This window comes from Mesoplodon bidens, assembly GCF_964165515.1.
Source record: "Mesoplodon bidens genome assembly, chromosome: 11".
NCBI lineage: Eukaryota > Metazoa > Chordata > Mammalia > Artiodactyla > Ziphiidae > Mesoplodon > Mesoplodon bidens.
The window spans coordinates 62,013,336-62,147,931 of record NC_138167.1 but is presented as its reverse complement, the minus strand read 5'-3'; the positions used below and the strand labels follow the sequence as shown (position 1 = coordinate 62,147,931).

The 134,596-nt window shown below is 53.4% G+C and overlaps 1 protein-coding gene across 1 annotated transcript; it reads right to left on the bottom strand.

Moving 5' to 3' along the window:
• Positions 1–15,527: 15,527 nt before the first annotated feature.
• PHF21B (PHD finger protein 21B) lies at positions 15,528–112,425 on the bottom strand. The gene is made up of 13 exons (XM_081249556.1): positions 112,138–112,425; positions 111,218–111,283; positions 40,361–40,453; positions 37,987–38,337; positions 35,518–35,658; positions 27,498–27,549; positions 25,044–25,120; positions 22,633–22,687; positions 21,763–21,785; positions 20,611–20,769; positions 19,182–19,257; positions 18,757–18,860; positions 15,528–17,460 (listed from the first exon to the last, which is right to left on the bottom strand). Exons 1-13 carry the CDS (start codon positions 112,189–112,191, stop codon positions 17,242–17,244), a joined length of 1,470 nt encoding a protein of 489 aa, XP_081105682.1. The 5' UTR covers positions 112,192–112,425; the 3' UTR covers positions 15,528–17,241.
• Between the last annotated feature and the right edge of the window lie 22,171 nt (positions 112,426–134,596).

The following is a 134,596-nucleotide window of genomic DNA, read 5'->3' as shown; positions in this document are numbered from 1 at the left end:
ACGTGAGCCGAGGTCCAAGCACAAGCACTAGTGCAGCGGCTTTCGTGCTTGGGCGGAGTCACTTGTGCTCACACCCTGTTGGCTAGAGCCGGTCTCATGGCCAAGGCCAGGGTCACAGCAGAAGGGCAAAGGGTGTGGATACCAGGAGGTAGAGAACTGGTGCCATGCCCTGCGGTCTCAGACAGGCTGGCCCCTCAGCATTGCAAGATGGGTCCTGTGTTTCCAGCCCCAGATACAGTGAGGAACGGTGAGAAGTCGCGGTTCCACATTCCCAGCAAAAAGCCCACAGCTCCCTGATTGGCCAAGCTGAGGTCACACCTTGGATGGATGCTGTGTCCGGGGCATGCACTGGCTGCCTGGCCTGAGTCACGTGCCCCATGCAGACCTGGCAGGGAAGGAGGGCTGGTGCCCTGATGGGTCAGTGTGCTTGGGTCACAATAACAAGTACCACAGACTGGGGCTTAAACAACAGTCACTTGTTTTCTCACAGTTGTGGAGGCTGGAAGTCCAAGGTCAGGGTGCCAGCAGGCTCGGGTTCTGGTGAGAGCTCTCTCCCTGGCCTGCAGATGGCCCCCTTCTCACTGTGTCCTCAGGCGGCTCTCTGGTGTCTCTTCTTACAAGGACACTAATCCTATCGGATCAGGGCCCCACACTCATGGCCTTATTTAACCTTAACTACTTCTGTAAAGTCCCCATCTCCAAATATAGCCACACTGGGGGTTAGGGCTTCAGCATATGGATTTGGGGAGGACACAGACATTCAGGCCACGACACTGACTAATAACACCCCAGTGACCTCATGCCACTGTCCACAGAGGGTCCGCCATGTGTCAGGCACCGCCAGCCCACCATGCTCTTGCTGCAAGGAGGAGACGGCTGCCAGGGAGCAAAGGACAGGTGTCCACTGCAGATATCCCGTCAGCCTGTCCGTGCCTGGGATGGGGTGTTGATGCCCAGCTGAGCAGTGACCCCGGGTGTCCATGTGGACCCTTGGGGTCGCCCAGGGCTCCACCCTGGAACCTGGAGGGTGTGGGCACCTTGTTCACCTCCTGCCTCTTCTCACCTCCACGTTCACTCCACTCCCTGACCTGTGGAGTGCAGTCCTCTGCCCTGCCTGTCCTCACTGTCTTTAAGGGAGAGGACATGTGCACAGTGAACCGTCTCCCAGTGCCTGGCAGTGAATGGGTGACACCTCGTGCCGAGGACCGGGCAGACCCGGGCAGGGGAGCATCTGCGTGTTTCTCTGATGCAGATTCCGTGCCGCATCCAGGCTGGAATACGGAGTCCCCGAGTCCTGGCCGTCCAGGTGGTAAGGACATCGGTCCTATTACAGCTTCTGGGGCAGAGGAGGTGGAGCTGGTGGCGGGTGCTGGAGGGGGGACCCTCCCACTGACACAGTGCATCTTTCTGGGGAGAGGCCGGCTCAGCCCCGTGGGGGCGGACGTGGTCGGGGGCTGAGCTGGGTCCCTCCTGCGGGGCTCGAGGGCGACACAGGCTGTCATGCGGGGCCGCGGGCTGGTGAGGAGACCACTGCCATCCTTGCTGGGCACTGCGCGGCGCTGGGGCTGACGCAGAACCACCTCCCCACCTGCGTCTTCAGCCTCATGGAGCCCAGCTGGCTGGGTGTTCATGGTTGGGGCTTGAGAGGCTTTAAAGAACATCCCTCTTCGCTGCCCGGGCTCAGAACATTGCGGAAAAAGCAGACTCAGGAGCCCCTCAGGGAGGTGTCAAAGTGTCTGCTTCGAGCTGACTAGGGCCTGGCCTGAGTTCTGTCGGTAGCCAAGGGCACTTGCTAACTAGTCACCCTGATTTCGACAAACACCACCTGGTCGCGGGCCCCGGGTAAGGCATGGGCTAGAATCCACGTGCCCTGCACAGCTAGTTCCTGAGGAGCACGGGCTCAGTTCCGCCGCCCAGGCCCACCTTCAGAATAGTCCCTCCTCCTCCCAAGGGAGGGCCAGAGGGTGGGGAGAGAGGCCAGGAGGATGAATCCTCCCTGATGAAGTTTCACCGACCGTGGGGCAGGTGGGCCTCTGTGTCTTCTCTGATAGTCTCGTTCCTCATCTACAGATGAGGACCTGGAGGCCCAGAGAGGGAAAGGGCCTTACTCCAAGTCACACAGCTTGTATGTGGCAGAGCAGGGATTCAGCCCTGTGCAAAGAGGCAGAGATTGGGGCCTCAGTCTCCCCACCTGTACAATGGGGGGGTGTTTCACACTGCACCCTCTCCTCCAGCTCAGAAGCCACAAGGCCTGAGCTAGAATCCACTCCACCGCACGTCTGATCACGTTTAACCTCCCTGTGCCTGCTTCCTATCTGAGCACAGTGAACGATCCAGTGTGGACATCAGGGCTTGTCTGCCCAGTGTTTACAACAGCCGAGACTTGGAAACAACCTAAGTGTTTCTCGATGGATGAATGGACAAAGAAGACGTGATTATATATGCAATGGAATATTATTCAGACATAAAAAACATGGAAATCCTACCATCTTTGACCACATGGATGGACTAGAGGATGTTACGCCAAGTGAAATAAGTCACGCGGAAAAAGACAAATACCATATGTTCTCATTTAACATGTGGAACAAAAACAAACAAAAAACACCAAACTCATAGAAAAAGAGATCAGATCTGTGGTTACCAGAGACAAGAGGTGGGGGAATAGGAACTGGAAGACAGTGGTCAGAAGTTACAAACTTCAGTTATAAGATAAATAATACTGGGGATGTAACACACAACACGAGGACTGTAGCTAACCCTGCTGTATGATACATAGGAAAGTTGCTGAGAGAGTAGATCCTAGGAGTTCTCATCACAAGGAGATATTTTTCTTTTTATTCTGTCCATATGAGCTGATGGCTGCCGACTGAACCTATTATGATAGTCATTTCACAATATACGTAAATCAGACCATCATGCTGTATGCCTTAAACTTACACAGTGATGTATGTCAATTATTTCTCAATAAAATTGGAAAAAAAAGATTTGTCTGCTGCCACACTATATTTTGGGCGTTTCCTGGTTGTTCTAGAACCATCTACATCTTTGGGTTAATTTTTTATTTATTTATTTTAATTAATTAATTATTTTTGGCTGCCGTGGGTCTTCGTTGCCGCGCGGGCTTCCTCCAGTTGTAGCGAGCAGGGGCTACTCTTCGTTGCTGTGGCCTCTCTTGTTGCGGAGCACGGGCTCTAGGCACACGGGCTTCAGTAGTTGTGGCTCGCGGGCTCTAGAGCGCAGGCTCAGTAGTTGTGGTGCACGGGCTTAGCTGCTCCGCGGCATGTGGGATCTTCCCAGACCAGGGCTTGAACCTGTGTCCCCTGCGTTGGCAGGCGGATTCTTTACCACTGCGCCGCCAGGGAAGCCCTCACCTTTGGGTTTAAAACATGTCTTGGTTGCCCGGATGGCTGTCCACACTCCTCCCTCCATGTGTCCCGACCCCTCCACACGTCTTCAGCCCCGTGTCCTGGGCATCTGGGGGGCGCCCAGGGTCTGCTGTTCTGAGTGGTATCGCCAGTCTCCTCCCAGCTCCCTCTCCCTCATCCGTCTCTCCGCATCCCCCCTTCCTGGTTCTGGTTTTCCTCCCCTCCCCCTCCATCCGTCTTCTTTATCTGTCTTTACTGTTCCTTTCAGCTCTTCCTCTCTCACCACTAAGCCGACCAGAACGATTCTCTTGTACAACTTGAAAAGTGATGATTGTTTCCTTTCTTTTCTATTCTGCTACAAAGACTTTTTCTTTTTTCTTTTTTTCTCTTTCATTCATTTTTCTTTTTTTAAAACACCCTCCAGCTCCAACCAACCACAGCCAGGCCCTAGGGGCCCAGCCCCCAGCCCAGAGGGGTTCAGTTTGGAGCCTGAGGCAAACGCACCGCCTGTCCCCCCCTGGCCTCAGCCTCTGGAAAACCTGCCTGGCATCTGCTCCCCTGCCCCCAGGAAGGTGTCTTGTTCTCATACAATTCAGAACAACCCTAAAACAGCCTCAGAGTTCTGTTGCCAGGAAAAAAACAAATCTGAAATAAAAATGACGGCTCCCCTAAGAGCACAGCACTGTGAACACCAGAATTAACAACGACATTAAATCAAATCTCATGCATTATGCAGAAAGGCTTACAGTGCGAAGCACATTTGTGAAATATATGTTTCAAATTTTCTGACTCCGAGAGGTGGCCCCGAGACGTTCTCCTGTGGCTGCTTTGATAACAGTCTCCCTTTCACAAAAGATAATTGTGGAATCCTAGCTCCAGCAGGCGTGGCCCTGTCACCCTTCCCTTGTATCAAAGCACAATTTCCACAGCCAAAGAAAGTGATTACGGTGATAATGTGTTGGAGACACATGCCGCGCGTATCAGCCTAAAACAATGAAACATGTTGCAGAAATGAGGGTTCCCGGGTGTCTCTATTGATAGGACGTGTGAAAGAAATTGTCCAAACATTCACTTTTGCAGAAATGACGGAGATTTTAAGTGATTTGGGAGATTAGACTGGCTGCCCAGACCTTGTAGCTGACATCTACCAGGAATGCATTAATCCTGCCCAGAACAGAAACGTCTGTAGGCAAAGCAAGTGGGCAGTCTACCCTGAAGGGATCCAGGCTGCCATCACTGGGGGAGCAGGCAGTGGGCTCCCCGCTTCTGGTACAGCTCAAACTCACAGCCGTGTGACCCTAGGCAAGTCATGTCACCTAGCACGGGGAGTTCAAAGTCGGAAGGCTCAGCTTGGGTTTCTGTCCTCCACGGTGGGAGGGAGGCCGGGGTAAGCTCTTTGAGCGTTTTCTTGTTTGTGTAATGGAAGGGCAGTCTCCACTCTGTGGTTCCCTGTGTGCCTTTCAGCCTCTGCTTTGTGCCAGGCGGTGCCAGTCTCACAGTTATAGAGGTGAGGGGAATATACTTCCTGCCTTCAAGGGGCCTGCAGAATAGTTGGGAAGAAAAGCAAATAAATGCACAAACTACGTCTTTTTAGAGCCACTGCAGTATGCACAGGACTCAGGCAGGTGCGGGAGAAAGATGGGAGACAGAGGAGAGTCCCGGGAAGCTCCCAGGCTTGAGCTATGTGGGGCCCTGAGGGTGGGGTCTTCCCCTGGGGTGGATGGGATGGAAGAGGCAGGGCGAACCCTGCTGTTGGTTTGATAACAAAAAGCTTTACTGTTTTTTTTTTTTGTTTTTTTTTTTTTTTTTTTTTTTTTTGTTTTTTTGCGTTACATGGGCCTCTCACTGTTGTGGCCTCTCCCGTTGCGGAGCACAGGCTCCGGACGCACAGGCCCAACAGCCATGGCTCACGGGCCCAGCCGCTCCGCGGCATGTGGGATCTTCCCAGACCGGGGCACGAACCCGCGTCCCCTGCATCGGCAGGCGGACTCCCAACCACTGCGCCACCAGGGAAGCCCCAGCTTTACTGTTTTGTTATCAGAAAAATAATTGCTCAGGGGAAAAAAATTCACTGACAGAAAGTGCAAACAAAGTGAGCATCCTTTAAAATTTTACCACCCAGCGAGAACCATTGTTAATATTTTGAGGCATGAGCACTTTCCTACACTGCTCGTAGAAATGTAAATTGGTACAATCACAATTTAGCAAGCTGTTGAAGTTAAAGCTGATCCGGCAATTGTAAGTTGAGGGAAATAACCAAAAACGTAGGTACAGAGCATTACTGCAGCATTGTCATCAGAGCAGATAATTAGGTGCAGCCTGAGTGTCCATCAGTAGAAGAAATAGCAGATGAATGAAAGTTACATCCACGTGATTGAATAGTGTCCTGCAGGTAAAGTGGATAAACTGGATCTGTATGTTTCCACACGGCTAGATCTCCAAATATTATGCTGAGAGGGGAAAAAGTTGCAGAATGATAAATACAGGGTGCTATCACTTATGTAAAGTTTTAAAACTCCCCAATCCTCTATATAGTTTATGAATTGAAAATATTACACTTTTGGAACAATATACAGAAGGAATTTTTTAAAAGTGAGTAGGAAGGAGACATACCAAATTCCTCATGGAGGAGAAGAACAAAAGGGTCTTTAACTTTTACTTCATTCTATCTAAGTTTTTCTAAGGATTCTTAATATATCTAAGTGTTCTGCTTCCAGTATGGCTGAGTTACTCTGTTGGCATTTGACTTTCCCACAGACAACATCTATAAACTCCAGACAAAATACAAAAGAACAAAAGTAAACAAAGAGAAAATCAACAATGACTGAAAGGCACTGGAGAATGAACCAGGGCAGATTCTGGAGGAAAGTCCACACTTGTAGAATGGCAGGGATAAGGTTACTTTATGTGGCTTTTAACCCAAGCCAGGCCAAAGCTGTCAACTCTGATAGAATGGCTATGTCAACAATAGAAAATGACAGCCTTTTTGGCTTGAAGAACAGAGGACAGAATTTGGGACAACCGGAGTCCCTAGAAGGTGGATAGAGGATTCAAGACAGGAGAGAGGCAGACAGGGAGAGCCTACACTTTGTGCATAAACTCTGCTCAAAGTTCTGCCTGATCCCAGAGCCACACAAGCAGGACAGACACCACCTAATGATAAAAGAACTAAACTGAGGTTTGAGCTACCAACTGACAGAGCTTGCAGTTTGAGTTCATCCAAGTTCAATGCCTGCTAAAGCAAACAAAAACCAGCCCTCTTCAGAGAAATAGAACCCAGGGTCTCTACAATATAATTCACAACATCCAAGACACAATTAAAATTTTTTCATCACACAAAGAAATAGGAAAATGCAACCCACTCTAAAGCACTCAATGGAGCTCAACCTTAAAATAATGCCGGTGTTAGAAATTGCAGTCAAGGATGTTAAAGTAGCTATTACACTCATCCTCAAGTATATAAGGGAAAATATGATTAAAGTAAATGAAAAGATAGGAAATCTCAGTGAAAAATAAAAATAGAAACCATTAAAAACACAGGGGGATTCTATAAGAGCAAAATACAGTATCTAAAATTATTTTAAAAAGAAAAGAAAAAGAAACCCATTGGTTGTATACAATAGGAGAATGGAGTTAATGGTAAAGAGTTATCTTGAATCTAGACCAATAGAAATTACCCAGTCTGAATAACAAAAAGTAAAAGGATTGAAAAAATCTGATCAGAGCCTTAGGGACCTGTGTGACAACATCAGAATGTCCCCCCCACACACACACACATAATTGGTGCTCCAGAGGCAGAGGAGGGAGAGAATAGGGCACAAAAAATTTTTGAAAATTAATGGCCAAAAAATCCACAATTTCGTGAAAGACATAAATTTTCAGATTCAATAATCTCAACAAACCCCAAGATAGATAAAAATCAAAGAACGATACACGTAAACACACTATATAGAGACTTCTGGGAATTATGCAGAGAACAAGGAGACATTGCATACAGAAGACCAAGGATGGAAGTCAGCTGACCTATCAGCAGAAACTATAAGGCCAAAAGACAGTAAAACATCTTGTTCCAATACAATAAAGGAACAATAAAAGGCCAAAGGAGGGGAGAGGTTTCAAAATAGAATTCTATCTCAGCCAAAAAGACTCTTCAAGAATGAATGTTAAATAAAAACTCTTTTTAAGTAAAAGAAAACCAAGGAACTTTTTTCACTGCATTACAAAAAAATGCCGAAGGAATTTCTTCAAGGTGATGGAAATGACAACACATTGAAACCTGGATGTTTAGGAGGTAATAAAGAATGTTGGAAACAATAAATATCTGGGTTATATAAAAGAGTGCTTTCCCCTCTTAATTTAAAAGAAGTAAACAGGATTGTTTGAAGCAAATATATATAATATTGTCTGGTAGGATTTATAATATATGTAGGTATAATACATATGACAGCTGTAGCATTGAGTATAGCAGCAAGGGACTTATATTATTTCAAGGCTTCTACCTTTTACATGAAGTGGTACAATATTAATCCTAAGTAAACTGAAAAGGTAAGGATGTATATTACAACCCCTAGAACAACTACTAAAAAATAATGCAAAGAGATATAGCTTTAAAAATAGATAAATTAAAAATGACTTCTTAAAAATACTCAGAAAAGGGGCTTCCCTGGTGGCGCAGTGGTTGAGAGTCTGCCTGCCGATGCAGGGGACATGGGTTCGTGCCCCGGTCCGGGAAGATCCTACATGCCGCGGAGCAGCTGGGTCCGTGAGCCATGGCCGCTGAGCCTGTGCATCCGGAGCCTGTGCTCCGCAACGGGAGAGGCCACAACAGTGAGAGGCCCGCATACCGCAAAAAAAAATACTCAGAAAAGTTTAACTAAGGCAAGAAAGGATAAACAGGAGGAAAAAAACCACAGGGGACAAAAGGAAAAGAATAATATAAACGGTAAACCTAAATCCATCTGTGTCGATAAAATTATCTCTAGTGTTAATGTACTAGACCCTACAGTTAAGGGGCAGATATTGTCCAAATGGATAGAAAAAAAAAAAAAGGCATAACTACATGCACTTTAAAGATAGGTCAAAAGTAAAGGGATGCAGGGCTTCCCTGGTGGCGCAGTGGTTGAGAGTCCACCTGCCGATGCAGGGAACACGGGTTCGTGCCCCGGTCCGGGAAGATCCCACATGCCACGAAGCGGCTGGGCCCGTGAGCCATGGCTGCTGAGCCTGCACGTCTGGGGCCTGTGCTCCGCAACGGGAGAGGCCACAACAGTGAGAGGCCCACGTACTGCAAAAAAAAAAAAAAAAAGTAAAGGGATGCAAAAATATATACCATGCACACAGTGAGCATCAGAAGTCTGGGGTGTCTATATTAATAATAAATAGGCTTTAAGACAAAGAATATTACTAAATATGGGTGGACTTTTATAATGATAAAATGGTCAATTTATTTAGAAGACATAACTATCATAAATATGAATGTACCTAATAATATAACTTAAATACATAAAGCAAAAAGCCCACAACAGATTTAAGGGATTTCCATAATTGTAGTTGGAGATTTTAGTACTATATTGCATCAACTGAAAGATGAACTAGATAAAAAGTTGGCAAAGTCATAGATAGTCTGAACAACACTACCACCACCTTGGCCTAATGGACATTTATAGAGTGCTACACTCACCAACAGAAGAATATACAATCTTGTCAATTGCACGTGATATAATCACCAATATAGACCAGATTCTGGGACATAAAACAAGTCCCAGTAAATTTAAAAGAACTGAAATCATGTGAAGATGACAATGAAATCAAATTAGTAATAAAAATCATATCTAGGAAAAACCTAAATATGTGAAAAAAATTTTTGGAAGAAAAAGGAGCCACAGTTCTAAAGAATCCATGTGTCAAAGAAGAAATCATAATGGAAGAGAGAAAATAATTTGAACTGAACAGTAATGCAAAATATCGACAATTGGGAAACAGAGATAAAGCAATACCTAGAGGGAAATCTAAATGCTTATTTTAGAAATAAACAAAAATAAAAAAGAACAGTCTAAAATCAATGACTAATGTTCTACCTTAAGAAACTATACATACAGGCAGACTTCAGAAATATTGTAGGTTTGGTTCCAGACCACTGCAAAAAAGTGAATACTGCGATAAAGTGAGCCACATTAACTTTTTGGTTTCCCAGTGCATATAAAAGTTGTGTTTGCACTGTACTATATAGTATATTAAGTGTGCAACAGCATTATGGCTAATGAAACAATGTACATACCTTAATTTAAAAAATACTTCGTTGCTAAAAAGTGTTAACCATCATCTGAGCCTTCAGTGAGTCATAGTAGTAACATCAAAGATCACTGATCACAGATCACCGTAACAAATATAATAAAAATGAAACGTTTGAAATACTGTGAAAACTACCAAATGTGACACAGAGACACGAAGTGAGCAAATGCTGTTGGAAAAATGGTGCTGATAGACTTGCTCGATGCAGGGTTGCCACAAACCTTCAACTTGTAAAAAATGCAATATCTGTGAAGTGCAATAAAGCAAACTGCAATAAGGCAAGGTCTGCCTATATATATATTTGACTCCACCCTTTGGACACAGCTGATTATCCAGGCGTGGGGTCCTCAACCTACTGAGCCTATTTTATATATATATATGTGTGTGTATACACACACACACACACACACACACACACATACACAAACCAGCAGAAGGAAGGAAATGATAAAGAATGAAATAATACAAAAAATAGACAACTACAGAGAAAATTAACAAAGCCAAACTTTACTTCTTTGAAAAGGTAAATAAAATTCATGAACCCCTAGCCAGATATATTAAGATAAAATAAACCACAAATTAAGAATGAGAAAGCAATGATCACCTTAGAGTCTACAGAAGGTAAAATGATAATTAAAATATTATGAGAAATTTTATGCCAAAAATTCAAAATAGGTGAGATGAAAAATTCCTTGAATAATTCAACTTAACTGGAAATGACACAAAATGAAACATAAAATCTGAATAGTCTTGTATATTAAATACATTGAAATTTAATAAAAAAGAAGTCTTCCCACAATGAAATTCCTGGCCCAGATGGCTTCACTGGTGAATTCTAACAAATATAAAGATGCTCTTTCAGAAAATAGAATACTTTCCACTTGTTTAATAACATAATTTGACAGACATTGCAAAGGAAAGGAATCTATAGTCAATATCCCTCACAAACACAAATACAAAAATACTTAACAAATATTAGTAAATCAAATAAAGCAATATAAAGCAGATACTACATCATGACCACATAGAGTTTATCCCAAGAGTTCAAGGTTGGTTAAACATTGAAAATTAATATAACTCACTGTATATAGAGAACAATGGAGAAAATCCACGTTTTTAAATAGAGGTAGTATAAGCACTTGACAAAAGTTAGTAACCATTCATGATTTTTAAAAAAAAATCTAAGCAAACTAAGAATAGAAGAGAACTTCCTCTTTCTATTAAATCACAAACGTTAATGGTCAAACTGTTGAAACTTCTTCCCTAAAATCAGAAACAAGACAAGGATGCTTATGCCCACCACTTACATTCAAATTATATTGGAGGTCCTAGTTATTGCAACAAGGCAAGAAAAATAATAGGCATAAAGATTGAAAAGAGAGAAGTAAAACTGTCTCTATTTGCAGGTGACAATTGTTTATGTAGAAAACCATGAGGGATCTACCAGACAGCTGTGATAACTAATAAGTGATTTAACATGGTTTCAGGGTACAAGGTGTTCAACCAGGAAACAGAAACCACACAATAATTTTAAAAGGAAAAGTTTGGTATAAACAATCACTGAGTGTAACAGGGAAGTAACTATGAAGGTATAAAGTGATCCCTAAAGAACAGTGCAAGAGAGTACCCAAGGAAGGGACATCTGGAAGGCAAACACCCCTCCCCAAGGCTAGGATTCAGACCCCTTTGGAAAAGTGTGGTTGCAGCCCTCTGGATGCTGAAGTTTGCTGTGTTGCCTGGGCAGAGCTGATCCACAGTCACTGGATATACTGGAAACACCCCAAGGGTTGCAGGTAAGCTGAAGCTGGTGGGTGGTCATACAGAGGGAATTGGGGCTTTAAATACTTCTGTAAGTTTAAAAAAATAAAAGAGATGGCTCCCAGGTACTCCAGCTTACACGGACCTTGAGTGCTAGATGCTTCTTTCCTGATGGTGTCAGTGAAATTCCTGGGGAGCTCTCCCCCTGCATGGCTTGGGTCGTGTGGCCCATCCTTTAACAAAACAGCATAGCTGGGGTGGCCCCGGCAATCTGAGTTTCAACCAGCCCCTCAGATGATTCTGATTCTCACTCAGGTTTGAGAACTACTCCCCTAGAATTACATTAAAGGCATACCTTATCTCCAAGTTTTGGATAATTTTTCTTGATCCCCCAAAAAACTGGTCAAATTACATTTTTGTAGTATTTGGCCAAATTCATTCACATCAGTGCAGGAAAATGTGTTAATTAACATATATCAGCCTCCTTGTGAAATTGTTACAGTTTAGAGACATACGTTTTTGGTGAACTGCTAAGGCCAGAGAATTTCCTTCTGTCTGGAAATTTTGTAAGGAATCTAGGGTTGCATTTTCAAACCCAGCAACTTTGGCTAATGCTGGACACAAGTTTACTTTGGACCCACCCTCCTCGATTTCTCTCTCATCTGCACACATGTACACACATGCATACAAAGAGCATTTTGGTTCTAAATGTTTAACCACTGGCTCTCTAGGAATGTAAAGCCCTGATTTGTGGCATTTGCAATTTCCATGGTGTAAATACTCCCACCATGGCCAATTATAAACTATCAACATGAAGTCATGGACTTCCCTGGCGGTCCAGTGGTTAGGACTCTGCCCTTCCACCGCAGGGGGCACAGGTCGATCCCTGGTTAGGGAACTAGGATCCTGCCTACTACACAGTGAGGCCAAAAAAAAAAAAAAACCATGAAGACAGTAAATGAGGATTTGGAAGAGACGCACACAGTGATTCCCTGGGGCTGGCGCGAGCCTGCTCTGGCACCAGTGCCATACTTCCAGAGGTGGCCCGTCCCTGGCTGGGCCTCCCCTCCACTTCCGGGCAGTGCCTCCGCCTCACCAGAGCCCCAGCAGTGGAGGCCGTGGGGACAGCTTCTCCTGTTGAGTTAACTCCAGGTGTGGGAGAAACGCGGTAGAAGCACATCTGCACACACCCTCTGGAGCCAGCCTTCCTCAGCCTGGTTTTCTTACCCTGCAGGGACCTGCAGGCTGCTACTAGCACCAGTAGGTCTCTGTCACCTGACAACAATAGGGACCTGTTCGGAGCTGCCCCGCCGGTAGGTGGGAGTCCTTCCGTTCTGTTTGGAAACCAAGGATCCTTGGGGGTGGGTGCTGGGGCCTCGTCACGCAGAAGGTGGCCAGTGGATGTAGCAGCAGCTACAGCCAGCACCCAGCGCTCTGTGGGTCCTCCCAGGGGACGGAGCAGGCAGGACAGGGTGTTGGACGGTGTGGCCTGGAAGGTGGTCTCACACCACTCTCAGATGGCAGCCACCTGCTCAGACTTCTCCCCAGGATGCCCTGGGAGTCCCTGGGGGAGCCCCCAGTCACAGTCTGAGCTGCTGCTCAGGGGAGGGCGGGACATCAAGGTGGGGACCAGAAACCACCCAGCGGCATCACCAGAAACTGCAGGCACTGTTCTCGGGGAGCCATGGGGGAGTCTGAGAGATGGGCTGGGGGCAGAGCAGAGTTTACCGGCCCCCCCACCCCGTGGGACACGCAGTCTGGGCTGAAAGGGTGGGGAAGGGCAGTGTGTGTCAGTAGCACTTAGCTAGCCTGTGCTCCCTCATCTGTCCCCTCACGCCTTGGTGGAGTCACCCAGGGGCCCGGTCACCATCTGCAGCCCCAGACTGGCCCGCTAGCCGGGTCAGGAGTGCACACGCATGCAGCTTGGTTGGGGTGGCCTCCAGCCAGCCACAAAGGCCCCACGATGTGACCAGTGTCCAGTGTCCAGAGAGGCAGAGTGGCCGGGAACCACCGCCTGGGATGGTCACCTGCTGGCCGTGTGACCTGGGTGTCTCCCTTTAGGTCTCTGTGCTTCAGGTTCCCTGGGAGGGGTTGACGTGTCAGAGCAGGTCCGAGAAAGAAGCCAGGTGGGGTGGGCACACGGCAGATCGTCAGGGAACAGGCTCCTCGGCAGGATGACATCATGGGCTCTCCACTCTGCGGGCTCTGTGGGGATGGACGAGGCAAGGGGGGCAGCCCTGGGTGGTCCCGGGGGGCAGAAGCCGCAGGGAAGCTGCTTGCAGACACCCTACGGAAAGGTGTCTGTTATGGGTTGAATTGTGTCCCCCTGAAAAGGAGTTGAAGTCCTAACCCCCCAGTGTCTGTGAATGTGACCTGACTTGGAAATAGGATGATTAAGTATAAGTGAGGTCATTAAGGTGGATCCTTATCCGACTTGTTCTTATGAAAAAGGGAAATTTGAACACAGACATGCACACAGGGAGAAGGCCATGTCAGGTGGAGTGGAGACGGGGTGAGGAGGCTACAGAAGCCAGAAACAGATTCTGTCCCACAGCCTCAGAAGGAACCAGCCCTGTTGCTACCCCTTGATCTCGGACCTCCAGTCTCCAAACTCCCTGCCTTCACGAAGTGGCCAAAACCATACGAAGGTGACTCATAGTAGGTTATGAAAGTCTCAGGAATCAGAGCAGGGAAGGAGAGAAAACGCCAGGTCTTGTTGAGGGAGCCTGGGGACAGATGCACTGGGAGGGGACTGTGGTCATGTCCCCAAGCAAGTGAGGGAGACAGCTGGGGAGGAGCAGGCGGGTGAGGACACAGCACGTGCAAAGGCCCTGTGGTGGGAGCAGACCCAGTGGGTTCCATGTAGCACCCGGAGGCCACATGGCTGGAACAGAGCCGGGGAAGTGGAGCAGAGCAGGAAGGGAAGCTGAAGGGGTCGGAGGAGGCGGGCGCTGAGGCCTTGGGGGCTTCAGCTTCTGCTGAGCCAGGAGGGATAGCAGGGGTTTAACAGAGGCACCGTCACACTGGCTGCCGAGGGAAGGGGAAGGCGACCATGCGGTAATCCAGGGGAGAGGGTGGCTGAGACCCAGGTGGTGGTGTGGGTGGTGAGACACGGGCACATCCTGCTAATATTCTGAGGGCACAGCTGACAGATGGCCAGTGGCCAGGGGTGGAGGGCCAGCCCACCTTTTAGGAAGGCTGAATCCCCCCAGGATGGGGTAGGTGAGGGAGGGGTTGGCCTGGTGGAGACTGAGCCGTTTGAGATTTCTGCTGACATCAGTGGGGCTGGCCGTGGGCAGCTCGAGTCCATGGCAGAGGTCAGGGCTGGAGAGGAAGGCCGGGGAGCCACCGGCACAGAGACAGAAATCCAGGAGGCTGGACAAGGCCAATGAGAACTCAGAAGTGGAGGGAGCACAGACCTGGGGTCCACAGCGCTCAGTGATCAGGCAGAAAAGCTGGGGCAGTCTGACTCTGTTACCTAGGCCAGGGGGGACAGGACCCCCACTGGGGGCTCCAGGGGGCAGTCACTTTGTATCCAGTCCCATTCTCTGGCCACAGCTGGTCCAGCAGTGGGCTCCTCTCCCAGCTGGGCCAACCAGAGGCGTCTGCACAATGTCTGGAGCAAGGATGCAGGGGGTCCGGCTTCCCAGTTGGGCTGTTCCCAGTTTGACTAAGCCCCAGGGCGGTTGTGGGAGCTTGGTACTGCCCGGGAGGCAGAGAAAGCAGTCACAATGATGCTGAGAGGGGGCAGTGTGGACACGGCCCCTGGGCCCCACACAACACCCGGCCTGGGTCCTGGTACTTGCAACCATCAATCCTGGCCCTAATAGGTGCACCTCCCAGGGCTGGGGGATCTGTGCGTGGAGGGCGCCCCAGAGCTCTCTCCTCTCTCCCTCCCTCCCTCCCTTGGGGTGGGGACCTGATCAGGAAGCAGGACCCTGATTTTCAACCTCTCCAACTCCCACCTCCCTGCCCCATGTGCTCCCAGAGGCCTCTCTGTTGAAGGCAAGGAAAGAAACCACAGGGCTTTGAAATCATCCATCGAGTTTAATGCATCGTACAGAAGGAAAACTACATCGACATATTTAAGACAACCACTTTCTCTAGTCCCACTATCCATCGGACGGTCCTCCTTGGTCCAAAAAACTAAGTCTCAAGACACATTGGCAGCTACCCCTCCCGGGTCCAACCTTTCATATCTTCCCGTTACATTTTTAAAAAAAATTTAATTCAATCCATCCAAGAAGAAAAACCAACCAACAAAAAAAAAGGAACCTGAAGACATTTACATCGCAAGCCACGCGGTAATGCATAATTGGCATCTAGAGTAACCAATATATAAGACGTGTGTCTTACAGTTCACTTTGTTCATCAATAAAAGAATATAAAAATCTTGTTCAACCCAGTGTTGAGTGTATTAAAATAGATCTGTATCGTACAGCACAGTTTCTCCCGGAGTCGTGAAAATGACAGGAGGGACCATGGCAGTCTGCGGGGTTCCGGCCAGCCTCCTTGCTCTGCACCTGGCAGCGTGCGTGCATGCGTGTCTGGGGCCACGTGTGCACACGCACACGTATGTTCAATGCAATTCGGCACCGTGTGATGTGCTGGGGGTGGGAGTCCTGTGGCTCCCAGATGCTCATCCTGTTGTGCTAAGTCCCTCGGGACTGGAGAAGCCAGTGGGCGTGACAAGCCCGCATGGCCCACCCCGGATGCAGGGCGGCGGGCACCCTTCGCTCTCGTGGAGACAGCAAGAGGGACCCTTCAGTCTCCCGAGGCCACCGCCCTCTCTTCCTCCCCCTCCTCCCACTTCTTAAAAAACCCTCTGGGTCCCTCCGGTTTGGCAGCTCCCCCGCCCCAGGGGTTTTCCGTTCATTCCGGGCAGCAGAGACCACTGTGAACAGGAAAAGAAGTCACCAAGGGTCCCCTTCACATTAAATATCTCACAATAAAAACGCCATACAAAAATGTAAGGTTATTTTTTGGCATAGTGTCTGTACTGGCAAGAAAAGAGGAATGGAATACTTTTATCGGCTCTTCAAAAGGAGGAAAGAAAAGGCTTCAGTCGTTAAGTTGAATGATTCAACCCAAAATAGAAAACCTGCCAAACGCCTCCCTGGCGTGGCTGCAGCTCCATCTCTCGCCCAGAAACTCCATGAGAAAAAGACATCGAGGGCAAGATGAGTCCAAAACATCAGCAGAGGAGGGAGGCGTGCAGTGAGGGCGCCCCCAAGACCAGGGGGCAGACGGAGGCCTGGCCGGGCCACAGCAGCGTCCCCTGGTAAGCTTCCTTCAAGTTAAACAGTTGCGATTCTGAACGCTAATAACACTGACAACACGGATCGGGCGTTCTGGAAGGCCTGGCGTGAGCCCGACGGCCCCTGAGGGCGGGCGGCTGAGCCTACCTAGATTTGCTACCCGCCTCTCACCCCAACTAGCTCTACTACTTGGCTACGTCGTGTCCTCGGCTCCCCTCCCGCAGGGCACCTCGGCCCTTCTCTCTCCCGCGGGGGTGGCACGAGGCCGAGGAGACAGCTGTGGCCAGAAGCCGGAGGGCCGGGCAGCACTCCCAACAGCAGGGAGCTGACTCTGTGCCCCGACCTGGCTTCCGGGCGTCCCATCTGACCTGAAGGGTGCAGGACTCCGTCCCCACCCATCCTGGCTCTAGGACTCTCACTCAGCTGCTTCTCCCTTCTTTCCTGTCTCTGTCTGGTTTTATTTTTGTCTGAAATTCATAGTGTTTATGAATTAAGGCTGACAGAACCCTCAGGTCTTGTGAGCAGGGTCCCAGTGACTTTCCGTGGGTGTGAAGACGGGTCCCTTGGGGTCAGTTGTGCCCTGGGGGGTGCTGGAGGGCAGAGTGCATGGCCGCTGCTGAGGGCTTGGTCCAGGGCCCGGCCAGCAGCGGGGCGGGGCTGGTGGTCGTCATGGTGACCTGGAGCATCTGCTCGCCCTGTATCAGTCTCAGGAGGGCCCTCAGGCGGTCCAGGGACGACTGGGTGCCCCTCTGCTGGGCCAGCAGGCTTGTCTTAAGCTCCAGGCATTTCTGTCAGGGGGAGGGTGTCAGAGAGAAGGGTCTCAGAATTCAGTGACACAAGCCACCTGGGGCAGCCACCCCTCAGCTTTCTCAGAAAGCCCCTCCCTTCCACCGCAGAGGCTGAAAGAAACCAGGAAGAGGGCCTCACGCACACTAGGCAGAAGCGAAAAATGGAATTAAACGGCAGCCAGACCCACAGGAGAAGTTTGTCTTAAACATTCAGGGCGGGAGATGATGTGCTTTGCAGGCATGTGGGAACATGCTGCCTCGTGGTTGTGAGGCTGCCTAGCTGACCACATCTACCTCTGCCGCTGGAGGAAGCTCCGAGCCTGTTTTGGCTCAAGTGCAGCCCTGCAGACGACCTTCAGGCCACTGGCCAGTTTTCTGCACTTCCTCTGGCCTGCTGTATTCATGGCCATTTCTAGCCTTTCATATACCATGGCGACACAGTGAAGTGGTTAAGGACTGACGCCTCGAGTTAGAGTTGTAATTATGTGCTGCCTGGGCAAATAAACTCCTTGAGTCTGCGTCCCAAACTCTAAGAATAATCACAGAGCCTCTTCATAGGGTTATGGAGAGGATTAAATGGGATACTACATTTTAAGGGTTTTACCAATTGCTGTTACCAACATCACCACCATCATCAGAACCACCACCACCATCACCTCCATCATCACCACCACCTCCATAATCACCATCACCACCACCACCATCACCTCCATCATCACCACCACCTCCATCATCACCATCACCACCACCATCACCACCATCATCAGCACCATCACCATCACCTCCATCATCACCATCACCACCTCCATCATCACCATCACCACTACCACCACCATCACCTCCATCATCATCATTGCCATCATCACCACCACCATTACCATCATCTTGTTTATCACCACTCTACAGAGAAGAAATCACTGTGTTCACTTTATACAAGAAGAAACTGAGGTTCAGAGATGGTCAGGGCCTTGCTGAGGTCACAGAGCTGAGAAGCAGCAGAGCCAGATGCTCAACTGCTCGATAACTATTTATTTGTCAAATGAGTCACACAGCTGCCTTCTCCACCTGCTGACTTGCTAAGTGATGGTGGTGAGTCTGTCTTCTCCTGGGGCCTCAGCGACCAGACAGCGATGCTTTGACTCTGCACCCTGTGGTTCTAAGGGCAGACGCCGCACCCCGGCCCTGCGCACCTTCACTGCACCCTGTGGTTCTAAGGGCAGACGCCGCACCCTGCCCCGCGCACCTTCACTGCACCCTGTGGTTCTAAGGGCAGACGCTGCACCCCGCCCCGCGCACCTTCACTGCCGAGGCCAGGTGCCGGTCCCGCTCCTCCAGCTGTCGGCGCTCGCTCTGTAGCTCGCTGCCCCTCTGCAGCAGCTTCCGCTTCTCCTCTTCTTTGACTGTGAAAGAGAAGACCAGGCCCCACAGGGAACTGCAGGCCAGCAGGGGCTGGGCCGAGGCTGAGCAGGAGAGGCAGAAAGAACCCCAGGCCTAGAGGTCGTTCTGGCCACATCCTCCTGCAGGGGCCGGCGGCTCTCGCTGGATGCACGGGGACTGGAATTCCATCCCTGCAGTAACTGCCCTGCACCCAGGACTAGTCCCAGGGAGCTCTGGCCCAGAAGAGCCTCTGCTGGGCCCAAAGTGAGTCCAGTGGTCTAGGGGCAGGGTTAGACAAAAGGGAATCGGTGCCCTTTCCCAGATCCCGAGGGTGTCTTTCTTACCTGTCTTGTGGGTGACGTAGGAGTGCACAATAGCCAGCATCCCGGTCCAGGGCACACCTTCGTCTTTCTTTAAGGCCTGGAGGGCAGACAGGGAACTGAGCCAGCGGGCAGCCCGGGGCCCGGCACACCCTGGCTGTGTAACCCGGGCTGGCAGGGGGATGAGCTCCCTGGGCTGTCATAGCCACCCTCTCCCTAGGTCCCCACAAAACCCAGAGTGACAGGTGCTCACGAGAGTTGTGTTGTTTGAAAAAAAGATGACTGCCCAATGATTTCACAAGTAATACATGCTGTAGAAAAGCCTACTTTTAAAAATGCTGATACTTCCCCACCACCCAGCCAAACACAGGTATCTTGTCCCAGGTTTTTATTATCCCGCACACTGTTTCTTCTCGGACGGCTGATGATCAAACTATACAGCAGCTATAAAACCTGTTTTTTGTTTTTATTTATTTTTTTATTTTTGGCCGCACCACATGGCACGTGGGATCTTTCCCAACGAGGGATCGAACCCACGCCCCCTGCAGTAGAAGCGTGAAGTCTTAACCACTGGACCGCCGGGGAAGTCCTCTTTTTATTTTTTTAAAATGTAATCCCACATGGTGAACAAGTCCCAAAGGATCGCAAAATCCTTGTAAAAAATCATTTTCAATGACCACATCTCACTGAGTAAAGCACTGGAATCTACTCCACCAACTCCTGGGGGGAAGCCAGGCTGTTGTTTCCTTCTTTTCCCTTTTATAAAGAAAGGATGAGGGGCTTCTTTTTGCACAGAACGTTACCTGTATATGACTATTTCCTTAGACTCTATTCCCCAAAGCAAGACGCCGGGTTTAAAAAACGTACACATCTTTAAGGCAACATGTAAGAGTGCCCGCTTCACCGCACCGTCACCAGAAGGGAGTGTTGTCGTTTTTGCGAATTTGATAGCTTTTCATTTGCGTGTTGTCATCAGTGAGATCAAACGTGCTAACTGGCACTGTTTTTTGTGGTTTGTGTTGTTAGTTCGGTTCTTCCCTGGGAAATCTGGAGTCACCAAGTCAGACAGCTGCAGAGGGAACCTCTGCTCACTCTACACCCGTGGTCCTCAACCGGCAGTGTCTGAGATGGCCATGATGGGGGCTGCTGTTGGCATCTAGTGGGTGGAGGCCAGGGACACTGAACACCCTGCAGTGCACAGGACGGCCCCCAAAATGGATTATCCTGGGCCAAACGTCAATTGTGCCCAAGCTGCGAAGCCCTGCTCTTCACCCAGTTCCTCTCCTCACCCCTCCACGGCCCTCCCCGTCTCTGCTCACGCGGGGGACGGCCCAGGAAGCAGAGATGGTCTGAGTGGCCTCAGACATTGTGCCCGGTGAAGGAGGGCCCTGCGGTTCCGGGAGATGGTGAGGGTGAGGGTGCGGCCGCTCCCCAGGGACACAGCCTCCTGTACCTTCTGCTGGCACTTGGGGCACACCCACACGCCCTTGGGTGCTGTCTTGAGGGGCGGATCCAGGCAGCTGAGGTGGTAGGCCCCTGGGCAGGTACCGCAGGGCTGCAGGTTGGCCCCTCGCTTGCAGGCAGTACAGTGCTCATCGTGGGTGATCTCGTTCTGGAAGAGACGGGAGGGTGGGAGGCAGGTCAGCCGGGCTGGGAGTTGGGGGGTGGGGTGCAGGACCTGCCTGGGGCCCAGCTCTTCCGCCAGGGTTCTCAGCAGCTCGGGAAGGGGAGGAGGAGGGGTGATGACCAAGGGGGCACAGGCCTGGAAACCAGCAGCATCCGGGTCTCCTGCCTCAAAGCCAGCACCCCTCCAGGTGTGTGGGCTCCGCGCAGCAGGACTCGGGCTCAAGGCACCTCCTGTCTCCACGCCCGGGCCGGCCTACAGCTACAGGGTGGCTGCAGACAAAGGCTGCCCGCCACGGCACCGACCTGCGACACTGCAGGGTTATGGCTGCAAACAGCACGGCCTAATGGGAGTTTCATCACGTGGTGCTTTTTAGCGGTTTGACTGTTACAGGCATGTAGGGACTAGAAATGTCTTTTACAATTAGATCTGAAACTCAGTAAAGAAAGACACTGAAAATAAACTCTGAAGCCGCGCCCACAAATGAGGTCATGACCAGCCAGCATCCTGGGAAGCAGGGACGTGGTGCATGTGTGGTGGGTTGGGGTCTCGCACAATCATCGAAATGTGGGCATGTGGGGTGAGGCCCTGAGACCCAAGTCCAGTCCCTTATGAGGTAGGGAATGAGGACCAGCTCTGCCCAGGGTCACACAGCGAGGCCAGACAGAACACACAGGCACCCAGCATCGGCTGCTTCCATTCAGGGCTTCGTGGCTCCTGGTATCCCTGCGTCCAGGGGGCTCCTGCTTGAACCTGCGGGCTGAGCCCTGTGGTGATGTCCAACTCTTCCGGGCAGGCTGAATAGTGGACTGGTGTTGTACAAAGCCCTCAGCACCGAGGACGGAGCCCGAGGCCCTCAGCTCCACTCCAGGGAAGCAGGATGCTGGGGTCCCGTGCCCCCTGCCAGGAGTGACCCTACCTGGACTGTATGGAAAGCATGCCCCACCCCCCAACCAGGCGTGAAGACCAGGGCACACGTACCTTCCAGCAGGGGTCCTCATTGGCTAGCACAGGGAAGAAGGGTGGAGAGCATGTTAGAGGGCACGGGAGGGGCACCAGTGAGGACTGGAGTCCACGAGGCCCAGTGTGAAAGGAGCATGATGGGAGTGTCACAGGCCCCAGTGACTCCTGGATCCTCACCCAGGGCCTGATGGGAGTGTCACAGGCCCCAGTGACTCCTGGGTCCTCACCCAGGGCCTGGTGGGAATGTCACAGGCCCCAGTGACTCCTGGGTTCTCATCCAGGGCACCATGGACGTAACAGTCTCTGCCCCAGTCATGGCCAGGACCCGCCCAGAGATAGGTTCATGGTGGCCCCTGAGCTCCCCGAGGCACATGGCAGCTGTGAGCTGTGCAGCGCAGGGAACCTCGCTCCAGGGGTCCCTCAGAGTGACTTACTGTCAGCTCGTCTTCAGCCATAAGGCACTTCCATTCTAGTGAGTGATGCCAAACCACGTGTTTTAATGATCACAAAAAGTAGTTTTCTTGTTAATTTCTGGAAATCATACCATCCAGTGGGAAACACAGATCCTGCGTGTCCACAGCACTCGACAGTGTACAAAGTGCTGTCACGTTCACCTCTCCTGTCACTGTCCCAGCTCTGAGAGGCCGGGACTATTATGGGCCCATTTTATACAGATTAGCAAACCAAGGCCCAGGGAGGTAACGTGGTATGTGAGGACAAGCGTGGCCATGGCGCAGGGGGCCTGGTGAGCTGTCATGCGCTATCTGCCGGTCAGCAGCCATGTGGCCGCTGCTGTGGACAGGGCAGGCTGGGTAGCCAGGCCGCTGCCTGTGGGGGGAGGTACGGCCCAGCCCAGCCCCACAGCTGCCCTGCGGGAGAAGTGCTTACCTCTTGCTGTGAGGAACAGGGGTGTGTTGAGATAGTTGGACGCCAGCCGCTTCCTCTGCAGGGGACAGAAAACCAAACCAAACCACCAGATCGTGGGGAGCCCTCCTGGGTGACACTGACCCCGCCCAGGGCTCACCCAGGACAGGCTCCCCATCCTGGGCTCCGGACTCCAGCCGGACACCCACGGCCAGAGGCAGAAACGGGTACAGACACAGGGGCGTGGGGAAGGGGAGAGACAGGTTGGCCAGGGCAAAAGCCAGCAAAGGCTCTGCCCAACGGGTCCATCCCTGCTCCCCGTGGGAATATCTGCCTCATTCAGGAAGGTTAGGGCTCTCCGATTGGGGCAAATCAGTAACAAAGCTGACATGTGGCTGTCCATCTGTGTTCCTCCTGTATCTTCTTTCTCAGCTGGTTCTGGGGTCAGGTGGGGAAATGAGGTGTACTATGGACTGGCTCGCTAAACCCCACTTCTCGGCATGGGTTCCAGGAACCCTGACCACAAAGAGTGGCCCCTGGTGCCCAAAACATCACGGGTAGATGGAAGTTCCTGGTATATTCCAGAAGGTGGCTTTAGTCCTAGGCTTTAGCAACCACAGGCCACGAGGGTTGAGACTTTGGTGGTTCGACATGGCTTTGGCTGTGGCAAGAAAATGGTTCTAGACTTGGGTGATGGGCTATAAACCCATCTCTCTCGACATGATTGGGCCGTGTTCAGGGCCAAGGGAGGGACCCACAGGAGGGCTACTCCTGGGCTACATATGTGTCCAGGGCTCAAGGTCACAGGGCTTTGCATCGGCTCTTGCTTCACTAACCAGGTCATCTCTGGCCGTGGCCACAGGCTTCGGAGAAGAGGTCACGGCCATGCCCACAGAGCAGGGGACGCTTCCATCAGTGAGCACAACCAAGGGGACAGCGCCCATACTGTACAGAGGACACACCGTCTCCTTGGGTGGAGATGCAGAAACGGCTCTGTGACTCTCACAAATGGGGCCCAGCGCTTGGGGCCGTCTCAGGACATGGCTTGCTCAGAAAATTGGGGAGGAAGTGAGCAGGTATAAACACGTGTGTTCTCCAAGCAGGAGTCGGGGGACAGTACAAGCAAGGACAGGCGGGCAGGCTGGGGAGCCAGGCGACGCAGACACAGGTGGGCTCTCCCCACAGGGCCACCCACGGGAGCCTCCCTCCCAGTGAGGGCCAGTTTGTGAGCCATAGGTTTGGGACCACTGGCCCAGGCTGACAAACACCCCAGGGGAAGCGAGCACGGCATTTTGGTGACCCTCCTCCGGGCCCTGCAGAGTCTTGCTGACCTCTGGAATGTGCCAGGCCCTGGCCTCTGCAGACATGGCTCCATGTCAGGGGGTTGCCCGACTTCGGGGCCTTCAGGCAATGGCTTCCATTCTCGGGGAAGATTCCAGGGAGTTTTCCCTAGGAAAGCCCAGGGCATCTGGGAAAGGCTGCTGGCAGCCTCTGCAGAGCCAGCTTCTGGGAGATGACATCTGGATTTTAGCCTAGAATTTTGGACTTTAATTTGCAAAGGCAAGAAGATCTCATTCTGGATTCAGTTTTTCCCTGGGAATGTGCTGATGGGAGGGGGCCAAGGTGCTCCCTGGAAGGCATCCTTAAGTCCTGACATTGCATCACTGGCTGGTGTTTGGTTACTCTCATCATCTCCTTACAGGGCCGCAGCGGGCCCCGGGCAGGCAGTCTGGACGGGATTTGGATTGTGAGGGAATTCCCTGTCTTGGAGTTCACTTTAATGCCCTATTTTACCAGTTTCGGCTATCCGGGGGAAGTGCACGCTACCCACCATGAGGAAACAGTCTTGGAGCCGGGGTACCGCCGTGTGAAGGGGAGCTGGGCTCAGGGCGTCGGGAGGAGGGAAAGCCGGGCATGCCAGGCCACGTCTCTTGCTCCTGGCCTTGCGCCTCCGCACGGAGGGAAGTCACCTGGAGTCACGGCCGCTCCCTTCCCTCCTCCCCGGGGGAGACAAGGAACCACCCTCACTCAGCCCAGCCCCTTCCGGGACTTTCTCTCTGTGGCCTCACATTCTCAGCTCTCCAAGTCACGAGCTCCGCCAAGCCGGCTGGGCTCCAAAGTTGGGCCCGAGTGGTCCCGGGAGGCCCAGGCGGCCAGCACTGCCTGCGAGCAGACCTCATGTCGGATAATCAGGGTGAAGAATCGGAGCCGGCTGCAAGCGGCATCCCGACCACACCCCCCAGGGCAGCCTAGGTGAGGCGCCCCACTGACATCCCGATCCTCTGCAACTGTCTCTCAACTGCTTCTGAGCCCAGGAGGTAAAGAAAGAATTATTGATGGCACTCCCTGAACTCTAATCCCTGGAGGGGCAGGTGAGGGAGGCCAGCCCAGGGGAGCCTCCCCCTTCCCTGGTGTGGAGACGGCGGGTCCCTCACCTCTGTCTCTAGGAGGCCGCTGTAGGCGGGGTTCGCTGTGCTTCTTCTCTTCCGCTCCTGGCGCTTGCTCTGGATTTCTGGAAAGGCACAGATGCAGCAGTTACTGGCACCTTCCTGCCCCAGGACCCTGGATGCCTCCTCTGCAAACCCCGGGCGCCACCATCCCTTCCTGCCCTACAGCCCCTCTGCCTGGCCTCCGCGCCCCAGAGTGGCCCCGGGTGGGTGGGTGCCCCGGGAATTGCTCACTTCGAGGCAGGACGGACCTGCTGGCCCCAGGCTGAAGGACTGACTGGTGGGAGGACGGGAGGTACCCAGAATCCAGGCACCTGCTCTCAGCAAGGCCCCGTGTGCCATCCTCTGGCCCGGAGGTGTCTCTCATGGGACCCTGGGGACAGCAGATGCCCGCTGGTCAGACGCTGGCCTGGCTGAGCTGCAGGGTGGGACTCCGGGCTCCTGGGAAGGGCAGGTGCAGCCTCTGTTCGGCAGCCTGACCCCCAGGACGCCAGGCACGAGTCCTCCTGATGGGGGCCGGCGTGGTGGGCCTCATGCAGCTCGAGAACTGGGTTTTCTCTCCCCCTCATTTTCATTTTCTTCCTTTGCTTTGACTGCCAGGTGGGCCCTGTCTCTCTGTGTGTAGCTGTTTTGACATTATTTCCGAATCTCTGTCTCTTGGACCTGATTTCTTCTCTGAAACTGTTTCAGTATTATTTGTGTGTTTCCTGTAAGGCAACTCAGACCCTCTTTGGGAAAAGATAGGGTCCAAATAAATAAGTATTTAGGGTATCATGGGCAAGAGGGAGGAGAGTTTTCACAATGAGGATGATTTATAAAAATCACAACATTCCCAAATGTATTCGCAGAGTGCTTTTATCTCAGTCGCCACGACACCCCTGCAAAGTCTGAAGATGTGGTTTTCCTCACGTTGTAGATGAAGAGACTGAGGTTCAGAGTGGGGAAGGAGCCTGCCCAAGGTCACCCAGCTGTAAGCAGCACGGCCAGGGCTTGAACACAGGACTTCTGACATGGATGTGCAGGCCAGTCCCACTGCCCCAGGCTGCCTCCATGACCCCAAAGGCAGAGCATAAATAGCTCTCAAAGGCCGCCAAGCACAGCTGGATTCCTTACACTCAAGTTCAAGCAGGAGTATTCAGACATTCAGATGGAAAGCTCAGAGAACCCCTTCCAGCCCTGCACAGAAGAAGGAAGGGGGCCACGAGCAGGGGCTGCTCAGATGAGACTTGCCCACTGGGGCCAGGTCAGTGGAGCCTTGGGGGTCTGGGTGGCTGGGCCACACTCCTGTCCCTCTCCACCCAGATCTACACCCCAGCTGCCGCCAGAGAGCGAGTCAGACCCAGGGAATGCAAAGGGAGGTGGCCGTGGAAAGGCCTGGACCCACCTCCTGGGCACGTTTGACTCAGCTGTGCACGGGAGGCCCCGGCGAGTTGTGTGGGCTCCCCAGGTCCCTTCCCTTCCCCGGGCTTCAGTTACTCACCTGCTGTGATGGAGAGAACCTCCACCTGAGATTAAAGCCTGTAAGTGCCTCGGGCACTGGGGGATTCAGTTCATTCCCTTCCTTTCCTCGATTTTAAGGAGGAAAAGCAAGTTAGTTTTCCTTCCCAAATCCAGATTTACCTGGGGTGTAGGGATGTTTTCACTTTATAAAATAATTTTAGCGGTGAGGTCAGAATCGTGGAAAACACCCTGAGCTGGGAGTCAGGAGACCTGGATTCCAGCCTGGGCCTGATACTGACTGGCTGTGGGACCTTGAGCAAGAAAATCAACTGCTCTGGCCTCAGCTTCCCCACAAGTGCAACCAGAAGGTTGGTTTCCATGCTTTCCAGGCCCTTAGATTCTATGACAACGCACAGACCTCATTTGTGATTGATCTTATCGGGAAAGTCAAACAGCACCTGTAGTGTTACGCTGACCTGTCTGCTCAAATAATGTTCTGGTTTCCACCGATGGGTTTGGGGGCAGACAGGGCCCATGGACCAGTTCGATAGCAGGGGAGGTGGTGCTGGGCACTCCTCCTGGTTCTTTACAACAGTCCCAGGAGGAAGGGTGGGTTATTGTCCCATTTCACAGACACAGAAACTGAGGCCCAGAGGAGCTGGGTGACTTGCCCAAGCCTGAGTAGTTAGTAACGGCCGAGCTGGGCACCTTGCTCTTATCACTTCACTGTGCTGCCTCCAACTTGGAGGCAGGGAATGCACAAGGTCCCTCCAATAGACACAGTGGGTTTTGTGCACAGTCACAGGCTGGGAAAGCAGGCAGGCGCCTTGGTCTCTGTGATGACCACCTGGCACTTGGCATCAACCGCGCAGAAGGTGGGTCACACCCGGGTGCTGCCATCTGACTGGGAATCCGAGACCCACTGCTTCTGTCTGATGCCAATTCAGCAACCCCCCGCCCCATCCCGCAGGCCAGGCCCAGCTCCGCCACAAGGGTCCTCACCTTCCAGATGCTCCGTTGTCACCAGGCCCAGCGCTACCATGAAGGCGATTTTCTGAGGGAAGGAAACAGAGAAGGGCTAACGCGGCTTTTCTATTTTGGGTTTCCTTAGTTTTCATTTAATGCCCTTTCTCTGTCCCAGGACCCCACCCAGGACCCCACATGACATCAGTCATCCTGTCTCCTTAGCTCCTCCGGGCTGTGATAGTTTCTCAGACTGTCCTTGTTGTAGACGACCTTGGCTGTTTGAGGACTGACCAGGAATTTTGGAGGCAGACTCTTGTCTGGGATCTGCCCGATGTTTTTCTCAGGATTAGACTGGGGTCCTGGGTTTTGCAGGGAGACCACAGAGGTGAAGGGCCCTCATCCCATCCCATCCCCTCGGCGCATCGCACGCACCGTCAACAAGGCTGATCACTGTGATGTTGACCTTGATCACCTGGCTGAGGTGTGGCTGTCAGGCGTCTGCTCTGCAAAGTCCCTCTTTACCCCACCCCCATCCACACCGTCACCTTTGGGAGGAGGTCACTACGCACAGCCCACATCTAGGGAGGTGGGGATTAGGTCCCACTGGTGCTTTTTTTTTTTGGCCATATAGACTTTTTAAAAATTGTACGTAGTAGAATTTATCAGTATTTTCTTTTGCAGTGTCTGGATTTTTGCATCTTAGCTAGAGACTCTGAGTTTACAAAGCAAGTTGCTTATTTTTATCTTAGTACCTAGAGTTTCACTTTTTCCATTAAAATTTTTGATCTATTTGGCATTCATCCTGTCGTATATGGTATATATGGATTCATTTTATTCCATGTGGCCACTCGTTTTTTCCAATACCATCGATTGAAAATTCCATCTCTCCGCTTTTCACTGAAGAGTGAATCATACACTAGATCATACACACACACACACACACACACACACACACGGCCCTCTATTCCATTCCTTAAATCTTCCCATCTATTCATGAGCTACCACCTCACTTTTAGTTTTCAAGGCTTCACAGTAATCTGATAGTATGAGAATCCCATCCCTGTTTTTTCCTGTTCTGAGCTTCCTCGGCTCTTCTTGTTTATTTTTTCATGTGAAATTTAGAAACCATCTTCGGCAGTGCTGAGAATGAGGGAATCAGTTGGTATATTTCCTGGGATGATGCTAAAATTATAAATTAACTTAGGACATAACGACAACCTAATAATATTAAATTTTCCTCTCCAAAACCACAAGGTGCTTCTGTTCTTTGTCTTCAGGAGTTTCAAACTTTTCCTCAAACAGGTATTGATCATGTTTATTCCTTGGCATTTCATCCTTCTGTTGCAATCGCAAATGCAGTTGTGTAGAAAGCTTCTAACAGGTTGCTATGTGTTTCTCTAAAGACTACTGACGTTTGTAAGTTAATATCACACCCGCCGCCACGCTGAATTCTCTTATTGTCTGCGGCAGTTTTTCCACTGAGATTCTCTTGGGTTTTCTACAGCATCTCAAATAGCGACTGTTTACTCCTTCTTTCCAGTTTTTACTTCAGTGCTGTTGAAAATAGTTTGCCTCAATTTGTCAGCTTTAAATCATATTCTTCGATCCACTGACAGTTCCAACTCTACAAACGTGACAATCTGAAAGTTTATTCCTCCTACCTTCTCTCCCTCGCTCTCTGTTCACTTAGGTGAATCTTACACATTAATATTTATGTGTCATCTTATACATGTAATATTTACATTCTGTTCCAGCACCCTTATCCTGTTTGTTTTACTCTGGAGTTAAATATGCACGACGCTCAACCAGCGTTGGTGCCAAGCTTTCCCAAGCGTCTCGTGGTCGATGGGGGTTGAGTTTCTAGTAGTTTCTCATGAATGGCTCATGGGAACATCATTTCCTGAGTTCTTGGCAGATTTAAAACCTTTAGTCTGTGGCCTTTCAACGTGAAGGACATCTTGGCTGCACCTAAGATCCTTGGGTTCCCTTCTCTCTTCCCGCTCTCCTGTGTTCTGGACTGAATGGTTGCTGTGGAAAACTGAGAAGCCGGCCCAGTTGTTCTCCCTCTAAAGCGACTTGATTGCTTTTGCCTGGATGCTTACGTATCCTTTCGTTTCCATTAAGTCAGTGACTTTACTGGGCTGTGACCCAATGTCAACCCAGCACACACGTCAACTTCCCCTGGTACCTAGTGTGTCCTTGCAGTATAGAAATTAAAGTCTCCTTTTATTTCAATAAATTTTCTTGAATTACCTTTTTTAAAATTAAAAAAATTTTTAATTATTATTATTTTGGGGGCTGCTTTAGGTCTTGGTTGCTGCACGGTGGCTTTCTCTAGTTGTAGCGAGCGGGGGCTACCCTTCGTTGCAGTGCATGGGCTTCTCATTGTGGTGGGTTCTCTTGTTGCGGAGCACAGACTCTAGGCGTGTGGGCTTCAGTAGTTGTGGTGTGTTGGCTCAGTAGTTGTGGTGCACGGGCTTAGCTGCTCCGTGGCATGTGGGATCTTCCCGGACCAGGGCTCAAACCCATGTCCCCTGCATTGGCAGGTGGATTCTCAACCACTGTGCCACCAGGGAAGTCCCTTGAATTATCTTTTAAAAACAGTGAAGCATCACCACACCATGAAAAGTCAGGCCCATCAGATTCAATCCTGTAAGACGTGTGCTCATGTCAACACAAGACTACTAAAAATGACTGAGGTGGCCGCACATCTGCTCAAACAGGGGTTCTGAGGTCCAGCAAGCTTCAACCAATTGAGGCCAGCGCAGGCTGCAATTTGGTGCCACCTGGTTTCAATGTCACTTCTAGGGTCCTGTGACTGAATGGACAGTGGCCCCTAGGAACCTGCCAGTCCTGGCACCCCCTTCACTGGCCTGAACTGGGAAGACTGGGCTGGGCCAGTACTAGCGGAGCCCATGCTCTGCCTCCTGGTTCCCCACTCAGCCTTCCCTTCCCTCCAGCCCTACCTCCGCAGAAGATAACGTCAGCCCACCATCACTGACATAACAGGAGCAAACTGCCGACCACATTATAGCCAAATTCATATCGCAGGGAACCGTGGGCAAGTTTTACTGTAGCTCTTCTGCCCCGACATCCCGGTTTTCTTCTTTAAAGCTTCCAATTATCCACCTGTTGTATCTTCTTTGCTTGTCTTCTCTAGGTACCACTTCCTAATATTTAAAAATCCATTCTTTCTTGTTTTGTATACTTCTCTCCCTCCTGCCTCCTAGGTCTCACTCTGTCTTCTGCTGTGTCTACGGTGCCCTGTGCTCCCCCAGTTATGTATTTATGTGATGGTCTTCCTATTTTTTCCTGAACATTTTCAGCTCACGTTTCCCTCTCTCCAGTACTTCGGCCATTTAGCCATCTCTTCCCTCAGTCCTTGTCTTTCAGCACTGCAGTTTCCTCCTTAGTAGTGATTGCTGTATTGATTTCTTTCTTTTAATTCATAGAATACTGGACTTTGGCGGTAGTATTTTTATTTATGGTAAAAATTACTTCTCTTTCTCATATTTCTCCTTACGGCGGCTTTGTACTGACTTCACTCTTCAAATATGGTGCCTCGGTGGGATTCTGTTTTATCATGCCTCCTTGCTGCCCAACAAGGTCAAGGAGGGTCCTGTGGCACCTTCTCTGCTCCTGGAGGCCTTACGGAGGTTCTCTTTCCATATTCCTTTGTGTGGTCCCAGCCCTGTCTACCCTAAGTGCAGTTCATAGACACTGCCTGTCCTTTTGCACTTGAATACAGACTTGTGGTCCTCAGTATGGATGACTCTTTCTGCAACCTGCAGCTCCCTGGCCTTCAGCAAGGCCCCGCCCACACCATTCAGTGCTGCTGCTTCATATATATATATATGAATATATAATTTATACATATATATATAATTTTATATATATATAAAATTACATATATACAATTTTTTATGCTTCTTTGCGTCTCTGTGCTATCTCAGTGGTGCCATATTCCAAAGCACTAATTACCTCTGTTCATCCTATTAATTTTTTTTATTTCAATCACCATGTTTTTCATTACCAGATTTTCAAATAATTTTTGTAACTGTCTGATGTTTAATTTTCATGATTTTTTTGTTTCATTATTCCTTATTTATTTCAAGTGGATGTTATTCCTTTATTTTTAACTTCTTTGAGTATCCTAAACATATTTAAAAGTCATTGCTATGAATACGCCACAAAATTAGCTTCATCTTGAATAAATTCATGTTCCAAAAGTTGATTTTATTGATTGCCCTTCTTAGCATTAGATTGCATCATGTGTTTTACAATTCTGTCTACAGACTCACCTTGGGCACTGCTTCTTTTCTTCCCTGTTTTATGTTTCATTTTCTCTCCCTACTGCTTACCCTCGCCTTATAGCAAGTTTGCAGTCACCCTGGCCTTGCCCAGCCCAGGGGTGGCCCCAGGCACAGGCTGGCTCCTGGACTAGCAGGGAAGCCTGGTTCTGCTCCTCTCTTGCCAGAAGAATTTTGGGGACCCACTGCCCCTTGGGAGCTGCCTGGTCACCCTCATCTGATTCTGAACCTGGGGGCCACAGTCTGGAGTATCCGTCGTGCTCACTGCCTGTGTTTCTGGGACACGGTGATGCACAGCTACGTCTTTACTACTGGTTCTTCCTGCATGCTATCTGTTGTTGCTGAGGGTTTGCGGCAGAGAGGTATGGTCCAAGCGAGAACTCAAAGCCATCCCAATGGGGGCTGTGCTCTGATGGGTTTCAAGAAAGGGGGTGACCAATACAAAATTGAGGAGACCCTGCCATTGCTGATGATATGGATGAAACTTGAAGGCATTATGCTGAGAGAAATAAGGCAAACAGAGAAACACAAATGCTCTATGATTTCACTTATACATGGAATCTTAAAAAAATGAACTCTTAGCAACAGAGAACAAATTGGTGGTTGCCAGTGGCAGCAGGTGGAGCTTGGGGGAAATGGGTGAAGGTAGTCAAAAGCTACAGATTTCCAGTTATATGATAAATAAGTACTGTACAGCATTGGGCTGAAGTTAACAATACTGTCTTGTAAATTTGAAAGTTGCTAGGAGTAGATTTTAAAAGTGCTCATCACACAAAAAATAAATAACCATGTGAGGTGATGGATGCGTTAACTACAATTACCCATGTGATCATTTTGCAATATATACATATATCAAATCATTATGTTGCACACCTTGAACTTATACCATGTAATATGCCAATTACATCTCAATAAATTCTAAATGGAAGAATTTTTTTAAAAAGAAGACGGGTGACTTGATTATTTCTGAATTGCAGAAAGATCCTTCTAGCTGCAGAAGAACCCATCTAGGGGTTGGGAGCCTGGGCAGGGCCAGGGCAGGAACCGGGGCTGTGGCAGCAGGGATGGCATGGAAGGAGGGAGCATCCGTGTGCACAGGTCTTGCCCAGAGAGGCGGCCGGGGCTGGCGTGTGGCAGGGCTAGAACAGGGATGGAACTCCTGCTCTGGCTGTCATTCCACAGGGCACGTGCTAATCTGAGGGTGACCAGCTGGGACAGATGCTGCCCGAGGCCAGGATAATGAGTAGCACAGAAAAGGCCAGGCTCTGTCCTAAAGAAGGCAGAGGACTTGGGACAGGAAGGAGCCTATGGGGCCTGGGGCAGAAGCCTGGAGCCCCAGTTCTGTCTGGGTCGAGTGGCGGACACGCTGGCCTCTCTCAGCCCGCCTCCTCCTTTGTACAATGAACACTGTAATTCCTGCCCCGCCTACTTCGCAGAGCTGCTGGGAGGATGCGGGAGAGAAGGGGAGGAAGCGCAGTTAGCTATGAAGGCTCACTCGGCAGAGAGGTGGGCTCACTGCGCGGGTCCCTTCGATGCCTTGGGCGGGCACTATCATCTCATCTCATCTCACAGGTGCCTGCGGGCTCAGAGGTGCTGTGCGTGTCGGGTGTATGGACACTGAGACTTCGACAGCCGCTACCCCAGAAGCCACCGTACATCTGAGCCTTACAAACAACCGTCAGTGTCTCTTTACCCCAAATCCACGCCCCACCCCAGGACCCCTGAGCCCGCACCTGGCTCAGCGGGTGAAGTTTCTGGGGCAGCTGCTGCTCTGGCCTCAAGTGCTCCTGACTCAGATTCTTCACGAACAGGTTCAAAGGCCACCACAAAACCCGCGTCTGTGCAGCACGACTGCTCCCAGCCCTCTTCTGAAAGCAACTTTAATAAGGATTTTTACACCAGGACGTGTTGTAATTGCAAGTTCTATTTAAGTCATTACACGTATTTACACTAATTATGTAATTAGATGTAATTATACTAATTGTATAAATGCACAATAATTGACTAAGATATACTTTGAAAGAACAAAGAGAATGCACCCAGAAAACCTTCCCGAAAATTAAGGGTGCAGCAAACCCCATGAGAGGACAGAAGGGTGCTCATGGGAGCCTGAGCTGCGAGCTGGCCCCAGGCCTCACCCCGCATACGGCAGGGGCTCATGCACTGCCACCAAATGGAACGCGTTGTCTCTCTTGAGACAGAACTGGGCCTGAGGCCACAGAGGAGACTGGCTCCATCTCAGCCTCGGTGACTGGTCGACTCTATGAATTCCCAGCAGGCTTTCTAGACATGTCAAAGGACAATAACCAAGTCACTCTCCTGCTCAAAGATATTCCATGGCTCCCCACTACCCAAGGAATCCAGTTCCACCTCGGCAGCATGCATCGGGTCATCCAGGATTGGGCTCTGATGTCTATCTTTAACCCCGTGTCTAGAAATTCTCACGCACACATGCTACCCACGGTCCAAACAGACCAGCTGACTTTCCTGGGAGTGCCGAGTCCTTTCCCCTCTGCCCAGGCAGTGCCCTCCCCCTGCCTCTTGCTCTTTTACTGAAACCCCACCTGTTCCCCTGGTCCCTTCGATTGTGCCCCTCCCCTGCAAGGCCTTCCGCAGTCCTTCCAGATGGAAACACGGCCCTCTCCCTCTCCCTGGATCTCCCACAGCTCAGAATCTGTAACTCTCTGACACCTGACATTTTTTTAACCCAAGTTCAAGTCCTAGTGGCCGTGCCTGTGTCTGCCAGTAGGAGTGAGTTTCCCTAGAGCCAGGATGAACTACATCTGCCCTGTCTCAGTGCCCCCACCCTCAGCCCAGAGCCTGGCCTGCAGCAAAGGCTAAGACACGATTGACAAATAAAGGAATGGATGAATGACTTCTCTGGATGACAGCACTTTGATAAAAACAATCAGAAGGAACTGGAGGAGCCCAGAGGGATCTCTTCTGCCTGCTGGGGATGGGTGGTCAGGGAAGGCTGCCTGGAGGAGATGGTTTCTGAAGGGAATCTTGTAAGATAAACCAGTCAATAGGGAGAGAAATGGGGGCTAGGCAGGGGCAGTCACATGGAGAAAGGCCCAGGGGGTGGTGATTTGGGCCCAGGATGGCTGAGGATGCAAGCAGGAACACAAGGATGTCGCTTGCTGTGACCAAAAATTCCACAAAGAGCTGACGTTTAAGGCATTCAGGGTCCTGCTGTGCCACCTTCAGACATTCAGTGAACAGTGGGGTGGAGGGAGGAGCAGGGCTGCTTTAGGGACACATGTGCCAAGAGCAGCGCTGTCCCCTGGACGGAGGGTCCTGAGGACAGGGGGACGGGTGGTGACAGCGGGGGCTTGGGGTGGTGGGTAACAGCCAGCAGTGCCCAGGCACTGTTCTGGGGCCTCGGCAGACACTGACTCGTGGGATCCTCCCAAAAACGCCGCCAGGAAGGCAGACTCACCGGTGCCATCCTCACAGATGAGGAAACAGACGCCATCTGCTCCCCACCCCCGTGCACCCCGCCACACCTGCGCTGGGATGCAAATCCAGGCAGTCTGGTCTATGGTTGGTGCTAACCACTGCCCCACGCTGCCGCTCGGCCAGCAAATCCGGGACACACAAAGGCTGAGACCTCGGCTCACTGGGCCAGTGCTGCCTGGAGCTCCCACTGCCCAGGGCGGCTGTGCTCTGGGCTTGTTGGAGTGAGGCCCATCCCCACTTCCCGGGCAGCCGTGTCCTACAGCGGCCCCCAGACCACAGCCACCCACCTCGGGGTTCTCCTGGCTCGGGGGCCGGTCTTCCTTCTTCTTTTTGGTGGCCTGAGCTCCCTGAGATGGCTCCTCTGTGGGCGGCCGCGACTCCGCCGTGCTCTCGGGCTGCGTCTGCACTTGAGGCTGAATGATGATGACCTGGAGACGGGGCAGAGGGGTGAGGGGGGGAACTGGAGGGCCCAGGGAGGGCCGGCACACAGAGCCCAGGGCCAGGTGTGTCCGCCCCAGACGGGCACAGGGCCTCGAGTGGCGCGATCACAGAGGAACGAGGAGGCCTGCACCCACGTCTCCAGTCCACGGGGTGCCTGCACCCCAAGGAGAGTCTGCACGAGAAACGGCCCTGGTTTAGGAACCAGAAGGCCTGGGTCCAATCCTGTGCTATTGTCTCCCAGCTGTGTGCCCTCAGGGAGGTCACTGCACATCTCTGAGCCTCCGCTTCCTTATCAGTCACACCTGCGCAATACCTACTTCCAGGCCGGCTATGAAGATTCAGGTGGCAAGAACTCAAGGCAGGTTGGTTTCTTTCTCCCCAGCTCACATGCAGGGAAACTGAGGCTGAGAGGGCTCAGACCTGCTCCCTGCCTGAGGTCATCAGGTTAGGTAGCAGAGGGGCTGGGACCCTTCCCGGGTCTGTATGGCCGCCTGCCCTGCCCCACCCACCTCCAAACACCCAGGCCACTGTTTCTGAGGTGCTCAAACCTGGCCTAGGGGTTCGGGCAGGTGGGAGAAAGGAGGTCCCGTTTTGCTCACTCTGAGGGGCCCTGCCAATCCTGGGGGGATGGAGAGGGGGAGAGGAGTCTAGACCCCACTCAGCATCAGGCAGAGCAGCCCCGATCCAGCGGTCCTCATGGGGTTCAGGTCTCATTGGTTGGGGTGAGGTGCCTGGAGCTGAGAAGTTTGACATTGACTTCTGCTGCCCGGCCTCTCCCTAGGCCACAATTGCCTTCACCTGTGAATCATCTAGCTTATTTATTTTTTTGGACATTCAATTGAGAAAGAATCATTCTTTTTCATGCATCTAGGTAAAAGAATTTACCAGGAGCAGCCCTGGGTCTGGCCTCAACCAGGACTGACTCGAACTGTTTTTCCCTCCTAAGAACACATAGTGACTTGTGAATTTTTTTCTTGGATACTTGCAGCAGACTTTTTTTTTTTCTTTTTTTTCGTTTTCTGTGACTTGTGAATTTGAAGCTCTTACACATGAAGAGAAAATGCATCCCATTTTTCTGCTGGCTTAAGGGAAAGGACTTTGTTCTTCTTTGTAACATAATTTTGAAATCCCAGAATTCTCTGGATGGAAAAAAATTCTCCCTTTTTATATTCATGGGAAGAAAACAGTAAGATCCCCCACAGAAAAAGGGCAAAGAATATCCTCAGATGAGTCACATGGAAGGAGACAGGATTCTTGAAAAGTACAGGGAAACCTTCAAGTTCAATACTAACCAAAGGAATTCCACTTTCAACGACCAGCATCTGTTTGCATCAACTAAAGGAGCAAAAAGCATTTAAAAATGACAACACTGAATGCTAGTGACGTTGCAGTGAAAAAAGCACACTCAACCAACAAACGTCTGCTAAGCACCCCCTCTGGACCAGGTACCATCCTGGGGTGCACGTTTCCTCACTGGAACTTGCCATCCGACCCTGGCTGGCGATAATTCTTTAGGCTTGGAGAATCCTTGGGGATACCGTCCATAAGTGGGAGAGCTCAAAAACATACCCAGAAATATACTGAGTGCAATAACATACGGCTGCAGGAGAGTGGCTGACACTAGGGCTGGAAAGTAGGGGACACGGGCCATAAGCAAGAGAGGGGCAGCCTGGTGGACCCTGAATTGGAAACAGAGGAAAAGAGACCAAAGAGAGGAAATGGAACCTCCTGTGCAGGCCCAAACACCTGACACAATCATCAAGGAGCTCAGAGGGGAACAGGAAGAGGATCTTAGTTTTAAATCTTGGCAACAAATCATAGATACTCCGTTCAGGCACCCAGGGTCCAAAAAGTCCTTGACTATCTCCCTCCGTTGGCAGAGACTCTTCCAGTTGTCCACTTGACCACACATTTTATTAATTAACTATTCCAACAAGTGAAGTAATTCATCCATCGACCAATCATTCTTTTCCTACTGGTATTAATTCATTCAGCCACACAGTCTTTTGCTCACATATTCATTCCCTTGTACCCCCATTATTCCCACGCCAATTCATTCATTCATCCACACCCTCATTCACACACCATTCATTCTACCACTGATTTATTCATTCACTGGTACACGCCCCACCCCCACCCCCCCATTCACGCACTGATTCATTCACTTATTGTTCATTCCCACGCTGTTCATTCAGTCCTCTGTTCACACTCCATCCATTCCTTTGGCCACCTAATCATTCCGCCATCTGGTCATTCATTCTGCCCGGGCCCCCTTCACCTGGCCCCTCGGGGAGCCTAACCGCAGGCACCCTCACCTTGTTGTCGGCACTGATGAGGAGGGGCTGGACTTTGACGCTGTCGCTGACCACGGACACGGCGGTGCTGGGGGCCATGGCGTTGGCATTGCTGGGGGCGGTGGAGATGAGGGCGTAGGCTACCCCGGCACTGCTCAGAGGAGAGGTGACGGTGGCAGGCGCGGCGAGGGCACGAGGCTGGCTGCCGGGCGTTGGCACATGGCTCACGGTGTTGTTGGCAGTGGGAAGGGCTGGGCTGGGGTTCTTGATACTGACCACGGTGGCCTTCTGGAAGGTTGGGGGCTGCTTGGGTGGCCGGTCCCGGCCTGGGGTGATGGGGAGGCTGTCTGGAATCAGAGTCTTTGGCCTAACCTGGGGAGGGAGGGACAGTGGCACAGTCAGATAGACACACAGACGGGGTGATGACAGCCACGGCAGATGACAGGGGCACAGACACGACCTGGTCAGGGACTCCCACGTTAGAGGTGAGGAGATGGCAGCGGAGAAACCATGGACCTGCCAAGGCTGCCCGGGCCCTGGGCGTGCGCTGACTGGCCCGGGGGCTCTGGTTGTGGGTGTGTGCCTGTGTGCGTGTGTGTGCATGCATATATTGGGGCAGAGGGAGAGGTGGCCCTTGGACTTTTACAGTTGAGGGGTGTACGTGGGAGTGAAAACTCCTAGAAAAACAGCACTGACCTTGAGCAGAAACCTTTCCTTGGAGCCCAGTCCTGACCCTCCCTTTTGCTCAAAAGCCTTCCGTAGCTCCTCACAGCCATCAAGTCACTGACGGGCAAAGCTCAGCTCCATTTTACTCCATATCCAAGGCCCCCAGAAGGCCTCTGCTGACGTCTCCAGTGCTATGCCTGCTCCCACTTCCCCTTCCAGTGCCGCCAGGCCTGCGGTTCCGGTCTCCCCACTGCCACCTGCCTCCTTTTCTCACCCCCGTGTCCTCATGCTCCAGTATCCTTCTGGGGTGCTCGTCCCCTGAAGCCTGCCTCCACCTTGGACTAGCAAGACTTCCTACCCTCGGAGCCCTGCTTCTAGCACCATCTCCTCCAGGAAGCCCTCCCTGACCCCCAGGCAGGCTATGAGCCTCCTCAAGGCTCCCATAGCCCCCGTGAATCTTTCTGATTCAGGCCAATCACTCTGGGTTCAAATCGTCTGATTCTCTGTCTGTCCCCCTCCTGGAACCTGAGCCTCTTGGGGACAGGATCCTGTCTAATTCAGCACAGGTGGGCATTCAGCGAGGCTGCCACAAGGACAAGAGGGCCCAGGGCAGCCGCCCCTCACTGTCCTCGAGCTGGGGGCATCTGCCTAGGCCTGCAGCCCCAGGACAGGCAGGGGCCGTTGTCGCCTGTGCAGCTGGCAGCCCCTCGCAGCTCAGCAGCAGGTGCCCCGCAAAGCTGCATACTGGGCGGTACCCAGCAGGCTTCTGCTCCAGACCAGGCCTGGCTACAAAGGCTTTGTGCCCCGATTCAGTCCTCACGGCCGCCAGGGAGGCACTGGCACCACCCTCTCTGAAGACGAGGAGACGCAGCCCAGATGACTTGCCCAAAGTGCAGAGCCCAGCGGGGGACCCTGGCTGGAACCCAGGCCTATGGCCTGGCATCTGCGCCGTCTCCTGAAATGCATCCTTTTGTCTAGAGTTTCTAACACTTTTTTGACTGTGACCCATATTCAAAAATCTCCATTAGGACTTCCCTGGTGGTGCAGTGGTTAAGAATCTGCCTGCTATGCAGGGGACACGGGTTCGAACCCTGGACTGGGAAGACCCCACATGCTGCGGAGCAACTAAGCCCATGCACCACAACTACTGAGCCTGTGCTCTAGAGCCCGCGAGCCACAACTACTGAGCCCACGTGCCACAACTACTGAGCCTGCATGCCTAGAGCCCGTGCTCCAAAACAAGAGAAGCCACTGCAATAAGAAGCCCATGCATCGCAACGCAGAGTAGCTCCTGTTCATCACAACTAGAGAAAGCCCGCGTGCAGCAACGAAGACCCAATGCAGCCAAAAATAATCAATCAATCAATAAATTTATATAAAAAAAACCCTCCATTACGTTGTGATCCAGTCCAGAAAATAATTGTTCACGAAAAAGTGCTTATGATGCGTCTTGGTATTTTCTGCTGTCTTCTAGTCCAGCCTAGTTTATTCCATTAAAAAAAAAATCCTGGTCATGACCCACTAAATTGATTTCTCAATTCCTCACTGTGTGAAAAACTGGGTCTGGTCCAAACACCTCCTCTGAAGGGCAGGCAGAGGAGGCAGGAGAGGAAAGGGACTCCCACGACGTCACACCCAGCTCAGGGCTCACCTAAACCTCACTGCTGAGGGGCTGTGGACAGACAGACAGACAGACAGACAGCCCGGGGCCCACCCGCAGGCTGCTTACCTGAGGTAGCACTGCCGCTCCTTGCCCGGCCAACCTCTGCAAGGAGCTCACCTGAGGACCCGTGACAGGCACTGCAGTGATGGTTCCCAAAGCCTGGAAGACAGAGGAGGGCGGCACTGAGACAGGACACAGCACCGGGACTCACGTGACCCCACCCAGCTGGGACCCGGCGACTCTCCCCAGCCTGGCGGCGCAGGGGTGCCTTGGAGACAGTGAACTGTGCTTTCCTCTCTTAATGGTAAGCTTTTAAATCACGAAAGTAATATGCATCATGCAAGAAATTTTGGAAACCAGAAAAAGAAAGAGAATGGCATCCCTGGAAAACTATCACTGTCTCACATTAGCTTCCTTTTTTTTTTTTTTTTTTTTTTTTTTGCGGTACGCAGGCCTCTCACTGTTGTGGTCTCTCCCGTTGCGGAGCACAGGCTCCAGACGCGCAGGCCCAGCGGCCATGGCCCACGGGCCCAGCCACTCCGCGGCACATGGGATCCTCCTGGACCGGGGCATGAACCCGTGTCCCCTGCATCGGCAGGCAGACTCCCAACCACTGCGCCACCAGGGAAGCCCTAGCTTCCTTTTAAGTACATTTCCTCTATAGCTGTATGTGGAATTCTGTAACCTGTTTGTATTTTTTTCATATTGATTCCCTGCAAACATTTTTTGTTATTTTATTTGACCTATGAACATACAAACATGCAAAGTGAAAAGGAGGGAGGAAGGGGCAGAAAGAAAATGAAGGAAGGAGAGAGTCTGAGAGACAGAGAAGAGGGAGAGAGAATAGAGCAGGAAAGACAGAGAAGGGAGAATAAGGAGTTTATTAGATTTATAAAAATCACATTAAGTTTACAGAGTACACACAGCTCAATTTGCCTATAGTTGTGACCTCAATAATCCTGCCAAATTTCAGGACAGGTTATTTAGTAAACATGATGTATATCTTTTTTTTTTTTTTTTTTTGCGGTACGCGGACCTCTCACTGTTGTGGCCTCTCCCGTTGCGGAGCACAGGCTCCGGACGCGCAGGCTCGGCGGCCCTGGCTCACGGGCCCAGCCGCTCCGCGGCATGTGGGATCTTCCCGGACCGGGGCACGAACCCGTGTCCCCTGCATCGGCAGGCAGACTCTCAACCACTGCACCACCAGGGAAGCCCCCATGATGTATATCTTGACAAAATAAAGGAGGCTACTAATAAGAACCAGCGAAGGGGGGCTTCTCTGGTGGTTCAGTGGTTGAGAGTCCTCCTGCCGATGCAGGGGACACGGGTTTGTGCCCCGGTCCGGGAAGATCCCACATGCCGCGGAGCGGCTGGGCCCGTGAGCCAGGGCTGCCGAGCCTGCGCGTCCGGAGCCTGTGCTCCGCAACGGGAGAGGCCACAACAGTGAGAGGCCCGTGAAGAGAAAAAAAAAAAAGAAAGAAAGAAAGAACAAGCGAAGGTTTAAGAAAAAAATCATGCTAAACTTGGAGTTTCCTTCCTTCCCAGTTTCCTTGGACTTGTCTTTCCTCATTTCCCCAGAGTGGAATCCACTCTCATTTTACCCAAAGACACAGCACCACTCACACCAAACAGAATGTGATGTGTAACCTGTTTTTCTACTTGTACTTAAGGACACATGTAAGGTTTCCTGAAGTTGTTACAATCTCCATAAATCACTCCTTTAATGGTTATAGAGTCTTTCATTCAGCAGACATCATGCTATTTCCTCAGCCAATCCCATCCTCCTAGGAATTTGGGTTTTATTCCCATCCTTTTCCGATTGATAAACAGTGGTACAATATACATCTCTATGGATAAAGCCATTTCCACATCACAAAGTATTTCTTTAGGACAGAGTCTGAAAGCAGGAATCAATGGGTAGGAATTTTATTAATTAATTAATTTAGTTAGTTAGTTAGTCTGCACTGGGTCTTCGCTGCTGCACGCGGGCTTTTTTCTAGTTGCAGTGAGCGGGGGCTTCTCATTGGGGTGGCTTCTCTTCTTGCAGAGCACGGGCTCTAGGCGTGTGGGCTTCAGTAGTTGCAGCACGTGGGCTCAGTACTTTCAGGTCACAGGCTCTAGGGTGCGCAGGCTTCAGTAGTTGTGGCACTTGGGCTCAGTAGTTGTGGCTCCCAGGATCTAGAGCACAGGCTTAGTAGTTGTGGCACACGGGCTTAGCTGCTCCGCAGCATGTGGGATCTTCCCAGACCAGGGATTGAACCCGTGTCCCCTGCATTGGCAGGCGGCTTCTTAACCACTGCACCACCAGGGAAGTCCATCAATGGGTAGAAATTTTAAAAGGTAGGACTATTTTGGGCCCTTGATATATGTCCCCACTGTGCTAACTCAGGAGGGGCCATGACCAGGGCTCACCCCAACACACACTCAAATCTCAGCCTCCGAGTCAGGGCTCTTTCCAGTGCATGATGGGGTGGCCACACCTGCAGCAGGGTGGATATTTAGGATGTGGAGATGGGAGATGACACGCTCCCAGGGACTCCAGGCCCATACAAATACAGAGGATGTGTTTTGGGGTGCCCGTTTGCCTAAGGTCCCTTTTCTAGGAATCAACACTACCTACAGCTGATGAAGGGGAGGTTCCACATGGCCACGTTTGTACCCCATGAGCCTGCCTGATGGGGAGAGGCATCTCTCACTTGGGGCCAGCCAAACCACCAGTGACCAGAGAGGTTCTCTCTTGAACTCAGAGGCCAAAATTCTTAACAAAGTGTCAGCAAATCACCCCCAGCAATAATATGAAGGATAATACATCCTGAATGAGTTGAACTTATCCCAGGAATGCAAGGCTGCATCACCATGTGAAAATCATTACGAAAAAATTGATATGGTTATCTCAATGTATGCAGAGAAAGCACTGAACAAAATTCAACATCCATTCATGATAAAAAATTTCAGCAAACTAGGAAGAGAAAGTAACTTCCTTAACCTGATAAAAGGCATCTATAAAAAATGAACAGCTAGGGCTTCCCTGGTGGCGCAGTGGTTGGGGGTCCACCTGCCGATGCAGGGGACGCGGGTTCGTGCCCAGGTCCAGGAAGATCCCCCACGCGACGGAGCAGCTGGGCCCGTGAGCCATGGCCGCTGAGCCTGCACATCCGGAGCCTGTGCTCCGCAATGGGAGAGGCCACAACAGTGAGAGAACTGCATACCATAAAAAAAAAAAAAAAAAAAAAGAACAGCTACCATCATACTTAATGATGAATGTTCTTCCACTGAAATCAGGAATGAGGCAGGGATGTTCTCTTACCACTCCTGTTGCCATTGGACTAGAAGTCCTAGCCAGTGCAATAAGGCAAGAAATAAGGTTAACTTCCTTAACCTGATAAAAGGCATCTATAAAAAATGAACAGCTACCATCATACTTAATGATGAATGTTTTTCCACTGAGATCAGGGATGAGGTAGGGATGTGCTCTTACCACTCCTGTTGCCATTGGACTAGAAGTCCTAGCCAGTGCAATAAGGCAAGAAAAAGAAAGAAAAGGCCTTCAGATTAGGAAGAAGAAATAAAACTGTCTCTGCAGATGGCGGTAGCAACTACGTAGAAAATCTGACAGAATCTACAAAAAAAGGCTGTTAGAACTAATAATTGAGCTTAGCGAGGTTGTAGGTATACAAGTTCAACATACAAAAAGCAACTGTATTTCTATATACTAGCAAGAACATTTAGAAATTTTAAAAAAATGTTTACCTGCCATTTATAACAGCATCAAGAAATGAGGAATACTTAGGGGTAAATATGACAATAGCTGTATAAGAGCTGTACACTGAGAACTTTCAAACACTGATGAGAGAAAGTTTAAAAAGACTTGCATAAAGAGAGAGACATACCATAACCATGGATCAGAGGCCAGTATTATTAAGATGTAAATGCTCCCCAAATCGACCTATGGTTTCAATACAGCCTCCATCAAAATACACCCCAAAAAGGGTAGAAAATGACAAGGTCCTTTTTAAATGCATGTGGAAATGCAAAGGACCCAGAATAGCCAAAACAACATCAAACAAACAAAGTGAAGGACTTATATTTCCCAACTTTAAGACCTATTATAAAGCTACAGTAATCGAGACAGTGTGGTATAGGTGTTAAGTTATGCAAATAATAGATCAACGGAACTGAACAGAGTCCAAAAATAGACTCAAACATATATGGTCAATTGATTTTTCAGCAAAGGCTGCAAATTCCATTAACATAGTGGAGAAAGGACAATAGTTTCACAAATGGTGTTGGAACAAGTAGATACTCATATATTAAAAACAAACAAGACATATGTCTCACATATTTTTTTAAAAACCCAAATGGATCAGAAACCTAAATGTAAAGCCTAAAACTGTAAAATTTCTAGGAGAAAACACAGGAGAAAATCTTTGGGGCTGTGGGTTAGGCACACACAGTGTGTGTCTTGGATACAACACTAAAAGCATAATCCATATAAGGACAAATTAATACACTAGACTTCAAAAAATTAAAAACTCCTGACGTTGGAAAGACAGTGTTAAAAGAATGAAAAAACGAGCCACAGACTGGGAAAAAACATGTGCAAATTACCTATCTGATAAAAGACTTGTATCCAGAATGTATAAAACAACTGTCAAAACCCAATAACTGGAAAACAAACAACCCAATTAAAAACTGATCTGAAGAGAACACATCACTAAAGAAGATATGCTGATGACAAATAAGCAAATGAAGAGATACTAAACATCATTCGTTAGAGAAATGTGAATTAAACCACACTAAGACACCACTATGCACCCATTCAGACGGCTACAATAAAAAAGGCTGACCAAGTCCAGAGCTGGTGAGGACGTGGAGCAGTGCATACACTACTCTTGGGAACATAATGCAGTGCAATCACACTGGAACAGTCTGGCAGTTTCACAGAAAGTTAAATATACATTTCATGCTATGGACTGAACGTTGATGTCCGTCCCCCCAAGACTTGTATGTTGAAACGCTAATCCCCAGTGTGATGCTTTTGGAGATGGAGCCTTTGCGGGTGACCAGGTCATGAGGGTGGAGTCCTCACGATGGGATTAATGTCTTCATGAGGACAAACCTAAGAGGCCTTGCTTCCCCTCTCTCTGTGCCACATGAGGACACAGCAAGGAGCCTGCCATGGTTTAAACGTTTGTGTCCCCCTAAAATTCGCTTGTTGGAATCCTAACTCTCAATGTGATGATGTTAGAAGGCAGGGCCTTTGGGAGGTGCTTAAGCCAGGAGTGGGGAATCCTGGTGAAATGAATGGGACTCGTGCCTATAAAAAAGGCTGCAGAGACTCTTAGCTCCTTCCCCCAGGCAAGAATACACCAAGAAGTCTGCAGCCGGAAAGAGAGCCCTTACCTGACCATGCTGGCACCCTGATCTCCAACTTCCGGCCTCTAGAACTGTGAGCAATAAACTTCTGTTTACAGTAACCACCCAGTCTGTGGTTATTTTGTTATAGCAGCCCGAATGGACAAAGACAGCATCCATCTGCAAATCAGGAAGAGGGTTTGCACCGCAAACCAAATCAGCCAGCACCTTGATCTTGAACCTCCCACCTTCCAGAACTGTGAGGAATAAATGTCTGTTATTTAAGCCCCACCCCACCCCCAGTGGGTGGTATTTTGTTATAGCAGTCCCAACTAAAACATTCTACCCCTAGGCATTACCCAAGAGAAATGAAAGCACACGCCCACACAGAGGCTTGTTCCAGAACGTTTACAGCAGCTCTACTTGTGATCGCCCAAACTGGAAACAGCCCAGATGTTCAACAGGCCCACAGATGAACAAACTGTGGCAAATCCACCCAATGGAATATGACTCAGAAATAAAAAAGGAATAAGCAATTGATACACACAACGTGGATGAATCTCAAAGTAATTTTGCTGAATGGAGCATGACAAAAAAAAGGACTTACTATTGTATGATGCCATTTATATGAAATTCCAGAAAATGCAAACTCATCTAAAGGGATCAGAGGTTGTGTGGAGATGAGGGGATCGGAGGAAGGGATCAAAGACACAGGGAACTTTTTGAGGGTCAAGGGTGTGTTTACTGTCTTGATTCCGGTGATGGTTTCACAGGTGTAGACCTATGTCAAACATCTTGCACGCTTTAAATATGATAATTTATTGTATATATTATTCTAACAAAGCTGCTAAAAATAACCCCCCTACTTCCCCCCTTATAGCTCTCTGTCCCTGGAATGAGTGTCATCCTCCAAATGACACAGCAGAGGCCCACCACCCACAGAGCTGCTTCTCCTGATTATGATGGGATGGTTCCTCCCTCCTCTAGAATTTTCCACCTGCCCTAAAGTGGGCAAAACTCTGAGGTTCACGTCCTTCCAGCCAGCTGCTTGCCTCTCTGCATGAAGCCAAATTATCCACATTTAACTGGAAATTCACTGTGGACGTTTGTTGGAACAGAGCTTTATATGCAAGGCAGAGAGCATCCAAACAGACGCGGTCACTTTAAGAGGAAGCGTCTCAATCCACAGTGCCGTTTTCAGTCCCCCTCCAGCACGGCTCAGTGAGCCCTGCCCAATGCCCATTTTAAAGGCTCTGCCCGGCTTCTACAAAGGGATGCGCAAGGAAGGCTGTGCCCTCTCCCTCCCCTGGACCTGCTGTCTCATCGGCATCACAACCCCTGGGCCCCAGCCCAGACCTGGGCAGGTGAGAGGCAGGCACGAAGGGAGCGCCATTTGACTCACAAGCTTCCAGACGATTCCATCAACCTGGGGACCACAGGATGAGAAGAAGCTGGCCTGTCCATCCAGCAGGTTCCGTGATGAAAGGCCCACACGGGCACTTCACTCCATCAGTGAGCGGAGCTGTGTGGTCCCCTGGGTGCAGGGATTCCTGCACAGGTGACAGGTAGCCAGAGATTCCAGGGCCCCGGGAACACAAGAGCAAATCCATGCCCAACACCTACAGGAGCCAGAGAACAGGCACAAAGCTGCTTTCCCTGGGGACTCCCTTCTGGCTAAGATGCCCAATCAAGACCTCCGGACGAGGGGTGTGTGCCGTCTGTGTGTTTTTCCAGTCCGTGTGTCTCTGCACGGAAAGGCATGAGGGTTGCTGTGTGTCCGTTTCCGGCTGTGTTTTTGTACCAGCTACTCCATTCTCTGGCATCCACGTGGGCACCTGTGTCCTGTGTGTTTCCATATGGATTCTTCTCTGGGTACCTCTTTTGCTCTGGTCCGCGTGTCTTGTGGATGCCACCGTCTGTGGTTCTAAGCCTTCACCGCAGGTCGGAGCTCAGTCCTCTCTCCTGACTTGGGACACTGGGGACATCTGTCCACACACCTTAGAAATTCGCAATCAGGGAGCGGGAGGGAGGGGACCACGAGAGGGAGGGGTGGGTGGAGGCTGCTGCGGGGGCAGAGCCCCCGAGGTCGGAGTGGATAGGGGGGAAGATAGGGGGAGCTTTACTTTGACCTCGTTCTCAAATACTCAGTTACCAAGAAAGAAACAGGACCCGCCACGGGGGAAATACTGAACGCCTGCGGGATGTTCACAGCACAAAGATGGTTCGCTTGCTGACTCCATGAACTAAAATACCGCCTGACTCCAACCCGACGGCTGGCATTTATACTACTGCCAGGGACTTGGGGTGCCTGATGGCTCTTTAAGGAGCACCTTACCGTGTGTGGGGTGCCCTCTGTGCCACAGCAGCCGGAGGAACACGGAAGAACGGATGACTCCCTGGGTCAAAGCCCGAAGTCCCAGGCTTTGGGGAGGAGTTTGCTACAAAGAGGCTTCTGAGCAGGGTCCCTCCGCCACCCCGCTTCTGGGAACCGTGGGTTTCTTCCGGGAACACCAAAGCCCCCTTTCCACCCGCTGTCCATCCTGTGATCGCCATCTATTTGCTTCTCTTCGCTCCAAGGCTTACCCCAGAGCGCGTTTTTCCACATCCTTAAAAACCTTTAATTAACAAGCCGAAGAGACATTTTATCAGGCAGGGCCTGACCTTTCTGCTCCGTGTTGGAATTTATCGATACCAGCAGAAACAATCATCTCAGAGGCTATTTCACAAGCACCGGATAGCTTACAGCCACACTTTTGTCAAGATAAACGAGCTCCTGGGCTTTCCTGGTGGCGCAGTGGTTGAGAGTCCGCCTGCCGAGGCAGGGGACACGGGTTCGTGCCCCGGTCCGGGAGGATCCCACATGCCGCGGAGCGGCTGGGCCCGTGAGCCATGGCCGCTGCGCCTGCAAGTCCGGAGCCTGTGCTCCGCAACAGGAGAGGCCGCAACAGTGAGAGGCCCGCATACCGCAAAAAAAAAGATAAACAAGATAAACCGCAGATGACCGCGGTTACAGCTCTAAGCATTTTAAGGGGGACAAAAAGGGGTATAAAAGTCAAAGATAACTTCACATTTTTTCTGCATCGGTGGAGTCCCTGAGGCAGCCTGGAAAACCCTGGAGAAGCTCAGTCGCAGCCGAGGCAGGTGGGAGGCGCCCAGGAGACACGGGGGTGGGGACGGATTGGGCTCCACGTGGTGTCATGGCTCCTCCCCCAGACCACGTGGGCAGGGCTGAGAGGAGGGAGAGTTCCTGAAGCCTCACAGCCGGGGAGGTAGAGACGCAGGGGCAATGCCCCACCTGGACGCCCTTTTCCAGAACTTTCCCCACTCACGGGACTCACAATTCAGGGCTGACGCCTGCTCTAACCCGGCCTGTTCCTGGACACACCATGCGTCTTTCTCCTGACCCTGAACCCAACCTCCGACCCTGACCAGCTGCATGCCCTGGGGCTGTTCCCTAGCCTCCCCGTCCCTCAGTTTCCACAGCTGTCAACCACAGACAACCTCACGCCAACCTCTCAGGACGGCTGTCAGCGTGAACTGTCACAGTGGGCGGGAGAGCACGAGGCAGACCGAGCTCAGCCCCGGGCCAAACACAGACCCTCCAGAAGCTTGGAGGGAGCATCCATCCCCAAACTGGCAACGTTCACACATTTTCGATTTAACGCTGGTGGCACAGAGGGTTTCCCTGGAGTGTGAGTCTGGGCGGCTGGTGGAGTGGGGGCATGTACAGACACTGAGGGCTTCCACACGCCTTTTCTCCAGCCTGACCCACCAAACCCAAACCACCGACCCTCAGACACGTGCCCCCAGAGGAGGCCCAGCCCTGCTTCCGGTTGCACCCGGGACACCAGAAGCTATTTTAAAAACTTATTTCCATCCAGCACTGGCAGAGCTGGCTGCACAGAGGGGCTTTCTCATATGATGGCACCAGAGAGGGGTTGCCATGGCAAGAGCCACCTGGGAATGCAGTTGGGGCGGGTAGTGGCCGTGTGGTCTCGCACCACCTTCTGGGGGACACTTGGCTCTCACGCTCCCGGGGGCCCGGGCTCCTGTCCACACATGGAGGGGGCGGAGCGCCTTGACCCCGTGAGCTGCACCAGCAGTGACTGTCCTCACCGACCGTCACCAGAGAGACACATCCTGCCCTCTGAACTCCCATCCACGTATCATGACCCAATCACTGGGCAGAAAGGGCCACAGATCGCCGCTCAGAGGCTGCGGGATACGGATCCAGGGAATAGTTTTCTATTTTAAAATCTCAGAACCCAAGGGTCTTCCCTGGTGGCGCAGTGGTTGAGAGTCCGCCTGCCGATGCAGAGGACACGGGTTCGTGCCCCGGTCCGGGAAGATCCCACATGCCGTGGAGCGGCTGGGCCCGTGAGCCATGGCCACTGAGCCTCGCGTCCGGAGCCTGTGCTCCGCAATGGGAGAGGCCACAACAGTGAGAAGCCCGCGTACCGCAAAAAAAAAAAAAATCTCAGAACCCAGAGGAGAGAAACTTCTCAATGGGTGCTCAGTGGACTTGCCAAGGGAGCTCTGCTTTCCCTTCAGAGAAACCAAACGACGCAAAGCGAGTGTCTGGTGGGCACCAAGCAGTCTCCCCCTCGGTTTACAGGTGGAGGAACTCAGGCCCAGAGGCTGAAGGTGTTTTCCTAAGGCCACGGGACTCTCGGCTGAAAGCTCAGGTCTCTTCTTGGCTAAGAGCAAGCAGCCGCGAGAAGAGAAGGAATGTGCAGCTGGAGGAAGGCTGGACCCTGCCCTGCCCCGCCCCGAACGGGCCACGCCATGGTGCAGGACACACAGGACACACAGGAAGCCACGACGGCTCCTCGTCTGCTAACCTCGCTCGGAGCCCAGAGCGCCAGCAGACACAGGAAGAAAGGCCGTCAGGAGGTTAGGATGACTGGCCAAGCCATGGACGACTCAGACGTCAAGAGTCCATCCATCCAAGGAGGTGCTGGGCCGGCGGGCGGTGGAAGGGGGGAGCTGAAGAAGGCTGTGCAGGGCCAGCTCCCACAGGACACTCCCGGTGGCCCTGGACATCAGTCTCCGGCTAAGCCAGGTCCTTCCTGAAGGCCTCCTGGGGAGAGGGTGCAGCCTTCACTCCCGTCTCCCACACCCAGTGCTACCCGTGTGATCTGGGACTCAGTCTCCCCATCTGAGAAATGGGAGCTCAACCTTCCCCTCTCATAGGGTTTCTGAAGACTTGGGAGTGATATTCGTGGAGCTCCAAGTGGGCCCCAGGGCCCTCTCAAGGTGAGGGCAGCACTAGCCATGGACGTTGGGATTAAGCCCCAGAAACTGGCACCACCGCCCTGGGGAGGGAACGGGCTGGTCAGGTGGCCACAGCTCGGTGTCTCTGGTCTTCAGCCCCCTCCGCACCAGGCCGTTGCTGTGGGACATTCAGGAGGGTTGGGTTTCTCCTCGTCTATATGAAGGCCAGTGTGTATGTCAACACAGATATGCAGATAAAATTCTAGAAAAACCAACACGGAAGCCGTCCTAAAGAAATGACATCAACATGATGTGTTTCCTGTCGAGACTGCGTTGAACAAGGTGGGCAAGGCTCCTAAGAGGGCTCACCTGCTACCACAGGGCAGCCAGCGGGGCAGTCTTTGTCCACTGAGGCCCTGGGGCTGGAGAGGGACGTCCCGAGGCCACGCTCTTGACCCAGAGCCTTGAGCCTTTGCCCTCTGCCGAGGTGTAAGAGAAAGTCGTCTGTACCCCTGGGGCCCACCCCAGGATACGCTTCCTGGTTCCTTCGGGGTGGTGGTGGTGGGGGAAGCCATCATTCAAGAGCAGGGAAAGCAGGGACTTCCCTGGTGGCCCAGTGGGGAAGACCCCGTGCTCCCAATGCAGGGGGCCCGGGTTCCACCCCTGGTCGGGGAACTAGATCCCACATGCATGCCGCAACTAAGACCTGGCGCAGCCTCAATAAATAAATAAATAAATATTAAAAAAAAAAAAAAAAGAGCAGGGAAAGCAGCCGTCCAGCTGGTCACCTTCAGCCACCCACCCCGCCCACTTCCGGAAGCACAGCCCAAATCAGTTCACGGGAAAGGTCTGCATCCTGAGTGGTTGGGGATATGGTCGTCTGCACGGGAGCAACTTGTTGCTGTGTCTAAACAGCAGGGGGTGTCGCGCCATGCCTGGACCGGGCAGGAGCTCGCCCAGGGCTTCTGTGTCTCTTCATCGCCCACCAAGAAAGAAAAAGCAGAAGCTGAGTTTTGCTAAAGGCAGCCTGCCAGGTACTGCCAATTCCCTTCCCATTTACCAGAGCATTTACCTCTGCCATGCCTCCTCCCCACCGAGGGATGTCGAGAAAGGGGGCCGGTGCCCCACGGCCAGCCTGTGGTAGGGCCCGGCTCTCGCCAGAGCCTGAGCCCTTGGCCACCACGTGGGAACCCCAGACAATTTGGGAGGGGGGGTTCCTGGGGCCCCCGTGTCCTCAGTCCCTAAATGTCCCTGCAGATCTGTCCCCTGGTTTCATCCCAGGTGGGCTGCCGGCCCCTCCCTGGCATCACCCCTTGCTCAGATGCCCACAAACATACTCGTGGTGCAAGGTGAACCCTGGGCTGGGACGCTGAGCCTGAGGAAAGGATTTGGGGCTTGGAGCTTGGTGGGGAGGAGGGCCAGCGAGCGTGGCCCGGGAGCCGGGAGCCCGTGGTGCGATCAGCAGCCAGTTGAGGGTTTCCAGGCTGGGCAGGGAGGGCTGAGGCTGGGTCACAGCCTGATCCTTAAGGGGCTCAGACTTTATCACTGGAGCGGTGGTCCCCGAGGAACAAGACTAACTACACAGGGACAAACGTTTCTACAGCCCACGTCCCTCTGTCTTCTCATCTGACCTGGGTGGCTGGGCTCCAGCCGGCAGCACGGTTACAGAGCAGGAGGCCCCCGGGAGCCTGGCTCCCGGCAGGAGGAGGAATGCCCTGTGTCCTGAGCATCCTGTATCCGGGCACAGTGCCCGTGACCTCGATTAACCTCTTCTGGGAGGCTGGTGTCCCACAGTGGGCCCTGGGGTCAGGTCAGGGCAGCTGGGGCCCCGGACGCTCACCGTCAGGTCTGCGGGCCTTCAAGGATGGTAGGGAAGGGAGCGTCTGCTTCTCCAGCCCCTCCGCCGGCTGGGAAAGTGTGTGCTGAGCTGACCAGAGAGGGGCCCCTGCTCTCCATACCCACGAGGCTCCTGCCTCTGTCCGGCTGGGTGAGGAAAGTGGGGCAGTAGCCCCAGACATCCAGGAACCACGCCGGGCGCCCCGGGAGAAGGTGGCCTGCTTCCCGCCCCGCGCCCACTGAGCGACTGGGCAGCTTGTCGAGCTGCAATTTTCCTCGTATCTTTACGGAATCACTGTGATGTGGGGCAAAGATAACAACGAAGCTGCAACATCAGCAAGTATTAATATAACATAAGCACCACTTCCACTGTCGTGTGAAACCAGTTTATTATTCACAGATGAAATCTGACTGCCGCCTTTATCACTGTCGGGAACGACTGAGACGTTCCCTGTGCTGCTGGCGCGCTCTGCTGGCCCAGGCTCCTTGCCCCCAGGCCTGCTCTCCGCCTCCACTGGCCCCGAGCTCGTCCACATGGAACCTGCAGAGGTCTCTGGGGCTTCGTGTGAAAACCCAGGGAAAGGCACGTCTGCCTTTGCTGCCCCATGTCTCCTCCCAGCCCACGCCGGTGTCCACAGCTGGGACCCAGCACATACCCGGGGGGCGGGGGGACCAACCAACCTGCCCTTGAATTTCACTCCCCTGTTGGCCTGGGTCACACCAAGCACCCCTGTCCTCACCTCCGAAGCAAGAGTATCAAGAACCGCTTTCCCAGGACTTCCCTGGTGGTCCAGTGGTTAAGGCACCATGCTCCCAATGCAGGGGGCCCAGGTTCGATCCTTGGTCAGGGAACTAGATTCCAAATGCCGCAACTAAATATCCCGCATGCCGCAACGAAGACCCGGAGCAGCCAAATTAATTAATTAAATAAATATTTTAAAAAAACAAAAAAAAAACAACCACTTTCCCTGTTCCCAGGACCAGAGGGGTGGGTGGGAGTCACCTGGCACCGAGCCACTGGTATGAGTCATTCAATGAGTCCTCGATTCACAAATGCACATCAGGGACCAGGTGTCACGGTGACAAGGGAGGGGGAGGGAAGGACTCGAGGGGGACAGCACTGGCCCCAGAGGGCAGTGGGGTCTCATGATGAGGCGAAGACCAGCACGCCCAAGCCTGCGGTTCCCCTTCTGGGCACACCCGGGGCCACCCGTGCCCACGTGCACAGGGACCACACAGGAGCAGTCTCACGACAGCACTTGCAATGGGCAAGACTGGGAACAGAACCATCAGACCATCTGCGGGGGATGGATCAACGGGAATGTTCTCAGGATGGAAAACCTCCCAGCCGCCAGAGTGAATGAACCACCGTACATGTGTCTCCTGGTGAGCAGGGGCCTTAGATGACACACCTGGAGCTCGGACCATTCCCCGAGGGTGACGGGGAGCCAATGCAGGCTCTTGGCCGGTGTAGGGGGCCGAGCGGGGCTGCTGCAACGGAGGCAGGACCCGAGGCCAGGTGTAAAGTGCCAACTGTGGCCCAGGGCAGAGCCCTCTGGGGCTGGAGGAGGCGGGGGCTGGGGTGCATTTTCACCTGTTGGGACATGCCAGCCGCCTCCCTGGAGGGGCAAGGGGTCAAAGTGGCCAACAGTGCTGCAGAGGCCGGTTTAGATGTCCCCTCCTGGTGCTGGCCACGGTCGTGAGGCTCCTGCCCATGGGCGCTCCTGCTCTCTCCCAGGGTTTGGGGAGTGGTCCCCAGTATACTGCAGCTCCCGGGGGAAGGGACCTATACCCAGGTGACCCTCGGGAGACCATAACACTGGGTCTTTAAAACAAGAACCCTCTTCCAAAACCCGCTTCTTCAAGCCTCACGAGGGGAGTCATTTTCTGCAGCTCGGATCCCAGGGTTGCTGCCAACTGAGTTTTACTGAGTGCGCCTGGGGCAACCAGCTGCTGGCACAGGTGGCTCCAGCCAGGCTGGGTCCCGGTGACCCCGACCGAGCGGGGCCAGCTGAGGCAGGCTGCCCGGGGCCACTTAACCAATGCAGAGGTCTTTACAGGGGAGGCCGTTCTTAATCAGAAAGCCCCAGAAAACACAAGTGGCTACCCGGCGCTGACATTTAAAACACCCTTTCAGCAGCCCCCAGTGTGGCAAAGTGGTTTAATTAACTTGAAAGGGTGTAATTTTATGCTATTTAGTAGGAGCTACACACTCTAAATGGCATCGTGGACTAAGTATTGGGGGCGGTGATCTTGAGAGTGTGGGGAAAAAAAGAGCCACGAGCCCCCAGCAACCACAGGTGTGGGGTGGGTGCATGCCGGAAACGCCCCCCAGACGGCAGTCTCTGAAGCCACGCGGGATCTGGGGTGGAGGTGTCCACAGGGCCAGCTACGTGGCTGCATCCCATCAACTCAGCTGGGAAGCAAACGCCGGGTCTGAAAGAGAACTGAACTTGGGGGAGGCTGGAGCCGGTCAGGACCCCCTGTCGAATCCCCCTACTTGGGCCTCCTGGGTCCCTGTATCCCGAGGGCGAGGCACCTGCCTTGCTGCCCGGCTCTGCCTGTGGGGCACGTCCAAAGTCACAGGGATGGGGGGCGGGCAGTCCTGGATGGCAGCCCCTGGCTGGAAGCTCCCCCATCCCCACTGAAGGGGCTGCCTCTTGGGGAGGAGGCCAGTCTCTCAGCCCTGAGGCAGGAGGGGGCGAGGTGGTGTCAGCCACAGAGAACCCAGGGGCTGGGGCTGCAGCCTCGTGGGGATCCTGGGAAGACCCTGGGGCCGGCTCTCCTTCCTCTGTCTGCCCCCTGGAACGATGCAGCAAAATCCGACACCAGAAGGGCGTGAGCTCCTGTCCAGGGCTTCAGGAGAGGGGTCACCGGGGCCGCTCCCTCCCCCGGAGAAGAGGGGCTGCCCCCCCGGCCTGGGGCGAGAGGAAGGCACGGAGTGGCGGGTGCCAGCCCCTCCCCGTCTCCTGGGCCCCACGGACCGCCTGGCCCCCTCCTCACCTCGTGCTCCCCGCTACCCCAGACTTGGGAGCAGTCGTGTCTGCTCCTCGGCAGGAGGCTCCGGAGCTGCTCCCCAGGCCCGGGGGGCCACAGGCAGCCACCGCCCACCACACGTCCTCAACACGAATCACAGTGACGGCGAAATGCAATCCACGGAGCGTCCTAACAGCCTGCCCCGGCCCGCCCCCCACCGACCCTGGACATCCGGAAAAGTCATTTAGGAAACCTAATTTCCACGTGTGATCAGCTGGCGCACGCCCCCCACGGGCTCCGGCTTCATCATCCTGCCGCCTCTGACGGCCCAGAATCTAATTTAGGGGACGTACATCTGCATGGCGCACCGGGGAGCCTGCTAACGGCCACGACTCGCTCCCCTATCGGGAGAGGCCCCCCGTGGCAAGCCTCAGGTGGGGAGTCGGGGGGTGGGGGGAGCACCGGTCCCCCAGAGGCGCCTGGCTCTCCAAAGGGGGGGCCCACAGGTAAGACTGAGACAGTTTACTTACTGTGAACCGGAGAACTGAGTGTATGGCTCGACGGATTTTGACCAATGCCTACAGCCAAGTTAACCACCACCCAGACCAAGATACAGGACACACTAGCAACCCTGGAGGCTCCCAAGAGCCCTGCAAAGAGGGTCTGGATGGGGGAGCAAGGTCCTGCCCTTGGCAATAGGCTCCTGGTTTGATTTCCTGACCCAGCAGCCAATAGAAACACAGGATGAAATCGCCACTACTTTCTCAACCTGTTGGCACTAGTTGGCACCGTTTATTGAGCAGCTACCCTGCGCCAGGCCCATGTGGACAGAAGGGAGCAAGGCAAGGTGGCCGCCCTGCCTGTGGGGAACAAGCTCCAAGCAAGCGCTCGGCCAGGATGTGAGCCAGGATCCGATGCTGCTCAGCCAGTGGAGATGCAGGTGGATGGAGGTCCCGCCAGGAAGGCAGGGGTGTGAGGGTGTGGACCGTTGTTGACAAAGCACCTCTGTGTCTAGGTGGCTTCCTCGGGTCTGGGAGGTGAGTTCAGGACCCCGGCGTGCAGACAAGGAAAGTGGAAGGAGGCAAAGTGACCTGCCCCAGGCAAGAGGCTAGCGAGATGCAAGTGGGAGGGGACCTGAGGGGGGCCCTGGCCCTCAAAGTGGATGGTCCTTCCACTACGTCAACCTTGCCCTTCCTTCTCTTCCTCCTAACCCTGACCCGCAGGATGAGATCAGGCCAGAGGAGGAAGGGAGGACACGCGGAGAGGAGCTCGGGGTCCCCGCGGGGTTCAGCGCAGTCATCTCACACACACAGGCTGGGGTACAACAGGGCACTGTGATGTGCCAGACCCAGCCTGGTCAATCACAGCAATGGATTATCTGGGAACTATTAATGGGCTAGTGGGTGGGCATGTGACCCAGCAGAGCCAATCAGAATCCCTCCCTGGGAGTGATTCTCCGATACAGAGAGAGAGAGGCCGTCCTCCTTGCTCAGGGACTGGAGGTTGTCCCCCAAGCCCTGGGGCCCCAGAGCGTCACCACTGGGCTGGTTCACACTGGGTAGAGGGGAGAACACAGGATGGGAGCCCCGTACATGCAGCTCTGCTCTATGCTTTAGAAATGAGAGCAGTGCCTGCTTCGCCCAAGGGGAAATTCCTGGGGCCTTTGAAATCTTGACACCTGGTTAAACACGCCCACACACAGTATAAATACCTACTCTGAATCAAGGAAAAAAGCAGAGCCTCCAAAATGCCACTCCAGCCAAGTGCCCACACGTGCGAGAGCTGCCACTGATGTTCCCAGGAGAGTCGTGGAGAGCAGTCCACTGTCACCTGCACCCACAGCACGCTCCCCAGGAGGCCAGCGGGGAGCAGCAGGAAAGCGGCCTGGGGCCCTGTAGTCAGAGCCCGGTCCTGTCACCGCGGGGCTATGAGACCCTGCACAGGTTACTCAAAGCCCCTGAGCCTCTGCTTTTCTCATCTGTAAAGCAGCGACACGTATCATCCATACAGGTTTGCTGTGACAGGTAAAAGAGAAGCATGTGGCACACACCTGGAGCCTAGGAGTCCCGGAAAAAATGGTAGCTACCACGAGAGGGAGGATAACACGTTCTCAGGCAGCTGGGACTTTGATTAGGCTCCCTACCCTCCCGAGCCTCAGTTTCTTCACCTATAAAATGGGCGGGTGGAAAGCAGATCCACAGGGTGGTGAAGAATCAGTGAGAATCAGGAATGTAAGGAGTTCAGCTCACCAAGAGGTGGTCCTGCCCTGTCTCTGCCCTCCCCCAGGATGCCCAGGCCTCACGCAGAGCCCGCCGAGCTGGACCCAGTGACCTGCTGAGCTGGGCCGTGCCCGGGGATGGGGCGCCCCCAGCCCGCTGCCCTCGGAGGACACTCAACACTCTGTCCTCTCTGCTGAGGCTTTTTTTTAGAAGGGGAACAGTACTTCTGACTGGAAATGAGTAAAGTTAAAAATAAGCTTTAGAATTTGAGGTAGATGTGCTGGGGAGTGGGGAACAGGGAGGGACAAATCCTCATAGGCGAAATATAGTGGAAAACACCTCCCCAGAGTGTCCTGAGGAAAGCAGCACTGCTGTCTTCACTCCTGGGATGAATGGTGAGTGCTATGGCAATGGGGCCTGTTTCGTTCTCCCCACTTACAGGCGGCCTTGGAGGGCTCCTCCCAGCAGCATCCATTTAGGGCAGGGCTGCCGGGGCAGCGGGGACAGGGATGGAGAAGCTACTAGCAAACAGACCAGTTCAAAGCATCTCCTTGCAGAGGCTTCTATGGGCACCCAACCACAAGGCCACACGCTCTCCCCCTGACCTGGCAGAAACTCTGGCCCCTGGCCGACAGTCTTCATCTTCTCACTGTGCACGCACCAATCCCCAAACCCCTCTCCTCTGAGCTCCAGACCCTCCCCCTCCTCTCAAGCCATCTCTTCCTCCGGGGTTCCCACGGCAGGAAGGGGTCCCCTCACTGCCCCCCCTCTGCCCGTGTCACACCTGGGCTCATCCCTGCCCCTCTTCCTGTCCTGGAAGCCTTCTCCATCTCCCCGGGCCAGGTGGGAGCTGGGGCCCTCACAAACTGCTGGGGAGTGGGAGATGGGTGTAACACTTTGGAAAAGAATTTGGTAGTCTTCTTAGCAAATTAAACACACCCTGTGCCCTCGGACCCAGCAGTTTCACTCCTAGGTACTGACACAGAGAAATGAAAGTGTCCTCAAAACAACGTGTGCACCAATGTTCAGAGCAGCCTCATTCATAATTGCTCCAAAGTGGAAACAACCCAAATGTCCATCAACTGGAGAGTGGACAAGCATGGTGACACATCAGGGCCACGGGATGCACAGGAATGGACGGCAGGTATGCCAGCATCAGGGAGGGGCCTCGAGAGAACGCAGCGGGACAGGAGGGCCATTTACTGACAGTTCCATCCACACGGAGTTCACTGAGGTGAGGGGAGCAGCTGCCCTGGGGGAGCTGATGGGGCAGGTGCCTGAGAGAACTTCCAGAGGAGATGGGAACGACTGTATCTCCATCCCCATCGCGGTGTAAGTTACTTGGGTGTATACAACTGTCAAAGTTCATCAAACAGTACAATTAAGACCTGTACATTTCAATGTTTGTAAATTATATCTTAAAGAAAAAAATTATATATTTAAAAAAAAACAGCGAGAGCTGTAGCTCCAGCACTCGTGGGAAGAAAGGAAAAGGAGGTGCCACTGGAGGGGAGCGCAGACCCACGCCCAGCTGGGGGGAGAACGTGGATCACCACACCCATCCCCCTGCCACCTTTCAGAGGCTTCACAGGCACCTTGCTGCATTTGGACGGGAATCCGCAGTCCTAGTTCTGTGAATTAGGGCCTGAACAGCAAGGTCCCGTCTCCAGGAGGGGCCCCTGGACTGGGATCGAGATCGGTATGATTTCTGGGTAGCGCTGAGGAAAGCAATGGAATGGACGTGGGCCATTTATGGAAATAAAATGCGGACGGGCCTCACAATCGTGGACAGGACTTTACTGTCCTGTTACATACTTTTGTTCTCATGTCTCTGAAAAGCATCAGAAGCACCTGAAACAGCAGGGAAGGGGTGCTGGCTGAGGACTAAGAGGGACGGAGGACGTCCCAAACCTCACTCGGGCTCCTGGGCCAGGCACATGGCACCTGCAGCAAACGCGCAGAGCTGCACCGATCAACGGCAGCCCCCGCAGTGAAGGGACAGCTCGGAGACGCAACAGGGACCAGAGGCTGCACACGTGGAGGCAGGGAGGCCAGGGAGGAGGTGCAGGGGGCCCCAGGGAGGCCACATGATATGAGGGACAAGGCATGGAGACCTGGGGGTGTTTTAAGCAGGACGTGACACAAGTCATGAAAAACCCAGCAAGAGCCCAGAGTTCATTGGTCAGGACAAAGCTATGAAAAAGGTGAAGTCCCTGTCTTCAAGAAACGCACAACCAGGGGCTGGGGGAGTACAGCGCGTGGGCAAACTACTGCCGCTCTGAGCCTCGATTTCCCCATCTGTAAAAGGGAACCGTCAAGGTAAAATGCAGACGTGCCCGTTTCTCCACCAGGCACCACGCGGTGAGATCACAAGGAAATTCACGCCTCCTGGTGGCAAGAGGGCCTGATCCTCCGGTCTCTGGGCAGGCCTGCTCCAAACCCTCCAGTCAACTTAATTATTTCCACACTCCAAACATGAAACCCGGTCCTTAAATTCTGCGGGAGCCTGTGTCTTCGGCGTGATTCTAATTATCAGCGTTAGCGCTGCTGAGCTGCGCCCTCCTGCTGCGAGCGACTTCCTAGGTGGCCGTGGTCCAGCACCGCATCCTCCCCATCCTCGTGTTAATAAGCCGGAATAATGAGGCTGTGCGGAGCGCCAAGGCTCACTGGACAGAAAGATATTTTAATTTCACATTTGGGGTCTCGAGTTATGAGGGACAGCCAGAGGGAGAAGCAGGCACGAGCCCAGGGGGCCAGAGCAGGAGGCCGAGATACTGCCCGGGTCAGTCAGGCTATCGGAGGACATCATGGACCAGGCTGGGATGCGAGGCAGGGCTCTCGGGGTGGGTGGGAGGCGGGGCTTTCTGTTCAAGCTGCACAGATGTGTGGGCCCCTCGCACCATCCCTGCCTGGGTCTGTCCCTGCACACCCGGGGGGTCAGGACACAAAAGGGGGCACAGCTCAAAGGGAGCCCATCTCATCGGCCCTCACTCAGGGGGAAAAGGAGCGTCGCTCTCAGCCATGACCCCCTGCCCTTGGCCAGGGAGCCCTCCAAGTGCACCCACACCTGTCCCCGGTGCAGACGGTGGGTGCCCTGGAGTCCCCCAAAGTGCTGAGGGTGAAAACAATGAACAAGCAGCCCTCGAGGGAGAGGACCAGACAGGCCAGGGGGGGAATAGACACCCCTCACGAGGCCTCTGTGCACCTGGGACACCTGATCCCCGAATCACCCTGCTGAGGAGTTGGCTGGGCAGTGGCGCGCCAGACACACGGGGGCTCTCCCACCACTGGCACCTCCCCTTCCTGCCCACTCGCTCCAGCCAGGCCGGGGGTGGGGTGGGACACACCAGGGCCCGAGGCCTCCAGGGAGGCGGACTTGCGGTCCAGGGGGAGCAGAAGTGACGGGCCGGGGCGGGGCTGCAGGGAATGGCAGGGAGGAGGGTGTCCACCTGACCTGCAAAGGGGGACTGGCCAGCTTACCGCCATTTCGTGCAACTTAATTTCGTGTTAGTATGCGAACTTCTAAACATTCCAGCTCGTTCCAATTTTTAAAAGCTCAACAAATATTTATTGAATGAGAAGAGGGATTAGAGAATGATAATTCCAGCATTTTTACCAAGCCCCTGCCGTGTGTCACGCAGCCCGGAATTTGTTTACTACTTCAGGACCCCGGAGAGCACTCACAACGACTGTTCCCTTTCACACAGGAGGACACGGAGGGCCAGAGGGGATGAGTGACTTGCCCAAGGTCACTCGGCTTTGAGCCCGTGACCCACTCGAGGGAAATGCCAGAGACCCCTGTCGGGGGGCAGCAAGGACCACCAGGTCCCGGCTCCTGGCTTGCCTCCCAGCCCCTCCCCATGTCCCCGGCACCAGGCCTCCCCGCGAGCTGCATGGCACTGGGCTCACAGCAAAGGCCAGGTGTGGCGGTCTGCCCGAGTGGGTCAGGCCAGCCTGCCCCTTTGTGGCTCAGGTCCTGCACCTGCAGGCTCACCCCCTCCTCTCCTGCAGCCCTGCTTTTAATCTCGATTGCTGAGAACAACAGCAGGCACAGGAGGCAGGGGACAGAAAGACCAGAGATTACAGGTCCCACGGAAGCCAAGAATGTCCTGATTCTCTGACCTGCTGCTGGACACGGAGTGTCAACTGGTGAAACTCGGCCAACTCCACCAGCCACACTAACGGTGGGGGGACCTCAACCTGGACCCTCAGAGCCTCTCCCCCATTCAAAGACCTGAGCGGTGCACCTACTGTGTGCCAGGCACGGGGGCTGTGGGCAGGCCTTTGGTCCAGTCCGTGGTGACAGGCCAAGGTCAGGGCACTGGGGGCTGTATCAGAGGGAGTGGGGAGGCCCTTCCCAGCCTTCGGAGCTGCACCCACTCCATCATCAATTTCTTCCTCCCTCCCCTCCTTCGTTCAGCATTCTTTTCCAAACAGCATTCTGTTACGTGCAGCCCATCCTCAAGAGCTTGCGGTTCAGTGTGGACAGACCGTCTGCTCTGGTCATGGGAGGCAGAGGGAGCATGTCACCTTCCCAGAGGAGGCGACAGTGAACCAGACCACAAAAGGAAAGGGCACCGCTGAGCAAAAGCCTGGCCAGGAGCAGGGGGCCTTGGGGATGGGGAGTAGCCTGCACCAGGCAGCAAGTTTGGGGCCAGAAGGGCCTCAGAGGCCAGGCTCAGGGGCCACACTCGTGCTGGCACTGCCCGAGGGTTCACTCCCCTTTCCCAGCTGGACTCACAAAAGAGACTGACATTCACCTGAAACCTGGAGGTGGGACCTGGTAACACAGCGCCAGCACCACTCGCGGGGCAGTGGGCTGGCCCCAAGGGTGTCCCGGGCCCCAGCACCACGGAACACAGAACCTGGGGCAAAACAGCCACAGGGACACAGGGCACAACGGCCCTGGTCCAGGCCCGTCACGGGCATTGCTGATCTCCTCCTGACAACCCTTTGAAAAAGCACCAGTCTCATCCCCACTCAACATACGGGAAACTGAGCTTAGTGACTTGCCCAAGCTGGGAGGGGTAGGGGGCTGGGTCTGAACCGGGCGCCTGGCCGCAGGGCCTGTGCTCTGACCACTGCTCTAACCACTCTCACAGCTGTGCGCCTGCAGCTCGGGCACAGCCTGGCGTCTGAGCCGAGACCCAGGGCAGCAGCAGGGAAACCGCGTTGGGGGCAGGCCGCCCGAGCTGCCAGGGAGACACAAGTACGTCTTTGGAGACCAGCTGGGTAAGGAGGTGGGTGTTCACTTCTAGCAAAGGGACCTGGTTCACTTCTAGCAAAGCCCTCGTCTTGGCTGGACCTCAGTTTCCCCATTTGTATGATGGGCCCTGAGGTCCAACGTGAAGGGTCAATGCAGGAAGAGGGTGTGCAGGGCTCACCGTCTGTCCTCTGTCCCCTACTGACAATTTCACCTTCGGTTAACAGGCTGAGCCCCTTCAAGCCTCAGTTTTCCCATCTGTGACACGGGAATGACACCACCACCCACTGGTAAGAATCAAGGGGGATGTGGAGGACGTTTTGTAGACTGTGAAGGGCTCTGAACCTAGGCAGCTTGACCTACCACTTGCATCATTGGGCTGCGTAAACTCTGACAATGAATGTGCTCTAAAACCACATCCCTTCGAGGGAAATTCAGGGAGGAAATAAGCTTCATTTTCACGTGCATCTCATTTCATGCCCTGGTGGCATCAGGGATGGCGTCCTGGGCGGGGGGTGGGGGGGTGTCTCCAGACCATATATTTGCCTCTAAAATCCACTTCAAGCTGTTCTTCCTCCCCCAGTCACTTAAAGGCCCTCTGGATTCTGGGAATGATCGTGACTTAATGACGGCCACCAGTAGGCCCTGACAAGGGCCTGGCCATCAGGAACACGAATGCATTATTACCTCAGTACAGGGACAAACCGGGGACCCACAGACAGGCATGAGCAGAGCTGGAAGATGTACTGACAGTCGCACAGGACACCCAGCCACACCCGGCCCCTGCCTGCTCCAAACCCAGCCTGCCAACCAGCAAGCTGACCCAACCCTGGGTGAGGCCGGCACACCCTGGTTCCCCATCAGTGGATATGGGTGTGGGACGCCAGGCCTGTGGGTGGGGTGTCCCCTTGTGGAGAGGGTCCTCAGGGCAGGGGAGGAAGAAGTGGGCAGGGCTCCTCAGAGTGAGTGAATGAGTGACTTGAGGAAAGACGTATTCTTTTCTTTTTTTCATATTTATTTATTTATGTATTTGGTTGCACCAGGTCTTAGCTACGATTCACAAGCTCCTTAGTTGTGGCAGGCATGCTCCTTAGTTGCAGCACATGGGCTCCTTAGTTGTGGAATGCAAACTCTTAGTTGCGGCATGCATGTGGGATCTAGTTCCCTGACCAGGGATTGAAACCAGGCCCCCTGCATTGGGAGCGCGGAGTCTTATCCACCGTGCCACCAGGAAGTCCCCAGGAATGCCGTGTTCTGCAGCCAGAAATAAAGTCGTGGACATGCAAAGAAGGACATGGGGAAGAGCACGTCAGGCTCGGGGTCAGGCAGAGCGGGACCCTCGCTCGCTCCCTCGTTCTCGCCTTGTCTGGCATCCGCCTCTCTGAGCCTCAGTTTCCTCCCCTGTAAGCCGGAGCAAGATGCTTACCTCATAGGATCACACGAGATTTCTGCATAGAGGTTGGACTGTGTCTAGAACCTGTTTACTAATGGCCCGCTCCTACCTCCTCCTGCCTTAATTTCCTGTCAACTGCCGCTGACGACGCTTGAATAACATAACGAGTAGAAAAGCCCTTAGTGTGTAGAAAGGGCTGCAGGAGGAGGGCTCAAGCTCTCATTCACGAGTAAATTCTTTCATATTTCTCCCGCATCTTGGGAGGCCCGTAGTCTCCGTGCTTCCCCGGGAAGAACAGGCAACGTGGTTTTCGCAGGAGCCGGTAGGAAGAGGGTGAGGGAGAGATGGGGGTCTGATCCGGCTCCCCCCTCCGTGAAATGGGGCGATTTCATTCTGGCCAGATGATGTGAGGTCTGGTGCTTTCCATGCAGACACACACCTAAATCTGCACCTCCTCCACTCCCGAAAGGGAACCCAGAGCTCATGAAGCTTCTGCTTTCTACGAACCCCCTGCTTCGTGAGTGAATGTGGCCTGGGTCCCAGGACAGCAGCAGGCAGCCTGGGCTTGTCTCCCATCCATGGCCCTGGCCCTGGCCCCAGATCTCTGCTCTGCTCAGGGCTCCTGCACCTGGGCTCAGGGCAAAGCACCTCAGAGAGGGCTGCAGTGGAGGCAGGGACAGTGGTGGGGGTCCTGGGATCCCCATCTTCTGCCACCCGACAAGGCTCCTCCAAATACTGATGGCAGGATGGGGGCAGGGGTAATTGGTCCCTGCTTACCTTGACCTTGGCAGACAGCTGTGGGCAAGCACAAGGGGGGCAGCCTGGACACACCTGAATCTTGGGGCTCCACGGAAGGCTGATGACTGTGCCTTCTGCCCGGATCACTCTTTCCTCATTCTGCCTACCTCACCACTTTACTCAATGCACGAGGGAGTGGGCTGGGAATCTTGGGGGCACTGAAAACTCTCAGGGACCCCCTTGGTCGGCCCTCAGGAAAGCTGAGCAGGGGGTGCTCAGCCTACTGACTTAGCTCCCCCCCATTCTGGAGACCCTGGGGTTTCTTCCGTAGCAGCCCAGGGAGAGCAGGGGGTGGGTGGGCTGGGTGCCAGGCGCCCAGGTTCCAGGCCGGACCCCGGCCTGAGAACTGGAGCCAGAGGAGACAGTCCCCACTGTGACCTCCTCAGGGACACCGAGGACCCCTGCCAGGGAAGAGATGCTGGTCCCGCACTTTGGGACAGGAGGCACGTTCTGATCTCAGTGTGGCTTCCCCGTTTGCTTGGTTTTAACTGGAAACCGTAACATGCGGGCAGCTCCACCTTGGAAGCTCCCGAGGGCCCTCTCCAGTCACCCCCAAGTCATCTGCAGACCCGACCACTCACAGGCACCACTGGGCTTTCGTGGTGTGATCACTTTTCGGTTTCCCATGTTCCCGTTCATTTTATTTCTCCTGCTCTGAGTTATTAATTAGTCTCTCTGCTCGCAACATAATCCCAGCCCCGGAGAGGATCTTCTAACGCAGCCAACGCCTCTGACTGCTTTCTCTTCCAGTGCGCTGGGGAGGGGATCGGAGTGGGGGCTTCCTGCTACAATGGAGACTCCCCAGGGGAGCCCGCCCTGCCCCCGCCCAAGACCCGCAGCTTCCAGGTGTGCGGGTTTGGCTTCCTGGGGTTATGCTGCCTCCAAGCTGCGACTCTGTCTTATTTGGCCCTGAAGGTGCCCCCTCCCCCATCAGCTGGGGCTCCCATCTGCCTCCTCTCCCGGATGGACTCGCCCGTCTCCCATCACTGCTCCTCGCCCATCTCCCATCACTGCTCCCAGGCCTCAGGCCGGTCCTCCAGCTTCGGTCCATCTTCTTCAGGAGCTTCCTTGGCCCCTGGAAGGGCCTCTGCTTTTGCAGGGAGTAAGGGAAGCTGCACAACCCATGGGGTTAAAGCAGTGCTGTCAAGGTCTTCTTCCCTGAAGGCAATGATCCGCCACAGCTTCTTCCTTTCTCTTCCCAAATCCCCTTGCAAGATACTTTCGCCAGCACCCAGTGCTGTTCAGCACTTTCCAGCTGCTGAAAGAATCCGCAGCCACCAGGACACATTGGCCCCTCCCTCCTCTGGGGCCAAGCACTCGGGGACTTTGAGCCACTCCTGTGAGCAAGCGGCTCATCTTTACCTCTGAGCCCCGCACACACAGGGATCTTGCCGAATTCTTTTCTCGTCCTGGGAAGACTTGGGTTATACGGTCTCAGCGAATGAAGCTGCCCCCTCCCCAGCAGAGCCTCTGTGGCCAGGGCCGCTCAGGCCAACCCAGCCAACCTGAGCCACATGGGATGTATCTCCGTGTTAGGTCCTGCCCCGACTTTACCAGCTTCCATCCTGTCACACTTGTTTCTCCGCAGGCATCTGTTTGGTCTCTCTGGGGCCATTCGGGTCTCCAGATTAACTGAGAAGCACAAAACCATCACTTCAACCATCACGGCAACATCCCTTCCCGCACCAAGTCCATAGAGTCTACCCCATCAGGTTCAAACCCTCCCACAGCGCACCTGCAGAACACACGTGGGAGAGCGAGGAATCCTGACTCAGATTCTGCTCCTTCCGTCTTTAACAAGGGGGCCCTGGGTCCCCGGAAGGCCACCAGGCTTCTATGGTTCACAGGTCAAATCAGGCCTATTGCCTGTTTTTGTACAGCCCCCCAGCTGGGATTTATCAAATGGTTCGCGGCGGCAGTGGCGAGGGCGGGGGTGGGAATCAAATAAAGAATAATACTTTGGGGGCTTCCCTGGTGGCGCAGTGGTTAAGAATCCGCCTGCCAATGCAGGGGACACGGTTCGAGCCCTGGTCCGGGAAGATCCCACACGCCGCGGAGCAACTAAGCCCATGCGCCACAACTACTGAGCCTGCACTCTAGAGCCCACGAGCCACAACTACTGAGCCCGAGAGCTGCAACTACTGAAGCCTGGGCGCCTAGAGCCTGTGCTCCGCAACAAGAGAAGCCACCGCAATGAGAAGCCCGCACACCACAACGAAGAGCAGCCCCCACTCACCGCAACTAGAGAAAGCCCGCGTGCAGCAACGAAGACCCAACACAGCCAAAAATAAAATTAAAAAAAAACGAATATTTTGTGTCATGTGGAAATTACATGAAATTCACATATTCAGTGTCCACGAATGAAGTTGTACTGGAATACAACCGCACCTGTTCTCTCCGTACTGTCCACAGCTGCCTGACAGCTAGCTGCAGAGCTGAGTAGTTACAACAGAGGCCCTGTGACCCATAAAGCTGAGAAGATGCACCGTCTGGCCCTTTTCAGGAAGTCTGTTGACCACCCAGCTAAGCGAGATGAAGGACATGTCCAGATCCAACCGTGTGTGCATGTGTGCAGACAACGCAATTCTTTCTGGGACTGCTTGTGACTTTTGGGGACACTTGGGAGGTCAAACAAGGCTAAAGATCGTGGCTGGGCCTCACCATCCACTCCATTCAGGAGGAAGAGCCTTGACTGGACCAAAGGCCCCAGACAGGACAGCCAGAGGGATAGGTCACCCGGAGTACAGCTACTATGAAACACAGTTAACTCAGAACCCAGGCTGCCAGCGTCGGGAGGGATGTGAGGGGTGCTTTTCGAATGCAAACACCTACACAGCACCGATGAAGCTGGAAACAGAGAAGACTCCATAGCAGAGGAGTGTGGTGGCCTTGTGACAAGTTGAGGACAGCCTGGACCATGAGGGGATGGGGCTCCGGGCCTGGGCTAAGCAATCCCACGGGCTCAGGTTTGATTCCCAGCTCTGTCCCTCAGTACCTGTGAGGGTCTGGGGAGGGCACATACCCTCTGGGCCTCATCTCCCCCACTGTCTACTCTGAGGGACTCCTGTAAGGAATAGAGAGAAGGGACGTGAAGCAGAAGGACCAACTCCAGGGCTTCCCTGGTGGCGCAGTGGTTGAGAGTCTGCCTGCCGATGCAGGGGACACAGGTTCGTGCCCTGGTCTGGGAAGATCCCACATGCCGCGGAGCGGCTGGGCCCATGAGCCATGGCCACTGAGCCTGCGCGTCCGGAGCCTGTGCTCCGCAACAGGAGAGGCCACAACAGTGAGAGGCCCGCGTACTGCAAAAAAATAAAAAAAGACCAACTCCAATGCAAGGCATGTGCTCAGGACATCGCAGCTGCTGCTATTATTATTAGCCTGTCTCAGCTCGGCTCCCAAACAACCTAGTGGGCTAAGTATTCTTACCCTTGTTAACATCTTTTGAAATAGACTCAGAGAGGTGACGTGACCTGCCCGAGGCCACCAAGCAAGATGTAGCTGATCTGGCTAGACCTGGGCCTTCCGACACCAGATCCGCTCCATCCAAGGGTGTGCCCTGGGGAAGAGCTGTCCTACCCAACTGTACAGGTAGTGCTGGACAAGGCACTTCAGTCGGGCTTTGAAGAAGGGGCAGATCTTGACACATGGCACAGGGGCTGCCCTCCAGGGACAAGAGAAGGGATGTCCAAAGCAAGGAGGTGTGAGCCATCGAGGACAGCAGCGCCATGGGGTGGGTGGGCAGGCAGGCAGCCCAGCAGCCATGGTCAAGCTAAGCCCAGAGCAACCACAGAATGGACCACAGGCCAGTGATCCAGCTGGCTCAGGCCTGAGTGGGCAGAAGGTGGTGGCACACTCCCTGGTCGGAAGCAATGGCTCTGGACTTAGCCTGGTGCAGAATCCTGTTCACTACCCCTTGGCTGTGTGACCTCAGGAAGATCAGGAACCTCTCTGGGCTTCAGTTTCCTCATCTGGGTCATCACGACCTGTGATCGCAGGGCGGTTGTGAGCATTAACTGCGATGATACAGGAAATGATGGAGCAGATGCTCCGTCTATGTCCCGAAGCAAAGTCCCAACAGGCTGGCCCCGAAGGCCAGAGATCCAGGCTCCTCCAGGGGAAAGAAAATGAGATGAGATCTCCCAGGAGAAGACAAGGTTTTGAGAGCTGACCTGGGGAGGAGCCGAGGAGGAATGACAGAGCCGGGGGCTGTCCAGATGGAGGGCAGGCCCAACCACCCGGGCACCAGACCGACGGGGTGGAGGCCTGACCAGGCGCCCGACAGTCAGGACCGTGTCACCATGACAAGTATATCTTTTCCTCATTACTCAACGCTTAACGGGGATGACAGCCAGGATTAAATAGTAAGTCATCTCCAGCCCCATTACAGCCCCAGCAAGATGGCTCCAAATTAAATCTAACAGTCAATGAAATCGTCAATATTTAATTTACTCATTGCAGGTGGCAATGCAGCCCTCGTGACGCTATTGTTTAATGGCAGATATACTGGGATTTATCACGCATCATGGGACTCAGAATTGGTGGGCTCTCTCTACGAGGCAGCCGCTGGCCAGGTGAGCGGGGGCTGGTGCCCTGGGGGACCCTCCACTCACTGCTCGGAGAGCGCGAGGCCCTCGGGGAGCCCGCCCCCACTCCCAGGGCAGTGGTTCCCATTTCTGGACCCCTTTTGGCCCTCTTTCGAAACAGGAAACTCGGGAAGAATTCAGGGATGAGTGGTACCTCCTGATCCTCTCACCTCCCTCACCTGGTCTCCCGGGAGCTGGGACGGGAGGAAGGGCTCTTCTGAGGGCAGCATCCCAGATGCTTTGGAGCATCATCCTGCATCCTCCTTCCCCTGGTGGGAGCCCTACCTGTGGTCGTTGCCCCACCTCCCGCCACCCTCCCCTATATCCTTCCCGCCCTGCTCCCTCCCCAGGCTTCCTCCAGCCCCACCCAACACCCAGGATGCTTCCCTGGACCCATAGTCATGGCCCGGCTGCCCCTGCCCTTCTGCAGAGGGACCAGATTCCACTGCCCGAGCTGCGAGCACAGCCAAGAAGTGTTCATCAGCCCTTTTGTGGGTCAAGCACAGGATGGCGTTCTTTACAAGGGTTAACTTTCTTGGAAAAGTTTTTTCCCTCTGATTATACGCACAAAATACCTTATGAAGGCCAAAAGCAGGTTCATGCAGTGAGTGACGGGAATCAGGCCTGTGTGGAAGGGCTGGTGCGCGAGGTCCCGGGCACTTTGCTGCTGCTCGACCTCCATGCCACCTCCAGGGGAGTTTCTAAATTAATTTTTATTTGTATTTAAATAACGCATGTCCATAATCAATAGTCATCTCTCTCTCTCACAACTACTTTTTTTCTGGCCTTGAGTTTTCATTGGCTTGGTTTTCTATGATCCTCTTGCTACTTTTCCCTAAATTCCCTGATTGAATTAGAAAACCCTTTTCTGTACAATGAGGTGTCAGTTCCTTTTTCTTCTGGAAGCTTCCATCTCCTGCTCCAACCTAAATGGGCTTCTCCCAAGGTTACTGGGCCCCCCTCCTGCTGTTAGATGCCCTGCTTTTCTGGGTTTAATTCTTTTATTTTCGTGGAGCACCTCACCCAGAAAGGCAGCATGTGAACACATTTCCAAGGCCTTGTGCGTCTTCAAGCAGAATTCTAGGCTGGAAAGCATTACCCTCCAGCTTTTTGAACACCAGCTACACCGGCTTCTGGCTTCCAGGGCCACTGCTGAGACAGCTCCTGCCTTCCTGATTCCTTTGTGAGTGATCGTGCTTTCTGGCTCCCCAAGGTTGAATCCTAAACTCAAACCCCGTGCTGTGGACTTCATGGTGGTGCAGTGCCAGTGGACCGTCAGGCATCTTCAATCTGGAAACTTGTGCCCTTCAATTACGGAGAATGTTCATATTTCTTTGGTCCTGTTGCATCAGTTTCCTTGTTTTATCTGGAATTCCTCTTGTCAATTTCTTCCATTGCTCTTATCCATTCCCACCTATTTATCATTTTTATTCTACTTTTGGAGAGACCTCCCAACCATCCTGTTGACTACTGAATTCTACTACTGTATATTTTATTTCCAACGGTTCTTGTGGGTCTGTGGCTGTTCCTCCTTTTAGCCTCTTCTGATCTCATGGATGCTGCAGATTGCCTGATTTCTTGGAGGATTTTGATTGAAAGTTTGGGGGAGCTTCTCCTGCTTCCTGCATGGCCTCCTCATCCTTTTCTAAAATAAATTTATTTATTTATTTATTTATTATTTTATTATTCTGGGCTGTGTTGGGTCTTTGTTACTACGCACGGGCTTTCTCTAGTTGTGGTGCACGGGCTTCTCATTGTTGTGGCTTCTTTTGTTGAGGAGCACAGGCTCTAGGCGCGTGGGCTTCAGTAGTTGTGGCACGTGGGCTCAGTAGTTGTGGCTCATGGGCTCTAGAGCGCAGGCTCAGTAGTTGTGGCGCACGGGCTTAGTTGCTCCGCGGCATGTGGGATCTTCCCGGGCCAGGGCTCAAACCTGTGTCCCTTGCATTGGCAGGCAGATTCTTAACCACTGCGCCACCAGGGAAGCCCCTCTCCTCATCCTCTTCAACCCTGTTTTCCGTCTGTCTTGGTCTCTTCCTTGTTAGAAGCACCCCTGAATGCACAGTGACCACAGACTATATGTTCCCATTTCAGAACAAGGGATTGGAAAGCCTTCTGGCGGTCTGTCTGGGTCATCAAAGTTTTCTACAAAATGATGGCCCTCTGTCCTGATCCATCTTTTCACATGCCCACTGGATGCTTCATGTTCCAACTACGGAACTTGTCACAATTCCTGGGCCCCTTGGTGCCTCGGTGCCTTTGCTCCTGCTGTGGTCTCTCTTGTAACTGTGCTCCAGATGAAGGATCCCACCCCAAGCCCTCTGGAAGTGTCCACTCACTCAGCAGGCATCTGTAACACCTGCTGCAGTGGCTCGGACCCCCAGAGAAAGCCGGAGGGTAGGGGTGGGGAGGTGGGCAGGTGTTAGAGACATGCAGGAAAGGGCCCAGGGGCTCTGGAGGACAGCGTGTTGGGTGCGGCGGAAGGACCCAAGGGAAGGGAGAGCCAGAAGGTCTTTACGAAGAGCTGAGAATTGAAAAATGTGCAGATGATAGACGGGTGAACATGAAGGAGGACGCTCTAGGAGAGGGAACGGCTTAGGTAAAGACCAGAGGCGGGAACAAGGCCAGTGTGTTTAGGGATACACAGGGATGCGGTCCAACTGGAGAGAAGGCAACGGCGTGGGGCGAGCCAGGCACGAGTGAGCCAGGCCAGCTCCCTGAAGTCGCGGGAGCCCCGGGATCGGAGCAGCGTGGACGCACCGCCAGTGTGCAGTTAGGAGCACGCCCCCCCAAGGTGCTCAGGCAACCACACGCTTCTCTCCACATGCCACCCTCACTGAAAGCCCACTTCCAAGGGCGCTTATTCACTGTCGTGCATCCAATGTCCAGCACAAGGCCTGGCACAGGGTAACTGCTAAATAAACATCCACCTGGAAGAAACAACCATCCCGAGACATCCTGGGAGGCCAAGTCCTCCACGAGCCAAGGGGCCTATTTCCCGAACATATCTCTGCTGACTATTTCCAGTTGTCCCAGGCCTGCAGAGATGATCCCCCGCCCACCTCCCTCCTCAGCTACCTAAGTTCAATGTCAAACGCTGGCTTTGAGAGAGAACGTCAAGACGTCTTTTCTTTTTCTCACTGCCGTAAAAATTAAGGAAATCTGTGTGGCACAGTGCAGTTTGGTGGCACCGTGCAGACACGGCGGGCGCTCCTGCCCCTCAAGGCCCAAGGCCACCCTCTGTCTGCAACACCCCCCCAAACCCCCGTCTCTCCTCTGCCAGTTAGAAGTCACTTCTGGCTGCTCCACGCTTCCGGGCTGCATTAGGGGATGTGTCCTGCACCCCCGGGACTGCTGGCTCTTTTGAAGGCCCGGTCTCCCCAAAAGCTGTGTGATGGTTAATACCATGTGTCAGCTTGGCTGGGCTGTGGGGCTGCAGACAGGTGGTCACGCCTGATTCCGGGTGTGTCTGTGAGGGCAATTCTGGCTGGGACTCACACCTGACTCCATGGACTGAGGACAGCAGACAGCCCTCCCCGATGTGAGTGGGCCTCACCCAATCCACTGAGGGTCTGAAGAGAACAAAAGGCTGGGAAACGAGGAGCCCCTACTGCCGACCGTTTGAGCTGGGACATCAGCCTTATCCTGCCTTTGGACTTGAACTGACGTGGGCCCTTCTGAGATCTCAGGCCAGTCAGCTTCTGGAGTGGAACTTACACCACCAGCTCTCCTGGGACCCGGCTGTAGATCTGGGAATTCTCAGCCTTTAGGACTGCCTGAGCCAATTCCTTATCATTAAGTCATATACCCTTGAACAACACAGGTCTGAACTGCGTGCTCCACTAATACGCAGATGTTTCCAATAAACACAGACCATAGTAACTACACAACCCGAGGCTGCCGGAATCCGTGGATGGGGAACCAAAGAAACGGAGGGCCGGCTAGAATGTTACAAGCGAATTTTTGACTGCTCAGGGGGTCGGCGCCCCTAACCCCGCGTTGTGTTCAAGGGTCAACTGTATATCTATCTATATCTATACTTTATCTATCCCCATTCTACTGGTCCTGTTTCCCTGGAGAAGTTAACACAAGCTGGGTCACTTGTACCCCCGTGTCTTGCTCACAGGGAACACGATACGATGCTGGGTGGATACAAGGAGAACTGCTCTCATCCCTCATAGAACAGGGGTTGGGGTGCAGGGCGGGGGACAGAGGAAGGCAGACCCTATTCACGACGTGGCCAGAGGACCGAGGTCTCCCAGGAATGCCTTGCTGGCCTGATACAGATCGACACCCTGCAGGACTGTTCTTCCAAGCGCCAAGGTGACCACGATGATAAAACCAGCAATGATTCCTGCGAGTTGTGCAGCATCTCATGGTTGACAAAGGACCGGCTGGCTCCTCCATGAGCATTTGATTCTCTCAGCAACCCAGGGAGCAGGCGGCAGGCACTAAGTCCATTTTGCAGATGAGGAAACTGAGTTCTCTGGGTGGCAAGCGCTCACCCCAGGCCTCACCTCGTAGCAGAATCAAGGTCTTGCTCCAAGCCAAGTGCTCTCTCCACGGGGACCCTCTGCCAGCTGTGAAATGGGTCCCCGGCCCCCTCTTCATCTGAGGATGAGAAGGGAACGGTCACATGAGCCTGAGTGGTGGCCCGGGGAGTGAGGCAACCGCTGGTAAGTACAGGGTGAATGTCACACAGGATCGCTGGACACGCAGGGCACTCAGGGTGAAGCGACTCTTGCTGTTCCAGTGCCTACGGGTTTGTTTTTACCCAGAAAAAATGACTGATACGAAGTCCCCTCCAGGGAGCCGGTCCGGTGGCCCCAAGATGGCTCAACTGCTGTTTCTCCAAGTCTTTTGGGGCAATCACTGTCATCATTATCATCATCCCAAGCCAGAAGTGCTGCTCAAGGAAAGAAGGTGCTTTCTAAACAGCCAGGCAGAGTTCAGACGCTAACCGCTAACCTAAGACTCTGCTTAAATTCCGAGACCCCGAGGCCTTTCCCTGACCGTCCACACCATTGGAGCCAGGAAATTCTTGAAGGGCAAAAACACCCGCAAAGTCAGGGCCACCCCCGAGCCCTCTGCTCAGGGCTTCTCTCTCCACATGTTGGAGCATGCCAAGGACCAGCCCTAAAGATCAATTCTGTGAACATGCGTGGGACCCGCCTTCAGCTCAACTCACTGAATCCCTCGTGATGGAGAAAAGCCTGGCAGACAGAGGGCACTCAGAGTTCTCCGAAAGGGCACCGGCTCCAGAGAAAGACGGCCTGCGTTCCCACCCGAGCCCCGTCGCGTCCAGCTGGGTGTTGGGAAGGGTCCTGGAGGTCTCAGCTTCCCTTCAGCACCACAAGGCCAACGAGAAGGCGTCTGGCTGGGCAGCTGCCACATGACACGATTCCCGACGCAGGTCCCAGGCCTCTGTCCTCCCTGCATGGTGCTGACCACCATCTCCCTCAAAACACAGAACCCCCCAAGACACACTCTGCAGTCGAGTCCCTCTGCTGACGGAGCGCCCCAGCCCTGAGAGAGGGTGGGGACGGCGTGTGGCCCGGCCCTGGCCCTGGCCCCTCCCACTGGGCGTCCCTTCCACACCCCGCCTCCAGCAGTAAGACAGCAGCCCCCCTACCCCACAGGAGAGAGCCCTACTCACTGTGCCCCGCATTCGAACGAACCAATTATGCTAATTTCAGCTACAGTGATTAATAAGTACGTTTTAAAGGGAGATGCCTCCCAGGGTGAGCTTTCTGGGGGAAAGTTCTGGCCTGCAGCAAAGGTTCTAATGTGGCTTTAGACAAGAAACGGGTCTCCTCGACTTATTTATGGGGCGGTGGGAGGATAAAAGCTCTTCCATCCCCGGGTTTGGATCCAAGTCACCCGTAGCCCAAAGGGAGAGACCTGCCGCTGGGCCTCCCAGAGACTCACTAAACACTGAGCTTGAAGATGCCTCTCTGAGTGGTTCTCCGAGCGGAGCCCGTGGCTCAAACCTATGCTCGCTTTCTGCTGTGTGAGCCCGGGCAAGCACCTTAACCTCCCTGATCTTAGCCTCCTGTACGTACGCCCGAGATGAGGTGGTTGGGAAACGATGCATCTCAGGGCTCATTACCACCCTTTCCGTCCTCTGTGGTTGGTGGGTCTCCCGGCTAGGCTGCCCCACCTGGTGTGGACGCCCCAGCTACTCTGAGCCTCAGCCTTGGAAGCCATGGGCCTGAACCACCAGCCTGGAGATGGGCTTTGCGGGACTTCCCCTCCCCCAGCCTCTTGCCCCTCCCCCACCCACCAGATGCTGGTCCTTTGGGATCTGTGCTTGCACTACAGCCCTGGACAGCACATCCCCTACCACGCTCCCCGTTCCCACCCCTGCAGCCACTTCCACCTGGGCCTTCCTTCTGGAGAAGGGCAGGGGAGGGAAACAGGATTCCGAGCTTCCAAACACCCGCACCGGAGCACATCGCCTGTCCCAGCCGGAGCCTCGCCGTTCCTGGCCCCACCTCCGCACCCCGCACCCTGTCTCTTCAGGCTCTCCCCACGCTCCCTGACCCTGCGCCTGCTCATCAGCCCCTCTCAGCCCTCCAACTTGCAGCCTGAGTTCCCAACTGTCCTTCAAGACCCGCCCAGTGGCTCCTTCCCGACTCCTTTCCCAGCCCCGTTGGCCCAGCTGATCCCCCACATTGGATCCCCTCCATCGCACCCAGACCTTCTGCTCCAGACGAGGGGCTGTGCCTGACCCAGGACCCAGCGGGCAGGGCCTCAGGAAGGGTCTGTCCAGCACCTCCTCCTGCAGGGCCTCGAGCCTGGCGTGGTCAGCCCAGCGGGACAGGGGAGGTGTTGGAGCCGCTGTCCGAGCACGGCTGAGACACAGCTGGGCAACGGAGGCGGCCGGTGGACCCCGGAGCAGCGTGGCCTCAGTCAGCCACGCGAGGCACCCCCTGCCCCAAGGCCCTGCTCTGCTTGGACACGGTGCCCTGCGGGCTGAGGCCATGCCGCCCACTGGCTGGGAAGTCACATGCGAGACAGAGCCAGGTACCAGGTGACGGCAGGCACCAGCCCACCCCGGCAGCCTGGATGCAAGCGGAATGCCAAGCACTCGCCCACCCCACAGCTGCCCACCCCCTGCACACACCACTTCCTCCCCACAGGAGCTGGAGCCCCAGCCAGGATCACCTGGATACCGTCAGCGGGTGCTCGGAGGGTCAGGGGTGCTTCCTGTGGCCACAGGGTCACCCCTGGCTTCGTGGAACCAACTGACAAGGGTCTGAGCAGCACGGCCTCCACGCGATGGTGGTGCGGCCTGGCCCCGCTCCCATCAAGTAGCAGGAGGGCGTTTCCAGCACCAAGGACACCCTGCAGGTAGCGGCACAAACATCTAACAGCTGTGGGGTTCCTGCCCCTCAGATCCCCGCCCCCCACAATGCCCACTCCTTGTCAGAGGCCCGGCCTGTGGAGTCAGGAGGCCTCGGGTTCGACCCCCAGACCTGTGCTCACCAACCGACAAGCATGTGTGAGAGTAACAAGAGAGCGTGTGTATGAAAGGCCGAGAAGCCAGGGGGAGCTCGATTATAATACAGTCTAGCGTTTGTTTCCCACTGTAGGCTGCATGTGATAAATCTCCACCGCCGCCTTTGCTCCTTGTGATAATCCTATAAAGGCCATTTTACAGATGAGAAAATGGAGGCACAGAGAGGTTAATTAATTGGCCCAAGGACATCCAGCGACTAAGTGTCAGAGCTGAGACTTGAACCCCGCCCCATTTCTCTGGCAACCTTCAGGGTCATGGCTCTGTCACCCTCACGTCCCCCGACAGCAGGGTCATCTCACGAAGCCACAGGAGGTAAGTTCTGGAAAGGTCTAGAGACCACAGCCCCCTCCCAGCATTTGATACTAGGGAAAAGCAGAGCCCAGAGAGGCTGTGCGGCCAGCCCAAGGGCACGCAGCTTGCTCGTCAGAAAGCTAGGACAGCATGCCTGCCTCACCACTCAGCATGCCCACTTCTAGGGAGGCACGTGAAAAGGGTCCTGAGATGGCGGAAAGGTCAGCAAATCCTGAGCCTCCTCATGTTCGAGGCCCTGGGCAACATGACCTGGTGGTGCATCCCCACCCCGGAAGCTGGGCTGGCCACGTGACCTGCTCCTGCAGAGAAGAGCGGGGGACTCCTTTTCTGCACACTATTTTCTCAGGATGGACTCCAGCAATTCCCAGTCCACTCTGCAAGGCTACTGGGCAGATGCTGGCACAACACCATAGGCAGCATCTGGGCCAGGTGAGGACAGGGCTGGGCAGGGCCAGGTGTGCTGGAAGGCAGCCCCGCCGCTACCCACTGCATAACTGCCGGCAATGCACCAACGCAGACCCCTGAGCCAGCTCAGTGAGGCACGTGCAGGCAACCCCCCCCCCCCCCCCCCCCCGTGCACAGAGGAGTGACCTCTGCACCGCTGCCACCCTCAGCAGCAGCAATTCCCAGGCTGGACTCACCCGCCCTCCCTATAGCTGTGGGCTCGGCAGGCAAAGGTGGGGCTGGGCACCTGTGTGGTCAAGGCTCCCCCGGCTGCTCTGGGGAACGACGCCTTGGCGTCCAGGTCCGGCCTCTACTACAAGTATTCCCCTCCTTGCCCCCAGGGCTGGACGGGACGGAAGGGGGTGCTAACACACCCTGGGAGTCTCACTCACAGCGTTTCCTTATTCAACACCCCTCACCCCGTGCCCACAAAGCCTGTTACAAGTCCCTGGGACGTGGCCCTTCTCCACGCACTGAAGCTGGTTTCAGGATTTCAGCTTCTTGCAGGGGCCAATGAGGGCTGGCCGGACTGGCCCGAGGCACCCAGAACGCAAGGCAGACCCACCCTCCAGAGTCGGGAAGATGGAAAGAAGGGGCTTTACATTTCCACCCTGGGCGTGTCCACGGTGTGTCCACCACTGACCGCAGGTACCTGCAGATGCCCGAGAGACCCAACGCAGCCCTGATTACCTCCAGGACAGGACGGGTAGCCGAGAGGGGGTCTGGCCTTCAGGCAGTCTGGTTTCCCCATGCTGTCCCGCCCGCCTGCCCGCTGGAGAACACAGACCCACCCATGCCTCTGTCTCTGGGAAGCCTCCACCATGTGCCCAGTAGACACTCTGTCCCCTGGGTCCCAGTGTGCCGTGACTTGAGTCTGTGCTGACCCTTCACACGCAGGGATTGGGTCTGTCTCCCTGCTGGACCGAGGGCGCCCTAAGAGGTGCTCCATCCTACAAGCCTCGCAGCCCACCTGGGCACTGGACAGGCGCCCCACAGCTGCAGACAAACAGAAAGGAAGCCGGCTCGGGTCCTCAAGGCTAAGCACTCCCAGGTTAGGGCGGGGTGGGGGGCCGAGGAGGAGGGTCCCGCGGGCTCACGATGGGGCTGCCCGCACTGTGGCAGCGAATGCTGTAGAGTGAGCACTGATGCCACTTCGTTCACACTCGTGCGCTCCCTGACAGACCACAGCTGAGTCTTGGGGGAGCCCTCAGAGCAGAAAACATTAATGAGAGATAAAGGCTGGGCTTTGAAATTCAAATGCCTTTGCATTCTTCACCAACCGAGATGACTATGACTCAGGTTGGTTTTTCCAGACCTAATCGCTTTGATGTTGTTAATGGCAATGTGAAAGGTGATTAAGGAGAACTCCTTTTCTTTTTTCTCCTCTTTGTTTTATTTCTTTTTTTTTTACTTTGGGAAAATGTATAATGAGTTATGGATTTAGGCATTTTGACCTGTTATGCTTTTCTCATCATTTTGTTAAGGGGGTGGAAAAAACGCTGAAAAGCCAAACAAGTCTGGAACCTAGTCCTGGCTGAGCTGACTTTCCGAGTGGGTGGAGGGAACGGGTGGGGCTCTTACCGCCCACAGGGTTGAGCCCGAACTCCTCTGCGTGGCATAGCTCAGGGGTGCTCTGGGCAGAGCCAGGTGCAGAGCTGGGACTGCAAGCCCTCACTCAGTCAGTCAACAGACACTGAAGGAGCACCTCCTCTGTGCCTGGCCCTGGGGGAGCTGTCCCCCTGGGACTAATATGATCCCAGCCCTTTCCCTCTCCTAAGCAGTGTACCAGCTCCACCAGGGCTGTGTGGGTGTTTGCCCCGACAGACAGGGAGCTCCTTACTCAGCAGGGATGGTGTCTTTGCTGCCAGACAACTGGGGCCCTAGTACAGCCTGGTACCTGGCAGGTCAAAGGAGGGGAGGCAGGAGGCTGCCTGGACACACAGACAGACAGGTGGCTACAAAGAATCAGAGCTTACCAGGAGCAGAAGCTGGGCAACTGGGTACTGGCAGCAACACTGATAAGATAACTTCAACAAATTGCTAGAAGCTGAGTGGAGAAGAGCTTGAGAGCTAAAAACTCCTAGGGGCCAGTCTAAGGGTGGGGCCCGCATTTTGGGGTTTTACCTCCAGGAATCCCATCAGGTTCTCACAGTGAACCTGAAGAAAAATCCTCTCACGTTTGGCAAGGGGAGGGGGAAAATAACTATTCCAAAGTATAACGAACACATATTGAGCACGTACCATGTTCCTAGCTTTGGCAAGGCACCATGGGAAAAGAATGTGGTCCCTGTTCCCAGAGCTGTGCAACCAGCAGGGGAAGACCTAGCCCAGCACTGTGCAGTCAGGGGAGACTTCTCAGAGGAGGTGCCAAATCAATTTTTAAAGGATTAGCAGGGGAACTTCCCTGGTGTCTCAGTGGTTAAGAATCCACCTGCCAATGCAGGGGACATGGGATCGAGCCCTGGTCGGGGAAGACCCCACATGCCACGGAGCAACTAAGCCCGTGCACAACTACTGACTCTGCGCTCTAGAGCCCGCGCTCCGCAACAAGAGAAGCCACGGCAATGAGAAGCCCGCGCACCGCAACAAAGACCCAACGCAGCCAAAAAATAAATTAGAAAAAAAAAAGGATTAGCAGGTATGTCAGAAGAGGCAGGAAAGAGACAACACAGGCAGAATGAGCAGAAACAATACTGGGTGCATATGTTTTGGACACTTGATGAATCATCCAAGTCTATGGCTTGGCAGGGGCAGTTGTGTCATGGAGCCCTGGACTAAGTTGACCCCGCCTTATCCAAAAGCACCATCAGCTTTGGGCTGGGGTCACAGCAGTTATGACAACAGACAGGAGTGAAACATCAGTTCCACTCTTGGCCCTGAAGTGTTGGTGTGCGATGGTGTAAACACACATGTGTAAGGACACAGGGGTCTCACGAACATGCCCTGACGTGACCCACGCTTACCTTCTCACAGACACAACATGCACACCCAAATGTGCTGGTGCCACACAGCACTGGCTCCCTTGGACTTAGGTTGAGTTTTATCGCTAGACAAACACTGTGCCCACAGCTGGTCACTTCCAGCCCTTGTCACCACCTCACCAGCTCTGACTACAGTGTATGACACGTCAGGCCAGAAATCAAGGAGAAAGAAGGATAGGTCTTCAAACAGCAGGAATCCTTGCACCCACGCTGGGTTCATGGTTCAAATCAGAGCTGCCCAGTGTGAATGTGATTTAGACTTCATAAGGCCAGGGTGGGATACGGAGATGAAGATGCCAACCAACTTGGTTCAACTGATGGAATGTTTTCCTTGTTATTGAGAGTCTAGATCATGTAATACTCCCAGTACCCAATCACTGAACAAATAAATAAAAAAGAAATGTGCATTAACAGATGGGTGTTGTTGTGACTAGAAGCAGATGCCCCAGAATTTAAAGCTGAGAGAATCCTCTCCTGGACTGATGACTCCCCACCCTCGCCTCTGTCCTCATGCCTCCTCAACCTGCTCCCCAGCCACACGCATGGTCGAGGTCCTTGCTTCTCACTTCACTGAGAAAAGAGCAGAGAACTTTCCAGAAGCTGCTGCCACCACCGCCACCATGTGCATCAAGCCACCCTCTTCAGAGACCGATGGTCAAGGGTCCAAGCTCCTGGCTGAGACACCTCTGCTCCCTGCACCTGCCCCACCCCTGGGACAAGCCCAAGGCAACACTGGCACCTTCCTGTCCTCGTCCTCCTCTGGCCACCCTGAGGCTGGTCCTGAGCAGGAAGTGCAGGTGGCAGATGGGCAGGTACCTTGCAGAGCGACAGCAGGGCTCCCCTCCGCCCTGCCCCCTGTGCCATCAGCCTAGGAAGTGTGTGAAGAGCCTGGTGACACTAGTCACCACTCATGGTGTCCCCCACATGTCACATGACTCCCAGAGGCAGGACGAATCTGGATTCTTCCACCTTGACCTGCTCACCCTGGCCCCCGTGACCATCCTGTCACCTAATTAGACACTTCACAGAGACACGTGCTGGACACACCTGTGTTGGGGAAAGGAGCCTCTTCCCCTCCCACAGCACAAAGCGTTTTCTAACCAGGACACCCACTCCCAGAGCACATGCTGGGGACCATGCAGCAGCTTCCCGGCTTATCTCCCCTCCAAGGAAGGCAGGAGGGAACTGAGGCTCCAGGACCCTAAGAAATATGCCCAAGCCCACACAGCTAACAAGCGCAAGGGGCAGGATGCCAGCCCAGGGCTCCAGGCTCCAGGCATCCTCATTCAGCAAAGCTGCCCCACTCGGCAAGGTGCGCCTGCGCCAAAGCAGGGAAGCGGGGGCGGGGGCGCTGTCCGTGGTGCTGAACCAGCGCGGTCACAGCCCTCCTCCCGCTGGAGTCGCCAAGGCTCCTTCTCACCTTGCCCAGGAGGGGGCGCTAATCAGTTTTGCTTCATTTAGAGATACATCTTGGTTAAAAACAAAACTTTTAAAATGTGGCCTTTACGCTACTTTAGGAAAAAAAGCAAATTTATGACTTATGTTTCACCATATACGCAGCTGGCTTCATACACTTTTGACCATTCTGCCTTATTTCCAAAAGTTACACAACTTTTTTCTTCTAGGAAGCGGGAGGTGCCCTGTCCCTGGAGGTTTTATGGCCAAGGACAGCCCTGACCCATTCGCCTGCCTAAAGCACATACTCTCACAGTGGGTTTGAGGCAGGATGCCCCATTCCGCAGGTTCACTTTATTAAGGTTTTTATTAAGTACTGAAGAGATACTAGAAATAATAAAGTGCATGACATTTAAAGAATAACAATACCATCTGTGTACAAAGTACCAGCTTAAGAAAAGAAAATGAGGGACTTCCCTGGTGGCCCACTGGTTAAGAATCCGCCTGCCAATGCAGGGGGCATGGGTTCGATCCCTGGTCTGGGAAGATCCCACATGCCGTGGAACAACTAAGCCCGTGCACCACCAACTACTGAGCCCACGCTCCACAACAAGAGAAGCCACCGCAATGAGAAGCCCGCACACCGCAACGAAGAGTAGCCCCCGCTCGCCGCAACAAGAGAAAGCCTGCGCACAGCAACGAAGACCCAATGCAGCCAAAAATACATAAATTAATTTAAAAAAAAAGAAAATGAACACTAGCTTTGAAACACCCCTGCCTGCCCTCCCTACTCCCTCCACCTGAGTAACTATTATTTCATATTTATCATTCCCTGACTTTTCTTTATAGTTTACCAAATGTTTATAAATATACATTTTATATATCATATATTTATATATATTTATAAATATGTTTATGAATATATATAAATATATAAACACATATATATTGTTCTACACGGTTTGAACTTTCTATAAATGGACTCATACCAAAGCATTTTTCTGCGACTTCCTTTTTGGACTCAAGTACACTTTCTTAAGTTCACTGTTGTCATTGCACGTAACCTGGCTCATCCCTTTTTGCTGCTACACAAGCCAGGCATGTAGCTGTTTATCAATTTACCGTCAGGGGGCATCCAAGCTCTCACCACTTTTACTTGTTGGGTATGTGCGGGTCTCCTAGCACACCTGTGCAAGAATTTCTCTAAGGTATATACCTAGAAGTAGGATTTCTGGTCACAGGGTGTGTGTATCTATCCTCAGCTTTACTGGAAGACTCCAGATTGTTTTCAAAATTCTCCAATTTCTGGCCCACAAGCACTGCATAGAGTTCAGGTGGTACACATGCCCACCAGCCCTGGACACTGTCAGCACTTTCCACTGAGGTTAATCTGATGAGGAGGAAATGGAATCTCACTGTGGTTTTCACCAGCATTTCCTTAACTCAGGTAGGGCCGAGAGGCTTTTCACGTGTTGATCAGCTATGCTTTTCCTCTTCTAGGAAGGCCTGTCCAATCCCCCAGGCCCGGTAGGAAAGCTCTGGACCACGGTTTCATTGCAAGGGACCAAACACGTGTCCTTTGGGGGACTGTACAGGCTAGTGTTCTGTGTGGGCTCTGCACAGAGTCCCCTAGCGAGGCAAGCCACCCACCCACCCTAGGGACCTCGCCTTACAGGAGAACTCATGTTCCCAGTTCACAGCTGAACACTCCTTTTGCTGCCCACCGCCCATAATAATCCCTTAAACTGAAATTGAACTTTGAGTTCACAAAGCATTTCCTCAAGCTGTACCCCTTCCAGCTCCCCTGACACTCCCACCACATGGCCTCGGGCAGCTCTGGACAAACAGCGCCCGCCCCCCCCCCCGGCTCCCGTGGGCAGACCACATCTGTCTTTCTCTGCTGCACTCGATCCGGACCCTCCTGATGGCTTGGGGGCTGTGGGGATGGGGGGGAGCTGCTGTCTGGGGGCCGCCCCTCCGAGCAGCCCTGGCAGATGCAGCTGCTGAGGCCAAGTCCACCCGTGATGCCAGGGAAAAGGGTGGCCACACTCCAGAGGCTGCTCTGGTCTCTAATGTGCCCAGGCAGCCTGGGGCCATCGTGGCAGCCTCCTCCCAGCTATAAAGATGGCCCACACTGCTCCCTTCCTGCAGTAGCTGGAGGGCAGCCAGAAGCAGAAAGGAAACATGGTCTTACCTCTGCCGGCTTCTCTCCACCTCTCCCCCAAAGGATGCACCGCACCTCTGCGTCTGGGTCTTCACTGCACCCCAGGCCTCATGGACATGCCTCTCCCCTCCTCACCCTTCCAGCTCTTTCCCACCTCAGAGGCAGACTCAGCATCCGTGATCATCTCCCCTTATGAGCACTGAGTTTTCAGAAACTTTATCTCACTAAAGCCTCTGAGATGTGCCCAGTTTAGTGTTTGGGCTTCCAAAGTATCTCTTAGCACTTTTTTTTTTTTTTAATTGAAGTGAAACTGACATAAAAATAACCATTTTAAAGTGAACAATTCAGTGGCATTTAGTACATTCACAAAGCTGGGCAACCACTACCTCCCATCTAGTTCCAAAACATTTTCATCACCCAAGAAGCTCTCGGCTGCTTCTGCAGGATGGCTGCTTCTCTGGCTTCCCCGTTGCAAGTTTGGAAACTCCCGGAGGACAGGTAGAGTCTTGGGCATTTCCATCCCATCCTCCATCCTTGTCAAGGTCACTGACAACACACGTTGAGGTCAACTAACTTGTAAACATGCGGTCACATAGTTCCTGGTGTCTCCTGAGTCTATGCCAGCACCTTAAAGCACTACTGGCATGCACCATGCATCAGCAAAGGCACTCCAGAGGTCCTCGCTGAAGCCCTGGCCAGGCCCTGGTCTCGGGGAGAGAGGCCACAGGTAAACCTGAATGAACAGCGTTGGGAGGGGCTGTGTTATGACAAAGGACCTGTGAAGAGATGTGAAAGGAACGAAACCATCCACGGCTGCTGTCATCAGTGGTGCCAATGCAGGGCAGGCTGGGAGGGGTTCGGGCTCCCCCAAAGTCAAGTCCACTGCCCCCCCAAACATCACGAAGTCACTTTACACAGCACCAGTAGGTCTGGCATACGTCTCTGTGATGTGACTAATTAGCTGTTACTCAGACTTGCTGACAACTGGGCTGGGGTCCTAGGCGCTCCGGGGAGCCAAGTCCCTTCACAAGGGTAGAAGTGCCCTCCCAGTCTAACCCGGGACCAGGAAGCAACATCTGTCACCCGGCACTGCCACCCAGAGTCATCAGCACAGCTAATTACCACTAATTGTGATATCGTTTCTGTCTTGCTGCTAATACATTTAGACTTGCTAATCAAATCAAACCATTCCACCTTGCCGTGCTGCTTTCCAATAAACATTTCTGCAAAGTGAGAAATAAATAAGTAACTCCCGAGCTTTGTTCTCTCCTCTCTGTAGCCACTGTCTGCAGAGACATGGGGGGTGCCATTTATTTGTCTCTGGGACCAAAGGCATAGAAGGAATCTGATGCAGAACCAGCGTTTACTGTCCAGAGCTTCCAAAGAGAGAGACAGACAGAGGGAAAGAGACACCTGGGGACTGGGAGAGAAGGAGGGAAGTAGACACAGAGGGAGGGAGGGAGGGAGGGAGGGAAGGAAGGAAGGGAGGCAAGAAACTGTCACAATGGAGCCTGCATGATCTGTTAAGCACCCTTCCTGTGTCACCTTCACCCTCTCGGGGATGCAGTCTCCTGCACCCCTGGCTGGACCGGTGGCTCCTTCTCAGGATCCCACAGACCTCTGAGCCCCCCACTTCCACTCACCAGCTGGGCTGCTCTGATCTGTCGCCAGACCTGGTTGTGAGCTCGTCGAGGGCAAGGGGCCCTGTGCTGCTCGTCTGTTTTCCCAACACTGAACAAACAGCCTCACGATTAGGCAGATGCCCCTCTACTTGCTTGCAGATTGAGGAGACCGAGGTGCTGGGGATGCTAAGTACCCGCCCAGCATTTGTGATCAGTGAAGAGCAGGACCTAGGAGTCAGTCCTGGGCGGGTCTGGCCCCGCACCTGTGCTCCTTCAGGAAGGGGAAGCGGGAGGAAGGTGGCACTGGCTCCTCCATGGGCCTAAACAACAGCCACACAGGGACCAATGAGGGAATGTGAAGGCCACAGGGTGCTCTGCTCAAGGACACACCGGCGTGATTCTGAGAATTATGGAATGGAACCTGACAAAGGGTTGACCATGAATGTAACTGAATATAAATGCATCCAGTTACTATAGCAATCCTGCAGAAGAATTTCCTCGCCCTACACATCCACCCAGTGCTGAGAGAGGGGCTTGTGTTACACCAGGAGGGTAGGTGATCACAGAGCTTCCCAGCCACGGCCCTCGGCCGGCTCCCTTTGCCTCGGAAAACGCCAACTCCGACCACCCCGCCAGCCTCGAGAGCACAGGAGTGGGGTTGGTGGAAACAGGTCCTCGTGGATGGGTCTGCAGGCCTGGCCTGGACCAAGTCATTCCCCGACTCCCAGGCCAGTGCTTTTGTCCAGATGACAGGAACTGTCTGATATCCCTGTCCTCTCTGCCTCCTGTCAGCTTCTGTTTATCTGGCAGCAGAAGTGAGGGAGGGAGGGAATGAATGAAACCATGGAGACTTTGCAAGGCTGGTTTGCTGCAGGGAGAGTGGGGAGGAAGATGGGTGAGACTAAGCCCGGACCACTGACTCTGACCAGGCACATCCTTGCCATCACTGGCCAGTGATCCTGGGAGGTTGCTACTACTAAACCCATTTCACAGATGAGGAGCCTGAGGCTCAGAAGGTCATCCAACCACCAAAAGAGGAGGCAGGGCCGCCAGCAGCAACTGGGCAACCCCAAACCCATGTGCTTCCCACTCCTGCATGGTGTCCTCCAGCAAATCCCCCCACCCGGCATCTTGCAGCCACAGCTTCTGCCCAAGCAATATCCACGTGGCTCAGATACATAACTGAAAAAATGAGAAGCACACCCTGCATCAAATGAGGCTGTCGATTTTCATTAATTTCAGACTTTGTGTGTTTCTGGCAATTATTTGTAACAAGGTTTACAGAGGGCATTTAAAGTTAATTGTGATTTTTATCTAGAAATCAATGCTTATTTTTTAAGTAGGTCATTAGGGGTGAGTATGTATTACAGTAGCAGCATGCTCTGTGACAGGAAGGAGGCACCTGGGCCGAAGGAGCGGCCGGCAAGAGAAGACGCCTCAACTGCGACGGCGAGATCAAAGCCCGCGGAGTTAGGGGATGAAGCTCCAGTGGACAAAACAAAATCTGATCTGGATAGAGCAAAGGCAAAGTGGGGGGAAACCTATTCAATAACCTAAAATGGGAAAAGAGAGCCGGGCTGCTTTCACTCCTCAGCCTTGGCTGGTGACTCCTGGCGAGGACCAGCCGCCCAGGCCACTTGGCCCGGGGAGCTCGCCAACCCGGGCAGAGACTGCAGCAGTGGCAGCACCATGAACGGCAAGGCCCCCGCGAGGAGAGGAGAGCCGAGGCTGTGAGGAGGGGCGGCCGGCGGGTACCAGCGGCCAGCCTGCAAGAGCCAGGACAGGGGACGCGGGACCCAGGCCAAAGGGCAGGTGATGACGACTCCAGATTATCTTTTGCACTTTCTGGGTTTGTTTTTTAAAGTTTTAAAAGAAATACGTTTTAAAATTCAACCTAGAGGGACCAATACAAGTGAACGGAAATATCTAAATACATCAAATATAAGGGACAACAGCCTGACATCAGACTATTCACAAACTGTTGGTCCTCCTTCCACCTCTCCCTCTTTACGTAAAGATGTCACATGGTTAGAATTGAGTACAGTCCTCTGAGTTTTAATAATAAAACCACTAATATTTGCAGAAGCCTTACAGCTAGTAAAGATATTGCTACTTCCATTTTGCAGGCAGGGCAAATGTGGTTCCGGAAGTTTCCACGCCTTACCCAAGTATGTGAGATGAGTAATGTGAGGACTCGAGCTGGGCCTCTCCTTCCAGGCTCTAATCTCCTCAATCTTTCCCTGAGGTTATAGCAAGGGATGGCAACCATCACCACCATCATCACAAAATCACCATCATCATCACCACCACCATCACCACCATCATCAACACCGCCACCACCATCACCACCATCATCAACACCGCCACCACCATCACCACCATCACCACAATAATCTCCATCATCATCACAAAAGAGGAAAAGATCCAGTAAGGGCTGAAGAAGCATGCTGTCCATACCTTTCCGTTTGGTCAGGTGGCCAGGGGAAAGGGTTATCCTCACCCTGAGCCCTGGTCCTCACACTTCAGGGGCTCCAGAATCTTGAGGGGAGCCTGTCACACACACTCTTGGGCCCAGTGGTGAAGCTCCTGGTTCCACAAGTGTGGGGTGACACCAGGCATCTGCTGGCAAACGAGCTCCTGGGAGATTCAGATGCAGGCAGTCAAGGGGCAGGCTCTGAGGGGCCCTGAGCGAAGATTCAAGCAGGGCCCGAGTCTTTGCAAAGCCTGAAACCACTAGCCAAGGGTAAAGGGTCACCTGAGAGTTAAAAAATATGTTAAGTAGCAATTACATCCGTGAAAATACTTGACAAGTATACTTATCTGTATTAAATCTTGCTCCACAATTTATCAAGTACATTTTTAAGGTGGTAGGATTACTTATCTTGTTGTTGTTTTTCATTTAAAGTTTTAATTTTCAAGAAAAATCATATACCATTTTCCACGCCTGTGATTTCCTTCCAGGACCTCAGCGGTGCCCACTGGCGGCCAACAGAACTGCAGGCTCAGACAGAAGAGGAACAGACAGCTTCCAAGGAGCTGACCTGGGATATTCAGACCTACTGAGTGACATCAAAGGTCACAGAAATAACTGCAAAGAAAGATGCGTTTGCATCGAAACACGCAATCTGAGCCCCACAGTCTTTAAAAGTAATGTTAGCAGCATTTTGTGTTTTACGTCATCTTGTTTTTAACTCTGTAGGGGGTTCCCAGGTGGTGCACAAGGAACTTTGTTGCCTGGGTGTCCACATAAGTGACTTTAGAACTTTTAAAGCTTTTTTCTTCTTCTTTATACAAACATCTTGTCTTTAGGACATAATATAACAGCAACAACATTTCCATCACGTTTACAGTTTCTAAGGCACATCCACTATCCATTAACTCAAACGTAACTGCTGTGAGCCTGTGTGTCAGACACAGACATTTTACTGAGGGGTCTGATCGCCACAAAGTAATAAAGCCAAGGCTGAGCGGCACTAGCACCTGATACGTGTCTCTGTTCCCTCCAGTGTACAGTGGGGATGATATTTCCTCATAGGGATGTGCTGTGTGATGGTAAGTAAGTTAAACTAGAAACACGCAGACCTACCACAGGAAGTGGCCAATACATGGTAGTTCCACCATCATCACTGATGTCATCATCACTTCACCATCATCACCATAATCACCATCACCTTTATCATCACTAGCATCATTACATCACCATCCTCACCATCCCCTTTATTACCATCATCTCATCATCCTCACCACCAACATCACCAGCATCACCATCCCTGCCACCCACTTTGGCCCCATCATCATCACTACCACCACCACCATTACCACCGTGACCATCATTACCACCAGTAGGACCCAATCCACATGAATCCAGAGGTGCCTTTCTTGAGGGTAAGGAGCTAATCTGGGCTTTGGGGGGTGGTCAGGATCTTGTTCAAGAGGAAAGGGCAGTCCAGGCAGGAGCACTGCCCTAGGTTAAGACCCGTGACCCACAGGCATTTAGTATGTCTGGGAAATGGTTAACAGTTCCGTGTTGGGAGATGAGGCTGAAGAAGTTCTCTGAAACCAGAAAATGAAAGGCCCTGTCTACTGACTGCAAAGAACTTCTGAATGTTCCTCCTCAAGTTCCTGACTTACAGACTGTGTTCCCCACTGCCCCAGGTGTCTCCACCTGCCAGTGGTCCTGGAGTTGGACCTGAGGCTGTACGGTGGGGCTCTAGGCCTGGCCCCAGCTTCAACACAGCAGCTCCTCTGCCTGACTCAGCTCACCTGGGCAAGAGGTTAAGGAAGATGTGAAGCTCTTGCTGTGGGAAGTGGGGTGTAGGACATGCTTTTTAAGCACAGAGAAGTCACCTAAGGACTATACTTTAAAAAGACAACCTTAGTGGTGGTGTGGAAGACAGACCCTAAAGGCAAAGAGAGCAGTCAGGAGGCTGCTGAGAGGTGAACTGGAGTAGCAGAGGCAGGAAAAAGTGAGAGAAACATTTAGGAGGTGAAATTGGCAAGACGGTGGTAGGGATGAGAGCTGAGGCCAGTGGGACTCCAGGGAGATGGGTGTCTCCGAAGCTCAGCAGCGGAGGACAACGGCCTGGCCTAGAGACACAGGGTGAGAAATCGTTTCTCCGGAGCCCTCACTGTGCACCAGGCTCTTTGCTAAGCTCCTACCATCCATCACCCTGCCCCATCCTTCGAGTTCTACAGGCAATTGCTCGTATTATCTCCACTTCTCAGGTGAGTAAAAGGAGGCTGAAGGATAGTCAATAACCCGCTCAAGGTCACAAGGCAAACAAGGATCAGAGATGGGACCTGAGAGTTGAAACCACACGGAATTGTTCAGGGTCAAGGTTTAGAGCAAGAAGTCTCCCCGTCTTCTGACCTCCTGGAGCACCGCTGGCTGCCATCTCTGGTCATCACATCCTGATCCCAGGCTGCTGTCTAACTGCTCTCTCCATGGTAATGAGCGGCTCCCTGACGGCAGACACTGAGGCTTACGGTTCTTAACTCTATGGAGCTCCCAACACACACACACAACACACACACACACACACACACACACACACACACACACACACACTCTATTGCCTACCGGTCCCTGGATCATAAAGGTCTCCCCCAGTGGGTAGATGGATGGATGGGAAGTAGGAGAACTGATGGGCCTCAAAACAAGGTGGACTGCCCTGAAACTCAGAGCTGTCCAGGCCTGGGTGGACTTGTCAGGAGGCAGTAAGCTCCCTGTCACAGAAAGGACTCAGCCAGTGGGAATGATGAAGAGGGAATCCTTGGAGAATTTGGTCAGCATCTGTCAAATTGAACTAGAAAAGCAGAGCCTAGAGATAACATACTGCAGAACGCCATGAACTACTGACATATCTAATCCCACCAAGAAAAGACTTTACTGCAGAAAACAGAAATGCATTTATCTGCACGCAAAAACAGACATCTTCCTAGTCCTCAAAATAATCACAGCCAACTGTACGTTTTTGTCTGCTACTTAAGTCATTTTGTCCTCTGCTAGAGCCCAAACAACAAAAGTTTAAGAAATACTAATGCCAGAAAAAGAAGTTTAATTGCGAAGAGTCTGTGGATTGCTACTCTTTTCCTGGAGGAGCCTGTGTACAAGTTGGCGGTGGCGTACCTCACCCTGGGCCAGGCCAGGCCAACACAGCGAGGGAACCCAGCTGAGGAACCACTCAAAGAGCCAGCCACTTCATTAGCAGACTTGGGGAACCTTTCAACAATGACATCCCTGAACCCCTGGTCAGGGAATGAGCAAGACTCGGCCGTGGTGACAGTGGCTCCAGGAAGCGGCCTCCGAAGCCCATGGGCCTCCCTCCTCTGGGTTCTTACCTATAGGGGCCGTAGACATGGCTTTTTCACCCGTGAAACGTGACCTTCCAGTAGGTTAATATATGTGGCAGTGCTGGATACACCAAAACACCGCTGTATAGATGTTAGTCGTTAATGAGTGAGAGGACTCCAGGGAATCGGTCCCATATCTGCATTAACTAATCATTGTAAGAGAAAAAAATGGAAAATAAATCACATACTGTAACGTCTGCACAAACTACCACAAGCAGGTCACATGTTTAATGTCCGTTGTTTTTATTTAAATTTATTTATTTTATTTCATTTATTTTTGGCTGCGTTGGGTCTTCGTTGCTGCGCGCGGGCTTTCTCTAGTTGTGGCGAGCGGGGGCTACTCTTTGTTGCAGAGCACAGGCTCTAGGCGCACGGGCTTCAGTAGTTGTGGCTTGCAGGCTGTAGATCGCAGGCTCAGTAGTTGTGGTGCATGGGCTTAGTTGCTCCGCGGCATGTGGGATCTTCCATGACCAGGGCTCGAACCCGTGTCTCCTGCATTGGCAGGCAGATTCTTAACCACTGCGCCACCAGGGAAGCCCATTGTCCATGTTTTTAATGTCAACACAAAACTCTAGCGGGGGAAATCCTCGTAGACACGAACTCCCCTTTGTAAAGTGTGCACTGAAGGAACCGACAGGCTTCATGGATGCTTCTGCTGCATCCACATGACCCACACCCACCTCCACAGTGCAGAGATTGGCCAGGGGCTGGGAAGCCAGCGGGGACACCCCAAGTTCCCTAGAAGATGATGATGTCAAAACTAGGGATCCCAAAGTCACAGGACGTCGCTCTGATGGAGGGGGCTGACCCTAGACTGTCTAGACTCGGGACGATCCAGGCAACAGCTCAAGCTTCTCTCTGCCATGGGTTTGTCTAGGATGAAAAGCAAAAGTCCAACCCAGCAATTACACTTCTGGTATGTACCCAAAATAACTGAAGGCAAGGACTTGAACAGATAACCTGTATCCCCACGTTCACAGCAGCATTATTCCCGTGAGCCAAAAGGTGGAAATCGCTAAAATGTCCATCAACAGGTGAATGGATAAACAAGAGGGGGTGTATACATATGGAATGTTATCCAGCCTTAAAAAGGAGTGAAGCACCGATACCGGCTACAACATGGATGGACCTCGAGGCCGTTATGCTCAGTGAAATAAGTCAGATACAAAAGGACAAACACTGTATGATCCCACTTAGAGAGGGACCGAAAGTCATCAAATTCAGAGACAGAAAGTAGATCGGCGGTTGCCAGGAGCTGGGGGAGGGGGATGCGGAGTTGTGTTGAGTGGGGACAGAGTTTCAGTTTGGGAAGAGATGACGGTAAGGGGTGCATAACATCGTGAATGTACTTAACGCCACTGACCTGTCCACTTGAAAATGGTTGAGATGGTAAATCTTACGTCTTATATACTTTTCCACAATGGAATATTCAGTGTTACTTAACAAATCCATGGTGTGTTAACAAAAAAAGAAAAGGCAAAAGTCCACTAACTGCCCGTCTGAGGCGAGCTCTGTGCACCTCCAAAGGGAAGCTGCTACGGTCAACAGTGGGATCAACACAGGTCCCCCGTCCTGAGCCTACTTCTGGGCCTGCCCACCTCTCGGGGCTGTCACGGGGGACCTGTCCCTGAGGGGCGGGGACAGCCTCAGCTGCTGTCCAGAGCAGTGCAAGCGGGCCTTACTCCAGCTGGGGCACAAGTCAGTCATGAACGTTTGTAATTTTCGCCTTTGTGCACCAAGGATGTGAAGTGAGAATGAGTAAACCTTCCTGGAGAAAGAGGGGTCTTTCCAGAGGCCGTGTCCTGGCTGGCGGCTCTGTGCCGCGCTCGCTTCACCCGCCTCCATCGCCTCCCCCTCCTCCAGCCTGGTTCTTGGCTCTGCTGGCCTCCATCCAGGCACATGGCAGGAGGACTCACCTAGGGACACGGGACAGCGTCCCCACTGGCTTTTCTGTGCTGGCCAGGGGGCCAGCTGGGTTTGGAGGGGGAAGGGGCTGCCAAGAACCCTGGACTTCCCTTCCTTTGGTGCCTCCCAGGATGCACTCAGTAAACAGAGCCGTGGCCGGGGCCACAGACTGCTCAGACTGCTGGGCCGACTCCTGGTCGGAGGGGATCCCACTTGGCCCCGTCTAACCCCACGTGCAAACACCCCCAGCATCCCTCACTGTGGCAGAAGCTTGTTACCTCCTGGGGTAGCCAGCTCTCTCCATGCACACCCTGATCCTTAGAAAGTTCTTGAGGTTAGGACAAAATTCAGCTCCATGCAATTCCCGTCCCTCCACACCCTCTGCAGTCTTAGGAAGTACCACTAACCTCCCCTCCAGGGAAGGATCCTGCAAGGGTTTGGACAGAGCCACTTGAAGCTTACGTGGCACGTAAGGACAGTGCCGCCCTGCCTGCCGGGTCAGAGTGGACGCTCAGGAGGACGGTGGTGATGGGCGCAGAGCAATGCGAATGAGCTGCAGCCTGAACTGGACTCTGAGCTGGGAGGGGAGTGGACAGCAGGAAGGGAAGGGAGCGGGCAGTGTGAGCGCGGCCGAGCCAGCTCGAGGTCAGGACGGTGGGCAGGGCTCCTCCATCCGTGGCTGCAGGACTCCTCCTCCAGCACAGCCCAGGAGAAGGGAAAGCTCTGGGGTCGAAGACCTGGCTGGGGACCTGGAGCTGGTGAGGTGGGAAAGTTACTTGGCCTCGCAGGGCCTCAGTTTCTTCATCTGCAAAGTGGAGGTAAGAGGGCCTCCTGCAGTCAAGCAGAAGCTTCCAGAATCCAGGTGCTGCCCCTCACTCGCTGTGGGCCTTGGGCAGGTCACCTAATCTCTCTACCTTTCGGTTTCCTCATCTGTCAAATGGGCAGATTCACACCCTAATGCTTTCCAGCAAGAACTGAGCGCCACCCCCCCTACCGGCAGCTTCACCCCAGAGGCTTGTACCAGAGCCCCCGTGACAGCTGGGTGCAGCGGCTGTCGGCCTGCTCGCTCCCCCTCCCTCCCTTCCTCTCCCCCCCCTCCCTCTCACTCTTGTTCTCAGAGGCTGTGTCTCATATACATCCAAGTCCCTGACATCTGTCACAGGGCAGGACCTAGAGAATTAGGAGGGGTGGATGGAGCGGGGTGGGGGGTAGGGGTAAAAGGACACGCAGGCACCTACATGGGGTAAAGCAGACTTTTACTGATGACAACAATATTGATAATAACGATGACCCAAGGCCACCTCCTCCTCTTTACCTCTCAGGCCACGGTCACCTGGCGCCGAGGACACAATGGTCACTCACTGAATACTGGCTGAATGACCAACTGAATGACCAATGGTCTTTCAACAAATGTTTCCACAGGTCCACACTGAAGCACCTGATTAAAGAGTGGCCCAGGGGAAAAGGATTCCTTTACAAACCACACACGGCCAGTCCCCCAGGGGCCAGGCCATTGGCCAGATCCTGCAATGTGCCCAGAGCCAGCGCAACAGGAGAGGCCTCGGGGGGCCCTACCTCACGCAGCTCCCACTCTCTAGTAATCACTGGAGTAGCAGCATCAGGGGGTGGGTACTGGAGGCAAAGAACTGGGGCCCAGGGCAGTGGGTGTCGGGGAGGCACTGCCTAGAGGACGATGGTTAAACCCCGACCTGTTGGCAGGACCTGGGAGCCAGGAGAGCACACGTGCACGCAGCCCGGGGCCCAGGGCAGAAGAGGTCTCTACGGCCAAGCCTGCAGAGGCAGAGGCAGGACGTGGCCCCACGTGTGTCCACTGGGAGGCAGCTCCCACAGCTCCTCCTGAGTCTCGCCTGGACTCCAGGACCTTCTGGGGGAATGGGACGCACATGTGCAAAGGAGCCACTTGGGCAGGCGACTTGCTGGGCAACCAGCTACACACTTTGGTGGGATGACATCCCGCCCTTTGTCACGTGACCCTTGGGGCCTCCTGCTCATCCTGTGGGCCCCACACCCAGCCCTCCGAGCCCACAGGCCGGATTTCCCCTTGTGTTTTTTCATCTCATCCTCACGATTACCCTCTGAGGAAGATGGTAAAGTGTTAGCCCATTTTACAGATGCAGAAACTGACTCAGAAAGATCAAAGCTTATCCATCAGCCCTGGGGATGCAGCAGGGATTTGGCATCCTCACCCTCAGTGCAACAGGGATCCCCCCAATCCGCCACTCCCCGAGGTGCCAAGGACCACACGGCATCAGATGCAGGGAAGGGGGGCGCTGGTGAACCTCAGATCCCGTACACACGTGTGGCATCCCTGGGCTGGCAGCACACTGGCCCTGCTGGCAGGGGCCAGCTGCTTGCGCAGGCTGGGTGTTCTGTCTTGGTAGCAGCCGGTAGGTATGATACACAGTCGGTGCAGGCGCTGGGGACCCACGCCACCCCAGTTCATGTCAGCCCAAGCTAAGCCCCTGGATGAGTAACTGCACTGCTCTGAGCCTCAGTTTCATCCCCTGAAAAATGGGGACGGTGGAAATTCCCTGGCGGTCCAGTGTTTGGGACTCCGTGCTTCCACTGCAGGGGGGCCTGGGTTCGATCCCTGGTCGGGGAACTGGGATCCCGCAGGCTGTGTGGTGTGGCCAAAAAAAAAAAGTAAAAAAAATGGGGACGGGAGTAGGACTCAAAGTTGTTGGAAGAAGTAAAGGCACATTCTCACCTGCCACAGGAGAGTGCAGGCTCCATCCTCCCACCCCCAGAAGGTAATGTGTTCAGCAGACACAGCCAGCCCACTCCTGCAACGGGGCAGGTCACCTTTGTTTCTCCATCTCGGCTCCTGGCTGTAGGGAAGGAGGCCCTGGCAGGCTCAGCAGGGAGGAACCTCCACCTACTTGGACCCCCAACCATAATCTGAGGAGGCGTGACTAGCTTCAACTGGTAGATACACTGGGTTAAACAGTGTCCCCCCCCCAGAATTCACATCCACCCAAAACCTCAGAGTGTGACCTTATTTGGTAATTGGGTCTTTGCAGATATAATTAGTTGAGATCATACTGGATTGGGGGGCCCTAAATATAATGATTAGGGTCCTTGTAAGAAGAGAAGACACAGATTCAGAGGGAAGACGGCCACGTGAAGACAGAGGCAGAGACCAGAGTGGTGCGGCCGCGAGCCCAGCAGCACCAGCAGCCCGCAGGAGCTGGAAGTGGTAGGAAGGATCCTCCCCTTGGCTCTGGAGGGAGCGTGGCCGTGCAGGCACCTTGATTTCAGGCTTCTGACCTCCAGACCAGGAGGGAGTAGATTTAAGCTGCCCGGCATGTGGCGCTCTGTTACAGCAGCCGCAGGAGCCTCATACAGCAGACAAGAGAGAGTTAAGACTCAGGGAAGGGAAGTACCGGCCTGGGTCCCTGGGCTGAGGAGCAGCCAGGCCAGAAGGTCCCCCCAGCCCAATGCCCCAGCCCTGCTCCTGTGCTGCCCTCCCCCACATCCACTTCATCTAGAACACTTCCCATCCCCACTCACAGGCTTGCTGATTACGAGGAAAGATTTGCAAATGTCCCTACTTCCGCCGTATCCAAATTAGTGTCAAAACAGGAAAGAAGTCCAGATAAAAATACCCAAACCCAGGGTGTGCTGGAGAGAGATTCAGCATGTCCACAAGGCAGCCTGCGACACAGGCATCCGAGCTGGGCAGCCGCCCACCTTCCAGGCTGGGGCCACCGTCCCTCCTGCCGGCCTGCAAGGTCCCCTGCTCCCGGCACCCTGTTTGCCTTTTTCATCAACTAAACAAAGCAGAAGGGATGCAAGCCCAGCCATGAAAAACCGGGTCAGTACATTCCTCCCTCCAGTCACCAAAGAAAGTCAGAGTGGGGGGAGCTGGGGGGGGATAAATTACCGTGCCCGAGTCCAGCTGCACCGGGACGTAATAAAATGTGTTGCTAAGATACAAGTGCCAAAGAAGTTCATTAAAGGACACTTTAAACCAAGCTGTCAGACTCTTCTCCCTTTAAAGGCTGCTTATTTGGTAGCGTCCCTCGTGTTTATAATTAGATCCGCGATATGAGAGCGCAGCCCCCATTCAAGCCCACTCAGCAGGCTCATTAATAAACTAACTTCAACAAGCCACTGACTTGGGCTGGGGCTGGGGGCGGGACTGTTTTATTTACAGAAATATATTTGAGCGCCACTTCTTTATCTAAATGAGACACGAAGGCTCTTGAAGAAACTCAGCGGCCCTCTAGTCGCAGCATCAGCGACTGTTCCCCCCATAACAGCGCTGGGGGCTCCGGGGCGGCGGGCTCGCTGGACCTCAGGGCTCACGATCTGACTTCAACTCGCCCCATAGCTCTGAATGTAGGTACCACGCGGGATGGTGAGCGGGGGACACGGAGGCAGGGAATTACCAGATCACGGCCAGCCTGATGGAGCCGGACGAGGGGACTCGGAAGGGTGACCAGAGGATGCAGGTTCGGTCTGGGCTGTGGAGTGTCCTTTGGGCCAATGCGTCTAGAAAAGGCCATAACGTACCACCCACATCTAAACTGCAGATTTCTCATAAGCATGGGTTTCTGGCTCCTCTTGAAAAAAAATCAAAAAAGCAGGCTGCCTGGGGCCCACGCCAAGTGATGGCAGGGGTGGCGCTGGCCTGGCTGCCCCACCTGCCCCGTCCCCTCGCACCGCAGGACATGACTCCCCAGCAGGCCTGGCCCTCAGCAGGACTGCTCTCCAGCCCGCCCGCAGCGTCAGTCTGTGATCCGGCGAGGGTCAGAGCATCTCAGGTTGGGATTGGTCAGGGATGGAACCCTGATGAGCCTGGGCTTTTCTGAACCACAGAACCCCAGCACAGGGCCAGCCAGCCTGGCCTCCCACCCAACTGGCGTTGGTGCCGCTTCCCCTTTGCTATGAGGTGCTGCCTTGGCGGTCAAAGGTCTCAGAACAACTAATTCTAGCCCCAGGCAGATCCCTCTGTAAGGGAATTCCGCCAGACCTGGAGCTGAAATTGGCCTTCTGGTACCTTCCAGCGTCTAGTCAAAATTCTGCCCCATGAAAGGGCCGCTTTCTCTTCTTCATCACGGCCAGTTGGTGATTTAAAGGTGGGGGTCAGCCGTGCTGGAGAGGCCAGTTGCCGCCCTGTTCCATCAGCTCTCTGACCTCCACCCTCACACTCACCTGTCACTCACTCTCCCGGCCACACTGGCCTCCACGGGAAACGCCAGGCATGACCCATCTCAGGGCCTTTGCACGAGCTGTTCCTTCTACCTGGGACACTCTTCCTGCAGAGAGCCACAGGGCTCACTCCTCCAGCTACTCCTGCAGGCCTTGGCTCCAAGGCCTGAGGCCCCTCTCGAACACCCTATTTAAAATAGCCACCTGCCCCCAGCCCTGCACACCTCCCCCGCTCTACCCTTTGCCAGAGCACTGGTCACCTTCCCACCAACTCCATAACTCATTTATGATGGTTTTTGCCTATTGCCTGTTTCCCCTCTTGGACTGTGGACACATCTCAAGGGCCTATTCTGTCCACTGCTGTGTCCCCAGTGCCCAGCACAGACTGGGCGCCCAGTAGCATGTGCCGAATGTCGCAACTCAGCACCGAGTTGTGGCTGCCACCCTCGCCATCCGAGTGCTCACTTCTGCACACGTTGGTGGGCACACCCCAGAGGACACACAAAGCAGCACGAGACACAGGGGCTCTGCCGCCCTGTCCCCTTCCAGCCCCGGACGCCGCACCTCCCTGGCCTCCCAGGCCCCAGATCCTGCTCTAAGACCCAGCCTGGCACTCTTTGCCACGTGCCCACTTCCCAGCGCCTGCAGCCGTAACAGCATCCAGGGCCCCTCTGACCTCTGTCCACAACAACACGGCTGACTGTTTTGTCACCTCTCGTCGAGCCAGGACAAGCCCTTGGAGGAAACTTCCTGAGCCCGTGTCCCCTTGGCAGTGACAGCTAGGAGAAGGACGTTGGTGATGAAGGCACAGAAAACTCTGCACTCAGCGGGGCAGTAGCTTAAGGAATAATGCAGCGTTCATCTGGGGTGCATTCATCACCACTGAGACGCATTAATCACGGAGAAGAGTTAGTGTCACTGATTGTAAGGAATGCGGCTTGTCACCTGGTAACCTGCATCTCACAGTAAATTCTGGATCACAGTCTCTAATATGTATATATTTTTAATTGCATTTTCAAGTTCATTTACATGTGCAGATTGGCTTTCCGCCTGAGTTACACGGAAAAGAAACACACCCCTCTCCCTTCCTCTCTCTGCCTGCCCCATCCCTGCCTTGTTCTCTTTCCTGGGGCAAAAAGCTTCTCCCCAAACTGATGACGGTGTCCCCCACGATGGCCCGCTGGGCCCCCATCTGCCATTTCAAGTAACTTTCTGCTGCCTCCCCCCAAGAGATAAAAAGGCAGCCACTGTTTCCCCTAAAGACTGATCCCTACCCAAATTAGTGCTTTTTATCACCTTTTCTACTTTGGAGGGTGACTTTGCAAAATCTGATAGACGCTTCCCCGTTTGTGAATGTGTAGGTTACGGCCTCGGCCATACACACGTCCACAACCGGTCTCCACCCCCCAGTGCAGACACGCATGCAGGCAGTCTGGGCGGCGAGCAGGCCCGGTAGGTACTCAGCTTCCTGCAATGTACCTGCACCTAGAGATCGACAGTCAATCTGATGCAATAAGTTTCATAAAACGGACAGTTCCAGAATGCACTGTGTCCTGCCAGAGCTGCGACCCCGACCTGTGCCGACCGGAAGCCAGCTGCTCTGAAAGTATGACCACCTTCTGAAAACTACTGTGTTGTGCCCCCAGCAGCCCCACTGTCGGCACGAGGGCATCGTGTGTGGGACCCCAGCATGTCTCAAACAGCGGCCACCCCTGTGGGCAAACCGCTTCTGAAACAAAATACCAGAGAACAGAATTTAATGGCTTAAAGGAAAACCACGGGCTTCTCGTGTGGCTGCGCTGCGGTCAGGAAGACTGGAGCCCTGGGACCCCCGGGGCCCCCGGGTGCCATCACCACCTCTACTCAGGGCCGTAGTTCCAGCTGGAAAAAGGGGGCTTGGGGAGGTGCCCTGCAAAGGCCCCCCGGCCTTGCACATCCTATGTTTTACACCATCAGACCAAGTCTCGGGTCCAAAGACCAAATCCCAATTTAGGGCCCAGTCCCAACTGCGGACACACCCGTCTGTGGAGACAAAGAAGCAACCCAGAAGTCTCTGTCCCAACAAAAAGCTACAGTTGCCCGTCTACTTCTCCATGGCAGTTGCATCTCGGGGGCACTGCCAGGTCCCTGTTTCTCATATGACTGTTAATAAACTATGCTGATAACAGCTCCCCTATTACTCAGCTGCCCCGCTGCAGGCCAGCCAGGAATTACACCTGGAACTCGAGACACACGTCCTCATTGACCCTTGGGACAACCCTGCTTGGGAAGCAGCACTGTCCCCACTTTGAGACAAGGACCCACACAACCTGACCTTATCTTACCTGGGGGCTAAGGACCACTCAACCCTGAACAATAAAAGAAAAAAAAAATTCCCCATGGATGTACTTCTTTCTGCTGTGCTTTAACAAGATCAACACAGGTGCCAAGCCAAAAAAAAGGCAAAGCACAGCCCATCTGAGGCTTCAGGGACGCCCGCTGGTGGCAGTCAGAGGTCATCACCAGAACAAAGCTGCATCAGCATTTCTCATCACACACTCGGAAACTACTACTAAACAATAAGTAATGACCCAAAGGGAAAAAAAAAAAACTTAAGGAAGCATGTTGGTTCCTTTGGAGAACAGAGGCCGTTTCAAAATGAGAAAGATGCCTCCACCTTAAAGTAGAAAACAACAACAACAGTGATAACAGGAAATATTGAAGTAGCCAAGCCAGAGAGGGGCTCAGGCCACAGCGGGGATGACAAAGCAGGGGGTGGAGGAGTATCTGCTTCGGGGTCAAGTCCAAACCTCCCGCCCGCCGCTGGCTCAGCTTCTGCACTGCCGAGACCCCTCGCTTCACCCAGCCTGCCCCACACTCCCCAGCCCGGTGCCAGAGGCAGAGACCGGATGCAGACCCAGGCCCCCTCCCAAGTTCCACGACCTTCCACTTCAGGGTGAAATTCCCACTCGTTATCACAAACAGCTGCTAACCCGCTGGTGGTCCTCTCTGACATACTATCTCCATCTCCTTTTACTGGAACACATGCCCTGGAGTTAGGTGACACACCAAACTTCCCACATGCAGGGCGCAGAGTGTTGTCATGTCTCGCCACAGGCTCCAGCGTAGGGGCTAAGATCACGAGGGTACAAGGGCCCAGAACTGGACCACAGCTCCTCCCCTTGCCAGCCGTGTGATGTCAACAAGCCGCTCAACCTCTCTGGGCTTCAGCCATCCCCCAAGTAAAACGGTAATTAAGAGCGGGCCTTCCCTAAAGGGCTGTGTGAACAGAGACCGAGTTGGTCCGTGGAGAGCACTAGAAGGGGCCTGGCCCAGGGTCAGCATCAGATGGGAAAGCTGTGACTTGTGACGCCCGCATCCCACCTGTTGAGGGCTCACCATGGCCCGAGTGTCACGTCTCATCTCATTTAATCCTGCCAGCGCCACGTCCGTGTCGTTTCCCAAGCACCCCACACGCCAGCTCTCGGCTGTCTCACGGGCGCTGCACTGTTACCCCATTTTACAGCCTTCAAAGCACGGAGCGGGGTTTACAACTCTAGTCTACCCAGTTGTAAAGCCCGTGCTTAGCCTCTTTCTTACATGCTTCTCGGAGACAAAAGTGAAAAGCCTTCTTAGCGGGACTCTTCTGCAAGGAAAGTCAAATCCAGAGTTATATTTCCTTAAAAGCTGTAAATTCCAAACAGTGTGGAGAAGATGAACAGCAGCTGCAACCTCCTCCAGAAAACCATCTCTTCCCCCAAAGCCCTCCCATGTCTGCGGCAAGGGCCTCGGAGGGCGAGCCAACAGACACGCCGCAAAGGGGCCTCCTCAAGCCCTCCATGCGTGACCAGGGTGCGCCCGAGACGCTGCCCCGCGGGCAGGGCCCCCCACCACGTGCTCAGGCCCAGAGCCGGGCTCGCTGGCGGACCGGACAGCAGCCACGTTCAGGCATCAGCTCGTGCAAGTGGAGCAGAAACGGCGGCAAGCCCGCAATTCGGTCCTGAATAGACAAAGGCGTTGGAGGAAAAACCCGCTAAATCACAGGGCTAATCATCATAGCCAGCAGCTCTAATGAGGCATCATGGGATTACCAAAGTTATCATCAGAGTCATCACCTTGAAAAAATTCAAAGTTGATTGAAATCAATCCTACAGTTCCGACAGCAGGTGTTTTAATAGGCTAACGTATCAGAGCCAACTCCTTGGACTGGCAGAGAAGGCGGCGCAGTCACCGTCAACCTCTACCAGGAGGGACCAGCAACAGTGCGAAGGCTCCAGCCCCCCAGGTGCAGGGCAGGGCGTGGCAGGAGTGTCCTGGGGTCACTGATGCAGCCAACACAGTTCTCTTCAGATCAACCCCTTTGCTCTGCTCAGTAGTTTAGATGCACTTTCTCATCTTCGACCTGATTTCATCTCAATAACCTGGTGAGGTAGTTTTTACAACTACTACACCCACTTTACAGAGAGGAAACAGAGCTCAAGGAAGCAGAATGACTTGCTCGAGGCCACACAGCCGGAGGCAAAGAGCTGGGATAGGAGCCCTGGTGTCCTGACTGTCAGGCCTCTGCTCTTCCAGCTACGCTTTGTCAGACCCCAGAGGCAGGGGGCCAGCTAGAGGCCAGGCAGGGACTGAACAGAGGGCACCCTCTCCAGGGTCCCAAGCCATCTGACCTTGGGAAGCTGCCCTTCTCTCACCTGCCCCACCTGACCCAAGCCGTGAGACGATCACGACAATCAAATAAAAAGACGCGATGGAACAGACCCACTGAAGAATATCAGTGCTGCAGATAGCAGGGCGCTGGGTGTGCAATGTCTCTGCTTCTCCCCAGGTGCGAATGTCACCTCCAGAGAGCGATCCCATGCACCTCATCACAGCACATCACCCCGTCTGCTGCTGGCTGAGCCCACGAGCTAAACCTCTCCTGCAGAGAGCTCACGGGAGAGGTAACGGTGGATATGCCAGCCTCCCCAACTACATGTGAAACTTTCTGCAAGCAGAGACCAAGGAAAACCACTTTGCAAGGGTAAAGCCTTATAACATGAGATGCCGCTATTACTAACAGCAGCACATCACCCACCATCACCCCAGCATCCTCCACCAGGCAGGAGCCCATTATTAAATGTTTGAGGAATTAAACTGCACTGGTCCCAAGAGATGTCCGGAACACAATGTCAAGTGTCAAAAGCAAGTTTACGCATAGCATGCTTAGTAGCGTATCCATTAAGCATGTTTACCCATGTTACAGACGCTGCGTGCGCACAGAACACATCCTACGAACACACCTCAGAGCCAGCGCTGCTCTCGTCCACACGTAGGATGGGGCAGAAGACGGGTCACGCTTTATGACTCTCACATCTGCGCTGCGAATTTTTTCCCCAACGAGCAGGTGTTGCTTTTACAATAAAAACTTTGTTAAAAGTCGAATTCTTCCTTAGCTCCTAATGCTACAGAAATAATAGCAAGAATCACTGCCTTCCTCAGCAAGATTTTACTTTAGCAGGGGCATGGTAATTATTTGTCTTATTTCAACAAATTCTTCCTCTCATTTTGGTAATATAATCCTGGACAAATTGTCAACTGATGCTATATACACTGCATAGACTTCACGCATATTTATTGGCACAAATCAATACACAGCTGACCCTTGAACAACGTGGGTTTGAACTGCGCGGGTCCACTTATATGCGGGTCCACTTACACACAGATTTTTTCAGTAGTGCATACCGCAGTCCTATGTGATCTACGGGTGGCTGAATCCACGGATACAGAGGCCCTGCCTTACATGTAGGACCAACTATATACACAGTGTCTGTGCAGAAGGTCGCCACCTCTGACCCCCACGTTGCTCAAGGGTCAACTGTAATTACTATTTGTTATTATACACTTTATAAACAGTAAAAAAAACAAAGTCAACAATAAAAATATAACCTATAAATGTAAATATGTTATACAGACACACACATTTTTTTCCCTTGAACCAATCGCGCAGAGATGCCCACCGAGTCATCTTCTAGAGGGTTCCAGAAGTGTCCCCCCACTAACTTCTCAGCCCTAAGAAGCTCTGGTGAAGGCAGGAGGGGGAGGTTTAGCACAAGTCCCTGCCCTCACAGCCTGTTATGTGCCAGTCACCCCGGGTCCAGCAGCCTCCTCTCCTCTCCCACGTCACACATGGGTGCCACCATCCCTGCAAGAGCCTCCTACGCAGGTGACAGACATCAGGGAGCTCACACGGCTGGGCCAAGCTGGGAGTGGGTTCAGGCCTCCTTCACGCTTCTCCCTTCTAATCTCCCCTCAGCACCAGAGCCCTGAAAGCCCCCGGCCATTTCCCAGCCCTGGCACAAAACCCAGGCCCTTCACCTGGCATTCGGTGCCTTGCTGGCTCCGGCCCCAGCCTGCCTTCTCTGCTGTGTCTGTCTCTCTCCCATGGTTCAACTGCCAGAAACTCGCCAGCACCTGCAGGTTTTCTCAGGCCATTAGCCCTCAGCTGGGCCACCGGCTCCTCCTGTCCACGACCCCAGGCGTCCTTGGGGACCCCTCTCCCCCAGGAAGCTGTTTTCCATCTCCAGGGGCCCGCAAGACATGGTTTTCACAGAACTTTTCTGGAATTTCCTTGACACATGGTTACCTGCACCTCGCTCTCCTGTGAGGTTTCCGAGACCAGGGAGCTTCTAGTCTTATTCATCTCTGCCTGCTCATTCCAAACATATGATTTTAAAACTCTGTTTACTACAAGCCTACAAAGGACGACTCCCAGGGGCTCCTCTCGGGCCACGCTTCTCATCAGCACAGATCGCACACCTATCTTCTTACAGTCATCTGCTCGTTCAACCCACAGGCATCCAGCCCGACAAGGCACTGCTCTCAGAACTCAGGGGGGAGGGGGCGGAGCAGCACAGCCCCTGCTCCTCAGGGACTTATGGTCTAGCAGAGACATCGGACTTTTATGAAAAGATGAGGACGGATAACAGTCAGCAGTCTCCAGAACAGGAAGATGCTCGCGGTACCCGAGGCCCTGCTGGGTAACAGCCAAGGAGCCGCAGTGTCGGGGGCCGAGCAGGGGGGCAGGGTCAGCCCCCACAGAGAGCAGCGGAAAACCACTGGAAAGTCTCAAGCAAGGGAGCACCGTGATCCTGTTCAAGTTTTAAGACACTTACTCTGGTGGAGGATGAACCAGAGGGGGCGCGAGGAAACGCAGTACACTCTTCACAAGAGCCTAAAGGTGGAAACAACCCCAGTGCCCATCAGCTGGTGAATGGATGCAGAACGCGGTCTCCCATACAATGGACTATTATTCAGACGTAAGAAAGAATCGAGTACTGACACGTGCTACAACTTGGATGAACCCTGAAACATTACGCTCAGTGAAAGAAGCCCGTCATATAAGACCACATGTTACATAACTCCATTCACATGAAAGTCCAGAAAGAATAACTCTATAGCGATAAAAAGTAGATTTATAAAGACAGAGAGTACATTAGCGGTTGCTTAGGGTCTGGGGGTGGGATGTGCAGCGGGGATGATACCCAAAGGGTTTCTTTCTGAGATGAGGAACATGCTCTAAAATCGATGGTGGTGATCGGCTGCAAATATCTGTGAACGTACAAAACAATACTCAACTGTAAACTTTAAATGGGTGAATTATGCGATACATGAATTATATTTCAATAAAGCTTTTTTTTTTTTTAAGTGGATGCAGTGTGGAGGCTACTGTAATCTTCCAGCCAAGAGATGATGGGGGAGGGACCAGAGGGGTGGACAGATGGAGGGGAAGAGGGGCCCCAGGAATATGGCTCAAAGTGTGGGTCTGGGAGACTCTGGCCATGGGAGGGGGAGTCAGGGGTCAAGGCCAAGCAGGTGGCAGCGGGCAAAGCCAGGACTGGGCCCCTGCTGTCTCAACCCCATGCTCTTTTCCAGAATATGAAAGGCGGAGCTTGGAGAGACAGCATTAGTTTTCTCTTTCACATGTAATGGTGCTATTTTAAGAATGAGATCTTGAACTCTAGGTCAGGATTAAAATTTAGCCTCCTGGATGAGAGCAGACTCGGGGGCAGAGCTTGGACAATGGCACATCCTTTTACTGAAGGACTGAAAACAACTGGGGAGCTTTCAGAATAAACCCACCCTGCAATTTTGTTTGGTGGACGCTTCCACTGTGGAATCCCTCTGGTGTCCAATGTACAATAGCTAGTGAATCACAGCGAAGATGTGATTCAGCGCCTGGGCGAATGCCACATACTTAATACCTTTCAAGAAGACATATTTTTATCGCTGCACTTGAGGACATCCCCTTAGAATCCAGAGTCCATCAAGTCGACGGATGGAGCAGCACACAAGGCCCCAAGTTCACTGGGGTGGAGGCCAGTGCGCTCCGCCACGCCAGCTCGGACTGCAGTTGATACAGGAGGCTCCTCTCACTCTGTGGTGAAGCTGAACTTGTGTGAAGTTCAGGTCTGAAGATGCCTGCTTCACGTGGCATCTACATGTTGTGCCGAGAACTCCAAAGAGGGAGGAAAAAAACACAAACCCTCCAGGATTTATGATGGGTCTGTTATTTACACAGAAGTGCTTGTTGCTTGACAATTTAGATGAAAATGTTACTACTTCTCTGCATGTGCTGCAAATTCACGGTGTAAAACCACTGGAGCAACTAATGAAGTCTTCACACATCATATCTTGTTAAAGACAAGGAAGGGGTCCATCTTCCACCGGAATCACAACCCAGTGGTGAGGGGCCGCCACACCTGGGAATGCAGCCTAGCCAAAGCGGGCTGGCTCACAACTCAGATCTGACCAACTGCCCCACAGCTCTCTCTTTATTTTTTTTTTTTTAAGGAAAAAATATGAACTCTGTCTTCAAATAGCACGGTCCTATGGAAACTGGTTTCTTGTTTATCCCCTAGTCCACCAATGGTGGGAAAAACGCTGGACACTTACACAGAATTTGTATCTCTCTACTTCTGACCAACAAACAACCCATCTTCTTCTAGGAGTCCTTGATAAACATCTTTAAGCACTTGTCCATGTTTCTAGAAATAACTAAATAAATTCCAGTGCCAAGGGCATGAATGGGAAATTGGTGGCTAGACACCAAAAGGTATTACTCGCTGCTATTGTATCTCTAACAAATGTGGATAATGGGGTCATCTGTCCGTTTCACTATCAAGCTCATCATCCTCATGTGCACTTTTAATTGAAACGTAACCTTTCTATCCCATATTCCAAGCGGGAGCAGGACAAAAACCACATCTCCCGAGATGAAGATGGTGTGAGTTTTTCCCCAAGCACATCACTAAAGGGACACTACCTTTACTATTCTGCTGAGTTAAAAGCAAACTCTGAAACACTGGCTTTTTAATCCCTGATCCGGCATTTCAGCTCCTCCTGGGCAGGCGCTGGGGTGACTAAGCAGAGCCTACTGCTCCTCTTCAAAGCCCTGGGTGCAGCCCGAATCACCTCCAAGAGCTCATGCATCGACCTTTCCCCAGCCAAGCTGCCAATCTCCACCAAACTCTCCCAAGGAGAGAAAGACAGTAAATGTTAAGTCTGCCCAACTCATTTCATAGGTGACCTCTGAAGGATTTCACCGCGGAGCTTGGGAGAGACAAGGCAGCTTTATTAGCATGCTACACCACAGCCCCAGGCCCTCCCTCCCTCTTTTATGAGCCCTTGCTATATAAAATGCCACAAAGGAAGAAGGAAAAACAACACACTTACAGTTACAAACACAAGTTCCAATGGCCAGGACAAACGCTGGATACTTACCGGATGTTATTTTTAGTCATTTAAAAGAGAAACATTTTTAAAAGGCCAGAGAACAAAAGTTTTTGTTTTTTTCTTTCTTTCTTTCTTTTTAAACACACACTCACACACACACAAAAAGATGGAGGTACATTCCGTTCACAAGCATCCTTCTCCGAGTTCAAATTTAAAGGCAAAGGCAGCCTGGAGTAGGACAGTTCCTTCGCCGAGCGGCACCGCAACCTTCAAACATGATTTTCAAATGCTTCTCTCTGCCTCATCTAAATTCAAGCATGACAGATAATAAATAGCCACTCATTTACTATCATCATAAAAATTTAAACAGCCTTGAAATAGTTGCTACAATACAGAAATGATCAAACCTAAGCTCCGAAAAGCCACTCCAAACAGTAAAACTACTGCCATGTAGAAGCACACATAAAGAGACATTGTTGCGATAAAAGCTGCCGGATTATTGGATTTTCTCTCTCTCTCTTTTAAATCTTCTACTCCGAGCATAAGAGTCAACAACTTGCCGTTTTACCCAGTGAAAAAAAGGCTTAGTAACCCTCGGCTATCACACTGTACCAGATTTGGTGGTGGATTTTTTTTTTTAAGAAAGTATTTGATTTGATTCCATACAGTGATTAAACATCTTTGTGCTCAGCGGAGAAGGGTCTTCCAACCCCTCCCCCTCCAAAAATGGCATCAAAGCAATCAAAATGGTAATGCCGGGCCTGGGTCCCCTCCCCCCGCGAACTCCCGACTTCGCCGGGGCCGCGCGCCGGCCCCCCCCCCTCCGGCGGGAATGGAAGCTTCCACTCCTGAGCGGGGGCGCGGGCCGGTCGGGCGCGCGCGGCCGGGGAGGGGGGCCGCGGCACCGCCAGAAAGGGGTTAATGCATTCGTCCCAACCCTCCCGTCCAGCCGGGCGCCCCCGACCAGGCGCGGACCCGCGGGAACAGCCATCTTTCTTTCCGCAACCCCCGGCCCCCTCATCTCCCGCGCGCCCCCTCCCACCACTTTTCAACTTTAAAGACTCGAAATGAACACCCGGCCTCCGAGTTCTCCCCCGCCAGTCTCGTCCACGTCTCTCCCCGCACCGCCAATCCCTCCGGGGAGGGGGCTTCTGCACGGACCGCCCCCACCGGGAGTTGGGGGAGGAAGAAGGGGGCCAGCTCAGCGGCCGGTGGTGGGGCGGGGGCCAGCGCGGGCCAAGTTTGACGCTGACGGCTGCGGCCGGCATTCCGAAGGAAGCGCGATCGATGGCCCGGGGGCGCGGCGGGGCGGGGGCGGGCCCGCGGGGCGGGCGGAGGGAGGGGAGGGGGCAGTGGGGAGGGCTCCGGCGCCCCCGCCAGCCTCGGAGCCCCGAGAGCGCCATTGGCTGCGCCGCTCAAAGTTCTCGGCTCCGGGCGGCTCGGGGAAGGGGAGGGAGTGCGTGTGCCGGCAGGGAGCGCAGGGGGAGGGGCGGAGGGGGAGGGGAGCGAGCGGCGGGGAGGGAGGGGGCGGGGGCGCGCGGCCGGCCGCGCTCCGGCGGCGGCATCTGTTCGTGGTGCTGAAACCCCTACCGCTGAGCTCAGCGCAACTAAGTCACAATGGACAACTTTTCCTCGCCGAGGGGCCGGGAGGGGTCGGCGGCCGTGCCCCCCCTCGCAAGGAGCTTCTTGCGTGTCCCAGTCTACACCTGATGCCCGGAGACCAAAGTTGGGGCAGAACTGGGGGGGTCCTGGGGGCGCCTTTCTTTTGTTCCCCGGGAGCTGGCGTCAGGTTCCAAGAATAAAAGTGATGCTGGAGAAGTGGAGGGGAGGGGAGCCCGGAGGAACGATTCTTTAAATAAGATTTGCAACGGAACCCAGAAATCGCTTCCAAGTAGTTTGGTGTCCAGGCCCGAATTACCGCCCCCTCTCCCCCCACCCTCACAACAGCGTGAGGCGGGGGGACACTGAGCCGGGAGAAATTTCCACATTCCAAAAACATGTCCACCAACTCAAAATGGACGCCGGGCTGCTCGCCGCCTTTTAAGTGCAGCTTCTCTTTTTCGGCCACCGCGAGAGCCGCGCTCTCCCCCCTCGGCCTCCAAGAATCCGGCTCTTTCTTTCCAGAAAAGGGGGGGCGGGTAACTTTGAGGGCTGGAGAGACTCCTTTGGGAGTCTGAGCGCGCGGCGCCGAGGCCGGCACTTTTCAGGGTGCTGCCAAAGTGCCCGGCGACCCCTCCTCCCCACCCCGGGCGGGAGGCGGGGGGCAGGCTCCAGCTCGCTTACTTGTTTGTCGCTGAGCGCGGCGATCCGCGGCTGCCTCTCGTGGAGCTGTTTCTTGAGGTCGCCGTTCTGCGGAAACACGGAGGAGCGGGCTCAGGCCGGCCGCCCCGGGCGTCAAGTGCGCCCGGGAGCCCCGCGGGCCGCAGCCCCCGGGCCGCCAGCCGCGCGCCCCAAGTTCCCCCGGCCGCGTCCCGCACGCGCGGCGGCCGGGCAGTGCCGCACGGGGCCGCTTACCTGTGGCTGCCGCCGCATCTGGGCAGCTCGCGGGGCGGGGCGGGGGCCGTGGCCACCCGGCGGCGCGGCCCGAGCCGTGCAAGTTTGCAGGCCGGGGTACGTGTGCGAGTGAGTGTGAGTGTGTGCCGGGGGAGGGGGGAGGAACAAAGAGCCAAGTAAACACGGCGAGTCCGTGTCGAGCAAAGCTCATAAATATTCAAGTCGCGTCCTAATCTCCCCAACACACACACGCGCACGCCGCAATACCGCTCGGGCTCCGGCCGCCACGCCGCTGCTCGCCCGAGCAACAATCGCCAAAACTACTTTTGCAAACTGTGCAGGATTGCACCGGGGTATGGGGGCCGGAGGGGGTCGGCGCACACACTCTCACACGCACCCCGGGCAGGCGCACCAAGGGGTCCCCTCCAGGGACCCCTGTCCTGCAGACCCTGCTCGAGAAAGAGAAGACACCAGGCTCGGGTCCCACGGGCCCTCGACCCCCAAACTGTGCAGGATTGTACGAAAGGGGGGGCAGAGGGGAAGCCCAAAGGGGGGTCCGTTCATGTACATACTCCACCCGCCCCTGGGGCAGGCTCAAGGAGGGGCCCCTCCGAGCCCCTCCAGCCCGGAAGACCCTGCGACGAGGAAGAGGACGCGGGTCTCCGGTGCCTGGAGCCCCGACCCCAGGCCCGCAGCCCCCGACCGCCTACCTGGTGGCGCGCGAGTTCCACGGCGAGCGCCTCGGGCCGGCTCTGCAGCTCCATCCCGGCAACTTGGGCAGCACTTTGCGCTCACTTTGGCCCCGGCTCCGGGGAAGTTGCGCGGCTCCGCGGGGGCTGGAGCGGACGGGGGCCGACCGGGTCTCTGGGGAGGGGGGGGACACGAGCCCCCTCCCCCACGGCCAAAAGGGAGGCGGGTTCTGGCGATGGGGAAGAAAGGCGGCCGGGCGCCGCGGCGCCGAGCCCGCGGCCGCCCCAACTCCTCAGGCTCCCCGGCAAGTTGCGCCGGGTCCCCAGGCTGCCGGCGCGGCCCGGCGCATGGCCCCCCGGCGCCGGGAGCCCCGCGCAGCCCCGCGCGCGCCCGCCCCGCCGCCGCCGCCGCCGCCGCCCGCGAGAGCCGCCAGCCAGCAGGGACTATATTTCCTCCGGCGCGTGCGCCTGTATCTCGCTGGGCCTCGGCAAAGTTGTGCCGCGGCACGATGCTAATTCGGCAGTGCCCGGATGGAGCGGGCCGGGGCGGCGGGGGGCGGTGCCGGAGCCCGCCGCCCGCCCCGCCCCGCCCCCGCCCCGCCCGCGCGTGCGCACTGCCGCCCCGCCGCGGCCCGGCGCCTGGAGCGCAGAACAAAAGTGGCGGCGCGGAGGGGCGCAAACTCCCGAGTCCGCGGCTTGGGGCACCAGCCCCCGGACCGCTCGCGCCAGCCGTTCCTCCTCTTTTCTGCCCCCGCCCCCAGCCAAACCCGAGGAAAACCGGACGCCCAGATTGAGGCCGGGGTTGGAGATACTTTCCGGTGGGAGGGGAAATGTCCACTTTTCCATTTCTGTTCTCCTCTGGCTCTCGCCGAACCCTCTTTCCCCCTGCTCCCTCTTTCTCTGTCTCCGTCCGCCTCCCTCCCCTACTGCCTCCTGTGCACTGGCGCTGCGACTTGGGAGATTAAATTACTCATGTCGCCAGATTCCGCCACCGCCTGATGGCCACCGTGTTATTTAAACAGTATGAAAATTGATCTCTTGACTGTTCCTTTAATGATTTTTTTTACACTCACAATTAAACTCTCAACAGATGTCACTGGACTTTTTAAGACTGTTGTTAAAAATCGTAAACGTGCCCGGTCAATATGACATTAAACAGTTATAACTACAGCTGCCGAGATCGCATTTCAAAACTCCCAGCCCCGCAGCCAGGAGGTTAATGTCTCCGAGTCGATTAGCATCGTGGAGTTACCATCTTTACCAATTAACGTCGGAAAGCTTTGTGCCGTATCGGTAGCATCCTGGTATGTTTGAGAGATGCTGGGGAGAAATGGTGCAACCGTATTACTCAAAGTAAACGTTAAACATTTACACCGATAAATCATTATAGCTTCGTATTCCTCTGCAGCACAAAAAATACCCAGGCACAGGCAGTTAACAAATGGCCCCTTTCAGCATGTGCCAACATGCCGCCCCTTGCTTCTACTGTCAGCAGAAGTTGTTGGAATTTTTTTCAGGTCGGGACCCCAGTGTTGTTCTGACCTCCTAGTCAGGACATTTGCCACAAGTGACTTCTGTGTTTCTTGGGCCCCCCAAACACCAGGGGCTTCTCCCCACTGCCAGCACCTAGCCTTTGGGAAACACTCAGTGAGGAATCACTGATTACTTTGTGAGCTTTGTCAAAAACTCAGAAAACTAATGCGTGTGCGAAGTGTTGTCATTGGTTTCGTCTAGCGCCAGCTGGGGAAAAGCAGGGCTCACCACATGCAAAACAAAAAGTCTGACTCTGGCTCCTTCCACTCCAGGTTCAGCCCAACTTGGATGGTGTCCCCTCTACTTAGCACTTTAGCTGGCCTGGACGGCCAGCCAGGGAAAGTGGACTGCCCAGGGACCAGTGTTCCCAGGGCCAGAGGGAGAGTGCATGCGAGAGGGTTCCTATTGTAATCACTGTAAATGTCACTGGCTTTTCAGTAAAATTTCATAATCATTTCATTGGCCATGTATGTAATTAAATCAACAGAGAGGATATTCAAGCTGTCCATGACCTACACAGCCTCAGGCAGAGTCTGGCTGGGAAATGGTGCTGTTTGCAAGTTTCCGTCAATGATCCTCTTCTCTGTTGTTTTCAGTTACCTAATTCCTGAGCAAGTGACAAAGGCCTAGGGCTGGGTGCTCTCTGACAGTGAGGGAACTGGTTATGTGGAGAAAAAACAAAAACAAAAACAAAACCTACAAGGAGTCCTGTGCTGCTGCTTCAGACACACTTTTCCCTGAAAGCATCCTGCACACCGGGACACCCTCCCTTGGCCCATGCTGTGCCCTCCCTATGCCCTCCGTCTGGAATGCCCTTTCTCTCAGAACCCACTTTTTAAAATCCTCTTCATCCCCCAAGAGTCACTTCAAATGCCACCTTTTCTGGGAACTTCTTCTAATTTCTACACATCAGTTCTTCACTCCTCCCTCTGAAGACTCACCATGAAGAGCTTACTTAGCAAGGGGGACATTCTGCCCCAGAGTAAAAGTAACTGCTTCCCCGCGTCGAGCCATCAAGCCAACAGCAGCATGACAGACTGTCACTCTGCTTCCTGCAAAGTGGGTGGCCAGACCCTGTCCAGTCACTTGCCTACCAGCTCAGAGGCTGAGCGGTATCGTGCCTGGGAGACACCTGCCGGACACTGGCAGGCTCAGACCTGTACCCCAGCTGCCCCGGTGCATCCCCTTGGATGTTGCTGGGCATCTCCACTCAACACATCCTAGTCTGAGCTCAGCAGCCCCACTCATCAGTTCCTGGAGCCATCCTCTCCTCTCTCCAGCCCCACATCATACACACTTCTGGTCATTAGGTAAGATGAAGTTGTGCTGGATCAGGGTGGGCCCTCAATCCAATGTGACTGGTGTCCTTATAAGTAGGGGAGCAGAGAGAGACACACAGGGAGGAGGCCCTGTGACGACGGAGACAGAGGTTGGCGTCTGTAAGCCAAGGAATGCCAAGGATTGTCGAACGACAGGAAGCTGCAGGAGACTTGGGAAGGATTCTCCTCCAGAATGAACCAGCCCTGCTGACACCTTGATCTAGGACTTCTGGCCTCCAGACTGTGAACAAAAACATTTCTGTGGTTTTAAGTGCCCCTTCCCCAGTCGGGGGTACCTTGTTACAGTGGCCCCAGGAATCCCACACACAGTTTAGTTCCACTGAGCAGGCACAGGCTCTACTCCAGGTCCCACTGCCCCGCAGCTCTCTGGCCTCTTGGGCGGTTTCTGGGACCCTCGCTCCTGCGTCTGCTCATAAGAAGACGGCACGATGTCTAGCAAGCACCCAGCACGGGGCCAGGTACGTTCTGATACACAGTGCCCAAAATTTCTCAGATTTTAATAGTCACCTGAAGTGTGTACCAAACATTCCTGACCTCTCCAGCAGGTCGTCTCATTCCTCAATAATCAAACCTCCGTATTTCCACAGCCAGATGCACTTCTACTCACCAGAAGTGGAATGAGAGCAGTGAAGAGCCTCCTGTCAGCTCAGGGCAAGGTTTCCTGCCAAATAAGCATCACACTTGGTGGTGGAGGAAACTCAGGACGTTTGGGGCCTCAGAATTCCCCCCGGGGGGCTGTGCACGTGGACGGCACTCCAGAAACACGTTGACATTCCTTGTCAACCCCACGCCCTGGCCCTCGGAGAGTCTGCTTGATGCCACCAACACAGCAGCTCCAGAGGCCGGGGAGGGCAGGAGTGATGATCACCCCCCACCGAGTGAGGAAACGCAGGCACAGAGGAGCTACCAGGACCTGCTCATGGTCACGGGGACATGACCTGGGGCGCCACGAATGCCCTGGACACACGTCCAGCACAGCACAGTCCCCACCCCTTGGACTCTCGCTGACACACTGGAGGGAGGGCTGCCCATCCCCTCCTCCAGGTACCAGACAGGACCCACTCGCCCTGCAGTGTTCAGGGCCTCTGCTCTGAACGCAGACTTATAGATACATTTTTTCCTAAAAGTGCTGTTTTCAAAAAAAAAAAAAAAAAAGGAAATGATCTCCAGAAAGGAAGTTCTTCCCTTAAGCATCTGTCCACTGGTGGTGCTCACTTAATCCCTCCCACAGCCTCTCAGTACAGGGATCCAACCACTCTGGATGCAGCCTGGCTCAAGTGAGTTTGAGGAACTCAGTGTGGCTGATTGGTCCAGAGCAGAAATTAACACTTACTACAGGGCCCCCTGTGGAAGTTTCCTGGACTGTCGTAACAAAGCACCGTGCACGGGGAGGCTTAAACAACAGACACTTACTCTCTCATAGTCTGGAGGCCAGAATCCGAGATCAAGGTATGCACAGGGCAGGTTTCTTCCGAGGGCTCCCAGGGAGACAGTTCCAGGCCTCTCCCCTGGTTTCTGAAGGTTTTCTGACCATCTTTGGCGCTCTTTCGCTTGTAGACGCATCACCCTGACGTCTGCCTAGGTCTTCGTGTGGCCTCCACCCTGTGTGCCTGTGTCCAAATCCCACCCACTCCCGCTCCCGCTTTTTTTTTTTCCATTTATTTTGACCACGGCATGTGGAATCTTAGTTCCCTGACCAGGGATACCTGTGTGGTGTTTCCCCTCTCTGACCTGTAAGGGCCCTTCCTGCCCCAGCACTCAGTGGAAAGACCTTGTTCAAGGTCAGGGGGGAGACAGACTGGAGCTCCGGCCTCCTGGGTTCACCTCATGGATATCAGCCAGACATTGGTTGACTACAGTTTGAAATTTTTCTTTCAAATACAGTTTTTCCAAGAAGTCTCAAAGCTTTTCCCTGCAAAAACCTTCGTTGATCCACAGTCGCATTTCTAAACTATACACCTCTTGATAAGTCAGCTGACAAGGAAGGACGCATCCTCTGTGTTGTGGATTATAGGTTGACAATCAACCAGACCAGGTTGTTCCTGCAATGCCAAATCGCTTCACACACACACAAGACTGCTCTGGAGGGGCAGGATGGGGAAGGTTCTGATGCATTGAGATTGGAGGTCCTGAGGGTGCCAGTGTGAGGCTGAGGCTCCCTGGGTATTTAAAGAGGGAGAGATGAGAAAGGAAACCAGCATGGGTGGGTTACCCATCACCATATGTGCCCACACCCCCAGGCCGACTAGACTGTTTCACTACGTCATCATCTAAGTAAATCTCATGCCTCCTGCCCACCCAGGGGGCAGATGTAATTACTCGCTTTTTGTAAAGGACTTTTTAGAAGCCCAGGGAATCTAATAACTTGTCCCAGGTCTTGGCCAGAGTGGGCTAGAGTCAAGATTCCAACTCAGGGAACTTCCCTGGTGGCACAGTGGTTAAGAATCCGCCTGCCAATACAAGGGACACGGGTCCAGGATCTTCCCTGGCTCAGGAAGATCCCACATGCCGCGGAACAACTAAGCCCATGCGCCACAACTACTGAGCCTGTGCTGTAGAGCCCGTGAGCCACAACTACTGAGCCCGCGTGCCTAGAGCCCGTGCTCCACAACAAGAGAAGCCATGGCAATGAGAAGCCCACACACCGAAATGAAGAGTAGCCCCCGCTCGCCACAACTAGAGAAAGCCTACGAGCAGAAACAAAGACCCAATGCAGCCAAAAATAAATAAATAAAACTAAATAAATCTATTTAAAAAAAAAAAAAAAGATTCCAGCTCAGAGCTGTCTGATTCCAAACCCAGGGCGTTTCCACCACCTCTGGCCACCTGCCCTTGGGTCTCCTTCCTGCTGTTATTACAGGTTCAGAATCAAAAGCTTTGTGGAGGTGGTGTGGCTGTTTTCCTATTACCCATGCATTTTCTTACCTACACTGCAAACAACAGTATGATTTTCAGAGGCAGAATTTAAAACCCAGAGAAACCACATTATTGAGGTATGACTGGAATACAGAAAGCTGTATATATTTCCTGTGTACAACTTGATGAGTTTTGGAGATAAGGATATACCCATGAGACCATCGCCACAATCAAGACCATGAACTTATTCATCCAAAAGTTTCCCTCCGCTTCCTTTATTAAAAACTTGTTCTTCGGGCTTCCCTGGTGGCGCAGTGGTTGAGAGTCCGCCTGCCGATGCAGGGGACACGGGTTCATGCCCCGGTCCGGGAAGATCCCACACGCTCCACGGAGCAGCTGGGCCCGTGAGCCATGGCCGCTGAGCCTGCGCGTCCGGAGCCTGTGCTCCGCAACGGGAGAGGCCACAACAGTGAGAGGCCTGCATACTGCAAAACAAACAAACAAACAAACGAAAAAACGTGTTCTTTTTTCTTTTGTGGTAAGGGCACATGACAGCAGATCTACCCTGTTGGCAGAATTTTAAGTATTCTATACAGCACTGCCAATGATAGGTGCTAGGTTCTACAGCAGACCTCCAATCTGTTCCTCTGTCTCAGCCCCAGTGGACACCTCTGTTCCCCCAAAACGGATGTCGGCTGGGCTGAGGTAGAGAATTAGAACCAGGAAGATGGCGGCTGGGCGGGGGAGGAGACTAGAATTAGCGATTGCAGAGGACGTACGTTCAAGTGCCAGCACTGACTAGGTATTGTTAAGTATGTTATTTGATTGTCTCTTCATAATAGCCCTGGGAAATAGTAACATGATGCCCCGTTTACAGATGGGAAAACTGAGGTGCAGCGATGTGAACTAACCCAGCCACACAGCTGTGTGTTGGGAGCCCTATATTTGAACCCGGGTCCGCCAGATCCCCAAATGCAGCTCTCAGTAATTCGAGAGGAGGTAGCCCCAAAGGAAGACGCTCTTGGACCCCCGCCGGGAGGAGCATGAGGAACTGGAGAGACTGGGGTTGTACGCAAGGTGCGGCCGCCATGCCCACAGCCTCAGGGGGGCATCCCTGCACCAGCTCCCAGCACAAACTTCTCTGGGAAGGACAGAGTGGGAAGGTGGTACCTGGCCATCTTGGGAGTCAGAAACTGCTTTCGAGGCCTGGTTCCCCTGGTAAAAGTGGCTGATGTGCATCAAGTGAGAAAGTGCCCAGAGAAGGATAGGTGCTCCCCGGGTGCACTCCTGATGGCCTGGAGCCCCACTGCAGGTACCGCAAAGGCAAGTGCGTCCCCACCGGAGCCGAGCCTCGGTCCCACCTGACACTGTCTCTGTCCCAAAGCTCCTATTATTAGAGCTCCATCCTAATTAGTACTTTCACACCCACATCATCAGAGGCTCTAAGTCAGCAGTTCTTGTTCAAGAACGTGTCTATGTGTTGCACATACATGGAGGATGCCCCCTTATAAGGAGGAAGGGAACACACAGGCGGGGAGGGGAAGGGGGACAAGCCCTCGGTCTCTCTCACCTTTGCACGTGCAAGACCAAATGAACCCGAGAGTGGAATTGGTTCTCTGGTTTTCTCTCTCATTTGTGATGGTTTTACTTCCAGATTTCTGACCCAGCCGTGATTCTGAGCCTGGAACCTTTCTGCAGAGCAAGAGTGGAAGTTCTTTTTGACTTGTCTGACCCCAAGCCTGGTTCTCCTCTCCGTGGACTAAGCCAAAGTGCTTCCAGGGGGGTGATTGTCGGGGAACAGAGTGAGAAAGAACTGGCTCTTGCTTCACGTGACAGGTGTCGTGCTGGAGGCTATGGGGACATTGGTACCTTCAAGGGGCTCCCAGTCTGACGGGGACAACACCGTCAACCCACCACCTCAGAAGAGGACCCAGAACAGATGCCAGCAAGAGGTATAAACAGGGTGGGGAGCACCGAGAAGGCAGTCCCCATCTCCACTGGCGAGCTTCACACTCTATTATGTCACTAACCCCTCACGACACCCTGGGGTGATTGCCATCACCTCCACTCTGCGTGGGGAAACTGAGGCTCTAGGCAGTTAGTTTACTTGCAAGTCACCTAGTTGGTAGATGTCAGTGACGACTGAGATCCTGGAGGCTTGGGCTTGAGTCTGAGCTCCGTTGCTTTCAAAGTATAGCTGTGGGCAGGGCATTGCAGGGCGAGGGGCCCAGTGAGCCCTGGGGTGGAGGAATAAATGCACAGGTGGGTGTGGACACAGCTATGCTGGGAGAGGAAGGAGGTGGTGGCTTAGCTTGGATTTAAGCCAGAAGCTGACCTGGACTAGGATTCAATTGAAGGAGTTTAGCTGGGAGGTGATCCCCGGGGGTGATCCCAAGAAGAACCTGTGGGGTCTAAGAAGGAAGCCCAAGCAAGGTGACTTAAGGAGCAGGTTACCGCGATGGGACCCAGGGTTTCCGACTTGTCCTACTCGAGGGGAGAGAGCTGAGCTACTTCTCTCTTGTTGAATCTGAACCCATAGGCCATGCCCACTCGGGAGACTGGAGCATCACAGGTGATCACAGAAGCCTCAGGGGGCACGGGAGGGACAGGGCAAGGCGGCAACTGCCCTATCCTGAGATATGGAGATATGCCAGGAACAGAGGCAGAGGCCAGACGCCTCCCAAAGCAGTTGGGATGGTCAGTAGGTGAGGGGAGCCATTGACACGTAAAGTGCCGTGACAGTGTCACTGTCTGCAGATTCCAGATGTCAGGGGATGTGGGTCAGGGTGACAGGTTAGGATGCAGCCCTGGGAGGACGGGCCAGATCTGGCCCTGCCCAGGTGGAGAGGCAGGTGGGTTGAGGGGGTAAGGGGGTGCTTAGAGCTGAGGCCAACCTCAGGCGAGACCGCGGGGACAGAGAGGACTCCCCAGTACTTCTGCGTGTCCGACCTGTGAGCCCAAGTGGACAGTGATCTTGCCCTAAACAAACCGGGTTGATGGGCCGAGAGGCAGGGCAGGGAGGGGTTGCGTCCGAGGGAGACTCTGATGGTTAGGGTATCTGGGTGGGATCCCAAGCAGGGGCTGCAAGTTTGGTCTGAGCACCGAGAGAAGAGCTCAGTAACTCTCTGTGGTCCCTGATGTGCTGCCCCAAATCTGCCCAGACTTTAGCCTCTTGCGGGCTGGTGACGGGGCTCCATGGTGTCACTCTGGGATCCTGCGCTTGTCTTTTCCACTGGCTGAGGCTGGGGGGTCTGAAGCTTGGCTGTCACGTTAAGCAAGCGAATGGAATTCCTCCTCCTGGACAACACTGCTAAGTGAGCTGTGCAGTGGGTGCTGGGATGGACCAGTGCCCGGGCTGCAGTGGGCAGGAGACAAGGTGGCCCCCACCCCTGAACTGCCAGTGCTGGGTTCAGCTGGATCCCCAAAGCGCACATGGCACCCCTGCGACGCAGCCACCTGGAAGAGGTCCCGGCATCAGAGGCCAAGAGGACAGGCCTTGAAGGTTTGGGGCGAGGACCTGCCGGTCATCAGCAGTCACTCGGCCACCACTGGATGGAGGGGTTTCAGCCCCCGACCCTGGAGGCTGGGACGGGGACCCAGGAGGCAGCGAAGCAGTAGGACCCATGGAGTAGGAAGGGTGAAAGTGACACAGGTTGACGGGGAGGGGAGGGGAGCGAGAGAGAGGAGGGTGTCCAGGGCAGCCTCAGGATTCTGGCCTGGGGGACGGGGCAGTGGAGCGGGTTTGGGTGAGCGGGGAGGGGGAGGCTGGGGAGATGACGAGGTTGGGGTGTTATGGTCCCGCCCTCCCCCAAGCTTGTTTGGGGGACATTTTGTGAACCACAAACGGCCAGGTCCTGTTGCAGGGGCAGGCAGAGGGGGAGCAAGGCTTGTGGTCAGTCCCGCTTGTTCCTTCTCTCCTTCACATTCCTTCCTGTATGGGGTCGGATATGTCCCCGAAAAACTCACAACCTTCCCAGAACCTCAGAAGGTGACCTTATTTGGAAACAGGGTCTTTGCAGATGTTATCAAGTTAAGATGAGGTCGTCCTGGGGTAGGGTGGGCCCTTCGTCCAGTATGACTGGTGTCCTTACAAGAAGAGGAGAGACACGGAGACAGACACAGAGGAGAAGGCCACGTGACATCGGACCTAGGACTGCCGGCAACACAGAAGCCAAGGGAGAGGCATGGAGCAGATTCCTTCCTAGGGCCTTCAGACAGGGCATGGCCCTGCCAATGCCTTGATCTCAAACTTCTGGTCCCCAGAACCTTCAGAGGATACATTTCTGCTGTTTAAAGCTGCCCACTGGAGGACTTCCCTGGTGGTCCAGTAGTTAAGACTCCACGCTTCCCATGTAGGGGCACGGGTTTGATCCCTAGTCAGGGAAAGGAGATCCCACATGCTGCACAGCTCGGTCAAAAAAGAAAATAAATTAAAATAAAATAAAGCTGCCCACTGTGGGACTCTGTTATGGCCACCCCAGGACACCAATACGCTCCCCGTCTTTCCTTCCTCAACCAAGGCTCACCCCTCACCCTATCTGAGAATTCCACCTCCTTCTCAGAGCCACCCTGATCGAAGTCCTAAATCTCCTTGGTTGGAGGGTTGAGGCTGGACTTGATTCTCCTAATTAGTATCACCCCGGCCTGGCTGCATCAGGTGGTACTTCCCATACTCTCCAGAGGGTTGGGTTTAATATTCTGCCTCTGGTCGTGATGAGGGGGAAAACCCATCTTCAACCTTGATATTCTACTGTCCTCAAATCCCGCTACCTCTTCCTTCGGTGGCTGATGTTTGCAGGCATAGAAAGTGAGTTCAATTATTCATTCACATATTCAGCACATATTTTTTCCATAGTTCATCAAAAACTTTCAAGGACTTTCGAAAAAATCTATTTTATTCTCTACCCATTCAGTTAGCTGAATGCCAAAGCAGCAAAAGACTGCCTTGCTTCCTGTCTCACCCACCCTGTCTCCCTGCTTCTCCTCTCGCATGCAGACTCCAAATTAGAGAGCCCTTGTTAGCACCCACCCTGTGCCAAGTACCTGACAGGCTTTTAAAGTTATCATTAAGAATAAGCTGCTTGGGCTTCCCTGGTGGCGCAGTGGTTGAGAGTCCACCTGCCGATGCAGGGGACACGAGTTCGTGCCCCGGTCCGGGAAGATCCCACATGCCGTGGAGCGGCTGGGCCTGTGAGCCATGGCCGCTGGGCCTGCGCGTCCAGAGCCTGTGCTCCGCAACGGGAGAGGCCACAACAGTGAGAGGCCTGCGTACCAGAAAAAAAAAAAAAAAGAGAATAAGCTGCTTATTGAGTGAAGTGCATGTTAAATGCCAGACATCATGCTAAGGGCTTTCTATGTTGTCTCTTTTTTTTTTTTTTTTTTTTTTTTTGCCGTATGGACCCAGCTGTTCTGCGGCATGTGGGATCCTCCCGGACTGGGGCACGAACCCGTGTCCCCTGCATTGGCAGGCAGACTCCCAACCACTGCGCCACCAGGGAAGCCCCCATGTTGTCTCATTTTAATCCTTCACAGTGATCCTTTGAGGTAGGTGTTAGCAATCCCATTATATAGATGAGAAAACTGAGGCCAACTTATCTAATGACTTAGCTAAGGAAGCACAGCTGGTAAGTAATTGTTTCTGACCGAAACTAGCCCAGGTCCAAGCTTGGTGTCCTGACCCCCACGTCGCAGCTCTGCTGGGCTTACAAAAGATGCCCAATGATGTCCTATATGGGCATAGAGTCTACAAAAGAGTGGATATGTGTATATGTATAACTGATTCACTCTGCTGTACACCTGAAACCAACACAACATTGCAGATCAACTCTACTCCAATAAAAATTAATTAAAATAATAGATCCTTTTCCCCACAAAAGATGCCCAACAAACACTGGCCCGAGGGCTGACCGCTGTGGCCTGAGAACACTGTTGGCTGGGAAGCAGGGGTACAAGTTCTAGTCCCAGCCTTGTCACTCTTTAGGGAGGACACAGGTAAAAATCTCTTAACTGCCACATGGCAGTCACTAGCGAGAAGAGTAGTTAGGAATTATGAGGTATTAATAACATTTATAATGCTGAGATGAGGATCGTGATTATAACGATGCGAGGGGCCAGGAACTAGTGTCAATGGCAATAATTACTAATTTACTGAGGAATTAGAAGATGGTTCAAAGTTTGTAAATCAGGGAGGAACGAGAAAGCTAAGTATGTGAGAAAATATGTGAATTTGGAAGTTCTGAGGATTTGCCTGACAGTGGCCAGAGAAGGATTTCAAAACAGTTGCTCATCCAAGGCTGTTCTCCCGGGAGAGGTGATGATGTACTGGATCCCCTAAAAATGCAAAACAAACAAACAAAACCCAAGACACCCTGGACCTCAGGATTATTCTAAGGCTTCAGGCTAAGATGGCAGCTGTTTAGATACCAAGCCTGCAGCACAGTTAAACCCAGGGGCAGACGGGAAGAGTAGGGGAGGGGAACAGGAGCATCTCTGTCAGGAGCTCTTTCTGTTCAGCCCATGGAAGGAAAGTCAGGTCTGTACACATTCTGCACATTTCCGCAAAGGAAACCAGGTCACTGGCACCACGCCCTGTCCAAGCATGAAGAACATTCCTCAGCAGGTGCACACTGACCCCTGTTCCAGGCCCTCTAGTGAATGGCCTTGATCTTGGGTGATATTTAGATGCTGTTTTCCTCGGCGGCCACAGATGCGTGTCACACCAATAACTCGCCTGGCGGCTCATCCTGGGTCTGCTTGACCTGGTGCGCTTTGAAAGCGGAAGAGAACACTCCAGTTTGCCAGCAAAACCCATTTCCCTTGGGAACAAATGTTTGCATCCGGCCCTTTCTCTCCTCTCGTTTGGCTGCCTCTAACAGAGGAAGCGGCCTGTACCCGCATTCTGTCCGGGTGGCCCAGGGCACTAACTGGCCCCTGGAGGAGGCCTGGGCAGCTTTGGTCTGGAACTTGCACAGAGGACCGCCCAGGCACCTCGTTTGGTCTGATCCCCGTGTGACCCCGTGAGGGTTCGCAGCCGGAGGGGCCTCCGAGCCTTGCGGTCCAGGTGAGAACGCTGAGGCTCAAGAGATGAAAGCATCTGCCAAGGTCCTTGCAGGTGAGAGATCCAGGGGGCAGCACCTCCAACTTCCGCCAACACAAGGCCACGGTACCTCCCACTGCAGGACACGTCTGGGGACACAGGGGGCTGACCCCGAGCTCGGGGGCTCCCCTCTGGTCCCTGCACCCTCCTTGCTGGGAGACTTTAGAAATGCTGTGCTGTTCTCCCCAAGCCAGGTTCCTCGTCTGTAAAAGGAAGGGGCCTGGCCACCACCAGGGAAGCTGCATCGCCCCTCCCCTTGGTCATAGCCACCCCTGCCTCATTTTCTCAGACCAGCCTGCTCCCCCCAAACCATGGGCTGCCCTCTCCCCAGCCCCACAGGCCAGCCTGGATTTCTCTCACTGCCTGGCCAATGACAGGGAAACGGAGCTTGGGAGCAGCCAAGGGACACCCTGAGCTGGCCCAGCGCGGAAACACAGTAGCTCTGAATGAAAAAGAAAAGGGGAGAGATGCCACCTATCAGCCTGTACCCCGGACCAAGGAGGGTAGTGATGCTCCAGCACTTCCGCATCTCTGACGATGGACTGGCCGTAGCCAGATGTGATTCTCCCCCACCCAGCTGAAGAGATGGCCCTGCTTGTCCCATGGCGTCCGGGGGTCCCACCCCGTCTGGTCTGCAAGAGGCTCTGGTCACACGGAACTCTGGCTGGAGGAGAGAGTAGCACCTGTGGGAAATAAAACAAGCACTGTTCTGAGCCACTGAATAGGGCCTTCTGGCTTGGGGCCCTCAAACCAGGTTCTCTGTGACACCGGGGACACAGTTTCTCCCCGAGACCTGACTTGGACCAGGCCCGTTGGACCCCTTTTCCCTTGACACCTGTCCCTCCTGCCCCGATCCTGAGATGTGATGGAGCGTGCAGCAGGTAAAGTCTTTTCTCCCCCCAATGTGTTCTACCCTCAGGACCCTCTGAGGGTCAGCCATCCGCAGGTCTTGTTTGCAAGCCTCCTACCTGCCAGCCCCCAGGGCCTCCGCCTGCCCGGGCCCCACTGTTCTCCGATGACTGTTACAGCGCCTCTCAGCTGCCCACAGTTCCAGGATCGTGAGCCTCTGATCTGCCTTCCCATGAGCAGTTATCTTCCTAGAACACGGCTCTGGGGGTGACACTCCTCTCTCCCCACTGCCCTATGCCTGCCTCCTCAGACTAGCACGAGGACCCTTGATCTGCAGCCAACCAAGCCGACCCCCCTCCTCCCCACACACAATGCCTGGGGTCTTCCCAGAGGCCCCACCCACTTTCAAACCTCAGCCCCTGTGACAAGCTCCTCTGTCCCTGGAATTCGCACTCCTGCCCGCTTCCGCCTGGCAAGCTCCAGGGCATCCCATCGGGTCCCATCTGCATCTCCCCTGCTTTGGGAAAACGTCCCGGGCTCCCTGGGTAGTTGCACTCTTCCCTGGGCTCACACGCCCCCCTGTCCCCTTGCTCACCGCAGGGCAGGCCACTCCCAACAGGCGGAGCTCCTCTGGGAGGGACCACCTTCTTTCCCTGCCCTGCCGGTCACAGTCCTTCCAGAACACTGCAGGGTCGACACCGAGTGGGAGTCATCTCACTGGTTAAATGAACAGACCTGGGAGGACTGCGTGTAAATAATTTTTAATATGTTGAAACACATTAAAAATGCATTAGGAAAGCGGGCTATTTAAAGGAATTCCATAGGGAATCATTTTCTAAAAACGAGACCGTCTTCTTAATGGGAAGAATCACTCCCTAATTCAAGTGGTGCCTGTGTTTGAATCTTCATTGACAATATTGCCTCTCTTAATGAAAAGAACGCCTTACAAGGACATCCTTTGTTGCCAGAAACTTTATTCCCAGGGACAGTAATAACACTTACGAATGCTTAGGCCAGAAAAATGCAATGAAATATTAACCAAAATTATGTGAAGTGTCCAAAAAACTATGAAGTTCATTTCTAGGTGTCTTTGCTGGAGGTAAGGGGTTAGGGCTGGGCAAGAACCAGCGGCATAATTTACAGGGCTCGGTACAAAATGAAACACAAGCCCCTTGTTCAAAAATGGTTAAGAATTTCAAGGCAGTGACAGCAGAGCATTCAATCCAGCATGGACTCCTTCTGAGTGCCCGACCCTGTGTAACTGCCCAGGCTACACACCCATGAGGCTGCCCATTGACCAGGAAAGGACGAGGTTTTAGCGAGCCTTCTCCCAGGGCCCCACAGAGGGGAGTCCTGCCGCAGCTCGGGAGCTGCCTGTAGGCACTGTTGTGTCGCTCTTAACACTAGATTGTGACAATGATGAATGTCATTGCCCCTGAGATGAGAGAGGGGTTGGAGTGGAGCCTTGTCAACGCCTTGGCTCTACCCCATGAAACTGATTTCAGACCTGTGACCTCCAGGCCTGTAAGAGAATATATTCGTGCTGTTTTAAGCCACTGTGGGTTTTTTTTGTTTGTTTGTTTGTTTTTTTAATTAACTAATGATTCTACTCCTATGACTCGATTATGATTTTAGCTATTTATATTTGTCCATTTTTTAACTGAAGTATAGTTGATTTACAATGTTGTATTAATTAAGCCACTGTTTTGGATAATTTGTAACAGCAGCCATAGGAGACAAACACAGATCTGGGGTCAAGACTGGACATGGACTGTGTGTGTCCTTCCTGGTTTTAGGGTCACTCGGGAAGTCCCTCACCTCTCAGTCACCAGCCTCTGCCCTTGCAAACCGTGGACACCCTTCAATCCCAAGGTTGCCTTTCCCTGGAATTCTGACCACCCTGGAGAGCCTTACTCACGAGGGGCTGGCCTGGCTTCCCTCTGCAGCGCAAACGTGCAAACTGTTTTCTGGGAGGGGATCCTGTTTTCTTGTCCTCTAACTCCACTCAGTTGCTCACACAAGGCTCTCCACCTCTGCCCACTCCGTCCCACCACTGGCCTTGTCATCATCTAAAGGGCCCTTCTGCTTTGCATGCCAGCCCTGGCTCAGTCAAAGCTCACTGCATGAATTCCTAGAGTTGGCCCTGTCTGCCCAAGACAGCTGGTCCCAACCTCAGGGAGTCAAGGTCAACTACAGAGTAGGAGGACATCTTCTACACAAGACCACCCTCCCCTCTGACACCAACTGAAAGTTCAGGGGTTCCCCAAATCACCACCGGATTCGATAATTCACTGGAAGACTCGTAGAGCTCACTGGAAGCTGTTATACTCATGGTTATGGTTTATCAGGGGAAGGATACAGACTGACACCAGCCAAAGGAAGAAATGTGTGGGGTAGAGTCCAGGAAAGTTCCAAACTCAAAGCTTCCATTGGCCTCAGGATGCATTACTGTCCCAGCATCCATGTGTGACAATGCGCACGTAGCACGGTCAACCTGGGAAGCGCAACCAAGATTTTTGGTCCAGGATTTTTACTGGGGCTCCATTCTGCAGCCCATCATGAGCCTCCTTTACCAGCATAAACTGCCAGGTGTGGTCTGAGGGAAACTCCAGGAATAAGAAAGAAATTTATATTTCTTTAGGGAAATAAAAGAATAAAAGTAAAATAAAATAAAAATAAAATTTTACTCTCGGGAAATTCCTAGGGTTTAGAAGAAATCTAAAGTTTTGCCGGGGACAAAAGCCAGACCCGTCTTTGGCCAAGGCCAAGGCCAATTTCTGTGGTACACGATGACCTTGGGCCCGTCAGTTCACCTCTCTAGGACACAGCTTCCTCTCTGTTAAACAGAGATCAGATCCAACGTCAGCATGGTTCTTCCAATTCTAGAATTCAGTCACTCCACATGCCATTGTTCTGGATGCTCTTCGTTGAATCATAACTGATAGCTCAGCCTCATCATTTTATCAGCATGACAGCGTTATTTCCCCTCAAGCCACGAAGTGATGCTTGCGGACCTGGGGCTCCACTGCCAGCTCCCCACCCCCCAGCATCCTTAGGAGGCTGACTGAGTTTCTCCCTCTCGGCTTGGCAGGTCATTCCCAGAAGAGAGAGCAACAGGAACTCGGGTTTTTCCCGAGACTCTATTAACTGTTAATCAGTAGGAAGGGCCCTCCTACAGTCATACTTCTTGGAGGCTTCTCCAGAGAATTGTTTGATTATTCTTTCCCTTGTTTCCTGACTTCACACCCTTCTATTTATAACAGAAAGCTTTTTTCTTAAAAAAAAGGTTTTTTTGCTTTTTTGCGGTACGTGGGCCTCTCACTGTTGTGGCCTCTCCCGTTGCGGAGCACAGGCTCCGGACGCACAGGCTCAGCGGCCATGGCTTACGGGCCCAGCCACTCCACGGCATGTGGGATCTTCCCGGACCGGGGCACAAACCTGCGTCCCCTGCATCGGCAGGCGGACTCTCAACCACTGCGCCACCAGGGAAGCCCCCCAAAAAAGTTTTTGGTGAAACAACTTATCTGTGAATTTTTTAAACATTCATCAATATAGATCTTAGTTATACCCTGCTCAATATTTATCCACCACAAAACAACTCATATGCATTACATTCTATTTCTTTAGTCAGTTAGAGATTATAATAAATCTGTGCTCTTTCCACAGGTCTGTTCTTGCCTTTGCATCAACTTTTATTTCTTGACATGCAGATTCCTGCAGGCGTTTATCCCAGGTAGACCCAGAAGTAATCTGGGCACTTGTCCTGCTGAAAGGCCAGCTCCCAGGAGGGTGTTTCTCAAATTCTAATAAAAAATGTTGGGGCTTCCGTGGTGGCACAGTGGTTGACAGTCCGCCTGCCGATGCAGGGGACACGGGTTCGTGCCCCAGTCCGGGAGGATCCCACATGCCGCGGAGTGGCTGGGCCCATGAGCCATGGCCGCTGAGCCTGCGCGTCCGGAGCCTGTGCTCCGCAATGGGAGAGGCCACAACAGTGAGAGGCCCGTGTACCACAAAAAAAAAAAAAAAAAATGTCTAAGGACTGTTTGGCTAAAGATATACCAAAAGAATGAGAAGGTACGTATCCCACTATTCACCCCAAAAGTTAACTCTTTTGAAGGTTAACTGTGACAGGCGATGTGTTAGGTGATGAAATAAAAATTCATATTTTAAGGCAACACAAGAAATATTTAAACATAAAATTTTACTCGGCCCGTTTGGGCCTTCTCCCTGTCCTCTAGTGTGCACTGTGCATCTACATTAGCCAGACGTCCCCAGCGGCAGAAATACCTGCTCAACCATAAAAATCCATTTTTCTCCTTCTGGCCCCAGCCATGTAACTCCTTAGGAGATAACATTCCTTTCTCAATCACGATGGGGTCTTGATGACCCACCACTCACCTTGTACGTGCAGATATCTCTGGTGAGCTTTACGTACAGTGCCAACATAACATTTCCCTTAAAGATAACGACTGGTGCAGAATAGACTGGTCAGATGACCTGGAGACATACTGGGCTGCACCTAATTGAAGTTCTTAGCTTAAATACTTCCCTTATGACCTAATTAATGTCACTAGCTATATTACTTGTATTCTGCCTATTTTGCATTACCAAATGCATGATTGTTGTTTCTTGCATTACCAAATGTGTGGCTGAGCCTCAGATAAAATTAACGATGATTAGGCCACTTGCAATGATTGAGCAAATATATAGTCCTATAAGATCAATGACTGTCATAGTGTAACTCTAGCTATGGGAAGAAGCAACAAGAGGGAACCGTTTCCTTGACAGACTAGTAAGACAGGTGGTTCAGAGGCTTTTGGCTGCTGTTAACAGTCTACCAATAGCACATTGAGTGGCCCATCAATGAAATCCTCACCTGACCTGGGAATGAGCATTCCTAGACCAGTGGGACAAACTGGTGGAGAAATGTCTCCCAAACTTTGGTTGAAATTAAGATCAAAAGGGAAGGGATTATAAATTAAGAATGTTGCCCACCCTCCAGTTCTACAAGAATCAAGTCATTATCCACTGTAGTGGCCACAATACACCCTGAAAGGAATTCAGGGCAAAGATCAGGGTGAGGCACTTTGTGCTCTGGGAAAACTGACAGAAGTGGCCCTCAGAGAGTTAAATATTTTCAGGAGAAATTTTTTATGAACCTGGATTCTTGCATCTTCCCATACTTAGAAAAGCACTAAAACCATTAACTAAGGTACCTGTTCCTTGAGAATAGCGGTAACCTTCTTCCAGGATGTGCGCTTGATGGTACGTACCCCTTCGTCAAAATCACTAAGGGCATCATTTGTTATGTTAATGAGGCACCTTTTGGAAACGTAGGGCTGAGGCTGGTTACCAGGAGGTCCACCTGTGTGGTCAGAGGGTTGGAACTTCAGGCCCCACATCCATGACTTCTGGACCAGGCAGAGAGGCTGGAGGGTTGAATCAATGCCCAATGTCATGATTTAATCATCCGTGCCAAAGCAATAAAGCTTCCATAAAAATCCAGAAGGACAGGGTGCAGAGAACATCCAGGTTGGGGAACCAGAAGGCTTCCACGATGCAGGGCCCCAAACTCCACGAGGACTGAAGCTCCTTTGTTCAGGACCTCGCTCTGTGTATCCGTTCATCTGGCTGTTGACTGGTATCTGTTAATGTCCTTTGTGATACACTGGTAATCTAGCGAGTAAGCAGGTTTCCTGAGTCCTGTGAACCGCTCTAGCAAATTAATTGAACCCAAGGAGGGGGTCATGGGAACCTCTGATTTGTAAGCACAGGTAAGAACTTGGACTTGAGGTTGGCACTGAAGTGGGGCGGTCTTAGGGAACGGAGCCTTAACCTGTGGGATCTGTTGCCATCTCCGGGTAGATAGTGTCGGAACTGAGTTGAATTTTAGGATGCCCCGCTGGTGTTGGGGCACTGCTTGGAGGGGTGGGGACCCCGCTCCATGTCGGAATTGGTCCCAGAACTTTCAGTCACCTTCATAGGATGCAGGGGTTAGGATGTGGGCATATCTTTTGGGGGCCACCATTCTACCCACCACTGGTGGTAAAGCCGGAGAGGAAATAAGGAAAGCCAGGCCTGTATGGTGCACAGCATGAGGGTGGGGGGGGGAGTTAGGTTAGGGGGACTTACCCCAGGACACTCTGGAATATCTGTCCAAAGCTGATGTGAAGATTGCTCGGGAGCTCACCAGGAGGCCCCTGCTTTCCAGAGTATTTCATTTTGCTTCGCGTCAGGAGACAAGCAGATGATGTGCTGAGCCAGAGGGATGGCAGAGCAAACCTCCATCACCTGGAGGAAGCCGGTCCCAGCGGCTCTGAAGTCAAAGTGGGAGGGGCCCTTGAGATGGAGCGAGGACAAGATGAGCAGTTTAAAGGGAATCAGGGGACTTCCCTGGGGGTCCAGTGGTTAAGAATCCGTCTTGCAAGGCAGGGGATGCCAGTTTGATCCCTGGTCAGGGAACTAAGATCCCACATGCCACGGGGCAACTAAGCCCACGCCGCAGCTACTGAGCCCACGCGTTCTGGAGCCCACACGCCACAACTAGAGAGAAGCCCACATACTGCAACAAGGAGCCCGCGAGCTACAACTAAGACCCGATACAGCCAATAAATAAATACATATTCTTTAAAAATAAAAAATTGGGCTTCCCTGGTGGCGCAGTGGTTGAGAGTCCGCCTGCCGATGCAGGGGACGCGGGCTCGTGCCCCGGTCCGGGAAGATCCCACATGCCGCAGAGCGGCTGGGCCCGTGAGCCACGGTCCCTGAGCCTGTGCGTCCGGAGCCTGTGCTCCGCAACGGGAGAGGCCACAACAGTGAGAGGCCCGCGTACCGCAAAAATAATAATAATAATAAAAATAAAATAAAATAAAATAAAAAAACTAAAGTGAATCGAAAATGGTTTGCCTTGAGCCTAGGATTAAACAAACAGTGTGGGATTAAGCAGAGTAGGGCCAACTCAAGACTCTGGGCAAGGGAGCTAAATCGTGTACAGGAATTTCTTTAAACCTTGTTCTAAATTTAAAATTTTTAATGATTATTTAATAGTTATAAATTTATAATATGTATTAATATATAATAGACAATATATTAAATTTAAGTACTCATAAACAAAAATTTATAAATAAGTATAAATATTTACATGTTGACGTATATATTAAAGTTAAAATTGTTAATACTGCTTTCACTGCTGTCATGCTCGGCTGTTAGGATTTTGCCTGAACTGGGGGAAGGGAAATGACCATTTGCTACCAGATCTCCGTCTCCGTGCAGGTGGCCTCCCTTATGTGCACTTTCCAGGTATGTCTGTGAGGACGTCCCCCCGGAGAAGCAAACAGAATGTGTCTAAAACAGAATACCCGCTCTCCCCAAGCCCCCTCCTCCCCCTGCATCTGGGACCTGGGTGAATGGCCCCCCACCCGTGCTGCTCAGTAGCCTGGGCCATCCCCAAGCTGGCTCTTGCCCCCATGGACAGTGAGGCCCCTGGTCCCACGGCAAAGTGGCTCTTCCCGTGCCCACGACTACCTGGATGCTTCTCTCACCTGGAAACCTCCTGTGGCCCTGCTGCCCCGGCCCCGCCTCCTTTCAGCTCATTCACCAAATGGGAATATGTCCCTCCCCGGGTCAAAGTCATCAGCCCCAGGATGGAGAGCTTCTGACAGCTGGCGCCCTCCCCTCCCAGCCTCACCGGTCACTCCAACTACATGGAACACCAGCAGTCTCTCATGTTCCCCAAGCTCACACTCATGTCATCCCTGGGCCTTTGCACTGTCTTCCCTCCCTCCCCCTCCTCCCTGCCCGCTTGGTTGCTGCTGCTTCTATTTGATTTCTGGCTAAGTGGTGGTTTCGTTGCAGAGCACAGAGATCTGGGTAACCTAACAGCACAGGAATCTACAATGGATTCCGCCCGTTGGAAGCACTGTAAATACCTGTGATATCAAGTGGCCGGAAGGGGCGCGGTGTGGTGGCGGGAGCTTCGGGGGTGAAACTGGTGGTCCTGGCCCGCTTGCTTCTTCGGCAGACCCACCTGGCAGCAGTCTGTCCCCTTCCAGGCACATTCCTGTTCCTTTTCAGCCCCAGCATGTAGGTCTCTGCTGGCCTAGGTCCAGCTGGCTATCACCCCACCTCCTCCCAGCCCCCACCCAGCGAGCACAGACATCCCCAAATCCTCATTCATCCAGGGGACCCCCTGGGGTCTCCTCCCCAAGGACTCTGAATTCTGCAGTTGTCCTCATCTCCCCCAGACGGTGGGCATCTTAACCTATAAAACCGGCAGGGTGGGGATGAGATTAAGGTCCTTCCTAGCTCTGAGATGCTTGAATCAGAGCCTCACTGTGGGATGGAGGAAGCATGGCCGGCAGGTTTAGTTCAAATCTGTCCAGCTGTGTGACTTTAAGTCATGTGATATCTACCCCTAATCTCTCTCTAACTTTTCCTTTTTTAAAAAAATTTATTTATTTATTTTTGGCTGCGTTGTGTCTTCGTTGCTGCATGCGGGCTTTTCTCTAGGTGCAGAGCAGGGGCTACTCTTCGTCACGGTGCGCGGGCTTCTCATTGCGGTGGCTTCTCTTTGTTGCGGAGCACGGGCTCTAGGTGCGTGGGCTTCAGTAACTGTGGCTCGCGGGCTCAGTAGTTGTGGCTCGCGGGCTCTAGAGCGCAGGCCCAGTAGTTGTGGCGCACGGGCTTAGTTGCTCTGTGGCATGTGGGATCTTCCTGGACCAGGGATTAAACCTGTGTCTGCTGCAATGGCAGGCGGATTCTTAACCACTGCGCCACCAGGGAAGTCCCCTGATTCCCTTTAAACTGC

Coding starts and splice junctions, on each gene's coding strand:
- PHF21B (XM_081249556.1), bottom strand. CDS start 112,191: ATGGAGCTGCAGAGCCGGCCCGAGGCGCTCGCCGTGGAACTCGCGCGC. Junction 38,338..40,360: donor GAGCGGCAGTGCTACCTCAG/GTAAGCAGCCTG, acceptor CTCCCTCCCCAG/GTTAGGCCAAAGACTCTGAT. Junction 22,688..25,043: donor GCGGCCTCCTAGAGACAGAG/GTGAGGGACCCG, acceptor TGTCCCCTGCAG/AGGAAGCGGCTGGCGTCCAA.